The sequence below is a fragment of the Homo sapiens genome, chromosome 21 (genome assembly GCF_000001405.40).
Source record: "Homo sapiens chromosome 21, GRCh38.p14 Primary Assembly".
Lineage (NCBI taxonomy): Eukaryota > Metazoa > Chordata > Mammalia > Primates > Hominidae > Homo > Homo sapiens.
Window position 1 is genome coordinate 10,405,659 of NC_000021.9, and position 115,616 is coordinate 10,521,274.

Consider the following 115,616-nt stretch of genomic DNA (forward strand, 5'->3'; position numbering starts at 1 on the left):
CTGGGCTCGCGGGTTCTCCTGAGCTGGTCCGGGCTGCCCCAGGACCACAGGCGCAGGATCGCAGGCGCGCAGCCTGCCCGGCCTCAGGAGCAGGGCCTGTCTGGCCGTGCAGCCCCACTTAATCTTAATAGCAAATAAAACTCAACAGTATGCTGTGGTATATTCTACAATGATTCTACACAATTGTAGATTGCATTAGGATAATGTTTTTTAAAATTATTTTCTCGGTAACAAATGGACACTCAAAATTTTATTTATTTTAATTTTATTTTTTTTTTAAACAGAGTTTCACTCTTGTTGCCCAGGCTGGAGTGCAATGGCGCGATCTCGGCTCACTGCAACCTCCGTCTGCCGGGTACAAGTGATTCTCCTGTCTCAGCCTCCTAAGTAGCTCGGATTACAGGCATGCGCCACCACACCCGGCTATTTTGTGTGTGTGTGTGTGTGTGTGTGTGTGTGTGTGTGTGTATATATATTTAGTAGAGACAGGGTTTCATCATGTTAGGCTGGTCGCAAACTCCTGACCTCAGGTGATCCACCTGCCTTGGCCTCCCAAAAGGCTGGGATTACAGGAGTAAGCCACTGCGCCTGGGCAAAATTTTATTTTTTAATAATGCCAAGTGATTTCATTTTAAATTAAACTGCACCATAAATTGGATTATTTTCCTGCATGAGTACCTTGCTCTTCAAACAAAAACATTTTTTGAAGACCAAATATATTGCATAGTTTTTTTTAAAAAAGCTCTGCCTGTGTGCATTGGCTTACGCCTGTAATCCCAACACTTTGTGGAGGCTGAGGGAGGAGGACTGTTTGAACCCAGGAGTTTGAGACTGGCCTGGGCAACACAGTGAGACACTGGCTCTACAATAATCTTTCTTTAAAAGTTAGCCAGGTATGGTGGTGCACAGCCATGGTCCCAGACACTTGGGAGGTTGAAGTGGGAGTATAGCTTGATCCTGGGAGGTTGAGGCTGCAGTGAGCTATGATTGCACTCCCGCCTGGGTGACAGAGCAAGAGTCTGTCTCAAAAAAATGTTCTTACTGTATAAGAATTATGAATGACATTTATTTTATGTTAAAACAGTATATTTTATCTACAAAAGGAGTAAAAGACAGTAATAGAAAAATTGGCACATAAACAAAAATGCTAAAAAATTCAAATTTACCAATAATCCTATCACCTAAATTGATAATTTTTAATATAATTAAATGTAGGATTTTAAAATAAATTTCTTTTAATTTATTTATTTAAACATATAGATTATTTTTAGACCCTCTTCAGACATCCCCCATTGAATAAGTTCCATGATTTACAGGCCTACTCTCTCTATGGTTAAATACTGTATTGCTTTCAATGAACAACATTTTTTATAAACATTTTCACAGAAACAAATTTGGGCACATTGAGACATGTTTTCTTTTCAAAAAGTCCTAGCACTTTAATTACTGTGTAAAGAGATATTAGTGTATAATTTTCACACATATTGACTAACATCCCTGCAAAATGTTGAATCAATTTATACTTTCAGCACCAATCGGCAAATTAATGTCCATTATGCTTTCGCTTCACCAAAACTGATACCTATATTTTATTTTGCTAGACAAAAATACATATTATCTTAATTTGTGTAACTGTATTTAATAGAAAGATTAAATTTTTTTCAGATGTATCATAGGGCATCATTTTTTCTTGAGTCTGGTGGGTGCTTAGTTCCTTTAAAGCATTAATCATGTATACATTAATTTTATGTGCAAAACAATCATTAAGTACAATTTGAAATATGGAAAAATAAATAGCTGGATTAAGAAAAAAACAAATAGAGCTTCTGGAATTAAAACATCCACTAATGGAATTTCAAAACACAGTTGGAATCTTTAACAATAAACTAGACTAAGCAGAAGAAATAATTTTAGACTTTGAAAACTGGTCTTGCAAAGTAACCCAGACAAAAATAAAAGAAAAAAGAACTGAAAAACAAAGCCCTTAAGAAATGTGGGATTATGTAAAGTGACCAAACTTATAACTTATTGGCATTCCTACAACAGAAGAATAAAAAGTAACCAACTAGGAAAGTATATTTAGGGGAATAATTTAGGAAAAGTTCTCTAGTCTTGCTAGAAAGGTTGACATTCAGATATAAGAAATTCAGAGAACACCTGTGGGATAGTAAATAAGATGCCCATTCCTAAGGCATCCACAGTCATTAGAATAGCCGTGGTCAATGCACAAGAAAATATATTAAAGGCAGCCCAAACAAAGGGCCAAATTACCTATAAATTAAATTAGATTAACAACAGACTTATCAGCAGAAACACTGCAACCTAGAAAAGATTGGGGTCTAGCGTTAGCCTTCATAAAGAAAAAAAAATGCCATCCAATAATTTCTTTTTTTTGGAGACAGAGGCTCACTTTGCCACCCAGGCTGGAGTGCAGTGGTGTGATCTCAGCTCACTGCAACCTCTGCTTCCTGGGTTCAAGCAATTCTCCTGCCTCAGCCTCCCCAGTAGCTGGGATTACAGGTGCCCGCCACCACACCTGGCAAATTTTGGTATTTTTTAATAGAGATGGAGTTTCTTCATGTTGGCCAGGCTGGTCTTGAACCCCTGACCTCAGGTGATCTGCCTGCCTCAGCCTCCCAAAGTGCTAGGATTACAGGCATGAGCCACTGCACCCAGTCATGCAAGAAGTTCATAACCTGCCAGATTGAGCTTCATAAAGAAAGGAAAATAAGATATTTCCAGACAAGAAAATGCTAAGGGAAGTCATTACCTCCAGACTGACTCTAAAAGAAATGTTTAAAGGAGTTTGACTCGTGAAAATAAAAGAATGATACTTGCTACCATAAAAGCATCCATGAATACAAAATGTACAGAACCTATAAAGCAATTAAACAATTGAGACTACAAGGTAACTAGCTAATGCTATAAAAGGAAGAAAACCTAACACATCAATATTAAGCTTGAATGTAAATGGCTGAAATGCTCCACTTAAAAGACACAGAGTGGCAAACTGGATAAAAAAACAAGACACTTCTGCTGCCTTTGAGAGACCCATCTCATGTGTAATGATACCAACAGGCTCAAAGTAAATGGATGGAAAAAGATTCATCACATAAATGAAAAACAAAAAAGGAGAGGTATTGCTATTCTTGTATCAGATAAAACAGACATTAAACTAACAACAGTAAAAAAAATACAAAGAATGACATTATATAATGATGAAGTGTTCAATTCAACAAGAAGACTTAACTGTCTTAAATATATATGCAGCCAACATTGGAGCACCCAGATTTTTAGAATAAATATTACTAGACCTAAGAAAAGAGATACACAGCTGTACAATAATCGTGGAGGACTTCAACACCCCACCGACAGCAGTAAGGAGATTAGTTAGGCAGATTATTAGGCAGAAAACTAACAATGAAACTGTGGACTCAAATTGGGCTCTTGACCAAACAGACCTAATAGATATCTACAGAATACTCCACCCAGAAACCATAGAACGTACATTTTTCTCATTTGCACATGGAACATTCTCTAAAATTGACCACATGCTCAGTCATAAAATAAGCCTCAATAATTTTTTAAAAATCACAACTATATTAAGTATCTTCTCAGACCACTGTGGAATAAAATTAGAAGTCAATATCGAGAACTCGCAGAACCACAGAGGTACATGGAAACTAAACAATCTGCTCGTGAATGACTTTTGTGTAAATAACAGAACTAAGGCAGAAATTTAAAGAAATTCCTGAAACAAATGAAAATAGAAACATAACATACCAAAACGTCTGTGATACAGAAAAAACAATGTTAAGAGGAGAGTTTATAACACTAAATGCCTACATAAAAAGAGAGAAAGACCTCAAATTAACAAGCTAAAATAGCCAAACACACTAGAAAAGAACAAACCAAACCCAAAGCTAGTAGAAGGAAATAACAAAGGTTAGAGAATAAGGTAATGAAATCAGGACCAAAAAAGCCATACAAGGAATCAGCAAAATTAAAAAGTTGGTTCTTTGCAAGGACACATACAAATGATAGATTGCTAGTTAGATTATGCAAGAAAAAAGAAGATTCAAATAAGCACAATCAAAAATGACAAATGAGACATTGCAAAGGATACCACCGACATAAAAAAAGATCCTCAGAATATCTTTGTGTGCAGAAACTAGAAAACCTAGAGAAAATGGATACATTCCTGCAAACACACCACCTTCCAAGACTGAATCAGAAAGAAACCAAAAGTCCACTAGGGCCAGTGCCAACAGGAAATGTGGGATTGAAGCCTCCAGAGTCCCCACTGGGGCACTACATACTGGAGCTGTGGGAATGGGGCTGCCACCTCGAGATCCCTGAATGGTAGAGCCATGGGAAGCTTTCATCCTGAGCCTAGAAATACCACAGGCACGCAACTCTGATCCAAGACAGCAGCCATGGTGACTGTACACTGCAAAGCCACAGAGGCAGAGCTGCATAAGGTCTTGGGAACCCACCCCTTGCACAAGTGTGCCCTGGATGCGGGACATGAAATCAAGAATTATTTTGGAGCTTGAAGGTTTAATGTCTGCCCTACTGGGTTTCAGATTTGCCTGAGGCCTGTTGCCCCTTTCTTTTGCCCAACTTCTCCATTTGGGAATGGGAATATTTACCCAACACCTGTACTGCATTGAATATTGGAAGCAAATAAGTTGGTTTTGATCTCATAGGCTCATAGATGGAGGAATGTACCTTGAAGCTCAGATGAGATTTTGGACTTTTGAGTTGATGCTGAAACAGCTTGAGATTTTTGGGGACTACTGGGAGAGGATAATTGTATTGTGCAATATGAGAAGGACATGAGATTTGGGAGCCATAGGGATGAAATGACATTGTATTGTGCAATATGAGAAGGACATGAGATTTGGGGGCCATAGGGGTGAAATGACATTGTTTGGATGTGTTTACCCTCCAAATCTCCTGTTGAATGTGATCTTAAATGTTGGTGGTGGGCCTAGTGGAAGGTGTTGAATCATGGGAGTGGACCCTTCATAAATTGCTTAGCTCCATCCCCTTGGCGATCAGCGAGTCCTTGCTCTGTTGTGTCGCACGAGAGCTGGTTGTTTAAAACACCCTGCCATGTTCCCCTTCTTGCTCTTGATTTCTCTCTTGACACGTGATACCCTGGCCCTCCCTTTGCCTTCCTCTGTGATTGGATGCTTTCTGAGGTCTCACCCAAACCTGAGCAGGTGCTGGTCCCATGCTTCTACTGCCTGCACAACTATAAACCAAATAAATATTTTTTCTCTATAAATTTAAAAAAATCTGAACAGACCAGTAGTTAATTATGAAACTGAATTTGTATTAAAAATATTTATCAAGCAGGAGAAGCCCAGGACTAGATGAATTCACAGCTGAATTCTACCAAACATAAAAAAAATAGATGGTATCAATCAAGGAATTCCTCTCTAACTCATTCTACAAAACCAGTATCATCCTGACACTAAAATCTAGCAAGGAAACAACAACAACAAACTACAGGCCAATATCTGATGAACATAGATGCAAATATCCTCAACAAAATGCTAGCAAACCAAATCCATCAGCATATCAAAAATGTAATTCATCATCATTACATAGGTTTTATTCCTGAGATGCAAGGACTATTTAACATATGCAAATCAATAAATGTGATTTACCACATAAACAAAATTTAAAACAAAAATCATATGATTATCTCAATAGATGCAGATAAAAACATTCAATAAAATTCATCATCCTTGCCAGGTGCAGTGGCTCACACCTGTAATCCCAGCACTTTGGAAGGCAGAGGTGGGGCAATCAACAGAGGTCGGGACCAGCCTGACCAACATGGAGAAACCCCATTTAGAACTAAAAATGCAAAATTAGCTGGGCGTCGTGGCGCATGCCTGTAATCCCAACTACTCAGAAGGCTGAGGCAAAAGAATGGCTTGAACCCGGGAGGTGGAGGTGGCAGTGAGCCAAGATCACACCACTGCACTCCAGCCTGGGCAACGGAGCGAGACTCCATCTCAAAAAACCAAACCAAACTAAACCAAAACAAAAAAAACCCTGAAATCATATCAATTATTTTTTCTGACCGGAATGGAAGAGTATTAAAAAATCAGTAACAGGAGGAATTTTTTTCCCGACCGTCTTTGGCTCCCTCTCTCGCCACCCTTTTTCTTCCTCCATCTACCCCAAAACTTTTTCCCCACCATTTTTTCCCCATTGTCTTTTTGCAAAGCCTTCTATACTATACCGCTCACTTCCGTTTTCCCCACCCATCTACCCCAAAACTTGTCCCCACCGTGTTTTCTCCCTCTCTCTGGCCACCCTTTTTTCCGCCTCCCGCTCTCATCATCCTCTTTTGCTCCTTCATCTCCCCAAAAACATTTCCCTCATCTTTTCCCAAAGCCTTCTCCCCACTCCTGCTGCTCGCCACCCTCTCTTTCCCCTTCCGTCTACCCAAAAACTGTTTCCCTATCGTCTTTTTTCCCTTCCTCCTTGCCACCCTTTCCCTTCTCCATCTACCCAAAAACATTTTCCTGCCGTCTTTTTGCAAAGCCTCTTCTCTACTCCTGCTCACCACGCTCTTTTAACCCATCTACCTCCCCAATTTTTCCCTGCCATCTTTTCACAAAGCCTTCCCCTCTTCCCGCTCGCCCTCTTCTTTCCTCTATCCTGCTTGCCACCCTCTTTTTGCCCTCCATCTACCCCAAACTATTTTCCCCATCGCCTTTTTCCCAGTCCTCTTTCCCCACTTCCTCTGGCCACACTTTCTATTCTCCTCCCACTTGCCACCCTCTTTTCCCCCTCCGTCTACCCAAACACTTTTTAGCCACTGTCTTTTCTTTCTACACTTTCTTTTCTGCCTATCGTCTTTTAGCAAAACCTTTTCTCTTTCCGGCTCGCCACTCTCTTTACCCTTCTCCCACTGGCCACCCTCTTTCCCCCCTCCATCTACCCAAAAGCTTCTCTCCTCACTGTCTTTTCACAAAACCTTCTCTCCCTCCTGCTCGCCACTCTCTCTTCCCCCTCCCTCTCTGCACCCTCTTTTCTCCTCCCACTTGTCACCCTTTTCCCCCCTCCATCACTCAAAATCTTTTTACCCACAGTCTTCTTTCCCTTTCTTCTCTCCCCACCATATTTTTGCAAACCTTCTCTCCTTCCTGCTCATCCCCGTTCCCCCCTCACGACCCTCTCTTACCCCCTTCCATCTACCCAAAAACTTTTTCCCCACCATCTTTCTGTGAAACCTTCTCTCCCTCCTGTTTACCACCCTGTTTTTCCCCCTCCATCTACCCCCCAATTTTTTTTCCCAACATCTTTTCCTCACCGTCTTTATGCAATGACTTCTCCGGCTCGCCATCCTTTTTTCCTTTTGGCACTAACCACCCTCTTTACCCTTCCATCTATCCCAAAACTATTTTCCCCTTCCTACCTTTCCAGCCACACTACAGTGTCTGTCGCCACCAACTGCAGGGAGGCCAGCCACGGTGCAGCAGGCTACAGCCTCCAGTCTGTCCTGGTCCTCTAAGCCGGGCTCGGAGCAGCTCGGTGAGCAGACACAGAAGAACCTGGAACAGCCTGACTCTTCTTCAGCCCCATTTATGTACTGAAGTTATGCATATGCGGTTCGTGGACTACACTTTCCAGGATTGGATAAGAGAAAGCCCGGAGGCCTACTCTGATTGGACTTTGTTATCATGTTCTGATTGGATGAAAGTCTTAGGACAACCAATTAGAGTATGAAAATAAAGTCCAATCAGAGAAGGCCTAGAGATTTTCTCTCACCCAATCAGAACATGTAGTCCAGAAACCATGCGCGTAACCCCATGTGCATGCCGAGCAGGCCTCACGCCAGTTTAGGGTCTCTGGTATCTCCCGCTGAGCTGCTCTGTTCCCGGCTTAGAGGACCAGGAGAAGGGGGAGTTGGAGGCTGGAGCCTGTAACACCGTGGCTCGTCTCGCTCTGGATGGTGGTGGCAACAGAGATGGCAGCGCAGCTGGAGTGTTAGGAGGGCGGCCTGAGCGGTAGGAGTGGGGCTGGAGCAGTAAGATGGCGGCCGGAGCAGTAAGATGGCGGCTGGAGTGGTAAGATGGCGGCTGGAGTGGTAGGAGTACAGCCTGAGTGGTAGGAGGGTGGCTGGCAGCTGGAGCTGCTCTTGACCGGCTAGAGATCTAGGAGAAGGTGGGGACTGTGCCCAACGCTGGAGGCTGCAGCCTTGGCCACCGCGGCTCGCCTGGCTACGGTTGGTAGTGGTGACGGAGACTGCATCTCTGTTAGAGTAGTAGAAAGGTGGCAGGGTAGGTGTGCTCTCTGCGGCTGCACTGCCTGCTTGCGGGGTGGTGGGGGAGCGGGTTTGGTGTGCTTTTGGAGCTGCACTCCCTGCCGTGGGGGGCTGGTGGGTGGCACTATCAGGTGTTGAATTGCTGGCAGTGGGGCAGGTTTGCTGCGCTATCAGAGTCTACACTGCCTAAGGTGGTGGGGGGTTGGAGGCAGGTTGTGTGTGCCGTCGTGCACTGCCAGCGGAAGGTGGTGGGGAATTAGGGGCATTATTAGCTGCTACACTGGCCGATGCAGGGGGCGGGTTGGGTGAGCTATCATGAGCTACAATGTCAGCAACAATGCCAACTGGCAGGCAGTCGGGGGTGCTTTAGGGGAGCTGTGAAATGTTGCATTGTCCATGGAGGAAAGGGGAACTTCTGCTCGTGTTGGAACGCGGAGGGTGCACAGAGTTTTTGTGGCAATCCTCTGACCACCGCAGGGCCCTCACACCCACCATGGTTACCCGGCCCTTGCCCTCTTGCTCTGTGTTGTGGGGACCATCTGGGAGCCCCAGGCATGGAGTAGTGGGCACCATGGGGGCTCAGGGTCCTGTGGGTGGAGGAGTCAGGAATGGGAACTGGTACTTGGGTGGGGAGGACTGGCTGGGTCTGAGTTTCTGCTGTTCTTGCTCCCCAACTAGCCTCGGACACTGTGGTGTCTCCAGTCCCCACCCCAGGTCAGGAGGCCAGCTTGGTCTAGGAGGAGAGGCTGGACTTTGGAGGGTGGGTGTGAGTGCCTTCGCTGAAACTGGCCCCAGCCACCCAGTGGGCAGCATGACAGGGTGAGGCTCTAACACTGCCACTTTCTGCATCCTATTGTAGGTTTTTCTGGCATTGTCTGCCCAGCTGCTCCAAGCCAGGCTGATGAAGGAGGAGTCCCCTGTGGTGAGCTGGAGGTTGGAGCCTGAAGATGGCACAGCTCTGTGAGTTTCGTTCTTGTTGCCCAGGCTGGAGTGCAATGGTGCAATCTCTGCTTGCTTGAACCTCTGCCTCCTGGGTTCAAGTGATTCTTCTGTCTCAGCCTCCCGAGTAGCTAGGATTACAGGCAGGCGCCACCATGCCCGGCTAATTTTGTATTTTTAGTAGAGATGAGGTTTTACTGTGTTGGTCAGGCTGGTCTTGAACTCCCAACCTCAGGCGATCCACCTGCCTCAGCCTCCCAGAGTGCTGGGATTATAGGTGTGAGCCACCATGCCCAGCTGCAACTCTTCTTTTTACCTTTCCTTTTCCCTTTATGTGCTTACATCTGTCATTTCTAACATTGACATTGTCAAGGTTGAGAACAGTTATGCACTGTATTGTACTCCTTACTGCTTTGTTTCTTTCTTTATTTATTTTTTTGAGACAGTCTTGCTCTGTTGCCCAGGCTTGAGTGCAGTGGTGCGATCTTGGTTCACTGCAACCTCCGCTTCCTAGGTTCAAGCTATTCTCCTACCTCAGCCTTCCAAGTAGCTGGGACTACACGCGCCTACCACCATGCTTGGCAAATTTTTGTATTTTTAGTAGATATGGGGCTTCTCCATGTTGGCCAGGCTGGTCTTTAACTCCTGACCTCAACTGATCCACTTGCCTTGGCCTCTCAAAGTGCTGGGATTACAGGTGTGAGCCACTGCACCTGGCCTGTATGACTTTATTTTAATACTTGAAAGTTAATGGGCTGGACGTGGTGGCTCACACCTGTAATCCTGGCACTTTGGGAGGCTGAGGCGGGCTGATCACCTGAGGTCGGGAGGCCGAGACCAGTCTGGCCAACATGGTGAAACCCCATCTCTACTAAAAATACAAAAATTCGTGGTGGCGTATGCCTGTTATCCCAGCTACTTGGGAGACTGAGGCAGGGAGAATTGCTTGAACCCGGGAGGTGGAGGTTGCAGTGAGCAGAGATGGTGCCATTGCACTCCAGCCTGGGTGACAGAGGGAGACTCTGTCTCAAAAACAAAACAAAACAAAACAAAACTTAAAAATGGTTAGGCACTGTGGCTCATGCCTGTAATTCCAGTACTTTGGGAGGCCAAGACAGGAGGATCACTTGAGCACAGGAGTTCGAGACTAGTCTGCTGGGCAGCATAGTGAGACACTGTCTCTAACTGGGGGGAGGAAAAAAAAAGCCAGGTGTGCGGCCACGTGCCTATAGTCCCAGCTACTCGGGAGGCAAGATGGGAGGATTACTTGAGCCCAAAAGGTTGAGATTGCAGTGAGCCATGGTTGCGCCACTGCACTCCAGCCAGTGCGACAGAGCAAGACCCTGTCTCAACAAACAAAAACCCTCAAAATTTTTTTAATGCTACTAATGTAGTGAGTCATATTAAGTGGGATTATACATGTACCAAACTTATTTTTTCTTGAGTGACATTATTTCATGGTTATTTTAATTTGCATGCCTTATGATTGAGTTAAATTGATGATATTTGTCACATTTTTTTTTGCAAACTGCCTACCAGTACCCTATTTTGGGTACTTTGCAGCTTCAAATAACAAAAATTTTAATTAAAAATGGCTTAAACTATAAATAAAATTTACCTCACATGACTAGAAGTCCAGGTGTAATTCAATGGCTCAATTAAATTGTCACGGACCTAGATGGTTTTCATTTTCCTGCTGTTTTATACTCAGCTTGTTGTTGATAGTTGCTAAATTAATTCACTTAAATAATCATTTAGCACCTACAATGTATTAGGCAATATTCTATAAGCACAGGAAATACAGCAGTGAGCAAAACAAAGTTCATTGCCTTCCTTCACGGAGCTGATATTTTAGTGGGGATAAGGGAGAAGACAGTCAAACAAATAGGTAGAATTTATAGGTTGTCAGAAGACGTTAAGTTTTATGGAAAAAAATAAAGCCATGGAAGGGACGGGAAGGGCTGGGTTGGATTATTTTAAGTGGGGCCATCAGAGAAGGCCTCAGTGAGCTGATGTTTGAATAGAATCTTAAAGGAAATAAGAATGCAAAGGCAATCATTTGGGGAAAGAGTATTGCTGATGCAGGGAACAGTGAGTGCAAAAGCCCCAAGGCAGGAATGTGCTTAGCATGTTCATAGAACTGAAAGGGCTAATGTGGCAGGAGCTGAGTTATGGAGAAAACATCATAAGAGAAGTAGCATGGGGAGTCAGATTGTGCAGGGCCTTGTAGACCATTGTGAGATCTTTTGACTTTTACTCTGGATTAGATGAGAGTCCTTTGGGGGCTTTTGAGTGGAGGACTGGCTTTATCTGACCAAGACTCTCAAACTCTCATGCTGGCTGCTGTGTTGAGACTAGAATGAAGGAGATCAAGGAAGAAGCAGGCATGTTAGTTAAGATAATATTAGCAGGGTGACAGATGATTTGAAGCATGATAGGCATCAGAGAAATGTTGAAGTAATTCTGCATATGTTGAGGCAGAGCCCAAAAGATTTGTTGAGGGATGTGGCATGTGAGAAAAAGAGGATTCGTAGTTCACACCAGGTTCAATGACCAGTAAAGATGAAGTATATTTGTTCATGCACATCTATTTTATTTGGAATTAAAAACCTTTCCTGGAAGCCCTTAGCAGATTTTTTTTTTCTTTTTTTGAGACGGAGTTTTGCTTCTTGTTGCCCAGGCTGGAGTGCAATGGCACGATCTCGGCTCACTGCACCGCATCCTCTGCCTCCCGGGTTCAAGCGATTCTCCTGCCTCAACCTCCCGAGTAGCTGGGATTACAGTTGTGCACCACCATGCCCGGCTAATTTTGTTTTTTTAGTAGAGACAGGGTTTCTCCGTATTGGAACAGGCAGGTGATCTGCCTGCTTCAGCCTCCGAAAGTGTTGGGATTACAGGCATGAGCCACTGCGCTCGGCCAACAGATTTTTTTCTTAAATCCCATCAACCGTGACTGGTATCCATCCATGTCCTAGGTACAAGTGAGGGTGAGAGAGCAAGGATGTTCCTTTCAGCCATGATAGTGGGAGGTGAACTCTGTAAGGAACAGGTTGTGAGTGGGGAGTGGCTATTGGTTAGGTAACTAATAGTCTATTTGTCATTGCCCATTTTTCTGTTAAGTTGATCATCCTTTTTAAATGATTTGTAAATAATTTTTGCATGCTAAGAAAATAAGTATTTGTTATATAATTCTAGATTCTAAATATTTTGAAGCTGTAAATGAGGTTTTAAACTCTGAGATCAGTTTTCTAATTTTGAAATAAAGTGAATCTCCATTGAAATTTACAAGTAGGGGCTGGTGATTGCAGAGTCCAATGCATAATTTATAGTTTTTCCTATTCTGGGTGCTGTTGCGATTTTAACCTGAATGCCAGGTAGTTATCTTTATAAAACTATCATGTGTGAGTTATAGAGGTAGCATTGGGGTGGTGGAAAAAAACACACTGTGCCTCTATATGTGCAGTTTTGCCAGAGGCAATTTTTATTCTTATATTTATTTATTTATTTATTTATTTATTTATTTATTTATTTATTTATTTTTTGAGGTAGGATCTCACTCTGTCACCCAGGCTGGAGTGCAGTGATGCAATCATGGCTCCTTGCAGCCTCAGCCTCCCTGGCTCAAGTGATCCTCCCTCTACTCAGCCTCCACAGTAGCTGGGACTACAAGTGCATACCACCACACCCGGCTAATGTTTAAATTTCTACTAGAGACAAGATATCACTATGTTGCCCTTTCTTCCTTCGCCAAAGAAAGCTGATAAACTGGCTTATTATATAACAAGGAATTCTCATTTTATTCTATTTATATTGTATTCTTATTCTTTAATTTCAGTGATGCAAAGCAGTGTTTTTTGGAGGTTTTGAGTGTGAGCTTTCTCATCAGACACTGAAGTTTTTGAGCCTTAACTCCATTACTTAATTAGCTGTGTGACCCACACCACTTCATTGTACAGCTCCGTTCTTGTGCTGGGGAGGGCATTCACACAAAATACAATGAAATTGTGCTTTCTGGTGGTTCTGATGTGGCTTTAGGCAAGTTCATTAAACACTGCGCTTTCAATAAGATAATGCATGTGGAATGCTGAGCACAGTGCCTTTAAGACACTTAATGGGATATGAGAACAGTTCCATAGCCCTTCATTTTTAATTTTGATTAAGAGTTGTTTACTAATAACTAACTGGGTGAGTTATAAATGGAGAAGTAGGGTCACTGTGAAGTGGCTATGAAATAGCACAGAGGATATATTTAAAAAGCTGTATTTTTACTACATATTTTCAAACTACATATTTCATTTTAGTTTGGAGAACTTTACTGAAGAATAAAGAAGTAGTAGTATGTGAGTTTGGATCATTTCTATGGTTAGGTGGTGGCTGCACTAAGGCCTTTCCAATGCTTAGTCCTGTGAGAGGTAGATAGCGTTGTGGGGGGTAGGGGAGAACAGATAAATGAGATACATTTATATTTTTTTGCATGGTAACTTATAAGGCATTGCCAAGAGAGGGAATTCATTGGAGGCAAAGAAAAATATAAAACATAGTGTATATAGGGCTTTGTAGCATCCGTGGTTTCAGGCATTTATGGGAGCCAGGCAGGGGTGGGGTATGGGGTTGAAATGTATTTCCTATGGATAAGCACAGGACTACTTTATACCACTTAATCCAAGACCCTTTTGCTGGTGAGGAATCCAGCATTTAAATTTATGTATGTATATGATAAAGCTAGACTTTTTCCAGATCTGAGACTCAAAGCTCTTTGTATTTTCATTTATACTCCAGCTCTTTTGAGGAGCTTTAAAGTCTAGTTACAAAGACAGGAAAAACAAGAACGGACATAGTGGCTCACGCCTGTAATCCCAGCACTTTGGGAGGCTGAGGCCGAGACCAGCTTGGTGAATATAGTGAAACCCCGTTATCAACTAAAAATACAAAAATTAGCCCGGTGTGGTGGTGTGTGCCTGTAATCCCAGCTACTCAGGAGGCTGAGGTAGGAGAATTGCTTGAACCTGGGAGGCAGAGGTTGCAGTGAGCTGTGCCACTGCACTCCAGCCTGTGTGCCAGAGACTCTGTGTCAAAGAAAAAAGGCCGGGCACGCGGTGGCTCATGTCTGTAATCTCATTGCTTTGGGAGGCCGAGGCAGGCAGATTACCTAAGGTCAGGAGTTCGAGACCAGCCTGTTCAACATGGCAAAACCCTGTCTCTACTAAAAATACAAAAATTAGCTAGGCGTGGTGGCAGGCACCATAATCTCAGCTACTCGGGAGGCTGAGGCGGGAGAATGGCTTGCACCCGGAGGCGGAGGTTGCAGTGAGCTGAGATGGCACCAGTCAGTGCACTTCAGCCTGGGTGACAGAGCGAGACTCTGTCTCAAAAACAAAAAGCAAACAAAAAACAAACAACAACAAAAAACCTAGGAAAAACATACATGCAACAGAATGTTAAAGACGAGATTCTAAGGCTTTTTTTTTTTTTTTTTTGGAGACAATCTCACTCTGTCGCCCAGGCTGGAGTGCAGTGGTGCGATCTTGGCTCACTGCAGCCTCCGCCTCCCTGGTTCAAGCAGTTCTCTGCCTCAGCCTCCCAAGTAGCTGGGATTACAGGCGCCTGCCACCACGCCTGGCTAATTTTTGTAGTTTTAGTAGAGATGGGGTTTCACCATCTTAGCCAGGCTGGTCTTGAACTCCTGACCTCGTGATCCATCTGCCTCAGCCTCCCAAAGTGCTGGGATTACAGGCGTGAGCCGCTGCTCCTGGCAGAGATTCTAAGTTTTTTGAGAATAGTGACTGTGTTTCTTGGGTCATGGCTCTATCTTATACATCTGGCACAGTGTGTGTGTGTAGCAGGTGTTTAATATTTGTTAAACACAAGTGGTCCTTAATATCAAACAGCATGGGATTTAAGACATGAACTTAGGTTTGAGTCTCAGCACTTTCACTTCTTAGTTGTATGACCTTGGCCATTTAATCTCTTTGATCTTGAATTTCCTTATCCGAAAAATAGGGGACATACTAATTAACATCTATTGTGATGGGTTGTAATGAGAATTAAATGATAATGTGTACAAAATACCTAACTTGATTGGATTTGTGGTACGCAGTAGCTATAATGACCATTTTAACCCCAATATGAGAAGGATTCACTCATCACACTGTTGTATACTTCGTAGCTATTACTTCTTTAATCCCCAAGGACTTAACAAAGTGTTCTTCAGTTTCTACTTCCCAGTTCCTTTGTGGAACTGGTAAAAATTTAAAATATCTTAACATAATATTTTATTTCAAATGATAAACTGTAAGGTAAAATGCGGTTTTTCTTGGACAACAAATGGTAGAATGATGTCTAGAATATTTAGTTATGTCATTTAATACTTTTTCTCTTTACCATTTTTTTAAAAAATATTTTATTTTAGATTCGGGGGTACACATGCAGGTTCGTTACATGGCTAGATTATGTAATGCCGAGGTTTGGCCTGCTAGCGCAGCCATCATCCAAAGTGATCCTAGTACCCAATAGGTAGTTTTCAACCTGTGTACCTCCTCTTCTACCTTCTCTTTTGGAATCTCTAGTCTATTACTTCCATCTTTATGTTCACATGTACTCATTGTTTAGCTCCCACTTAGAAATGAGACCATGTGGTATTTGATTTTCTGGTTCTGAGTTACTTCTTTTAGGACAAAGGATGAAAAAGAATGTAGCCTCCAGCTCCATCCATGTTGCTGCGAAGGACATGATTCCATTCTTTTTTATGGCTGTATATTTTTACCTTTTTTGTGAGGGGGAGAGGATTTAAATATGGACCAGCATAATGAAGAAAATATCTGTAATCCCACTATTCACATAACCCCTGCTAGTTTAAAAAAAGTTCATGTAGGCTGAGCATGGTGGCTCACACCTGTAATCCCAGCACTTTGGGAGTCCAAGGCTGGAGGATCACTTGAGTTTAAGAGTTTAAGACCAGCTTGAGTAATATAGTGAAACATCATGTCTACAAAAAATAAAAATTAGCCAGGTATGGTGGTGCATGCCTGTAGTCCCAGCTACTTGGGAGGATTGCTTGAGGCCAAGAGTTCGAGGCTGCAGTAAGCTGTGATTGTGCCACTGCACTCCACCAGGCATTTAAAAAAAAAAAGTAAATAATTAGAAAATTTAAATAGTGTAAACCAGAGTCCTCTCCTATTAGTTTGCTAGAGTTACCGTAACAAAATACCACAAACTGAGTGACATAAGTGACACTATTTTTTTTTTTTTTTGAGATGCAGTCTCACTCTGTCACCAGGCTGCACGATCTCGGCTCACTGCAGCCTCGGCCTCCCAGGTTCAAGTGATTCTCCTACCTTGGCCTCCCGAGTAGCTGGGACTTCCAGCCTCCAGAATTGAGAAATTTAATTTCTTTTAATTTTAAAAAATTAAGAGTGACACTTGGCCGGGCGCAGTGGCTCATGCCTATAATCCCAGCACTTTGGGAGGCTGAGGTGGGCAGATCACGAGGCCAGGATATCGAGACTATCCTGGCTAACACAGTGAAACCCCGTCTCTACTAAAAATACAAAAAGTTGTTTGGGCGTGGTGGCTCATGCCTGTAATCCCAGCACTTTGGGAGTCCGAGGTAGGCGGATAACCTGAGGTTGGGAGTTTCAGACCAGTATGACCAACACGGAGAAACCCTGTGTCTACTAAAAATACAAAATTAGCTGTGCATGGTGGTGCATGTCTGCAATCCCAGCTACTTGGGAGGCTGAGGCAGGAGAATCGCTTGAACCCGGGAGGCAGAGATTGCAGTAACCCAGCTCACGCCATCGCATTACAGCCTGAGCAACAGGAGCAAAACTTCATCTCAGGGAAAAAAAAAAAAAGTCTAAGTAGTCCCAAAAACATAAAATTTGAGCCTAAAATAAGAACTGTTTTAAAATTTTAATATATTGTGTTTTTTCGCCATGTAATCCCAGGTATTCTTCAGGTTAGAACTCAGTTTCACAAGAAGGGGTGTGCTTGGAAAACTTACCAAAATCTCCTGATTAGATACTTTTTTCGTTTGTTTCTGTTTTTTTGAGACAGAGTCTCGCTCTGTCGCCCAGGCTGGAGTGCGGTGACACAATCTCGGCTGACTGCAACCTCGGCCTCCCGGGTTCAAGCGATTCTCCTGCCTCAGCCTCCCGAGTAGCTGGGACTACTGGCACACACCACCATGCCCGGCTAATTTTTGTATTTTTAGTAGAGACAGGGTTTCACCATGTCGACCAGGCTGGTCTTGAACTCCTGACCTCAGGTGATCCACCCACCTTGGCCTTCCAAAGTGTTGGGATTACAGGCGTGATCCACAGCGCCTGGCCAGAACATACTTATTTAGCAGGTGTGGATATGTGTATTTAAACAGACTTGTAAATAGATGTATAAATGTATACCCATAATGAAATTGATGAAATTATATATATATTTATATATTCATTATAAGGGGTTACATTTCTTCCCCCAGCCTAGAAAGCTTCACTACATAACATGATTATGTGGGAGTTTGAGAGTTGGATCGCTTTGCATTACTGTAAATGATAGAGCTTTATTTTAAAGTATTTTTTATTCTAAAGGTATATGTGCCTTTCATAAATTCAAATTCTAACAAAAGGTATACATCACAAGTTCAGTTTTACTCCCCAGAGGTTATCACTGGAAACTTTTTTTGTATATTTTTCCAGATGTTTTTGGTTTGTAGATAAGACATGTTTGTACGTAGAAAAAAAATACAGACATAGGCATATATGTTCTTTGAAAACAAATGAAATTAGGCCGGGCATGGTGGCTCACACCTGTAATCCCAGCACTTTGGGAGGCCGAGGCGGGTGGATCGTGAGATCAGGAGATCGAGACCATCCTGGCTAACACGGTGAAACCCCATCTCTACTAAAAAATACAAAAAATTAGCCGGGCATGGTGGTGGGCGCCTGTAGTCCCAGCTACTTGGGAGGCTGAGGCAGGAGAATGGCATGAACCCGGGAGGCAGAGCTTGCAGCGAGCCGAGATGGCACCACTGCACTCCAGCCTGGGCCACAGAACGAGACTCCGTCTCAAAAAAAACAACAACAACAAAAAAACAAATGGAATTATACTATAAATACTGTTTTGTGCCTTACTTTTTTTTGGCATACTAGTATATGTTATACATCTTTTCATAGGTATATCATGATTAATGTAGGTGCAGTTCAGTAATGATTCAAATGAAGTTTTCATTATATTCTATTTTTGAAAAATTACCAATAACTACATATATAACTGAAATCACATTATGTAACTGTCAGTATAAAGGAATGGCTCAGGTAAAACCAAATAGAAGTTGTATATTTAATATTTTAATAATTTTTTTAATTAAAAAGTTAAAACTTGTACTACATGGCTATTTATTAGGGTAAGGAAGTATGATCTCTTTAACGTACATGGTATTTTAAAAATATCTTATTCTGGTGTGTCTTCTTGATTGTAAAACCCCACTTAACATTTTGGGCTTCTATTTATATCTTTTTACTTTAAAGTAACACTATTCTGTGGTTATTCTTGTGGCATATTAAAGTGATATTTTAAGGAATACTTAACCAAATTCTATATAAAATGTATCTACTCTAAGTTAGAAATCTTGGTGCCCTTACTGGTCTTATGATCTTGGAAGTCACTTAAGATCCTGAGCTCTGTGTTAAGCCAGTGCTGGTTCAAGTTCTGGATCTACCATTGAATAATTGACCATGACTTCTTTATACTTCAGTTTCCCCAATTGTTGAATAGGAATAATGATTGTTGTGATGAGTCCATAAAAAATACAGTCTTACTGACTTTATGGTGGCCGAAATTTCAAGAGTAACACAGTAACAGTTAAGTCATACTGGGACTCAGGCTAATCTTTTCTCCGTTGCCCTAGGCATTGATGTCCCCCTGGCAAATGAGGGTGAGAAGCGGTGAGGGATTGCATGGGAGGTTTGGGGACAAGGCCTGAGAGTAGTAAAGAGGCATCTTTCACTTTTGCCCACATTTCATTGTCCAGACCAGTCATGTGAAAGGGAAGCTGGGAAATGTAGTTTAGCCATATGCCAGGAGGAAAAGGAAACGCTTTGGTAAATAGCCAGTTTTTGCCACCAGTGCTAAGCACAGTTCCTGGAAGATGGTTTTCAAGTCATTAAGCAAGTCACTTTTCACCTCTCCAGGTCCGTGTTTCTTTCTGTAAAGTGGGAAGGGGGATGATAATGAAAACTTCTATGAAGCATGTTTTGGGAGAACTATATGTTATAACCATCTTAACTCACTTAATTCTTACAAAAGTCCTCTGAAGTAAAGACTATTATTGTCCTTTTTTTTTTCTTTTTTAACAGCTGAGGAAGCTAAGGCTCAGAGTGAGTCATGGACACAGGATTTGAACCCAGGCAGTCTTTTCTGTAGGGTCTGTGCTTTTATTTATTTTTATTTTTATTAATTTTTTTTTGAGATGGAGTCTCATTCTGTCGCCCGGGCTGGGTGCAGTGGTGTGATCTCAGCTCACTGCAACCTCACCTCTCAGGTTCAAGCACTTCTCCTCCCTCAGCCTCCCAAGTAGCTGGGATTATAGGCGAGTGCTACCACGCCAGGCTAATTTTTGTATTTTTAGTAGAGTCGGGGTTTCACTGTGTTGGCCAGGCTGGTCTTGAACTCCCGACCTCAGGTGGTTCACCCGCCTCAGCCTCCCAAAGTGCTGGGATTACAGGCATGAGCCACTGCACCTGGCCTCAGGCATAATGTGATATCATTTATAAATATTAGAGAATGTAGTTCTAAAAAGTGAAGGCTTAAGAAAAACCTAATACCACCATCATACTCAAAAAAAAATTGACAGTTAAATCCATAATATCATCAAATATTCTATGTTCAGGTAAACATGTCTCAGTTTTTAAAAGTATTTGAATAAGGCTTACATATTGCGATTAAGTCTCTTAATCTGTAGGTTACCACCTTCCTTTTTATTCTCGCAATTTATTTGTTAAAGAAATGGGTTATTTGCCCTGTAGAGTTCCCGTAGTCAGGATTTTGCTGATTCCTGAGATTCAATACCAGGTTTATCCCTGATATTTCTCTATTTTCTGTATTTCCAAATGAGTAGTTGGAACCAGAGGCTTGGTCAGAGTCAGGTTCAGTCTTATTTTACAAGACTGCTTTGTAGTTGTGGTGCATTCTTTCATCAGGAGGCACAAAATGTGATTGTCTCTTTTTGTGACACTAGCAACTGTTGGTGACTAATGCCTAGATCCGTTGATTCATTAAGGGTTGTAAAATGATAATGTTCTAGTTGTGTTACTCCTTCATTTTATTATCTGGAATACTGTTTTATAAAAAGAAAAGTTTCCATCACCTCTTACTTGGTTGCCCAGTGTAACTGTTCATATGAGAAAGGCAGAATAAATGTTTGCTTGTTTACCTTTCTTTACCAGTTTCCAGTATAGTCAGTAGGTTCACTGTACTTTCCAGCTGTGATTAATAAATTTTTAAAATTATTATTTTTAATGTATCTGTTACTGTATAGGACAGTATCTGGAAATACCCAAAGACAAGATCTCTAAAGAAGTCATTGGCTAGTGGTGGATCAGTGCAGTGTGGTGTTGATGGTGGTGGTGGTGGTGATGGTGGTGGTGGTGGTGGTAGTGGTGATGGTGGTGATGGTGGTGGTGGTGGTGGTGGTGGTGATGGTGATGGTGGTGGTGGTGATGGTGGTGGTGGTGGTGATGGTGATGGTGGTGGTGGTGATGGTGGTGGTAGTGGTGGTGGTGGTGATTGTGATGTGGTGGTGATGATGGTGGTGGTGGTGGTGGTGGTGATGGTGGTGGTGGTGGTGGTGGTAGTGGTGGTGGTGGTAGTGGTGGTAGTGGTGGTGGTGGTAGTGGTGATGGTGGTGGTGCTGGTGGTGGTGGTAGTGGTGGTGGTGGTAGTGGTGATGGTGGTGGTGGTGGTGGTAGTGGTGGTGGTGGTAGTGGTGGTGGTGGTGGTGGTGGTGGTGGTGGTAGTGGTGGTGGTGGTGGTGGTCGTGGTTTTAGTGGTGGTGGTGGTGGTGGTGGTGGTCGTGGTTTTAGTGGTGATGGTGGTGGTGGTGGTGGTAGTGGTAGTGGTGATGGTGGTGGTGGTGGTGGTGGTGGTAGTGGTGGTGTTATGCACATGGGGGATAATATAGCAGAGGCATTAAGCTTGAAATCAGGAAAGAGCTCTGGAGTTATCCTTGAGCTGTGTTTTGAAGGTTGAGTAGCAGTTTGCTATTGGAGGAGGTAGAGGTTACTTTTCAGGCAGAGGGAGCAGCATTTGCAAAGGCTCTGAGATGTGAGAGTTTGTTACTGAAGAAATTTGGTAGGGCTGGAAGCTCAGTGAGCTTGGTGCGAGAGAGTCAAGAGATGAGGCTTTAGAGATAGTATGGGTTTTAAGTCATTCCAAGGAATAGTTTTGATTTAACTCTGAAGGCCATGGAGAGACATTGAAAGGTTTTATCCAAGTGAATGATGGAAGGAGCAAACTGTGGAACCCTTGGGGCAGCACTGAGAAGAGCGACTCATGATGCCCCTTTTCTGAACTGCTTATACAGATTTGATTCTCATTCTTGGCATTACTCCTGATTCCTCCTTCGTCTACATGCACACGCACCTACACACACACACAAACACACACAGAGACACACGTCTGCCTCTCGGATCTCCTTCTAGAGTCTTAGTTCTTGTTTTTTTCAGAATTTGGGCAACTAACAAGGCTAGAAAGGAGGCCATCTAAAAAAGCGATTGGTGTTGAAAAGTTGCTGCTCCCGTCCTAGCAGCACAACTCTTCACTTCATAGTAATGGGAGTAATGACGATGATGAGTGTGGACAACTAATGAGCACTTAACTGTAGTACCAGGGACTATTCTCAGAATTCATTAGCGTGACAACCCTCTAAGGTAGGGTCTGTTATCCCCGTTATACAGATGTGGCAGAAACGGCAGGGAGAAGTTAAGTGACTTGCTTAAGGTAATAAATGTAGTAAGAAGCAGAGGTGGGATTGAACCTGAACAGTTTGCATCTAGAGTTCATGCTCATAACATTCTATTTATTGCCTTTCTGGTTTTATGACCCCCTTCTTATCTAAGTGTATGCTCTGTGCCCCGCACATACAAACTAGTTCCCGTAACATGTGTAATATAATCCCTCCTTTCCCAGGGTTTCCCGGCTTCCTATCCTTCCCCTTAGCTTTCTGTCATCAGTTTTTCCTAGGATTTCTGGTTCAGCCTATGTCAAAGTGAGAGTCACCAACATAGGTGATGATAAATACTGTTTGATTACAGGAATGTAGGAAGATGCGCAAGCATTCTACTAAAAATGCTTTTCCCACAGATAGAGTAAACCAAGGTTGCTTAGGTTTTGTAAGACTGCCATTCAACTATAAATAGGCCTTATGTATGTTTACTAAATCAGAAAACATTTAATATAGCTAAATTTTAAATAATCAACAACAGAAAATAAAAATATTTTGCCCCACCGTCTTAAGGTTACAAAGACTTAGAGGTATATTTTATTTACATGCATGCATACACACACACAAACACACAAACACAAATCATATATAGATGTGTAGAAAATATAGAAAAGTAGAAAAATGTATACAAATATGTGAAATACATTATGTGGAATCATGTTTGTATTTTTTTAGCTTAGGAAAGAAAGCCATTAAAAGACTTACATGTCAATAACCATGATACTATAGGATTTTAGTAGTTGCAGAGTATTACATTACTTAAATAAATGATTCATGGAATAGTCTTTTTTTATTGGACAAGGGATTTTCCCCTCCCCCTCAATCTTTTAGAGTTAGAAACAATGCAGAGATGCGTGTCTTTATAGTTAAACCTTTGTACATTTTATAATTTACTTATGATAAATTTTCAAGTTGAATTCCTAGGCCAAAGGGTATACAGATTTTAAGGACTTTCAATGTTGGCAGATATCACTGTAGGATAATTATACCAATTTATACTCTTAACAGTAATATATGAGTGTATATATTTACCTATTCCTTGCCAGTTCTGGAAATTGTGAATTTAACAGAATCTTCCAAAAAGCATTGAAAATTGGCCTAGGAATGTAAATATCCTTTTCTTCCCCATTCAGCTTACTAATGAATCTATCATAATCTCAGCTGTGTGAGTCTAAAAGAGAACCAGTAAAATTGAGATAACAAGTTTATTGCAAAATAAATGACCTGAAAGCCACAGGCATTGGGTGGGGTAGGAGAAGGGCAGGTAGTGGTGACTGAGGTGACTCTGTGTTTGGGTTTTTGAAAAGATTGTAGATTTGAAGGATAATGAGTTCAGAGAAGTAGAAAGGCAAATAGGGGCTGTTATAAATAAGGACAGTGGCATGAGCCAACGGGGTTATCTCTCATATTTAAAGAACATGGCTAGATCTGGTTTCCCTATAAGTTGATTCCTTACTGTTATTCTGAGTTGAATGCATATCTTTTGTCTCAGTGAAGCCTGAATGGCTTTTGATGTCTCTGATCTGGAAAGGTTGTTTGTGTATCTCAGAATAAGTCATTTTGCTAAAAAAGGCTACTCCTGAGGGAGAGCAGTGGAAAAAAGAGTTGGAAAAGTGGATTGTAGCTAGTTGAAAAAAGGATTTGAATGTCAAGCTTTAGGAATTTGGTTCTTATTTGGTATGTTACAGGCAACCATATGGACTTTTGAGCAGGTGAAAAGTACAGTATTAATGGGTAGGGATAGCTTGGGAGGGAAGGAGACATGGACATTGAGCTTCAGAAAAACCAGTTAGTAAAATGTTTCAGATAATACATTGGTAATAGAAAAAGATCCATTGAAATGTGAGGCATTCACATGGAAAGAACTGGCAGAATGTGGTAATTAACAGCTATAAGGACCCCAAAATAAAAGGAGTAATCAAACATCACTCAAAGCTTTTAGCACAGTTTTTGAGAACAGTGTCAGAAGGAGAAGACAACTTTGTTCCTAAAAGTTATATTGTAAAATAAATGTAGCTTATACATTTTTGAAAGTGAAATCTCAGGATTCATGGTATCATTACTTCTACTTGCCAAATTATTAAAATGGTGTTATATTTCTTAAGATATTTTAAAGCCTCTATTGTAGAACAGAAATGGTAGAAAATGGAACTAATGTTTATTAACAGTTACTATGGAAGAGGGAATAGAAATGTGTTGCTCTTGAACAGGTTTATTCAACTTTGGCACTATTGACATCTTGGGCTAGCTAATTCCTTGTCACGGGCAGTATGTCCTGTGTGTAGGATGTTAAGCAGCATTTCTGGCCTCCACCCACTAGATATAGTAGCACACCCATGCCCCTCCCCTCCTCCCTGCCTCTGTGACAACCAAAAATGTCTTTAGACATTGCCAGATGTCCCTTGGGCAGCAAAAATTGCTCCCTCTCCCCAGTTAAGAGCCATTGTTCTAGAGTACAGAATCAGTACCACTAAATAAATGTTATTGGTGTGTTTAGAACAGTGCCTAGCACATAGCTGGTACTCAAATATTTGTTGAATAAATGAGTAGTCAGATTTTCATTGTGAATTAAAAACAGAACAAAACTTGATGTCTGACCTTTCAAGTTGCTTTTACAAAAGAAATGGGATGTCCATTGAACATCTGTTTTAGATCTGATTTCCCAATCTGGATTATTAAAATGAGGAGGCTATTTTTTTCCCAGTATATAAATGATTCTAATACTTTTTGCTGTAAAACTTTTGGAGTCTCTCTGCTAAATTATGTTCCAGTTTCTTAGCTTGGGATTCAAGTCATAAATATACTAGGTCTGTCTTACCTTTCAGTGCTTTTATTTGTTCCCTTTTGAACATGGCTGAATTTTACCTTTCTGTCTCCCTGCCCGCCATTCTTGCTACCCCTCCTTCCTTTTTCCACTCTCATCTTTTTCCCATTTTCCAGTCTGTAAATCCTACCTATCCTTTTATTTTTTAAATTACAATATCTCATTCTGTTACTTAGGCAGGAGTGTGGTGGCACAATCATAGTTGACTGCAGCTTCGAATTTCTGGGCCCAAATGACCCTCCCATCTCAGCCTCCCAAGTAGCTGGGAATACAGGTGCACAATACTGTGCCCGGCTAGTTTTTTTTTTTTTTTTTTTTTTTGAGACAGAGTTTCACTCTTGTTGCCCAGGCTGGAGTGCAATGGTGTGATCTCGGCTCACTGCAACCTCTGCCTCCCGGGTTCAAGTGATTCTCCTGTCTCCGCCTCTCGAGTAGCTGGGTTTATAGTCGTATGCCCCCATGCTCAGCTAATTTTTGTGTTTTTAGTAGAGGTGGGGTTTCATCATAGTGGTCAGGTTGGGCTTGAACTCCTGACCTCAGGTGATCTGCCTGCCTCGGCGTCCCAAAGTGATGGGATTATAGGTGTGAGCCACTGTGCCCAGCTTAGTTTTGTTTTTTTTTTTTGAGATGGAGTCTCGCTGTGTTGCCCAGCCTGGAGGGAAGTGGTGTAGTGGTGTGATCTCAGCTCACTGCAACTTCTGCCTCCTGGGTTCAAGTGATTCTCCTGCCTCAGCCTCCCAAGTAGCTGGGACTACAGGCGCATGCTGCCACCCCTGGCTAAGTTTTTATATTTTAGTAGAGATGGGGTTTCACCTTGTTACCCAGCTGGTCTCAAATTCCTGAGCTCAGGCAATCCGCTTGCCTCGGCCTGCCAAAGTGCTAGGATTACAGGTGTGAGCCACCATGCCCAGCCATTCCCAGCTAGTTTTTGTAGATACTGGGGTCTCGCTGTGTTGCCTAGGCTGGTCTCAAACCCATGGGCTCAAGTGATCCTCCCATTACAGCCTCCCAAAGTGCTGGGATTACAGGCACGGGCCACTGTGCCCTGCCCTGTCTTCCTTTTTGAAGTCTCTCTCTCTGTGTCTTTACTTTTATACTTATTTTTTCTCTCGTCATGTCTTTGCCCCTGTCTTTTTTGGAGTCTTACTCTGTCACACAGGCTGGATTGCAGTGGCACAGTTCTAGCTCACTGCAGCCTTGAACTCCTGGGGTCAAGTGATCCTCTAGCTCAAGTGATCCTCCTACTTCAGCCTCTGAGTAGCTGGGACTCTATGTGTGCACCACCACGCCTGGCTCCTTTGCCCATTTTTGTTTGTTTTTTGGAGACAGAGTCTTACTCTTGTCACCTAGGCTGGAGTGCAGTGGCATGATCTCGGCTCACTGCAACCTCCACTTTCTGGGTTCAGGCGATTGTCCTGCCTCAGCCTCCTGAGTAGCTGAGACTACAGGCGTGCACCACCATGCCTGGATAATTTTTGTGTTCTTAGTAGAGACGGGATTTTGCCATGTTGGCCAGGCTGGTCTTGAACTCCTGACCTCAGGTGATCCACCCGCCTTGGCCTCTGAAAGTGCTGGGATTATAGATAGGAGCCACCATGGCAGGCCTCCTTTGCCCATTTTGAAATTGAGTTGTTTTCTTTTCTTTTTATTAACAGGTCCCCCCCCACCCTCCACACACAGTCTTGCTTGTTGCCCCAGGCTGGAGTGCAGTGGCACAATCTTGGCTCACTGCAACCTCTGCCTCCTGGGTTCAAGTAATTCTTCTGCCTCAGCCTCCTGAGTAGCTGGGATTACAGGTGCCTGCCACCATGCCTGGCTTATTTTTGTATATTTAGTAGAGATGAGGTTTCACCATGTTGACCAGGCTGGTCTTGAACTCCAGACCTGTGATCTTCCTGCCTTGGACTCCCACAGTGCTGGGAATACAGGCATGAGCCACTGGACCCTGGCCTTAACTACATATTTTTTACATCTGCACAGTGTTTTGGAAAAAGTGGTTCAACTGAAAGAATGAAAAGTTGGGGGCAGAATTTGCTTTAAAAAAAAATTAAAAAAAGGGCATTGAAAAAAGTTTCAGTGGTGTTGGGAGGGCCTTGGAACAAGGAGTGAATGGAAGATGAGGGAGTGGAGGGAGGCCATGTATGGACTCTTTCTACAGACCAGGCTGTTGAAGGAGAGAGGGCTAACAGGAAATGTAGTGCAGGGGGAAGTTTTTTGAAGATGGGAGAAAGAAGACAACTTTTATATATTTCATTTCATTTGATTCCTTATAAATTTGTAAGGAAGATAGAGCTTGTATTATGTCAGTGAAGTTGAAAATAGAGCACAGAAAAATTAAGATACAGCACCCCCAAAACTGAGAACTTCTGACATAATACACTGTTGGAAATATTTATTTCAGAGTGAAGAAAATATTGGAAGTTAGGCTTGTTAATTGGTCTGCATGGTTCATAATTACTCTTTCTTATTAACTATTTAAGGAACATGAGACCAGGAAGTTAAATACCCAGGTATATGCAGATGTATATCTAGAATTGGTACCAAAGTAAATACAGGCATACCTTGGAGATACTGTAGGTTCCATTATAGACTACCACAATAAAGTGAATATCACCATAAAGCAAGGCACACAAATATTTTGGTTTACCAGTGTATGTAAATATTATGTTTATATTCTACTGCAGTCTATTAAATGTTCAATAGCGTTATATTTAAAAAACCAATGTGCATACTTTAATTTAAAAATACTTTATTGCTAAAAAATGCTACTGATCATCTGAGCTTTCAGTAAATTGTAAGGTTTTTTGCTGATAGAGGATGTTGGTGGCTGCTGACTGATCCCAGCAGTGATTGCTGATGGTTGGGGTGCCTCTGGCAGTTTCTTACAATAAGACAACAATGAAGTTTGCTACATTGATTGCCTCTTTCTTTCGTGAAAGATTTCTCTGTAGCACTTGATGCTGTTTCATAGCATTTTTTACCCAAAAGTAGAACTTTTTTTCAAAATTGGAGTCAGCTCAAACCCTGCCACTGCTTTAACAACTAAGGTTATATAGTATTCTAAATCCTTTGTTGTCATTCAATAATTTCACAGCCTTTTCACCAGGAGTAGTTTCCATCTTTAAGAAACCACTTTCTTGGGTCATCTGTAAGGAACAACTCCTAATCTGTGCAAGTTTTATCATGAGATTGCAGCAATTCAGTCACATCTTCAGGCTCCACTTCTAATTCTCTTGCTGTTTCCACTACATCTGCAGTAACTTCCTCCACTTGAGTCTTGAACCTCTCAAAGTCATCCATGAGAGTTGGAATCAACTTCTTCCAAACACCTGTTCGTGTTGATATTTTGACTTCCTCTCATGAATTATGAATGTTCTTAATGACATCTACGGTGGTGAAGTCTTTCCAGAAGGTTTTCAGTTTATTTTGCCCAAATCTACTACAGGAATCACTTTTTTTTTTTTTTTTGAGACAGAGTCTCTCTTTGTCGGCCTGGCTGGAGTGCAGTGGTGCGATCTTGGTTTACTGCAACCTCTGCCTCCCGGTTCAAGCGATTCTCCTGACTCAGCCCCCCGAGTATCTGGGACTACAGGTGCGTGCCACCACGCCTGGCTAATTTTTGTATTTTTAGTAGAGATGGGGTTTTGCCATGTTGGCCAGGGTGTTCTCGAACTCCCGGCTTCAAGAGATCCTCCTGCCTTGGCGTCCCAGAGTGCTGGGATTACAGGCATGAGCTGTCGTGCCTGGCTGAAATGTATTTCTTGAACAATAAGACTTAAAAATTGAAATTACTCATTGATGCATGGGCTGCAGGATAGATGTTGTATTGTACTGGCAGGCATGAAAGTAACATTCTTCTTTCTGAACATATCCATCAAAGCCCTCTAATGACCTGGTCCATTGTTAGTGAGTGCTAATATTTTGAAATGAATGTTTTTTCCTTAGCAGTAGGTCTTGACAGTGGACTGAAAATATTCAGTAAGCCAACCTCTAAACAGATGTGCTGTCATCCAGGAGACTGTTGTTCCATATGTAGATAGCAAGCAGATTAGATATAGCATAATTCTTAAGAGCTCTAGGACTTTTTTGAGTGGCAAATGAGCATTAGCTTCAATGTCAAGTTACCAGCTGCATTAGCCCCTAACAAGAGAGTCAGTTTTTATTTATTTATTTATTTATTTATTTATTTATTTTTAAAAGAGACAAGAGTCTCGCCTTGTTGTCCAGGCTGGCCTTGAACTCCTGGGCTCAAGTGATTCTCTTACCTTGGCCTCTCAAAGTGCTGGAATAACAGGTGTGGCCCCAGCCTGACCTTTGAAGCAAGGCATTGATTTTCCCTCTCTAGCTGTGAAAGTCCTAGATGGCATCTTCTTCTAATGGAAGGCTCTTTTGTCTACTTAAAACACCTTGTTTAGTATAGCCACCTCCAGCAATGATCTTAGATATATATTCTGGATAACTTGCTACAGCTTCCATGTCAGCACTTGCTGCTTCACTTTCCACTTTTATGTTATGACAATAGCATTTTTCCTCATGAGCCAACCTCTACTTGCTTCCAGTTTTTCTTCTGCAGTTTTCTCACCTCTCTCAGCCTTCATAGAACTGAAGAAGGTTAGAGCCTTGCTGTGGATTAGGCTTTTTGCTTAAGGGAATGTTGTGGCTGGTTTGATCTTTCATATGGACCACTAAAACTTTCTTCATATTAGCAATAAGATTGTTTCATGTTCACTGACATAGTGCTTTTAATTTTATTCAAGAATTTTTTGTTTACATTCATAATTGGCTGAATGGTACAAGAGGCCTAGCTTTAGGCCTTTCTCACTTTTTGATATTCCTTCCCCACTAAGATTAATCATTTGTAGCTTTTCAGTTAAAATGAGAGGCACGTGACTTTTCCTTTCCCTGAATTGTTTGGGCATTATATATGACTTCCGTTGCACTACAGTGTCAGAGTTGGTTGCTGCAGAGAGCACATATATTTCAAATTGCTGCTCTGCATGCTACGAATCACAATAACATAGTTACTGTTTGTCAGTATGTGTGTGTGTGTGGGCACCACACATATTGCCCTGGCATCTTATTTATTTCTCTCATTACCAGTGCATACTTACCTATCATGTTAAAACAAGAAAAGGAGAAAAGTGGACTTTATATGTAACACTTTAGAGGCATAGTGGAATGTATATTATTATTAACAAATTAGATAGCAAAGCATTATATTTGTTATGCTAGAAGACTATGGCTGTGCTAAAAGAATATAATATATGTCAACATTGCCAGACTGGGCACTTCTCACAATATTCCCAACCAACAGGAATAAAACTAAAGGTCAGAAAAAAAAAATAGTAAATTAAAACAAAATTTTATCACAGCAGAATTTCTTCTCAAAAACAAAAAATGGAAATTAGGCTATAATTAAAGTAAGTTTTTCAATGGCTTGTTAGCCAAGCAAGGAAAACCATTACCAACAGTAGTTAATTAAATTATGTTTTATTATGGTAACCAAAGATGTGTCCGTAGAAAATAAACTTTAAAAAAGACTATTAGCCTTTCAGTGAGAGTAATTGCTCTAAAAGTTAAGGACATTGGGAGTAATATCAAGTCATTTTGGAAAGAAGGGTGAATGATTTTTCATGGTTTTCTTAGGCTTTTGATGGATGAATAGGTGTTACCAGTACTGTTCAGTTGTTACATATTCCAGAAGTCAGTGCTGAGTTTGAAGTGATTGAAGAATTAGTATTTATGCATAGTCTATGTGAAACAAGTACAAGAGAAAATATTTTCAGAAAAGTTGAGCAAACACTAACTTAGTACAACCTGAAGTGGAATCCGCTAAGATGCGTTACAGTTGATAGTGGCAAAAATAACTGTGGAGCAGAAAGACTTGAGTTGGACAAATTTACAAAGCTTGTTAAATGTCAGGTGTTTAAAGCCTGATTATTTATTGTATTATTTATTAGCAGGTACTTTGCAGAAAATATTTAAATCTGTCATGTTTTAGTGAACTATTATATAATAGTGTCAGCAGTGATTTTGACTTGCATTTGTGGACTTTATCATCAAATCCTATGAATTTTTGTTAGATATAGAGGCAGAATATACTGAATTGCCATTATACAGAGCAATTTAATGACTTGGCAGTGGTAAAGTTTTATTTCAGTTTTTTGCGCTGAGGAATGAGATTGAAATTTTTCTGAATAATATTGCCCTCAACTGTTAAGTCAAATGCTTAATAGCTTTGAAAGTTGGCTTTTCCTATAGATTTCATAATATTTTGTAACAAATTCACCTAAAATTACAAGGCAGAACAGTGATTATAAGTGAACCTTATACTGTGGTAAGGTCACTTCTACAAGAATAATGAATCATGAAAATCAAGAGAAAGAACAAATAGTAGGAAAATATCTTCCAATTCCTTTTGGCCCTTCATATTTCCACCTAAACTCATAAGCTTTTAAAAAGATAATTATTTTTATTTATACTTAAAAAGATAATATAGGATAATATTTTTGTAAAAGAGTTCTTGAGATACAGCACTGAATGTAAAGAAAATATTGGAGCATTCAACTACATTTGAGAAATAACTTCTGTTTATTAAAAGATACCGTAAGAATGAAAGCACAAGCCCTAATGAATATTCCTGTTTGATACTAAACCAAAGCTTGAGAAGTGGTAGTTTCTCAAGTTTTTCAAGTGGTTTGGTGCAATCTGAAGACTGCAATCCCATCAATGAACTTTATATCTTTACCCTTTAAAATTATAATTTATGGGCTGGGCGCAGTAGTTCACGCCTGTAATCCCAGCACTTTGGGAGGCTGAAGCGGGTGGATCACGAGGTCAGGAGCTCAAGACCAGCCTGGCCAAGATTGTGAAACCCCGTCTCTACTAAAAATACAAAAATTAGCCAGGCATTATAGCAGTCACCTGCAATCCCACCTACGGGGGAGGCCAAGGCAGAGAATCGCTTGAATCCAGGAGGTGGAGGTTGCAGTGAGCCGAGATTGTGCCACTGCACTCCAGCGTGGGTGACAGAGTGAGACTCCATCTCAGACAAAAAAAAATATATATATATATATATATATATATAAAATTTATTAGACTACCTTGCAATTTCAGGGGATCTTTTACCCATATATGATTTTATTAGATTACTAAGTGGTCTTTGGAAAATATTGATTCACTGAGTGATCCAGATAGTCCAACTATTCATACGGTTGTTTTTGTTTGTTTGTTTTGTTTTGTTTGAGACAGAATCTCACTCTGTTGCCCAGGCTGGAGTGCAGTGGTGCGATCTCAGCTCACTTCCATCTCCTGGGTTCAGGTGATGCTCATGCCTCAGCCTCCTGAGTAGCTGGGACTATAGGCATGCACCGCCAGGCCCAGCTAATTTTCGTATTTTTAGTAGAGATGGGGTTTCACTATGTTGGCTAGGCTGGTCTTGAACTCCTGACCTCCAGTGATCCCAAAGTGCTGGGATTACAAGTGTGAGCCACCTTACCTAGTCCTACATATTTTTAATAAATAACAAAATTCACATTTGTTATAATCGACTGATCTCATCAGAAAAGTCTTTAAGTATTGGAATTAGTTAAGCTTACATTGTTGGTTGTAAGTTTTTCAGATCTTATTGTCCACTCATGTTCTAAGTTGTTTTCCTTGAAGTGACAGGCTCACTTTATTCATTTTTGAAGAAATATGTCAGATAATCAAGTTTTAATAATTGTGGTTTGTTGTTCTTACATGTAAAAACAGTGTTCCATGAAAAAAGCAGTTATTTCAGTTTATAAATCACATGATCACAAATTCTTTCCTCAAGAAAAACTATGGTGTAACAATTATTTTATGCTTTATTTCTCGTTTTGTCACATAGATAATTAAAAGATGTGTATTCATGGATCAAGACTTAAAACATTAAAGATTTTTGCTGCTTCATCAGTGATATTCTCAATGATACTCTACATTATTTTTACTGTAGTTGTAGTGCCAGTTGAGAATGTGACAACTTCTAATACAGCTTGGTGCCAGCTGCCTTCAGTTTTGGAAATGCATCAACAGTATTACCCACCATAGCTTTTGCACCATGTAACAATTTTTGCTTCAATTGTTAAACATTATTTTGGAAACTCAAGGAACAGTAAAGTCTGTTTTATTGCCCATATTTTTACTATTTGTTTGTTCTTTCTTCCTTCAGGATGTTCTGAGAATCCTTCTTTTTATCATTCTCCTTTCTGGTTCAATAACTTTTCTCACTATTCTTTTGCTGTAGTTTTGTCTCATGACTAAGTTTTAGTTCTCATTCATCTCACAATTTCTTGATTTCCCTTTCATTACTAATGGATGTTTTTGCTGGATATAGAATTCTTTGTTGTCGGTTCTTTTAGGACTTGCAAAAATGTTATGCTGCTTTGTTCTGGCCTCCATGGTTTCAGGTGAGAAATCTGCTGTCATTTGAGTTGTTTTTCATCTGTGGATAAGGTGTCATTTCTCTTATTTATCTCAAGGTTTTTAAGTTTAGTCATTAGTTTTCAGAAGTTTATGATATATATTAGCATTGATTTATTTGTGTGTATCCTCTTAGGATTTATTCAATTTCTTGAATCTGTGGGTCTTCGAATAATTGTTCAGCTGCATCATGTTCCTTTTCTGAGATTCCAGTGACAGGAATGTTGCATCATTTATTATATTCCCACAAGTGTCTTTAATGCCTTTTTTTAAAAAAAATATGTATTTATTTGTTTATTTATTGTCAGAGTTTTGCTCTTTTGCCCAGGCTGGAGTGAAGTGGTACGATCTCAGCTCACTGCAGCCTCCACCCCTGGGTCTAAGTGATTCTCCTGCCTCAGCCTCCTGAGTAGCTGGAATTATAGGTGTGTGCCACCATGCCCAGCTAATTTTTGTATTTTTATTAGAGACAGGGTTTTGCCATGTTGGCCAGGCTGGTCTTGAACTCCTCACCTGAGGTGATCCACCCATCTCGGCCTCCCAAAGTGCTAGGATGACAGGCCTGAGTGACCGCACCTGGCCACTGTTTTTTTTTTTTTTTAATCAGTTCATTTACTTCTCTAGGTTGGGTAATCTCTCCCATTTTGTTGTTCAGTTTAGTTTGTATTTTATTATTGCTAGCATATTTTTTAATTTTCAACTTGGTATTTGTTTCTTTCTTGATTTCTTTGTGAAACTTTGTATTGTTTCCTTTGTTTCAAAATTAAGTTTGTAATTGCTTTTTTTTTTTTTTTTGAGGCAGACTCTTGCTCTGTTGCCCAGGCTGGAATGCAGTAGAATGATCTCAGCTCACTGCAACCTCTGCTTCCTGGGTTCAAGTGATTCTCATGCCTCAGCCTCCCAAGTAGCTGGAATCACGGCGTGAACCACCATGCCTGGCTAATTTTTGTATTTTTAGTACAGATGGGGTTTCATGATGTTGGCCAGGCTGGTCTCGAACTCCTGACCTCAAGTGATCCAACCACCTCTGCCTCCCAAAGTGCTGGGATTACAGGCGTGAGCCACTGTGTCCAGCTGTAATTGCTTGTTGACGCAGTTTTATAATATATAGTTTAAAATCTTTGATAGATAATTATGACCTCTATGAATTCTCATTGTTTGCACCTTTTGACTATATTTTCAAATTCCTGTTCAGATTTTCCTGGTTCTTAGTATGGTATGACATGGTATATTTGGTTGAATCCTTTGCATTTTAAGTGTTGTGTTATGAAGCTCTGCATTTTATTTAAATCCCCCCTTTTAGTAGGATTTATCTGAAACTTTGCTTTTGGGGTGGAGGTGGGGCACAGCCTTGTTACTACTCCCAGGTGTATGTGAAGATTCCAGTTTCATAGTAGGCCTTTGTTGACTCACTGATGGAGACGTACACCTAGTAAATGCTGAGTAGGAATGAAAACTCTGGACTTGCATTATACCTTTGTGAATACCACCCTGGCTCAAAAGGTTCCTGCTTTTCACTTGGCCTCCACTGACACTGGGATGGAGGGGTGGTTAAGTTATCACTGAGCAGTGCTTTGAGTTTGGATTCTCCAGTAGGCCTCTGCTGTCATATCTCTGTAGAGGGAGGGATAGGGATATGTCCTTATCATTGGGTGGGTGTTGAACTCAGGCTCCCCACTTTTTTTCCACCCACACTCTAGAGGGAGGAAGCCGCGTTACTGCTCAGTGGGTATGAGTGTCCTGTGTCCCCACTTGGCCTGCTGTGGTATCATGTTGTCTGTGGGTAGGAGTGGGGAATGGCTGACTATGTCCTCCTTTTAAGTCTTTGCAAAAGGTATATGGCTTGGGGTTTTATTTGTACCCTTTGGCTTAAACTGGTTGGTTGTTGTCTGTGAGTTTTTTTTTCTTGGTAGCCTGCCGCTTCCCTGCTTTTTTGACAAGAGACAGCAGAATTTTCTTGGAGTTTTATGTATGTGTGTGCCTGTTGGTGTTTCTGAGTTGTCTGCTTCTCTAGCAACTTTTCTTGTATATATGAGTCAGAAAGGAAACCTAGGGAATTCATCCTCTTGTGTTTCTTGGCACCTGAAGCCCTAATTGGTCTGCCCTCTCTCTACATTTTGTTGTCTTCCTTTGTTTGTCTTATGTATCACGGCCAAGGGTTTTTAAAGCTGTATTTAGTGGAAAGAACAGGGAAAAGTACATTTTCTGCATTTTGCCTGGAAGTGGAAGTCTGCATGCATTTTTGTCTTTTTTTCCCTGAATATAGAGTTCTGGGATGATTATGTTTTTCTTCTTCAAGCATTTAAAAGATGTTGCATTGTTTCCTGTCTTCCATGGTTTCTAATGAGAAGTCAGGTGTGGTGTCAGTATCATTATTCCCATGTATATAGTAATGTTTTGATATTCTCTGGCTGCTTTCAGGATTTTCTCTTTATATTTGGTTTTCAGCAGTCTGACTATGATGTGCCTAGGTGTGGTTTTCTTTGTATTCATCCTGCTTGGGGGTTGCTGAGCTTCTTGAAAGTGTAAGTTGATATTTTTCACCAAATTTGTGAAAAGCTTGACTTTTATTTCTTATTCTTTTTCTGTCTCATTTCTCTCTCCTCTTCCTCTGTAACTCTAATTACATGAATGTTAGTATATTTGATATTTTGTAGGTTACTGAGGGTCTGTTCGTCTTCTTCCCAGTGTTTTTACTTTTAGTTCCTCAGAATAGATACACTATTCATGTATTTTCAAGGAGATGGACCAATTTTCTACCAATCTCTTGTTAAGCCCATCCACTAAAATTTTCATTGAAAGTACTATACTTATTAGTTGTAGAATTTTCTTTTCTTTTCTTTTGAGACAGGGTCTCTGTCGCCCAGGCTGGAGTGCAATGGCGCAATCTTGGCTCACAGCCACCTCCACCTCCCAGGTTCAAGCGATTCTTGTGCCTCAGCCTCTCAAGTAGCCGGGACTATAAGGTGCCCACCACCACACCCAGCTAATTTTTGTATTTTTAGTAGAGGTGGGGTTTCACCATGTTGGCTAGGCTGCTCTCAAAATCCTGGCCTTAGGTGGTCCACCTTCCTCGGCCTTCCAGAGTGCTGGGATTACAGGCAGGAGCCATCGTGCCCAGACTGAAACTCTATTTAAATATAGATTTTAGCCAATGATATTCCGCTTTTTTTCCAAGGGTAAAATGTCCTCCCATTCCAGCCAGTTTTTGGTTATTTACAGGTAACTTCAATTAGTTAGCTTTTACATTTTCTTCAGATTTGAGACATTTTAGGAAAGTTATTCTGATATTAGCCCCTATGCTGTTACCCAATAAATAAATAAATTTATGTGTGAGAGTCATTGTTTTGTTAAGGTATATTTTGCATACACTATAATTCACCCTTTCTAAGGTGTGTATTGAATGTGATTTGGTAAATATGAACAGTCATGTAATTACCATCATAGTCAAGATACAGAATAGACCCTTTACCCATAAATTCGCTCATGACTTTTTGAAGTTACTGCCTACCTCCCACTCCAGCTCCTGGCAATCACCGATCTGTTGCTTTCCTATAGTTTTGCCTTTTCTAGACTAATATATGAATGGAACCATACAGTATAGAATCTTTTCCATCTGCCTTTTTTTTGCTTAGCATAATCGTTTTGAGATTGGTCCATTCACTAGCTTACAGTTAAGTTTCGTTCAATTTTTGGCCAGTATATAAAGCTGCTGTGAGCATTTATGTAACATGCTTCGTTGTAGATGTATCTTTTCATGTTTCTTGGGTAAATACCTAGGACTGGAATTTCTGACTTGTTGGAAATAATATTCTTAACTTTGGAAAACAGTTTCACAGTTTCTTAAAAAGTGTCTGTATACTTTTCCATTTCTAGAGATCTGAGAGTTCCATTTGCTGTACATTGTTGCCAGCACTGGATATTGCCACTGTTTCTAAATTTTAGCCATCTGGTTGGCATTTAGTGACAATTTATTGTGGGTTTGATTTTGCATTCTCTGATGATTAATTAGATTGAGCTTCTTTTTATGTCTTTTTTTTTGCCATTTGTGTATCTTTGGTGACATGTCTGTTAAAGTATTTTGTCTCTACCACCATTTTTTTCCAATTGATTTGCTTGTCATCTTCTTGAGTTCTAAGTTTTTTTTAATATATTATTCACAGAAGTCAGTTATTGGAGATGCATTTTATAAATATTTTTGCCTAATGTGTGACTTGTTTTCATTTATTTAGCAATGTTTATTGAACAGCAGAGGGTTTCATTTTGATGACATTTGTCATTTGTTAATTTTTTGAAGTTGAAAAAATTATGCTCTTTATGCTTTATTAAAAAATCTTTGCTTGCCGCAGTGTTACTTGTAGGTTTAAAAAATCCATTTATGGTTAAATTACACATATGATAAGAGAATACGAGATAAGATTCATGTTTCTTTGTTTTCCATATGAATTATTTGGCAGTTCCAGCATCATTCTAAAAGATTATTTATTGCTCTCTTGAATTACCTTGACCCCTTGCTCAAAAATTAATTGAATATGGGAAAGTTTGCCTATTTCTGTATTTTCTGTTCTTCTGACTTATTTATCTCTCCTTTTACCAAAACCAAACATAAAAAAGATTTTTTTTTCAAAATCATGAGTTGATATTTATGTTTTCAGTTTAATTCAATAGCACAATTACATATCTTTAAAACAATTTTATACCTGTAGCTAAGCTATGGTTGTATATCTTCTTTTAATATCATCTTTCCTGTAACTGAAAAAGTCATTAAAAGAAGAAAAGATTATTGTTTTTGCTTCAATTTCAAAGTAATCAAAACTAAGTGTACTAGTATTAAATAGTTAAAGCTAGTAGATCAATAATGAAATTTAATGTTATTGCTTTTTGCTATATTTTTTGAGTTTACTAGTGATGTAAAAGATTTGAGTTATTTGCTGTGATTATATAAATACTCTTTTGATGCATAAATCAGCTGTTAACATCATGTTAATTTGTGGCATTAATAATTTTACTGATAGCCCTTCTGTGATTCTGATTTTTGGCAGTGGTTTTTACCTGGTAAGTAGCATTTTGTCAGCTGGCAGGTACTGGAAATCTGCTTTATCACTTCTTTTTTTAAGAAAAGTGGAAAACACAAACAGTTTGTTCACCAAAGTTATATTTCAAGGATTCCATTCAACCAGAATCTGGTTCACCTTATTGACTCAACTTGGGGGTATATGTACTAGATTTTTACATACATCTGTTTGGAGAAACTCGTTTTATCTGTGTAATGTTTGTAAGACCAGAAGTTCTTTTACTGTTCTTGAAATAAAACTTTTAAGAAGCTGAGTATTCTTCTGTTAGTTTCAAATTTGGACTAAAATTACACCAAGGTTTTGGACTAAAGAGGAAGCAAATAATCTGTTCTTATGTTCTTAAAAGACATGATTTAAGTGTATCCAACTAGATTCTTAGTGTGTCTGTGTTTACTCCTACTCAAATGAAAGCTTTTAAATTCTTTCCCACTTTTTGAAGTATTTAACTCTTCTGTAATATGCAGTGTTTTCTTATTAACTTTAAAGTTGTGTTAAGCAAACGTGTTTAAATTAATATTTCAATTTCAAAAACCCTAATTTGAAACAATAAATTTTATCATTGTATACATTATGAGCTTTTAAGAATAACCAAAAAAATGAGGGTGGATGTTTTATGTGGAAGTTATGTGTATCCCTTTTCTGCTTTTGGCTAAGGACAGATACCTTAGAATTAGCTTTATGGCGCAGTCATCTATCTGATTATTTCAGTTAATATCATCTTAATATAATACAGGTTACTTGAGAAGAAAAACTCTTAACCCAGTATTGGAGAGATGCCAGGTAGGATACTAACCTTGATAGAGGATTTCATGTGAGAAAGAAAAAGGAAAATATTTTCCATTAAAAGTTGAGTTTTTATCTAAAATTCTCTTGATTTTCTAAAAAAACTTAATTTTTCTAAAAATATGTTGAAGAATTATATATAAAATTCACTTTGCTATATATATAGAGCAAGTGAATAATAGGTACACATTTCTAGGAATACCCCAAATATTAGAACCTATATACTAAAATCACATCAGGAAACAAATAATAGCGCCCCAGACATTCCATTCAAGCCTCCTGTTGGTTACTATTCCTAACTCCCCAGAGACATGCACTATCATCTAGTAACAACATAGGTGAGTCTTGCCTATGTTTGTACTTTGCGTAATTGGCTTTGTACTTCGTATAATTGAGCTACTAAGTCGTTTATTTTTCTCATTGATATATAGTATTCTGTTGTTAAGAGTACTATAATTTATTTATTTTACCGTTGGGCATTTTGAGGACTTTCAATTTGAGGTCATTATGAATTGTGTTCTGTGAACATTGCAGTACATTTCTTTTGGTTGACACTGAGAGTATTATGGATTCTAACCCCAAAGTGGCTACTTTCTTTTCTTACTTTCTTTTTTACTTTTTATTTTTTTGAGACAAAATCCAGCTCTGTCACCCAGGCTGGAGTGCAGTGGTGCAATCTTGGCTCACTGCAACCTCCACCTCCCGGGTTCAAGCGATTCTCCTGCCTCAGCCTCTCAAGTAGCTAGGATTACAGGCGTGCACCACCATGCCTGGCTAATTTTTGTATTTTTTTTGGTAGAAATGGGGTTTTGCCATGTTGGCCAGGTTGGTCTCGAACTCCTGGTCTCAAGTGATCCGCCTGCCTTGGCTTCCCAAAGTGCTGGGATTACATGCACGAGCCACCGTGCCTGGTTATATGTTATTTTCTTACAACCTAAATAAAAACCATTATGTAAACAAGACAAAATACTCAGTACATTTCCATAGTCAATGAATTTGTCTTTATTACTTGTATATAAATAATTATGAACTCCTTGAGTTCAGTTCCTTTTTCATTTCCTGACTCTATGGACTTGAACAAGGAAATTTAACCTCTCTGCTTCATTTGTAAAATGAAAAATAGTGATATCTACCTAAAGTGGTGGTGGTTAGATGGGAATAAAGTAATTTCTTTGTTTTTGTTTTTGTTTTTGTTTTTGTTTTTGAGATGGAGTCTCACTCTGTTGCCCAGGCTGGAGTGCAGTGGCATGATCTCAGCTCACTGCAACCTCTACCTCCTGGGTTCAACTGATTCTCCTGCCTCAGCCTTCCAAGTAGCTGGGATTACAGGCACCTGCCACCAGGCCCAGCTAATTTTTGTATTTTTAATAGAAACGTGGTCTCGCCATGTTGGCCAGGGTGGTCTAAATCTCCTGACCTCAGGTGATCCACCCACCTCTGCCTTCCGAAGTGTTGGCATTACTTGCGTGAGCCACTGTGCCTGGCATAGATGGGAATAAAGTAATTCTTATAAAGTACTTGGCTTAGCTGCTGGCAAATAATAATGCTTACTGATTCTTGCATATTACCCATAGTTTATTGGCTAACTTTATGTCTTCCTTAAATTATGAAATTCTATAAAGTATCCTTGTCTATTTTAAAATTATACTCATTTTTATAACTTACATGCTTTATTTGTATATATCCAGGATACTAGATATTTGTAATCCAAATTGGAGGTTATTTTTTGTCATTTGATTTTTTTTTCTGTAATGTGTGTTCTCACCACATAGAAGTTTTTACATTTTTATGTAGTCAGATTTATTCATGTTTTTATTTATGGTTATGTTAAAGATTATAGCTATTAGGGACCTATTTCTTCAGGGTTTATAATTTATGTATGTTGTTACAAATAGAGAAATTACTTTTTCTTTGACCCAATAGGTAGAGGGCACTTTTGTGGACTCAGAAAGCTTGCCTCTCCTATTTTATTTTAGGAAAATTTCTGAGATTCTGCCTCCTCATTTCCAAGCCAGAGTTTAAAATATTTACATTTTTACTTCATAGTGTTAAGACATTGTGTAATGTAAGTATAATGTGTAAAAAAAAATCTTAAAAATCTAATAGTGATTTGGCAGAGACCAAAGCATGGAGGGCCTTGAAATGCTGCTCTATTTGTTATCTATTATTATAAAGCAACTACCATAAACTTAATATCTTAAAACAGCACCCATTTACTTAGGTCAGAACTCAGGGCAGGCTCAACTGTGCTCTCTGTTTAAGGTCTCACAGGATTCAAATCAAGGTGTTACCTGGGTGGAGGCTCCGGGGGTGAATCCTCTTCTGGGGCATTCAGATGTGGGAGGAATTCAGTTCTATGCAGTTGTAGGGCTGAGCTCGCCATTTTCTTTTTCTTTTTTTTTTTTTTTTTTTTTTTTTTGAGACAGAGTCTTGCTCTGTCGCACAGGCTGGAGTGCGGTGGTGCAGTCTCGGCTCACTGCAACCTCTGCCTCCTGGGTTCAAGTGATTCTCATGCCTCAGCCTCCCAAGTGGCCGGGATTACAGGCGTGCACCACCATGCCGGCTAATTTTTTTTTTTTTTGTATTTTTAGCAGAAACGGGGTTTTACCGTGTTAGCCAGGATGGTCTCGATCTCATGACCTCGTGATCCTCCTGCCTTGGCCTCCCAAAGTGCTGGGATTACAGGCATGAGCCACCACACCCTGCTGAGCTCACCATTTTCTTACTGCCTATTGGCTTGGGTCACTCTCAGTTCCTAGAGGCCACTCTTTGGTTTTTGCTCCTGGCTCTTTTTATCTTCAAAGATAGCAACAGTGTATTGAAATGTTCCCTTGCTATGAATTTCCCTTTTGCTACTAGCTGGAGAAAACTCCAGCTTTCAAAGAGGTTATTTGATTAGATTAGGCAAATCTCCCTTTTGATTAATGCAAAGGCAGTTGATTGGTGGCTTTAATCACATCTGCAGAATTCCTTTGCCATATAATATATTAATGGCATTATCCTTGCCATGATATTTCATCATATTTACAGCCTCTGTATTAGGGTAGGAAATTTGGTGGGGTTGGTGGTATGTGGGCATTTTAGAATACTGCCTACCACACATTCTGTATTGAGGGGTTTGCGTGTGATTCAGAATATATTTGTATTCCTTTAGAAAGATTGCTGTGGAAGCAGGGAGGAGGATGTGGCAGAAAGGAAAGATACTGGCAGGAGAAAAATCCCACTCTTAGCAGTCTCCATTTTGATTTTGTAATGTCGTTTGATGTTATTTAACAGATGTTTCAATCAGAAATGTGTGTTTAATAGTATGCCAACTAGAATGATTAACCTGGACCAGAACAAGAGTCATAAGCCAGTCATTGAACTGTTCATTACTTCAGGTCAATTCATATACAGAATAATTTCATAGATTAGGTTTTATTTCAGTCAGCTTTATTTCACTTTCTAAAGTGAAGAGTTGTTTAAACCTCGGATCTCATTAACAGCATTTTAATAAACACAGTATTAGGGTGGGTTTACTTCCCTAGATGGCGAATCTCATGGATTATATGTTGATTCTTATTGGCTTAATTTTTGAATCGGGCATTATTTATTGTAATTCTTTAGTCTTACAGTTTTGCATGTTTGAAGCTATATTTTTTTCCTCTGAATACCACATTTGCCACATCTCAGAGATATTTTTGATGTTTCTTAATCATTTAAAAATAATACATGATTTTTCTTCTTGATTGAAACTCTGCCGTTATATAGAAAGGACTTTTAAATTTTGCCAGTGGATAGATTTGGGAGTTTATCCTTATATTATGAATTTCTAATTTTTATTGTATTAGGTCTAGGGACGCATCTGCTTTTACTGGATATAACCTAGGAAATACCTGCTTTTTAAAATATGTGGACATTTCTTTATGACCATACATGTGAAGTTTTTTTGAAAATTCTATGTACATTTGAATAGGATGTTTTCTCTATTTTTGGAATTCAGAGATCTGCGTGTATTTTATGTGTCTGTTTGAATCAAAACCGATCATTGTTATTATTTATTTCATATCTACTTAATATCCTCATTTGAGAGCTATGTTAAAGTCTAATCTATGCATGTTATTTCTACTCAGCTTTACTTTCTATATGTGACATATATTTATTAGGTGTATAAACTAATGACTATGGCTTCTTTTGGAATTTACACTGCAACATAAAACTTACGTTATTATAAATTATCTTTGACTTGTTCACTGCTTTTTAGTTTAAATTCTGTTTCTTTGCAATTATTGCTATACCTGCATTTTTTGGATAGCGTTTGTGTTTTTTCCCCTCAAGTCTGTTTTTGAATTGTGTATGTCACTGTGCATTGTGCATATGTATGAATATATATGTATGTATATATATATATATACAGCCGCTCCTGTGTTGCTGTAAAGAAATACCTGTCGCTGGGTAATTGATAACAAAAAGAGGTTTAATTGGCTCACGATTCTGCAGACAGTACAGGAAGTGTGGTGCTGGCATCTGCTTCTGGTGAGGGCTTCAAGAAGTTTGAAATCATTTAGCCGGTTGCGGTGACAGGTGCCTGTAATCCCTGCTACTCAGGAGACTGAGGCAGGAGAATCGCTTGAACCTGGGGGGCGGAGGTTGCAGTGAGCCGAGATCGGGCCATTGCACTCCAGCCTGGGCAACAGAGTGAAACTCTGTCTCAAAAAAAAAAATAGATAATAAATTTAAAAAAAAAGTTTGAAATAACGGTGGAAGGAGAAAGGGGAGCAGGCATCTCACATAGCAAGAACAGGAGCAGAGGAGATGGGTGGAGATGCCATACACTTTTGAACAACCAGATCTTGTGAGAACTCACTCGTTATCGCAAGGACAGCACCAAGCCATGAGGGATTTGCCCCCATGACCCAAACACCTCCCATAAGGCCCCACCTCCAACATCGGGGATTACATTTCAACATAAAATTTTGGCGGGGACAAATATCCAAAGTATTTCATTCATTTTATATTATATATGTGTACACACACACACATACATAAATGAAGTCTGTAGTATAGTTACATGTAAAATATGTGTATGTGTTAAGTAGTATATTTTGCATATTTTGAAAGTTGCTGTCTTTTACTAGAGAATTTAAACTATTTACATTTGTTATCCGTGGACTTGAATGTTAGCTTAACAGACATTAAAATTTTGGTTTTAAATAATTTCTTATAGACCTAGGAAAATAATGATTTTTTGGGGGGTTTCTTTTTAATTCAGTATTGGTAATGAGAACTGATGCCCGATTCTTCTTTTTTTGTAATGATCTGTTTTCTTTTTTATGTGGCTCCAAGAATTTTCCTTTTATCCTTGTTATTTCAAACTTTCTGGGAAGTTTTTACCTGAAGCTGCCATTCAGGGAGTTTAAGGAGGCATTGTTACAGATCAAGAGTGAGTATTTTTGTAGGGATACAGAGATAAGTGGAACAGTGATAATGACTCTTTGGGTTTTAGATTCCTCATCTGTTGAATGAGGATTATGCTTAATTAAATGTTAGCTTTTATTATTAGATATATACATAACTTTTCCTTTAGAATTTTGGTGATTATAATCCCTCCTATTTTCTCCCTTTCTGGTACTCATATAAAACAGACGTTGCACCTTCTGGATCAGATTTTCATGTCATTCTACCTCTTTCTCTTGCTTTCCATCTTTGTTCTTTATTACTGCATCCTGGGAGAATCCTAGTTGCCTAACACTAAAAACAGATTGGTGAAGATTAAAAACAAATTTGGAGCATGGGGAGCCTTACAATACTTATTTATTGGAGCACGTAGCCTAAAACCATTGCTATAGTTGGTACAGAATAAATACTGGATAATTAATTAAATGAACTGTGGAATATTTAACTTCTTGGTATTTTTTTATGATACAACTTTAATCTCAGAAATTTTGTTCATTCTGTTGTGTTTTATAGATACATTTTGACAGATTATTTCAATCTATTAAATAAAAGTTTTGAAAATTCCTCAGACTCATTCTTAAAATTGGTAATATGAGTTCTCACTGAGTTTTTGTTGTTCTTATTGTGTTCTTGGATTAATATGGGAAAATATTTATAACATGTTACTTTTTTTCCTTTTCTTACTCCCTGTCTTTTTAATGACGAATAAAAGTAAAAAGAAAAAATGCTGTCTAGGAATTTTCTTTATTGATTCAAATAAACCATTTAGTTGATAAACCATTTAAGGGCTTTTTTTTTTTTTAATTTTTATAGACAGGTTCTCACTTTTGTTGCCCAGGCTAGAGTGCAGTAGCGTGATCACAGCTCACTGCAGCCTCAACCTCCTGGGCTCAAGCAATTTTCCCACCCCAGGCTCATGAGTAGCTGGGACTATAGGTGCATGCCAGCCACCATGCCTACCTAATTATTGTATTTTTTGTAGAGATGGAGTTTCACCACGTTGCCCAGGCTGGTTTCGAACTCCTGAGCTCAAATGATCCACCTGCCTCAGCCTCCGAAAGTGCTGGAGTTAAAAGCGTGAGCCACCATGCCCGGCCAAGAGCTGTTTACTTTATCCCTCCTTCCCAAATGTTAATTAGCTTTGTAATTGTTACTTATGTATTATATATTACTTATTATATTATTAATATTTTAACTTGCTTGATTTCTTTTATGTGTAGTGTATAAGAGTGTTGACATTTGAGAAGTTCCCTGTAGAAATCTATTCTTTGATATTGTCTATGATTTTACAAGTCCTTTTTATTTGGTTTAGGAAGATACATTCCAGACTGTGTATATATAGTAAACGTTTTCTTTTAATGCCGAGTGCTCTTCATTAGCTATTTAATTGTAACATATGGGTTTGAAGCGTTCCCCTAAATGTAGTGTTTTATTTTCCTTCTTTTATTCACTGATACCTTTATATGATATTGTAAATTAGTATGTTAGATATATTCCAGTACTTTTCGTATTAGTTTAGCTAATATAATATTTTTCATTGCAGATATGATTAAGAGAACATATTGGTGTTTCTAAAATGAGAAAGACATTGAGAAGCTGGTCAATTTAAATTATTTTCTGTTATTATATACTTACCTCTCATTATATTTTATCTGCCAAGATTATTTTTAGTGCAAAAGGCTTCTGCAAAACTTGCCATATGGTATCAAAATAAGCGATTTTAGATTTTAACAATTTAGCAGAAATTAGTTATGCTAATGAGTTGTTATAAATATTTTTCAACAGATTGATTGTACTTTTTCTTTCGACATTTACGTGAACTTTCTGTTTGGACATTTAGACTACCAAGGTGTTGTATTTGCAGTTAATTCTGGGTTCTGTTAATGCACTAAACATATTTAGATACCTTGGGAGTTACAATATAAAAAATTACCTGTTTTGTAAAAGCTGGTTATTACACTTTATCAATGAAGACAAATATTTTTTCTGTGTTTCTAATACATTAATACCCTTGAGTGCCAAAATAGCACTGAAATGTTATTCTGTATACTTATAAATATTATATAAAATTAAAGTGTCACAACAGTAATTAGTGTTTATGAGTTATTTAGAAGCTTCTCCTGCTTCAGCCTCCTAAGTAGCTGGGACTACAGGTGCCTGCCACCACGTCCGGCTAATTTTTTGTATTTTCAGTAGAGATGGAGTTTCACTGTGTCAGCCAGGATGGTCTCGATCTCCTGACCTCGTGATCCGCCCGCCTTGGCCTTCTAAAGTGCCAGGATTACAGGTGTGAGCCACTGGGCTGGCCAAAGTTTTGTATCTCTTTCTTTTCTTCTTTCTGATTCGGCCCTCAGGAGTCATTTAGCTTTGTTATGTTGATTCAATGCAGTAGACTGATGACAGTGAGGAAGAGTTTGATAGTATGTGAAATACAGATTTACACATAAAACATTGAAAACAATTATAATTTTAACTGCTGTAGTCCCTGGTTAATTAGCAGAATATAAAGTCAGTGTAGTAACATGTGAAGATATCCACAGTAATGTTAGCAGGGTCCAACTGTCTCTGCTACGTGAGGCTCCAGTTATCTCAGCTAAGCTGTTTATGAGCCACACTCACAAACAAGATCACCAAAAGTTAAGACTTTTTGGTATATGTATAGGAACACTTATCTATTAGGGCCTGTTTGAAGCAGCATTTTTGGTGCTTTGGATACAAAGATAGTATGGTGCCTCAACTGAAGGATCTTGGATTAGGATGAGAAAAAGATAAACTGATCATGTAATGGCATAAGCAAGTAGGTACTATGTAACGGTGTAAACAAAAATTTATGTTAGATAGTCATTTCCCACAGAGAGATTTCATACTGTACAGTACAGGGCCCATCAGACTCTCTTCAAAGAAAATGATGCTCAAAATGGACTTGGGAGAATGAGGAAGAGTTTGTGAATCATTCTAAGGGAAAACTGAATAAGTAAATGCAACATTTTACATAATTTCTTCTGACTTCTTATGTGTTCACTTGCCCTAGACTGCCCCTCTTGTTTGGGGCTTATTTCTGTGTGTTTTACCACTTGCAAGATAATGGAGGCAGGTTGAAATGGGAAAGATACCAGATGACTAATTTTTTTCCCCCACATTTCCATCTTTTGTTAAGAAATTTGAAGTTGATTGCTACATTGAAGTATGTAGTTTTTTTTTTGTGAGTCTAACTATTTATGTCCCTGTTAACTTATAATTGATGAGTTTATTTTGTATTTATTTTTAGGCAGGGTAAAAAATAGTAATATGTCTCATAAATAATATATGTTCCTATTACTAGTTTTGGTGGGATTTAAAAACTTTATAATAATCCTCAATATAGAAACCTGCCCCTTTAACCATATTACTATTTGCTTTAAAAAAAAATCTTTAGGTTTTGTTTCAAAAATGCTTCACAATTTATTTTTGAAAATATAAGGAATGAAATTCTAACTTTCTAATTTGAATGGAAGGATGAGTTGGTAGCACACGAAGCACTAAATTGAGTAATGTAGATTTTATTATTTCTAACGAATCCTTTGTTTAATATTTTGCAGGTTCCATTTGTTTACTTGTGATGTACAGAGTTTTTTATACCTTCCCAGCTTATATTTGAATATTCCTTTTCAAGGTTTTATAAAGAGATTTCTCTCCTTTACCCCTTTCAGCGATGTGCATTTTGTAAGCACTTTGGAGCCACTATCAAATGCTGTGAAGAGAAATGTACCCAGATGTATCATTATCCTTGTGCTGCAGGAGCCGACACCTTTCAGGATTTCAGTCACATCTTCCTGCTTTGTCCAGAACACATTGACCAAGCTCCTGAAAGATGTAAGTTTACTACGCATAGACTTTTAAACTTCAACCAATGTGTTTACTGAAAATAACAAATGTTGTAAATTCCCTGAGTGTTATTCTACTTGTATTAAAAGGTAATAATACATAATCTTTAAAATCTGAGGGATCATTGCCAGAGATTGTTGCGGAGGGAAATGTTATCAACGGTTTCATTGAAATTAAATCCAAAAAGTTATTTCCTCAGAAAAATCAAATAAAGTTTGCATGTTTTTTATTCTTAAAACATTTTAAAAACCACTGTAGAAAGATGTAAATAGGGACTGTGCAGTATTTCTGACTTATACTATAAAATTATTAAAAAGTCAATCAGTATTCAACATCTTTTACACTAAAAAGCCATCCAGTTGAAGAATTAGAAGACAGTTCACTCAGGTGTTATTTCAGGATTTACGTTAATAGGAACACCAAACACTTCTGAAATTCTTGGAAATTGTGTATCCCTGATAGGTGTGATAGAAATCTCTGCTAGCACCTTTTCATGATTCATCTATCTTAGTCATCTGTAATCTGCAGTTGTGCTGTTTTTCTTTCTTTTCCAAATAGTATTTTATAATTCAATGAAAATGTTTAAATGCTTGAAATTTACATTATACAGGAAATTATAACTCTACTGTTGTATCATTAAATAGAGATCTCTCCTTTTTCTTACTATGTGTTTTCCCAATGAGCATGTATATTTTGGGATATTTTTTCTCCTAGTCTATTGAATTTCCAATCTTATTATGAAACCTCCATGATATTTTATTCAGTCTTTTTTATGTCACCTCTTAGTCACCTAATGTTAGCTTTTACCTGTTCCTTAGCAATGTTGATAAAAGCTTTTTTTCCTATCTTCTCCAGGTCTGTGAAACATAAGTATAGCTACCCCAGGCTTAAACTAATCTCAAATACGGTTAGTTACATGATCATTACCCTTTATCTTTGTTGAGTAACCTAATTTCATTTTCCATTAAAATTATTTTGTGTCCACATATGTAATCATATCACCCTTAGTAACCTAGTGTACAGACAAATTATAGGTAAGGCAAACCAAAATTTTAAATTATATTTAAGCTAATAAGGGATTTAAAGTTTTAAAATGCTTTAGATTGTACACTCTTCAATCTGGAAGAGAAGAACTTTCATGCACAGCAACTGTTGTGGCTACTATTTATGTACTGAGTTACTTCAGCAAGTGCATAAACTGGCAGTTATCAGAGTGGATTATATTCTGGGTGGCCTAATAAATATACTTTGTCATCTCAATAAAACAATTTTATGTGTATGTAAGAATCTGAATTTTATTCAGCCTTTTGTGTAGTCATGCTTTAGACCTCAGTAAACAACATGCAAACTTGTATAAGAATGTTGCTCTAATATTGGAACATTTTATTACTCAATGGCAGTGCTACTTTCTACTGAAAACTGTGTTCTAATAGTGTATACCTTCAGTTACATGTTAGTAATCATAAATCAGTTTGTAAAATAATAAACTAAATACTGAGGTGAGATAATTTGCTGTTGTTGATCATGTATATAATGAAAAGTTTATGGCAACATAAAGCTAAAAGATATACTAAAATTATGAGTACTCTGCCTTTTTCCAAAATAGACTTATGGAGACTCATAAAAATACATAAGCAATAGGATAAAACTAAAAATAAGTAAGGAAATTTGGCAATGGAAAATTTAGATAGGATAAATATGAAGATAATAGAGAGACCCCCCAAAAATATGTAATTCCAGACAAACCACAAATTTGGCCCCATACCTTTTCAACAGTCAATACAAAGAAGGAAATATGAGCCCTTAATCTGATTCTTACTATTTATAACATCACTTGATATAATGATATAATAATAAGACATCCCTTGATAGAATGCAATGAAAAATTGTCTTAAAGTAGCCACCTTGCAGTAGAAAAATACCAGTTTCATAAGGCTGTTTCTTATAGCAGCCTTCAAACTAAGTCAGTGGTATAAAATCAAGGCCTAAATGACTAAATTAGATTTCTTTGGTTTTTTTTTTTTTTTTTTTTTTTTTTTTTGAGATGGAGTCTCGCTCTGTCACCCTGCCTGGAATGCAGTGGCATGGCCTTGGCTCACTGCAAACTCCGCTTTCCGGGTTCAGGTGATTTCTCCTGCCTCAGCCTCCCAAGTAGGTGGGATTACAGGCGCACACCATAACACCCAGCTAATTTTTTGTATTTTTAGTAGAGACGGGGTTTCACTATGTTGGCTAGATTTGTCTCGGACTCCTGACCTCGTGATCTGCCCGTCTCAGCCTCCCAAACTGCTGGGATACAGAGGTGTGAGCCATCGTGCCCGGCCTCCTTGGGGATCTTAAACAGTGCATTCTAACTACACAGCGTTCTGACCCATCTGTTAAGACGATCATAATCTTGGATTAAGTTCCAAGGATATAATTTAAAGAATATTGCAGATAGGATGTTTTGTCACCTTTTTAACATCTTTTATAAATATTTCTTCCTATCCTAATTGTGTGTCATGGCAGAAGTTACTTTTTATGCTTTTAAAATGATACTGTCTTAAATCATAGTGTTATTATGAGGGTTAAATGAAAACAATGAATGGAATTCACATAAGATTGTGCCTTGTATATATTAATTGCTTTAAAAAGCATAGTTATTTTACCTCCTATCTAAAGCTTAAGTTATGAGAATGATAATACATATTGAGTATATGTATTTTCTGTTGCTTCCTAAAGGGCAGAGCAGTAGCTGTGATAGTTGACTGAGTTAGGAGTAAGGTTGACATCTTTTTATAAAAGTTGAGAAATTTAACAAAATCATGCATCTCATTATAAAGAAATCCGCTAAAGAGAGTATCTGTGAAGAAGGCCAAGATTTTCATCAGGAAACACTTTTAGGGTGCTCTGTCATAGGTAAATGGCTGGTCATTGTTGCAACATTGTTTTCATGATGATACAAGGATACGTTAACCTTGTCTGGAAATTTTACACTAAAAATCCATCTAGGAGATACAACGAGATATACTTCCTGAATAGGAAAACTGAATGGTAAGAAGCCAGTCATGCAAGATAAGAGGAAAGAACATTCCAGGGAGAGGGAACAGACCACTACACAGACCTTGAGGAGTGGACTTGGCATGATTCATGAACAGACAGCATGTCATTTTACTTGGAGCATAGTAGCCTACTAGGTGGGGGTAGTAGAGACATCATCAAGGTGAACAAAGGCTAGATCATGTAGGCTTGTAAGCAAGGGAAGGAGTTTGGGTTCTGTTCGGTCTGCAATGAGAAGTTTTTGCAAGGTTTAAACATGGAAATGCTACACATCTTAATTCACCCCCTGTTCCTCAATGTATTTACTCATCATTTAGCTTTAATTCCTTTTACTTCACTTAAGCTTTAACTCCAGCCTCTTTTCTTTGGTTATCTTTGTATTTCTTGACATTAAGTCCTGCTGCTTTTCTTTTACCCTAAATTCTGTCAGTCCTCTGACCTTTCTTATCTACCTGCCAATGATACGGTCTAGCCTCTTTGGATGACATCCGTGATTTATTTTTTCTTTCCAGAGATTCTCTTTTATAGACAAATCACTCAGCCCAGTGTCCTGCCAGTGATGAAAATTGGCAGATGATAGGGTGTGATGGAAATTAGAAAGCAATGCTGATTTGGTCCTTCTTCAATTCACACTGTATGACAGCTATTTTGACTTTTCTTGCTGTTCACCAATGCTTTTATTCTTATGTGTTGTCTGGACTTTCTTAAGCAATAGTTTCATCAAGTTTAAGGATCTGTGATAAGCTCTGTTCTAATTTAAGCTCAATGTTTTTGTCTTTTTTATTTATCTCTTCTCTTTTTACAGCTGTCTCTTAGGAAATGACCTTTTCTAAAGATGATCATTTTGTTTCCTCTCACTTTTCTCCTGCCATAAGAACCTTGCTCCCTTTACTTCATTTAGCTTCATTGTATGCCACTGTTGGCATTTCGTGTCTACTTTTGTGTATACTCAAATACTCATCACTTTCATTGATCACTAGTAAAGTTTGCTGAGGAGTCAATTTGATTAGTAGTCAAGAGCCTGATCTTAGAAGCCAAATAGACCTGGATTTTACTCCTCTCCCCTCTTAAATTATCTTTAGTTATAGCCTGTCTTTTTGCTTTTTCAACTGTTTAAAGAAAAATTTCTTAGTTGATTATTGCTTTAAACTTAATGTCTCTGGCTTACAGACATGTGTGTCTAAATATTCATATTTAATTTCTATGATGACACCAAACCTATCCAGTAGTATTGATAATCTTCTTATACACGACCTCCATAAGGTTGTTTCAGTATTCCCACACATCTTCTCTCTGACTGGGAGGGTTGGAACCAACCTCATTTCTTTGTGTAGTGCTTTTAAAAATAATATTGTTTTTCACATAAGGCATATTAAGTGTTTTTGCACCAGATGTATTACATGGATGTTTTTCTTTGACTAATTTATTACCAATGATCCATAGTAATCAGATAACACAGCAAGGTTGTCAGTAAGGAATTGGTGGAGATCATCATAGTCTAAAATGTGATTTTTGTGACAATGACAGTTGTCTTGTTGCAGAGTGAACTTTGTTGTATATAACAGTGCTGTGCAGTGTAAATATAATGTGAGCAACATAAGTAATTTTTCTAGTGGGTATGTTAAAAATTTGAGGAAAAGGAAACATTTGGGAACAATTGTAGTAAATTTTATTTAATTCAGTAATCCAAAATAGTAATATTTCAAATTTTGAGATACTTTTTCCCCATTAAGATTTTGGAATCCAGTGTGCATTTTATGCTTACTGCATACCTCGATTTGAACTAATTACATTTCACTTGTTCAGAAACCACATGTCGCTAGTAGCTACCATGGCAACTTGAAGTGTCAGGGGAGCAAACTCTAGAAAGTTTCACAGAAGCATTTTAGTGTTCCTAGGAGAGTATAATAGAAAAATGAATTGATTATCTGATAATTAGTTTCCGATAATTAGTTGAGTATTCCCCCAATTTTTAAAAGTTTTACGGTGAGCAAAAAGAGATCAATTTTTCAATGTACATATTTTGAAAGACAAATACTAGTACTCTCTTAATAATGAGAAACATAACATCCCAGTTATGTCCTTTCTATCAAAAATGAACCAATTTATGATGCTTCCATTGTTAGATTAATGATTTATTTTAAATGCCTATCACTTAAAGAGCCATTTAAAAGTGATTTTAGCAGTAAGTCCTTCACTTAAAATATGTTCAATAAGACTTGATTCATGTTAGGCAGTTGGGGATACAAAGTTAAAAAAGTTAAGGCCCCTGTCCTTCAAGGATTCACAGAGTTGTGCTGTAAATAAATGATTATGTAACAGAAGTTTCTTGTAAGCATATGGGTAAAAGTAATATTCAACAACTAAATGGGTATTTGGGTGTGGTAATAGGTATTCAGGAAATAATGTGCAGATTTTTTTTTTTTTGAGACAGGGTCTCACTCTGTCCCCCAGGCTGGAGTGCCGTGGCATAAACTCTAGTCACTGCAGCCTCCACCACCTGGGTTCAAGCGATTCTCCTGCCTCAGCCTCCTGAGTAGCTGGGACTACAGGCATGTGCCACCACACCCTGCTAATTTTGTATTTTTAGTAGAGATGGGGTTTCACCATGTTGGCCCGGCTGGTCTCGAATTCCTGACCTCAGGTGATCCATCCGCTTTGGCCTCCCAGAGTGCTGGGATTACAGGCGTGAGCCTCTGTGCCCAGCCATGAGCAGAGTTTTGAAGGCTGGGAGCACAGCAGAAAAACTAAATTTCAAGCAGAGGGAACAGAATGTGTAAAAGCACACAGACATGAATAGCATGTTATGTGAGGTGCATGGCAGACAACCCACCATGACCACGAAATAGTGAGTGGTTCTGAGATTCAGTTGGAAAGGGAGATAAGGACCTTTTTGCCTCATACTTGAAAATTCTGATTTTCTTTTGGGTGAAAAATGAGGTATTGGTGGAGTTTTAATTTATACAGAGGTTAACAATTAGATTTACATTTTTGAAAGATTGTTCTGGATGTGTAGAAAATGATTTAGAGAGGACGTCAGAACCATAAGTAGAGATGATTTGATGCAGAAGATACTGCAGTTAGCGAGACAGAGTATTAGGTAGGTGCAAAGGTAATTGCAGTCTTTGCCATTAAAAGTAATGTCAAAAACTGCAGTTACTTTTGCACCAACCTAGTATGATAGACTAAACTATAAACATATAAAGAAAGAATGATGTGTAGGAAGTTTAATACATAAGAATTGGGATCTGGCTGGATGTGTTGGGTCAAAGCTGAGTTCAGAGTCAACAATGATACTAAGGTTTCTGCCTTTATCTGTTCTTGAGAAAAATGGATGCTGTTTCGGGTTTTTAAAAAAGTTTCACTTTAGAGCAGTTGAGATTGAGTGTTTAGAACACTTGGCTATTGAGATCCAGTAAGACTTGAAGAATAAAGGTTTGGGGTTTATGAAAGAATTCTAGGGCCAATAATACAGATTTGGGAATCATGGTGGCATTTTATGGCGTGAGAGTTGATGTGATCACAAAGGGAAACTATGGGGGATTAGGAAAGAAGGAAAAGGATGAAATCCTAAGAAACTCCAGCATTTAGAAAGATTGTATAGGTACAAAAGCCAACAAAGGAGGATGAGATGAAAGTGGGGGAAAACTAAGGAGAAATTAGGAGAGAGTTGCCATGATAGAAACAAAGGAAAGGGGCGTTTTAATGTGGGAGTGGCTAGCAATGCAAATGCTACAAAGTGCAAAAAAGCCAAAGACTAAATCGGGTTTCCTATGGGCATTGGCAGCCTCACTAATGTAGCTTCAGATGAGTATTAGGTGTTAAGCCAGCCTTCGTGAAGTATGTCAGAGGTCCAGCCAGCGTCCACATTTTGAAGCCTGTTTTTGTACTGCCCTCAAGCGAGGAATTATTTTTACATTTTTAAAAGAGTGTAAATAAAAACAAAAGGTCTGACTTTTTGTCAGAGACTGCTATGGCTCACAAAGCCTTAAATATTTACTACCTGGCCCTTTTCAGGAAAAGTTTGCAGACTCCGGTACAAATAAAAGAAATATATTTTTACTCTGTTTCAAGATGCTTGACTGGAAAAGAAAGAACGTATGAGTCAGAGAGAAATTGATAGGATTGACCAAACCTTCAAAAAATGGGAAAAAGGCTGAGTGCGGTAGCTCACACCTGTAATCCCAGCACTTTGGGAGGGTGAGGCAGGAGGATTGCTTGAGCTCAGGAGTTTGAGACCAGCCTGGGCTATGTGGTGAAACATCGTCTCTACTAAAAATATAAAAATTAGGTGGGCATGGTGGCACACGCCTGTAATCCCAGCTACTGGGGAGGCTGAGGCGTGAGAATCCCTTGAACCTGGGAGGCGGAGGTTACAGTAAGCCTAGATCGCGCCATTGCTCTCTAGCCTTGGTGACAGAGTGAAACTGTCTAAAAAAAAAAAAGGAAAAATAATGGTTCATATACTTTGTGATACTTGTTAAATACAGGCATATTTATATATATTATCAAAGGTTGGTATGATAAGCTTGACTGGAAAAGAAAGAACATATGAGTCAGAATAGTAGATAGGAATGATCAAACCTTCAAAAAATGAAAAGATTCATATACTTTGTGATACTTGTTATATACAGGCATATTTTTTATACATTATCTAAGATTAGTATGATTTTAGAATACATTATTTTCCTTATTTTGCAATATGCATAAGTTTAACTGTATATTTGTCAGGGCAGTTTATCCTTATATTTTCTGTTTTATATGGTAAAAGAACTGTTAGTACATTTTCTTTTAATCCACATTTAGGGATGGATGATGTCCATAATTATGTGGATTTTAATGCTTTTACAACTAGAAATTAATATAGATGAATATAGAATTAGTATATTAAGTAATGTGTTTGTGTATGAATATGTAGCTTCTGTCTTTAATGTTCTTCCACATAAGACATTTTCCAGTAATCAAAAAAAAGCCCTTATGTGATTTGAATAGTCTGTTTATGCTTAAGAAGCATCTTAGTCTAATTGATATTAACGTTTCTTAATTTTGTCTCTTGTCTGATTTTGTAATTTCAAAATATATTTAGCATTCAAAGAAAATGTTTATGTTACACTGCAAAGCATTTCTTAGTTGGTATTTTCCTTGTTTGGTTCTTTGCAGTGAGCATATATTGAGCATTAATTAGGTATCCAGCATTATCATTGGCATTAGGAATAGAAAATTAAAGAAGACCTGCTTATGGTCTTAAGTAGATATAGCCACAAATAATTGCAAAACTATACGATTAAATTTAATGTGGTTACATTTAGATTAAATACCCTACAGTGTTTTTATTGATACCTCTTTCTGATTAGATGACAATTCAATGTGAATAACTTCAAATGTCTGAAAGGTTCATGATGCAAATCCTTTCAAATGATTTTACTGTGTAGTCAGAAAAAATTTAAATTCTTATACAACAATTTCATTGTTTTACTGTTAATTATAGCGAAGGAAGATGCAAACTGTGCAGTGTGCGACAGCCCGGGAGACCTCTTAGATCAGTTCTTTTGTACTACTTGTGGTCAGCACTATCATGGAATGTGCCTGGATACAGCGGTTACTCCATTAAAACGTGCAGGTTGGCAATGTCCTGAGTGCAAAGTGTGCCAGAACTGCAAGTAAGTTTTCATTTCAATTCAAAGCTGTGTATTGGGTTTAAGAGGGACCCTATTACTAGGCGCTAAAAGTTTGTGTAATATAATAGAGGTTGTTCATATTTTGGCTGTATTCATTCAGAGTGACTTCATCATACTTAAAAAAATTACTGGATATTAACGTTTATATTATTTTGAAAGAAGTCTAAACAAAACTGATTTTAATCATTTAAATTGCTCTGATCTTCTAAAGAGCTAATTTAAATTTACCAACAGTTTAAAAAATAAGCGATATTAACAATTTAAAACAAGCATGAGAAGAATAAAGTAGCTTGTCTTCAGGGGCACCGGGGAGGGGATGTGATAGGATTTAAACCTCTCACTACAGACGTAGAAGAATTAGAGTTGAGTCAAAACGTCAGTCATGTGTTTGAATTTCCATTCCAGGAAGGACACTTTCTACTATTATTTTAATGTACATCTGCATCTCTCTAAAAGCCACCTTGAGTAGATCCTGGTCAGCATAATTCCAAAATGAAATATGTGGCATTTACAAATTTGTAAGGGGGTTATCTTTTCCTATTGTATTTCATCTCTTGGTCATTTCTCCAGTCTTTTCTGTGATTTCCGCTTGCACCCCCATGATTCTAATGAGCATGATAATTTGGGGATGTTACCAGCATCTTCATTTACAGGCTGAGAATTTTTGTTGTAACCAGCAAGAATTATGCCCAACTGCCATGATCAGTCTGTTTTTATTATTTAGTTTTATAAGAAATAAGCGTCAATATCTTAGAGTTACATGACATAAATAGGACTATGTACCTTCATATTTTGGTAAAAATTAGATAAAATATTCAGTAAACATTTATTCGATACCTTGTATCTGCACTCAGTTTCTTGGGAAGGATTAAAAGAGCTTGAAGGAAGAGTACTTGTCCTCCAAGATCTTTGCATGTAGCTGAAGAGATAAAACATGTGACTTTTTATGGAGAGGTTGAACTGAATAATAATTGGAGGCCAACTGACCCATCTTCCTGTTGACTTCTGTTTATCCCCCAGATTTCATTCAGAGATTCCTCTCTCAGCTCTTCTTGCTTTCCCTGTTTTTTTCTCTTCCCCTCCTCTTGAATTTAAAATCATAGTATCTGAAAGTAATTATAGTCAAAAATCTCAACAGAGATAACGCTGTAGGACAGGGGCCCAATCTTTGGGGGCAGAAGAGTGTTTAAAGAAAGGTTTTAGGTTTTCAATTATAATTCTTAATAATTATGACAAGATTCGTCTTTTGAAATAATTATTCAGCATTTAATTGCTTAATAGACATTCTAAGCACTTGAACCTGCATTACATTTAATTCTCACAGTAATGTTTATTATTCCCGTTTTATACCTGAAACTCAGAGAGCTTTAGTCTAAGTTGTTTAGTGACACAGCTAGAAAACAGCAGCCTGAATACAAATAGAGATCTGATGCCAAATTTGATCCTCTTTATGTTATATGACAGTCTTTTCAATTTGCTGTGCCAAGATTTGATCTTTCCACACAGTAGCACATAGCAGTTATAGCGCCTTCCTCTCAAAAATTATATTTTAAAAGTAAAGATCAGAGGCTATTCATCTTGCCTTAACCCTTCCTCCTTTGCAGGAATCCTAAAATGGCTAGAGCAAGTTAACCATAGGTGAGCATTGAGTAAAGATCACCATTTAGGAGGGAATCCTTATGGTAGGGTTACCTCTGTTACTATCTGCAGAGACAAAACAGATACTGAGGTATTTATGAACTGTGCGGTTCCCAGGACTGATGATTTTCATGATTACTTATGTTGCAAAACATAAGTTTAAAGATAAGCCATCATTAATGCTATCTTACTTTTTAGACAATCGGGAGAAGATAGCAAGATGCTAGTGTGTGATACGTGTGACAAAGGGTATCATACTTTTTGTCTTCAACGAATTATGAAATCTGTACCAACCAACGGCTGGAAATGCAAAGTAAGTTGTTTACTTTTTTAAATCCTCTGTATGTTTTATATGGAGAACAGACAAATCGGATATCTATTCAAATCTATACATTACCATCAGCTTTTTAAAAACAGCTTTATTGACATATAACTGACATACAGTAAACTGTACACTCTTCAAGATAATGAACATAGTCATCACCGTCAAAGTTTCCTGGTGCCTCTTGGCTTGCTTTGTGGCTGTTCAAACCCAAACCCTCTGTCTTCCTAGTCTGCTTTTTCACTATAGATTAGTATTCACTTCCTAGAATTTTTAATAAAAGCTTCATATAGTATATACTCGTTTTTGGTCTGGCTTCTTTAACTCAGTGTAATTATTTTGAAATGCATCCCTATTGCTGCACAGATCAGTAGTGATTCTTTTGTATTACTGAGTGCTGGAGATACCACAATTTGTGTATTGAATCACCTGTTGGTGAACATTTGGGTCCTTTAAAATTTTGAGCTATTATAAAAAATGCCGATGAACTCATTAACTAACTTCCTACCTCACTTGGCTTCTGCCCCTTCAGGGGGAGGCGTTCAGAGCCGGGTTGGGGGCAGTGGGGTAGTGGAGATAGCCCTTGGAATCCAAGGTGCGGTTTAGCTTTTAAGCTTAGTCTTCCTGGGCTGCTGGTGTCGCGAGGTTGAGGGATGGAGATGACCCTCAGGTGCTGCATGGGCCTGGAGCGGGTTCTCCCTGGAGCTGGAGAGGGCGTGATGGCCCGTGTGCAGGAGTGGAAGGCACAGCATTGTCATTGCCCTTCTCGGAACTGCTTTTTCTAGGGAGGAGGTGGAGGGCCTGGGAAAGGAGGGTGATGTGGCCAGAACCCCAGGTCCCTGGTGTGGGCAGGAGGTGGGAGCAGATGCAGAGAGATTCTGTACCTGCACCCTGTCCTCGCCAGTGAGGTTTGGCACCTAGAACTGCAAGCAGTATTACCAGGTTCTGTTGTGGTCTTCAGCAAGTTCTACTAGGCATCTGCCTGAGTGGTGGGGGTTGAGGGGAGGGGCTTTCTCTCCTGGGGGGAAAAAGAGCTGCTGGGTAACTGTGCTCAGCTGTGGCTACCTGGGAAGTGGGACCTGAGGGCTGAAGGATTGTGATGAACTCTGGCCTGCTTCCTCAGGTAGTTCAGATTCCTTCTCTTGCTGAATGACATCATTGGAAAGGAAAAACTCTGCTATTTGACTGATTTGTATATTTACACTCTTATCTTCACTCAGTTCCTCTACTTGCCTTTTTACTTTTAATACGAAGTTGAATTTGTAATTCATTGTCTTTCCTAAGGAAAAAGGACATTTAAGACTATAAGTTTACCTTAGGCTATAGCTTTGACTGAAGCCAAGTTTATTGTATTTGTAACTTTATGTATGTATATACCTTAGCGAATAACTTTGTTTTTTTTAAGTTGTGCTGAAGTATGTTAATTTATGCTTACATTTCATTTAATCAGAGAATTTAACTAAGGTAGGTTTCTTAAAATAAATGTTTTGATACTTGAAGTATTGACTTTTTAAAGGTGTAGCATTTGTGTTTATTAATTTCATTTAGTTAGATGAAGTCCTTTTACCTTATTTTTTGACTTGTTGATTCAACAAGTTACAATTGACCACTATTAATTGTTCCTATCAATTTATCATATTTTTAAACAAATAACTTGTGGCTGTTATTTAGCAAGTAGGTCAGGCCAGTGTTAATATATTGTGTTTTTTACCAGTATAAAATTGTTCTTTATTCTATGTAATGTGTTTTTTGTTGAGGGATCAGGAAGGGCAGGTATTTTGCTTTGCCTGACTCTATGGCCACGTAGGGTGTTAGTTTAACGGTTGAATGGTTATCTTTTCACATCTTATTTTGGATTCTTTTGTGTTATAAAAATGTATCTTTTGAAAAGCTTAATAGAGGTAACTGGATTGACGGTTGTAATTGAAATGCTTGGCTGTTTTGAGGCAAAATTTTTCTATTTTTCTCTTCTTTTACTTCCTGCAATGATTTATAATTCAGAATCTCATTTTGTGAATGTAAATGATTATAAATATTAAAGATATAAATTTTCTCCCATTCCCCACTGAAAATAAAGTTTTTATTCCCCTTTTCTCTGTTTGATTCGATTAACCTAGATTGTAAACCCTGTCACAATTTTCTTGCAAAAATATATTTCCTCTGTTAATTCCAACTTTACCCTCAACCTTTCAGAGTCTTGGTTGTGATCCTTTAAAAATAATTATAAAGTTTTTGAAACCCTACATGTTGGAAAGAGACTGTTCCTTTTAGGCTGGCTATAAGAACTTGGCACAGTATAATGTTTCATATTACAAATTTTTCTTTTTTATACTCTGAAAACATTTTCTTCAGTTTTTTCAGTTTATGCTGTCACGAGAAAAATCTTAACTTGAAAAAATTTAATCATAATCCTTTTTTTCTTCCTGAAAGCTTTGGGAGATGTGTGAATCCCCATCCCCGCCTCCACCCCCCGCCCCAGCACCTTTTTAAAAAAATATATTTACTTTAAAAATTACCTTCTTTACACTCTCTAATAATATCTAGTAACTACTGGATAATTTTTGTCTCTTGCTCTTAATCTTCTTTATTATGGTTTTCATTGTCTTGAGAACTGGTAGAGAATTCTGGGTGTCTTTCTCAGCTTGTTCTGTCTCCCCTTTGGTGTGCTTCTTTTCGATTTGCTCTTTGTAATCTGCTATTCTCTTTTGAGAGTGACAGGATTACATAATTTCTGGGAATACTATTGGATACTTAATCTTTTTATTCTGTTCTATGAAGGCACTATAGTGTGGTGGTTAAAAGCTTATGCTGTGGAGTCAAACTGCAGTTTTTTCAGTTACTAAATTGATGATCTTTGGCTACCTGTTTAACTTCCCTAAGTCAGTGTATAGAAGGTTAACGGTACTTACCTCACAGGGATGTTGGATTTAATGAAGTGGTATCTATAAAGTGCCCAGCACAATGCCTAACACAAAGTAAGTACAGAAACAGTTACCATAGAGTTTTTCATGGATTGAAAGGTTTGTCCTTTGAACCATTTGAAGAATGATCATCTTTCTCTGCTGTTGAATTCTTCTGTAGTTCTCTCTGTAGTCTTGAGTCATAATTTGCTCATTTGTTTGCATTTAACATTTGAGTGTTTACTGTGTGCGAACATCACTGTAGTGAAGGCTGGAGATGTTGGGGCAAATCAGTGTGCCCCCGCGGGGCTGTCAGTCTAGTTTGGGGCTGCTCCCTGGTGAGCTGGAGTGGGGTTGATCTTTTCAGGATCTTTATTGTAAACCAGTCATTGTCAGATAGGTTTCTTTTTCCTACTTTTATCTCAAGAATGTCTGTTCTTTGGTATGTTATGCGTTTTTAGAAAGTTTTTACTTGAAAATAAGTTCAAACTCTAAAAGTTGGAAAAAATAAAAATAATACCCATATCCCATTTACTTAGATATATCTGTTGTTAGCATTTCATTATCATTGGGCATGCCCTCTCTCACTTTCTCTGTGTGTGTGTGTGTATGTGTGTGTGTCTGTGTGTGTGTCTCTATTCCCCCAACCCCCTACTATTTGAGGGTTAATTACATACATTGTGCCTTTTTACCACCATTTCAGTATGTATTTCTTAATAGTAGGAATATTCTTAAAAAATCACAATCCTGCTATCAACTTCCTAAACTTACATCAATGCCATATGTTTATCTAATGTACCAGCCATATTACAGTTATGTCATTTGATCTGATGTCCTTCATAACCTACCCCTTCCTCCAAGTAGGTTCTAGGATTTAGTTTTTGTCATTGGTATTTTTGAAGAATAGAGTTCTTCTCGATATACTTGTTTTTTTCTTTTTTCAAACAGAAATTTCCCCATTTTGTTTTTGATAACCCCTTATAATTAGATGAGAGGCATGCATTATTGGCCAGAATACTGCAAAATGCTGATCCATCCTCAGGGTATCACAACTGGAAGCACACATTATTCCACTTTCCCTCATGAGAATCACCTGGTCAGGCTGTTGCCCAATTTCTATTCCCCCCTCCCTTGTATCTAATAAAGCAGTATGTGAGGATACTTTAAGACCATGCAAATATCTTGCTTTTCCTCAGAATTTCCTTCTAGATTTGAAAAACTTACTCCCTAGGCCGGGTGTGGTGGCTCACACCTGTAATCCCAGCACTTTGGGAGGCTGAAGTGGGTGGATCAGTTGAGGTCAGGAGTTCGAGATCAGCCTGGCCAACATGGTGAAACCCTGTCTGTACTAAAAATACAAAAATTAGACAGGCATGGTAGCGGGTGCCATGTAATCCCAGCTACTCAGGATGCTGAGACCGGAGAATCGCTTGAACCCAGGAGGCGAGGTTGCAGTGAGTTGGACTCATGCTACTACACTCCAGCCTGGGTGACAGAGATAGACTCTATCTCAAAAAACAGCAACAACAACAGCAACAACAGCAACAACAACAACAAACTTACTGCCTGATGATGCCATTTTAACATGCTTTCTTTTGGTTGCAAATGATGCATTTCCAGGTCTAGCACTCCCACCACATTTACCAGTTAGCCCTCTGCTTTCTTTTGTAAGCAAGAACACTTCTTTCACATGTTAAGCTTACTTACTATTAATATTGACTCATGAACTCCTATTATCTTCAATCATTTACAACTCATTACCTAATTATTTTTTGGCTCAAATAGTCGCATACTTGCTGTCAGTTGCTCCTTCAAGCTGGCACTGGTGTTCTGCCCTCACCGCTTTTTTGAACATTTCATACTTTTTGGTGTAACAAGATGTTACAAGCTCATCTTATACCTCCCATGCCCGAGTCCTGGAATAAGTCCATTGTTAAATAAGTAACCCAGATTCCTTTAGTGGGGAATGGGTGCTGGGTGTGCTCATTGCTACTGGAGGGTGTTTACTTCTTCACCCTTTCAGCAGGTGGTGTCACGAAATACATGCATGTGTATACACTTACAGAAGTTTGTCCAACCTATGGCCCGCAGGCTACATGTGGTCCAGGATGGCTTTGAATGTGGCCCAACAGAAATTCATAAAATTTCTTAAAACATTATGAGGTGTTTTTTTTTTTTTTGGGGTGTGTGTGTGTGTGTGTGTGTGTGTGTGTGTAGCTCATCAGCTGTCATTAGTGTTAGTGTATCTTGTGTGTGGCCCAAGACGATTCTTCTTTCAATGTGCTCCAGGAAAGCCAAAAGATTGAACACCCCTACACGTTATGTATATACACATAAATATTCATATACATATACATAACTTAGAAATAATGAATTTATACCAGCACCTCCAGTTCTTATCCTTCTCCACTGAGTTCTTTGCCTTTTCATTCTTGCATGTCTGTTCTTCTACAATAAAAATTCTGGGTTGTAGAGCAGCACATTTATTCAGTTGCTCAATCTAAAAAGCAAGTCTGCTTCAGTTTGCTCTCAGTAATAGATTTTATTCCCCTTTTTCTTAGTGATTTAATTTTTTAAATATAGAAGGTATTAGTATACTTTCAAAACTCAAAACTATATGAAATTTTGCTCAGAATTGTCACTGTCTCTTGTTTATTACTTATACCGCATTTCCCCCAGCCTCTTGGAAGTAACTAACTTCATTGTTTTCTGTTTTAAACCTCCTGTTATTTTTCATCTAAGAATAAGAGGATATATTGCTCTTTCAGTGAAGGTAGCATGTTGTATATGTTCTTTTGCATGTTGCTTTTTTCATGTAATAAAATCTGGAAATCACTTCCAGGCAAGTTAGGCAAGTTCAAGAGATCTCATTCTCCTTTTAAACAGCTGCATAGCACTCCATTGTGTATCTGTGCTATCGGTTACTCAACCAGTGGCCTGTGCTTTGGTATTTCAGTAGTTTATGATAATTTGCATTATAAATGATTTTACACTCCCTGGCTTTGTGCATGTGTGTTTTTGAATTCTCAGGGACAAATCTGTAGGGTAAATTCCTAGGATTATTGCCTCAGGAGTGTACACATATGTAGCTTTGTTAGATACTGTGAAATTCCCTTTTTTGGGGCTTATGGTACTTTGCATTGCCACCAGAGATGTGTGAGAGAACTTTTCCTACGTCTTTGCTAACAGGATGACTTGTTTAGCTTTTGAATGTTTGTCTGTCTTCTGGGTGAAAAGTAGTGTATCAATGTAGTTTTAATTTTTGTTTATCCTAAGAGTGAAGTTGATCGTTTTTTCATGTGTTTAAGGGTCAGTTTTTATTTCTTCTCATGAATTGTCTGTTCATGTGTTTTGCCTGTTATTGAAGATTTTGGCATTTTTCCCTAAATTTAAGAGTTCTTTATAAGTTAGGGATGTAAGCCTTTATATGTGTTACATGATGCAGATACTTTCTGCTAGCTTATTTGGTCCTTTTTTTTTTTTTTTTTTTTTTTTTTTTGCTTATTTGTGTGAGACAGTGTCTCACCCTGTCACCCCGGCCATAATACATTGGTATGGTCATAGTTCACTGTAGCCTTGACCTGGGCTCAAGCAATCTTCCTGCCTCAGCCTCCCAAGTTAGCTAGGAGTTATATGTACCACAAAGCCCAGCTAATTTTTTACTTTTGTAGAGACAGGGTCTCACCATGTTATCCAGGCTGTATTATGTGTCTTTTGACTTTGTTTTTATTATTATTTTTTTGCCATGCAAAAGTTTCTTTTTGTGGAGTTAGATTTATTAATCTTCTTTTGCTTCTGGATTTTTGAGTCATATTCAGAAAGCCTTTCCCTACACTGAGGGTATAGAGGACACAGATAGTCTTCTCATTGCTGGTAAGCAGTATGTTCATATTGTCTGATTTGACTGAGTTATAAGATAATGTCTTTATCCCAAAGACATTTTTGCAATTGCTGTATGTATATACATTACAGTAACTAAATCTTTTAGTTAAGAGATTCTGGAAAAGAATTGACAATGGATCTAAAGTAGGTTAGTTTCTCTTGAAAGGCTTTTTTTTTGGAGGGGGGATGTCATGATTAAAAATATTTTGTACTATCAGATCTGTTATTTGGTAGTTTTCTTTTATCCTTACCTGTAGTCTTTCAATAAAGTGGGAAAGAAGATGAGATTTCAGTTTGGTATCAGTTTGGTATCAGAACATGTATAGGCCTGGGCAATATAGTGAGACCCTATCTCTACAAAAACAAAAAAAGTATCTGGGCATGGTGACACATGCCTGCAGTCCCAGCAGCTTGGGAGGCTGAGGTGGGAGGACCACTTGAGCCCAGGAGGTTGAGGCTGCAGTGAGCCATGTTTCTGCTACTGCACTCCAGCTTGGGTCACAGAGTGAGATCCTGTTTCAAAAAAAAAAAAAGAACATAGATAAATAGATAAATTTTAGTCACTGATTGGTAAATGAGGCTAGCAGTGTCTTTTTACTATAACTTAAAAATTACCTTGATGAGATTGAGTTAAAGGTTTAACATACTGGTATCCTGATTTAAAATTTACCGGTGACTATGTTTCTGATATCTAAGTTTATAGATTTCCTGAGATTAGTCTTTTAATTTACAGACAATGATGAAGAACAACGATTATATCCAAAGAATATTTTGGCTAGGTTGGCAGGTATGGTTAAGCAAAATAAATATTGGTGGTTAGCAAATCTTTTCTGTCTGTGCTTTTGAGTCTATAGTAACTTTGTCGCATCTGGGTATCTACTATTAGAAAATGCCTACACATTCTAGATCAGTCTTTACTTTTTAACTTAGGTACCTCACATAACATGATTGATCCTCATTTTCTTAACTAAAAAATGAGTATGAGAACTTTTCCTGTGTAATTTTCAATCCATTTGGAAGTACTTGTGTTGTAAAACATGTTTTCATTAGGTTTTCTGGTGTATGGCTGATTCTAATCCATAAATCCTTGTGTACTTTGGCTTTCATTCACTTAATAATTGTCTGCTTTGATGAATACCTTCTGATTTAAGTTCTAGTGTAGCCAAATGTTTTATATATCTATAGTTAGAAAATTTAAAATTTGTTTGTACATTACCATAACAAATGTTCTGAATTTTGTAATATCATCCCAACATACAGTGAATACCGAATTGGAAAAACAGATTTCTAATGAGGCTGATAGTGAAGAAATGAAAATGTCTTCTGAAGTGAAGCATATTTGTGGCGAAGATCAAATTGAAGATAAAATGGAAGTGACAGAAAACATTGAAGTCGTTACACACCAGATCACTGTGCAGCAAGAGCAACTGCAGTTGTTAGAGGAACCTAAAACAGTGGTATCCAAAGAAGAATCAAGGCCTCCAAAATTTGTCATTGAATCTGTCACTCTTCCACTAGAAACCTTAGTGTCCCCACATGAGGAAAGCACTTCATTATGTCCTGAGGAACAGTTGGTTATAGAAAGGCTACAAGGAGAAAAGGAACAGAAAGAAGATTCTGAACTTTCTACTGGATTGATGGACTCTGAAATGACTCCTACAATTGAGGGTTGTGTGAAAGATGTTTCATACCAAGGAGGCAAATCTATAAAGTTATCATCTGAGACAGAGTCATCATTTTCATTATCAGCAGACATAAGCAAGGCAGATGTGTCTTCCTCCCCAACACCTTCTTCAGACTTGCCTTCGCATGACATGCTGCGTAATTACCCTTCAGCTCTTAGTTCCTCTGCTGGAAACATCATGCCAACAACTTACATCTCAGTCACTCCAAAAAACTGGCATGGGTAAACCAGCTATTACTAAGAGAAAATTTTCTCCTGGTAGACCTCGGTCCAAACAGGTAGGGTGATTTTAATGATATTGACAGAAAAGATATTGGAACAATTCTATAAAATCAGAAGGTATATGTGTAGCTTTGGTGTGGATGGCAACTTTTTCTGTCTTCAGATAGAACTTCAGTGTAATGTTGATTATGTGTTTCAGCCATTATTTTTTAAATGCTGTTAATGAAGAATGCCATTTATTAAATTTGAAGGGATCTTATTTGGAATTTCAACTCAGCTGGGCCATAAAGATGCAAACTATGGATAATAGTTTCTAATAGAAAGAACTTTAAAAATTCTTTTAGTTCTGTGCTGCAGTAAATATAGAGCCTAAAATACAGTATAGTTTTGGGTATACAGTAACTAACATCTATTATTTCCTTCTAATATATTTATTGATATTATTTATTGTATATATTTTTAACTGGATAAACATCAACATTTATGACAGGAATTTTCCATGCTGGGGAATTTCTCATTTTGGTGTTTTTATTAATTGCTAACTCTTGTGGGATTTCTTTTTTCAAGTAGGACTTATTTCAGTAGTTTCATGGAAAAAATCTTAGAATTGTACTATTGATTTTCAGTAAGTAAAGATAAATCTTCCTGTGTCTGCTTTACATCATGTGCATTCTACCCTTTAAGAATGAGTTCCATTTCTAAGTGAGATTTAAGTAAAACTGCATGGCAAAATGAGGATACTATAGGTATGAATTATTTATTGTTTTACAAATTTGCTACTTTCTGAAGTGTTTTTTTTAAAATTGCAAGATAAATAGTGGAGAAGTGTTAATTCACAATAGTAATTTGGAGTTTTAAGTTTCATGATTGAAATTGCTTCAAGTGAAGTTTTAAGTTTCATGATTTAAATGGATTAAAGTTTGGCTTTTTATAGGAATAATATCTTGATTTTAATCGTATAATTTTTAAACTGTAAGGCCAGGCTTTTAAGAAAATCATTTTTAATGTGAAAATTAGTCTCCTCTATATCAAAACCAGATATATTTTATTCTCTAAAGACAAGGTACACGAAAGGGAAAGTAGTTGTCAGATGGGATTTAGCTGTTTCTGCATGGCAAAGACGTGTGCAGTAAAACTAGGCCACTCTTTATATATGCCTTTTTCTAAGTATTTTCCTTGACAGTTATTTCTGCTCTACCATGAAAAGATTTTCTTCTCAAACCAGTTGTTCTTTTTTCCAGTAAGTATTTTTTGTTTTGTTTTGAATAGTTATATAATAATTATGTCATTCTGACTCTGAAAAGACTTTAGCAATGGAAATTTGAATCTCAAGTTTACTTTTGGTTGATATATTTACATTCTTTAAAGATACTGCTTCATATGTATTCCTGTTAAATTTTACGTATCTCTCCTTCCTTGGAGACTTTTGTTTCAGTTGAGAAACCAGGTTCAATACATTAGGACTCTCTTTCTGTAGACTTTATGTTCTGAAATATTGGGGAGGGGGGTGTATTTCCAGGCTTATTCCATCTTATATGAGCCATGTCCTAGTATTTTGCTGAGCTGCCTTTGAATTCCCAAATCCGATGATAATCTTTCTATTTTTCTGCCCCTCTTGTTACTACTTCATCATTTTCTGCTAATCTTGTAAGCATTTTGTAGGCTGTGTTTTCCCTCCCTCCAGCTTTTTAGTTTTCCAATCTTGGTTTTAGTTATCTAGCAAACAGCCTTCACTTGATGATGAACCTGCTAATATAGTGCTGTTATTAGGGAGAGTATGAATTGAATAGTACAAGATAGATCTTCCATTGGTGAGGCACAGGGACCATAACTTGCAGGAAATATTCTACAGTTAGCAGGAATGTGTATATACGTATATTAGAAATACTGAAGTTCAGTATTCTGTTACATGAATTTCTTTGATATTAGGCATTTCTGTATTATACTGCTTTTTTTATTTACTGTTGCTTCTACATATTCTTCACATCGGGGACTGGCGGTAAAATAAGCTGCATTTTCCTAGCTGTGATTGTGATGTAAGCAAGATTCTTTGGTTTCCAGCTATTTTTTTGTTAAAGTCACTGGCATTTTCATATTTTGTTGAACATTACCAATTCTTTGGTCTTTACCAGTACAGTAAATACTAACCAAAGAAATGTAGATTTACTTTAAGTTCTGTTTCATGGTGGGCAAATTATTAAGTTGATTTTAATGATTTTCTATAATAGTATTATATGAGCTTTTCTAGGAATTCACTTCAAATTTAAACGAACATTTTAATAGGAAACATCTGAAAGATCTAGTTTGTGATAGCTAGTGATTGGATTATCAGATGTTATCTGGAGGTACAAGCTAGCCAACCAGTAGAACGGTGAGCCAGTGCTGTCTAATAGAAATATGATGCAGACCATATGTGTAATTTTAAATTTTCTAGTAGTTACACTTAAAAAAAGGTGAAATAAATTTTAATGTATTTTATTTAACCTGGTATATTCAAAACAATATTTCAGCATTTAGTATAAAAATGAACAAGATGCTTTATACTTAAAACATCAGTTCTGGCTAGCTGCATTAGAAGTGCTCGGTGGTCACATATGATGGTGGCTGCCTTATTGCACGATGCAAGACAAAACATTTTGAGAAATACAAAAACAGCAGTTCCAGAATTATTGGTGAAATTAAAATACCAAAAGAATTCAAGATCGACAAACTAAGACTGTGGGTGTGCTTTCACAATTTTTAAGGACTGAAGTAGAAATATTCTTTTTCTGTTGTTCATGGAACACATTTTAATGCAGATAATTGTAAACCATTTGTTGTGGCAACAAATCATTCACATCTTCAAGTATATTCAGTTTTAAATATATAATCCAAATAACCCAATATTGGAGATTTTCTGAAGGTGAGATGTTAGGACACAGAAAATGGAATTTATATCTCAGGTATTGGACATCCATTATGAAATATCAAATCATATAGAATTATGTTCCTTTAAGGAGGTTAGTAATTAAAAGTTTAGTTTTTCGTATTTTTCCTTTCATATGGAATATTTCAGGTGTTATTTAGTTAGAAATATGATGCTTATTTTCTTTATGACATGTTTGAGATATATCTCAAATGTATGATTTAGAACCTGACTACAGGAATAGTAACACATTTTTCTGATGGCTGTGAATAGAATAAGATTCCTTTTGTTTTTTGTTTTTTTTGCCTATTACAATAGATGCAGGATTTCACAAAGATGAGGAAAAATTAGACATGATAAGGTAGAAGTAACAGACAGCAAATTGGATATTGTTTCATACAAATTGTCCTAATGACCTAGTTGTATTTTCTCATCTTTTATTGAAGTTATATATTCATAAATAATTTAGTATTTCATTTTTCAGCATTTAAAAATATTTTTTATTTTTTTATAGAGATGGGGGTCTTGCTGTGTAGACCAGGCTGGTTACAAAGTCCTGGCCTCAGGAGATCCTCCCATCTCGGGTCTCCCAGAGTGCTGGGATTACAGGTGTGAGCCCCACAGCGCCTGGCCCATTTTCAACATTTCTATAGGTATATGTGCTTTGCAACTTGGGTTTAAGAAAGTGGTTATTGACACTGACACATATTGTAATCAACTCAGTAGATTTTAGAACATCAAGCTAATGACCCTACCCTAGACCAATTAAAATGCACTTCTAGGATCATCTTTAACTGTAACCCTGAAAGTGGAGTCCTGAACTAGAGAAATGTGCTACTTGTCTTACTGATTTTTAAAAATGCATTAAAATTAATACTATAAGGAATGCTCTTTAAAAATGGTGGAAAATAAAGTGGAAATTTTAAATTTGTCATATTAAATCATAACATTTGTTTTTATTTCTGTCTTCAGTCCATTTCTCTCATTGCACAATTGTATTCCCATTCTAATTAGGAAATTCTGAGATAATAATCTTAGGTCTTCTTGTATGATTTACCCTGTATGTATCATCACGTCTTATAGAAAGATATTGAATGTAATCACACTACTATGATCTACTTCAGACACCCTCATGTTCTAATTGCTTTCATGGTGGTATTGAAAGTTTTTATTAAGCATTTTATGAAACGTATTATTTGCAGTAGATATTTCTTTATTTTATTTTTATTTATTTCTTTGAGATTGAGTCTTGCTCTGTCACCCAGGCTGGAGTTGTGGCACGACCTCGCTCACTGCAGCCTCTGCCTGCCTGGCTCAAGCAGTTCTCCTGTCTCAGCTTCCTGAGTAGCGGGGACTACAGGCACACGTCAACACACCTGGCTAATTTTTTTTATATTTTTAGTAGAGATGGTGTTTCGCCATATTGGTTAGGCTGGTCTTGAAATCCTGACCTCAGGTGATCCACCCGCCTTGTCCTCCCTAAGTGCTGGGATTACAGGGGTGAGCCACCACGCCCAGCCTGCAGTAAATATTTCAAGAAAATTTCATAAATGGAAACATAGGTACTGTATTTTGATATCTCTTGGACAAATTATTAGAAGTTTACTTTATATTATAAGAAGAGTACTTTCAGTTTTAAAAGTAGCCAGAGAACCATAGTGTTAAACCTAAAAAATACCTACCCCTTTGGAACACCAAGCTAACAACACAGCAGATTAGAAGTACCAGACTTTGCTTTTAGTTCACTTGTGCTTGTTGTGGTATTTTTGGAGACATTACTGTTGCTAGCACTACCTAATTTGTATTGTGAAATTATTGAAGGCTAAAGCTGATAATAACTGTTCCTGTAGTTATCAAAACAGGATTGGGTCTAATTTCTTGTTCTACTTGATATTGAACTCAATTTTATATATGAGACTTCTTTTAATAATTCCCTAAAGAGTGAAGTGTTGGCTGCTGTAACTCCAGTGTATACAAGTGATTGTATTTACCAAAAAGACAAACTGTAAACTCTTTTGTTTCTTTTACCAGTTATCTTCCTTTCTGCCCTCTGTCTTCATTGCTTTCACTTTTCGCAAATTAGACTTACTGTTTATAAGCAACCTTGGTTTTACATAGTATGTTGGAAGAGTGTGGGGCCGGGGTTGATTTAAGATTTGGAGGCGTAAAGTTTGCCTTTGAGACACCAAACCTTCTATGGCTGCTTTTAAAACTGATAGTACTCTTGGGCTGTAAGAATGACTTTGATCGTATTTAACAATCAGCAATAGAATTTGACTTTTAATAGAAAGTTGCTTCTAAATAGCCTATCCTCCACTTGTCATTATTGTTCTCATTTCCCCATCCCACAGTCCTTGTATAATTTACTAGCTTGGACAGTTTACCTGAGAAATTGGCCTCAAAGCAGAAAGAAACTTAATGCTAATATTAAACTATTTTTGGGTTAAATTATTTTTCTTAGGTTCAAATTCAGTCCCTGCCAGGTAGTGTTTTTTTAGTTTCTGTAGTATTTGATAGCAAGTTGATTCTATTTACAACTTAATAATGATTACATTAGGAACTATTTTGCTTTTAATTCAGTTTGTAGATTAAGGAGGCATTATATAGATTTTTTAGTAATTTTTAGTAACTTTTTTTTAAGTGAAGAAATTCAAGATTCTAGGTTATTACTGGTGGAGGCATTAGTGTGTTTCATATCATAGCTCATTGTTTATTGATGAATTCATACACACATGCAAAAAAAGATAATAGATGCTCAGCAGAAAAAAAGTTCAGTAAGTGCTGAACAGGGTGCTTAACGTAGCAGTGGACAGAAAGGGGCATATCTTTAATTACAGTGTAAAAAGTGCTGCAACTGGATTGTAGGAGAAGAGCCCATACATTACAGGGGCAGGTAACCTTTTCTGAATGGTTTGTGTAAATTCTTGATCAAAGCTAAGATCTGAAGGATAATTTAAACTTTGATAATTATAGCTATATTTTAGTTTTAAGGTCTAAGGAATATACTAGATAATTTGTCAGAATATCTAAGTATAATGATAATTTTTCTTCAGAACTATAAAATTACACAAAGTCTGTCTTTTCAAAGTGAGATAAAATTTTGGCATCAAAGCTAACTTTTAAATTATGATGAATAATACATAATTACCAGAAAATTCTTATTTCTGAAATAAAATTATTCAACATTATTTTTATCTTAGAGTATGACTTTCTGTCTCATATTTTTTAGAACTGTCTACTGCCAACATAATATTAAACTATTGACTAAAAAGAATTTAAGATGTATGTTAGCCAAATCTCAGAGAAAAACCAATGGAAATATTGAGAGAAGTAATTTAGGTATCTCTTGCCCCACTGCCTACCACTAAATAAAATTACAAACAATAAAACGTCCTAGGTGGTGATGCAATGAGAGGCACTAATGGTGTGGTAAGAGAGATGATGGTTCACTGGGAGCACTAAGGAAAGGTCTCCTGATGAGAAAATATGTAAGGCCATACCTGAAGGGTTAGAAAACGCCAGACATGGCTGGCCGTGGTGGATCACATCTGTAATCCCAGCACTTTGGGATGCCAAGCCTGGTGGATCACAAGGTCAGGTGTTTGAGACCAGCCTGACCAACATGTTATTGCTCCTAAAATACAAAAATTAGCCGGGCCTGGTGGTGCATGCCTGTAATCCCAGCTACTCAGGAGGCTTGAGGAAGGAGAATTGCTTGAACCTGGGAGGTAGAGGTTGCAGTGAGCCGAGATCACACCACCACACTCTAGCCTGGGTGACAGAGTGAGACTCCATCTCAAAAAATAAAGAAAGAAAGAAAATGCCAGACATTTATTGAAGGGCCAGAATGGTATAGTGAAGTGTTCTGAGTCAGCTGGGCTCTGATTGATACAGAGCTTGGCATGTTTGAAGGACAGCAAGGAAGCCAGAATAGCTGGAGCATAGCAGCAGGGAGACAAGTGCCACAAGATAAGTTGGAGAAAAGCACTGGGAAAGGTTTGTATTTTAAGTGCTCTGAGAAGCAATTGAAGGTTTGAAATAGAATAGTGACTTGCTTGATCACATTTGTACTTTTGAAAAGTTCCTCTGGCTGCTGTGGGGAAAGGTTTGAGTAGATGCAGGGTGGGAGAAGCATAACCAGCAGTAGACTCTTGTAGCAGGTTAGGTGAGAGATGGTGGTGGCCACGAGTGTGCTACTAGTGGTGGAAGTGACAAGAAGTAGAAGGATTGGAGACAAAACTTGAAGATAAAAAGTCTTGAATTTGCTGATGATTTGCATTGATGAAGTGTTGGGGGAGAGGCCTGAAGGAGCAGAGGAGAGTGACAAGGGACTGGATGCCATTTATAAGGATGGGGAAGACTGGGATGAAACCGGTTAAGGGAGAAATTTTAAACATGGCAAACTTAAGAAGGGTTTTGTGTGAGAAAATGGAAATGCTAAGAAGGAAGTTGAAAATCCTGCTAATTTGGAGATCTTTGATTAAAGCCAGAAATAAGAATGTGGGAAGCATCAACTTCCAAGATGCCCTCATTGTAGATAACACCATTTAGGATCTAGGCTCAAGCCCTGGGAAACTCCAGGGCTTTGGAAGCCAAATAGAGGAAGAACACGTACAGGAGATGAAGAAAGATTAGCGAGGAAGGCAGTGAAATATCCACAGGTGGACTGCTGCCAAATCCAGCAGAACCGTATGCCAGATGTCAGGAGCATGAGTAAAATGAGAAAAGAGAAATGGCTTTTGACAACACCTCCCTACTAATAGTAGGGAAGAAGACATAGGTACAGATTCAAGTTGATTGGAAATTATGAAAGTGAGGTAACTGACCTGCAGTGGTTGCTGCTCAGTGAAATCAGCATAGTGATTACCTGAGCTAGGTTAGAGATTTGATGGGTAAGAAAGAACACCTGAGGGTAATCCTGGAAGGGAAAAAATTAAGTGTTTGCTGGAGAGAATGAATTGGATTGCTGGACTTCAATGTGTGTGGGTTGAGTTAGTGACTTAAAAATGAAACCAGGCTATTGCTTGTGTGGCTTTTCTCAAAATACTGTTATTCCATTACCTATCTCTTACCCCAAGAGTAGTCACATTCTTATTTCTGGTTATTTTAATTCCTGGTGGTATTTTTATGTGATTAATGAGATAGTACTTGTTAATTTGATGATATTCTAGAAACCTGGTAAGTACTATGTACCTTAAGTTTTGGTTACTTGATTGGTAAAATTATGCATGCACCATTGAATTACCTAATTCAAAATATATTCTTTTATTGTTTGACATTTGTCTTGTTTTTCTTTAAAATGTTATCTTTGTGGAGTAAACATTTTTCTTTATGCTGTTTAACATCTTCAGATTAGTTCAGGGTATTGCTGAATGTGGTTGTTCAGAAGTAAAATGCTTTAGTTTCAGTTATATAGATTTTAATAAGATACTACTTTCTATATAATTTATCAGGCACTTTAGGCATTTTAATTTGCAAATTTAGGACAATTTGCTTTAACGTTTCTTCACTTTTGTCCATTGGATGTAATTTCCATAGAGTATTCATTTCCCTAAATAAAAACCAAAACCAAACCGACAACTAATGGTCACTGAAGAAAGAGTGATTAAATGCTAAGATTATAATGGTATTTGCATTTTAATGTTACCAGCTCTCTACAGTTTAAAGTTTATGCATTTATCGATTGCTTATGTTTCTCATTGCATTCTTTGGCCTACTGGTTTTGGTTGTTTATAGCTATAGAATATAGAATTCCTTATGGTTATCCATTTCTCCTTTTAAGTAGAGTGATAGTTGTTAGAAGAAAAATAACCCCCCAATACTTTCTTCTAGTGTTAATTCTTAAAGTGTGATTGACTTTTATTTACTTTTTGGTGCAGTAATTGCAGTTCATGAGTCAATGTTGATGTCACATAAACCTTAATTTTTAATGTTTCATTGTAGTGATGTCTCTGTAGCAGCAAACATTTAAGTTATTTGTTATAGTTAAATGTTTAAATCACTGTTAGTGATTAGCTTATTTTGCCTTCCTTGAAGCAATTTGTCCTAAATTTCCATACGTTTGCATTTGTTTTTGCTGTCCTAAAATTCCTTAGTTGCTGGCTTTGACCTTTTATGTTGCTGAGTTTTACACATCTATTTTCTCAACTGCCATATCTTAGGAGGCTTGGAGTACCCATAATACAGTGAGCCCACCCTCGTGGTCCCCAGACATTTCAGGAGGTCGGGAAATTTTTAAACCCAGGCAGCTTCCTGGCAGTGCCATTTGGAGCATCAAAGTGGTACATAAAATTACATTTACATTCATATATCACTTCTGTCTGATTTGTTTTGCCCTACTGGATGTTAAGAATTAAATCTTTCTTTTCTAGATTGAGCTTCCAGAAACACTTTTTAAATCTAAAAATTTTAATGTAAAGAAATAATATGCTTGCATTTAAAAATCAAGTATACATTTTTAATACCTCTTTTTATGGTTAATTCCTTTTGTTGTGATTACTACTGGTTTTATGAGGGAGAAGTCCTTGACATGTAGACCAAAATGTAATTAAGGATCTTTTCATTCATGATACATAAAACTTTGTTGCTTAGAAAAAAGCAAAAGAAAAAACTCCATTAATTTATTATGTTCTCATGGACAAGAAATACCAAAATTGTGGCAGATTTCATTGTCTGTTTAATACCTTAAAATGACAAGGCTTTTTCCCCCATGACATTGGTTGATGGCTCTGCCAGTCCTTGAAGTGAGTTAAGTAGTGTGATGCATTTTGAAGAGAAAAAAAATTACTTTGAAAAAGTATTAACTCAAAAGTTAAAATACTTCATTGACCGGAGATGACAGTTCTTCTTCATATTCTATATTTAATATTCTGGAATATGGCTGTTTAATTTAGACTCATGAACGATTTTAAGGAATTCTAGATTATACTTTATTTTCTTTCATGACTGGAAGAACTATTTTTTTAACCTCCCTACCTCCCCCTGATATCATCCAAGATATTGAAGTATAAATATGCCTCATTTGACAGTTTGATAATATAGACCACCAGTTTTTACTTAATTTTTTTCTGGGTCAGCATTTCATGTTGGAGAAGATAAATTGAGAGACTACTGTAGTCTTGATTTTTAATCACTGACTTAATTTTTCAAAAATCTTTTATACCAATTTAATAACAAAACAAACTCGGCTGGGCGCAGTGGCTCATGCCTGTAATCCCAGCACTTTGAGAGGCTGAGGGGGCAGATCACTTGAGGTCAGGAGTTCGAGGCCAACCTGGCCAACATGGTGAAACCCCGTCTCTACTAAAAATACAAAGAAATTTAGCCACGCGTGGTGTCATGTGCCTGTAATCCCAGCTGCTAGGGAAGCTGAGGCAGGAGAATTGTTTGAACCCAGGAGACGGAGGTTGCAGTGAGCCAAGATCGCACCATCGCACTCCAGCCTGCGCAAAGAAGCGAGACTCTGTCTCAAAAACAAACAAAAAACCCAAAAAACTAACCTGACCCCATCCGTCCGTTGTGCAAAGAACCTGATGCACTTCTCTAAAGGGATCTCAAGGAGAGCAGGGTAAGAGAAGACAGGAGTGGCAGTTTGAAACTGGGAGCTGGCTGTATTTATTACATCCAAAGGGAGAAAAGCCATTCCTCCCATTCCTTTTGTTCATGTGTATCTATTTTATGTTTACAGTATCACCATAAATTTTTGACTTGGAAACCATTCTGCTAAATAGGGAATAAGTTCATTTCAAACTATGATAAGGGACATCAGTTGAAGATATGACATATTATTTAACTTATGGTGAGGGAAACACCTAAGTATTTTCCTGAGCATCTGGATAATTTTAAATATACATAATTCAACTACTTAGGTAGGTGCCAGGTTTTTTCAAGGAGTAATTAATTAGTACAAACAAGGGTGAGGGGGCAGGGAACACCATACTCTGGTACTTAATGTCTGAAATTATCAGGGAATTTAACACATTTTCCCATAGGTTTATTTCTTGTGTAAGAAGTCAGATAAATTATTTCCATTTCAAGTATTTATTATTCAGATTATTTAAAGCAAAGCTTTCACAAAGCCTTTTGTCAGCTTTCCTGTAATCCTCAAATAATTTTTCCTGGCTGGATGCTTTGGCTTACTCCCGTAATCCTGGCACTTTGGGAGGCAGAAGCAGGAGGATCACTTGAGCCCAAGAGTTCTAGGCTGCAGTGAGCTGTGATCACACCACTGCAGTCCAACCTGAGAGACAGATCAAGTTCTTGTCTCAAAAATAAAAGTAATAACAATAATAATAAATTTTCCTCTAAATACAACGGTGAATGAGGTAGAAATGTTGAGTTCATAAGAGAACTGTTGAATAGTGAAGGAAACTGACTTAATTCTAATGACAGGAAGAATACTGTCACACACTAGCAAAAATGAACTTTCATGCTGATGTAGCAGTACAGAATATGCTTCCAACCCAGGGACGCTGGAGCCAGGCTTGCTAGCTAAGTGACCTTGGACAAGTTACTTAACCATTTTATTCCTCAGCACACTCATCTCAAATGAGGATAATAAAACCTACTATATGGGATGGATGAGAGTAAAAAATACTTAGATTAGTACATAGTAAGTACTCAATAGATGTTAGCTATTACTGTAATCACCGTGAGACCAGTTAATGAGAGAGTTTTTCCTTATCCTTACTCTATATTGAATACAATTTGTTGCACTTCGAAATATCTGGATCAGGCTACAGTTGTTGTCGTCACCGAGAATGTAGGAGTGGGAAAGAGAAAAATCATGCAAAGTCTTGCTGATAGCGTTCACAGTGACAGGCCTAAAGTATGATTCTAAGGTTGTAAGCATTTTATATTTAGATTTTTAAGTTGTGGAGTATACTTTTAAAGATAAAAATAATAAGCCAGGTCTTTTAATACTTATCTAAAGAAGTGTTTGTATAACATTTAATAAAATGTTTTATCTCAGTGGCATTTGGATTTAAAAATTATTTTGGGCTGTCACAGAATGTTGACTTTTCCTAATCTGTTACATAGGGCCATGGGTCTGGATTTCCAAGAAAGCGGAGACCTCGAGGTGCAGGACTGTCGGGGCGAGGTGGCCGAGGCAGGTCAAAGCTGAAAAGTGGAATCGGAGCTGTTGTATTGCCTGGGGTGAGGCTTGCTTCATGTATATTTTCTCTAATCTAAATGTCAGTTAATGATGAAAATCTCATAGCAAGTTATTTTGATGAGTCATATAAATAGGTCAAAATGTTTATTTTACTGTCCTACTTTTTTTTGAGCCTCTGGTTACATTTTCTTGTATATTTACTTTCTCATCCTTTCTCTTTTCTTACCTTCCTCTTTGACTCCTTATCTTTCTATGCCAACCCTCTCTAAAAAGTCATTATGTAATATAGTTGCTCTTTTATTTAAAAAATTTTAAGATTGATAGATATTTGCTATCATGTTATGAAGCTTTATTTGTATGTGTATTACAAATACATTTGCTAACTACTAGCAAATATTTTATGTAATAACTTTGCTATTTTATTAAAATCCTGTTTTTAAAATTCTGAAATGTCATTTTAAGTATAGGAGACAGTGAAATTGTTCAAGTTTACCACTAAACCAGGAATAAGGAAACTTAGATTCTCGTCCTTTTTTCAAAAAGAAAAATTTTAAAACCAGGCTTATTGAGGTATAGTTGATATAAGCTATATTTGACTTGACATGTACAATTCCATCAGCTTTGATATATATATATATATATATATATACACCCTTGAAAATGATACCACAATCATGACAGTGAATATATTCATCTCCCAACGTTTCTTCATGTCCCTCTGTAATTTTCTGCATTCCCCCTGCCATCCGTCCTTGTCCCCAAGATTAGTTTGCATTTTCTAGAGTTGTATATAAGTGGAATCATACAGAACTGTATGCTTTTTGGACTGATTTATTTCAGCACAATTATTTGGAGATTCATCTATGCTGTTGTATTTGTTAACCGTGTACTCCCTTTTCTTGCTGTGTATTAATAAAACTGTGGATGCACCACGGCTGTAGACCTGTGCACTTTTTTTTCTTCTTTTTTTTTTTTTCTGAGACAGGTTCTCGTTCTAATTCGTGGCTGGAGTGCAGTGGTGCGATCATAGCTAACTCCAGCTTTGACCTCCCACCTCCGTCTCCCGAGTAGCTGGGACCATAAGTGTGTGCCACCACACCCAACTACTTTTTTAAAATTTTTAATAGAGACAGCATCTCACTATGTTGTCCAGGCTGGTCTCGAACTTCTGAGCTCAAGCAATTTTCCCACCTTGGCTTCCCAAAATGCTGGGATTACAGGCATCAGTCACCATGCCCCAGCCTGTAGTCTTACATTCTTGTAATGTCTTCGTCTGGTTTTGGTATCAGCATAACTCCAGCTTCATAGAATGAATCAGAAAGTATATTCTCCTCTTCAGTTTTCTGGAAAAGTTGTGTAGTAGTGGAAATGTATCTTCTTATATTATACATGAATTTATTAGTGAAACCATCTTGGCCTGAAATTTTCTTTGTGGGGGGTTTTTGTTGTGTTTTCTTTTTTTTTTCTTTCTTTCTTTTGAGATGGAGTTTCGCTCTTGTTGCCTAGGCTGGAGTGCAATGGCACAATCTCAGCTCATGCAACCACTGCCTCCCAGGCTCAAGTGATTCCCCTGCCTCAGCCCCCTGGGTAGCTGGGATTACAGGTTCCTGCCACCATGCCTAGATAATTTCTTTTTTTGTATTTTTAGTAGAGACAGTTTTTCACCATGTTGGCCAGGCTGGTCTCGAACTCCTGACCTCAGGTGATCCACCTGCCTTGGCCTCCTAAAGTGTTGGGATTACAGGCATGAGCCACCATGCCCAGGCTGGAGTGCAGTGGCGTGATCTCTGCTCACTACAGCCTCCACCTCCCAGGTTCAAGCAATTCTCCTGCCTCAGCCTTCTGAGTAGCTGGGATTACTGGCATGCACCAACATGCCTCGCTAATTTTTGTGTTTTGGGTAGAGATGGGGTTTTGCCATGTTGGCCAGGCTGGTCTTGAACTCCTGACTTCAGGTGATCCGTCTCCCAAAGTGCTGGGATTACTGGATGAGCCACCAGTGCCCAGCCTGTGGGACAGTTTTTAACAACAAATTTTATTTCTTTAATAGGTACCTATTTAGGTTATCTGTCTCTCCTTGCATAAATTTGCATCTTTCAAGAAATTTGTTCATTTTGTCTATCTTGACAAATTAAAGGAATGGAGTTGATCATAATGTTTCTTATTATTTTAATACCTGTAGAATCTGTAGTGATTTCACCTTCCTCATTCTTGATACTAATAATTTGTATCTTGTCTTATATTTTTCCTGATCAGTCTGGCTAGAGATTTATCAATCTTATTGATCTTCTTGAGTCAGCCTTTGTTTTCATGGACTTTTCTCTATTTTCTTTCCCCTTTCTGTTTTATTGATTTATATTCTCATCTTTATTTTTTCCTATCTTCTCACTTTGAGTTTAATTTGATCTTCTTTTTTTGTTTACTCTTACGTGTCCCTGCTTGGAAGGGACACTTGTGAAGTTTAGGTCAGAGCTTTCTGTTCTCCTTGGCTTATATCTGTGGTCTAGGAAAATGATATTTCTATCACCTTCTGGATAAATCACACTATTATCTATGCAGGCAACAATAGCACATATTTTCTCTACCTTTGCCCTCAAGTTAGGTTTTATTTTTCTAGCAGTCTAAAGGTCATGAAATAAATTATAAAATAAAAACAGTGGGTCTTCAAGCTAGATGATACTGTTTTCTTTCTTGCATGGACAATTATTTTAAAATATTTTGGTTTTTCTGCACTTATTATTTAAATATGACTCCCCACCCCCACTTGAATCTAGGGACATTGTAGTTTTCTACTGCAGACTTTATTTCTGGTTTATACTGGGAATATATTTTTTATCGTTTTCAGTGAAAGCATTCACTGGTTAAATTTCCTTTTAAAAATAATAATGGATCTTTACAATTTCTTTGAGCTGCTCAGTGTGTATAATGTGTTGAATTTTCTGTAAGTGGTTGGGAGGTAGAAATAGATACTTTATCTCTATTTTAGCCATTTCCATAATTATATATCTCAATAGTCTTGTCAATGCATCATTAGTCCTATGACTGAATTAATGATTACTTTTAGTAGTCACTTAATTTCTTACTGATGATGATGATTCTACTTCTGTGAATCATCTTGGATGATTCTCTAAAATCTTAGAAAGCTAATTTTGTTAATGCTATGCATATAACACATCAATACATTTTCTCTATTAAAAGAATTAAAGCGTTATAGGTAGATCAGAATTTACCATTACTAACTCCTCAGTCCTCCTTATTTCCCTGTTACCAGTTTGGTATATTTATATATTAGGTTGATCCATATGAAATTGCCAATATTATTTCTGAACTGATGAAAAGCAGCAATTTCTTATGAGTCAACCTATTATATGTGCCCATAGACTACATATAATGACGTTGCATGTTTTTATATTATAGTGCTATACCTCAAATACTGTTCTGCAATTTATTTTTTCACTCAACAGTGTCTTTTTGATAATTTCTTTCATGGCAGTCTATACAAGTTTCTACCTCCCTACTTTTAAAATGTTTCGTACTTTCCTAGTGTTTGGATTTGTCATTGCTTTACTTACTCCCTAATGATTAATATTGGCATTATTAACACTTGTAGTCATTAGGGTTCATATGACTATAAATTGCTCTTATAAAGCATTAGTACTATCCATTAAAACTGCTTTTAGGCTGGGCACGGTGGCTCATGCCTGTAATCCCAGCCCTTTGGGAGGCCGAGGTGGGCGGATCATGAGGTCAGGAGATCGAGACCATCCTGGCATCCTGGCCAACATGGTGAAACCCCATCTCTACTAAAAATACAAAAAATTAGCCGGGCATGGTGGCAGGCGCCTGTAGTCCCAGCTACTCGGGAGGCTGAGGCAGGAGAATGCCGTGAACCTGGGAGACAGAGCTTGCAGTGAGCCAAGATTGCACCATTGCACTCCAGCCTGGGTGACATAGGGAGAGACTGTCTCAAAAACAAACAAAAAAAAACCAAAAAAACTGCTTTTAAATGTATTTGTATTGAAAAATACCGAGATGTAGTCCTTCTATTTAGTTAACCAACCAAACTTCCTTCCTTTTTTTTTTTTTTTTTTTTGGGAGACAGGGTCTCGCTCTGTCACCCAGCCTGTAGTGGAGTGGCATAATCTTGGCTCACTGTAACCTCTGCCTCCTGGGTTCAAGTGATTCTCCTGCCTCAGCCTCCTGAGTAGCTGAGACTACAGGCGTGTGCCACCATGCTCGGCTGTTTTTTGTATTTTTGGTAGAGACAGGATTTCACCATGTTGCCCAGGCTGGTCTCGAACTCCTGAGCTCAAGCAATCCACCCACTTTAGCCTCCCAAAGTGCTAAGATTATAGGCATGAGCCACCACACCCAGCTGGTTAATCTTCTTTCAGTTGTTCCTCAAGAAAAGTAATTCAGTTGTGTTATGTTTTGACCTTGAACATAACCTGTTGTGTTTCAACTGTCTTTCCAGGCTTCGATTGTAAGCTTTTTAAAGAAAGAGGATTGTATTTTATGATTTTGGCAGTGCCCTCCTTGTCTTCTTCTACAACTTCTAGTTCAGAGCTTTATTTTGTTTCATAATCACTCTAGAAATTATTAACAAACCAGAGGGTACTTAGTTGATTTAATCAAATAGAACTAAGTCCAGACTGAACAATATTGGTTGATAATCATTTGGCTAATACTGAAATTTGGATGTTATTCAAAATAATATTCCAAAGCAGTGCTAATAGAAATATAATGAGAACCACATATGCAACTTAAAACTTCCTAGTAGCCACATTAATAAGTTACAATGAGCTGGGTGCAGTGGATCATTTGAGGTCAGGAGTTAAGAGACCAGCCTGACCAATATGGTGAAACCCCATCTCTACTAAAAATACAGAAATTAGCTGGGCATGGTGGTGGACAACTGTAATCCCAGCTACTTGGGAGGCTGAGGCAGGGAGAACAGCTTGAACCAGGAGGCAGAGGTTGCAATGAGCTGAGATCACGCTATTACACTCCAGCCTGGGCAACAAGAGTGAAACTCCTCTCGAAACAAAGGTTATAGTGAACAGGCAAAATTAATTTTAATGCCTTCCATTTTGACCGATATATCTAAAATATTACCATTTCAACATGTAATATGTAATTATGTGCTGTATTTTATGTTTGCAGGACATCTCAGTTCAGACTAACTACATTGCAGATCCCAAGTGTGTGTCATTAAAATAGTGATAGATTTGTGTGTGTACATACATATAATATTATCATTTATAGTTTCTTGATTAGAATTCTGCATAATCAAGTCTTACTAAGACAGGTTTATTATATTTTCTCATTACTTATTGGTCTATAGGAATTCTACCTCTAAAGAGAGAATTAGGTGAATAATAAAATGTCATGACTCCATTTTATAGTACTATCTTAGCATTAATATTTGGAATTGTTATTCTAGACCTTAGCAAAAATATATGTTTTGATTATGAATTTTCTGAAGCTTTCCAGTTAAGTGTAAAACAAGTGAAAAATATAACTTCGTATTTTGTGTATTTTGCTTTTTATAGGTGTCTACTGCAGATATTTCATCAAATAAGGATGATGAAGAAAACTCTATGCACACTACGGTTGTGTTGTTTTCTAGCAGTGACAAGTTCACTTTGAATCAGGTTTGAACTTGACAATTTACTGTCTTCCTCATTGAATTCCTCCTTGCACATTTCTGCTTTATCTCATCTACACAGAAGTGATCCAATATTTAGCTATAGAGCTATATTAGTTAAGAAGGTATTTTTAAAGTAAAATTTGTAGGTTTTTAGCTTAGTCTCCATTTAAAATATGTTCTGTTTTCTTAACTTCAGGATATGTGTGTAGTTTGTGGCAGTTTTGGCCAAGGAGCAGAAGGAAGACTACTTGCCTGTTCTCAGTGTGGTCAGTGTTACCATCCATACTGTGTCAGTATTAAGGTAAACATCCTTAAATTGAGTTAACAAATATGTACTGAATTTTTATTTGGTTTTAGTAGTAACATGAGCTCCCAGTTCTCACAATTAAGTATTATGATTATTAAACGTATGTGACAGTATTTAAGCACTTTAAATACTGCTTTTAAGGGTTTCCTATCTCAAGAAATTTGCTCCTCTATAAATCTTATATTGTACTAATATCCTGCTTTTGTCTTGAAAAAGTAAAACATAAAAATATATGCATTTAATTTAAAAGACAATTTATACTATTCACAAAGATTTTAGGTTTAGCTGATTCATTTTGTCTGTTGATTTAAAAAGCTGAGAACTGGAGTATTTAGTAAAAAATTATTAGCCTATTCTGTTCTTTACCGCATTCTCTCTCCTCTGTGCTCACTCATATACAAAATGACATTTTCTCCTTATAGCCAAAAGAAACAAAACAAGTGTCATATTTAATGCAATTGGTAATAATCGAGAGTCAGCACTGCTCACTTTCAAGCATTTCAGGATAGAGGCTTTCTGGGGAACCTTTTAAGTGGTATCGTGTGCTTGGTTTTAAATATGGACAGGTCTCAATACTTCACTAGTTGTATCTAAGGTTCTTGGTTTTTTCTTTTTAAGAACTCAGTCTTAATAAAACTTACATATTTGAATAAAGTGTCATGGCCACTGGAAGCAAGCATGGAGGTATAGCTGTACAGCAGAGGTCTTAAACTGTATACTCCACAAGGAAATCTTTTCTAGTATTGCCATACCATGTAATATAAATACTAACCTCAGTTTCAATAATAGGTTGTGAACCATGAGTGATTTTTATACCATTCTCCCCTGCCCTTCAGACATCACTGTGTTATATCATTGTCAGTAAAATGTCAGTATAGTAAGCAAATCAACATTATCTCCTTCAGACTTCTTTGTTGATAACTACACTAGTATTTATTTTATAGGGTAATACAGGTTTTTGTGAATTTAGGAATCAAAATGAAAGATTGTAATTAATACTATCCAAAATAGAAGACTAGTACGGTTAATTTATGTAGTTTTTTAAAATTAGTTGCTCATGGTATGTGACTGAAAAACACAGAGTATATAAAGCCAATTAAAAATGGAGTTATATATGCATAAAACATGTTTCTTTTCTTCTTTGTACTTTATATTCTGTATAAAAGTAGCTGCTATCATTAGATTTTGTTTTTTAGAATACTTAATGTTTTGGACCTAACGAAATTGAATAAGATCCCTTTCAAGGTAGTAATGTATTTCTTTTAACCCATCCAACAATTACCGAATTCCCATTTTACAGATGAGTACGACTTACATAAGTTAAGATTGGACAATTAGTGCACTATCAGACACCTAGTTATTCCTGTTTTTAAAAATTATGTGTGGTTCCTTTTACACGACACTGTTTTGGACAGTATAGAATACTGCAGTCTCATTGAGAAATACAGCAATATCTAGAAATATACTAGGGATATGTGAATTGGCTCAGCTTGCATTTTTATTGCAGGAGGCAATTGTTTGTGGATAAGTTTGATACCTTTGAAGCTTCTTTTTAAGCTTGCTGGGGCAAGTCTAGAAAGCCTTCACTCTAAGGTGGATATTTTCAAACTTTATGGTTTTAGAACCTTAACACTCTTTAAAATTACTGGGGACGCCATAGTTTTTGTTCATGAGGATTTTAACTATGGACTATTCAGCATTTTAGAAATTAAAACTAGGAACATTTTGTAACACAAGACTACAGAAGCACAACCTGTACAATGTCAATGTAATATTATGATACAACATGTAGCTTCTATAAACACCACTGTATCATTGTGAATAAATTAAAGTGAAAAAAGGCAAATTAAATCTTAGTATTATTTAAATTTGTTTTAACTTTACAGACCCACTGGGGTTCCCTAGTCCACATTTTGGTAGCTGCAGTCCTAGCATTAGTTTAACCCTATACTTAAGACTTGGCCTTTCTGGGATCACTACTGAATTCTACCCCCTGTTCACCAGTGTCTTTGTACTCTGACTGGTTGTGCTTCACTTGTCTTTGAGCCTTTTGCAAGCTCTGGTAATTGTGCAGCTTACAAATTCCCAGTAGATGTACTTTCCCCTGGTTGTGGGTCTTTGGGCTTCTAGAAGTACGGCTTGGTGTTCCACCAAAGACTTCAGGGGATCCTTTGTAGGTTTCTGGAGCTCTTAGTCCTTATTGCTTCTTCATTTTGAGTACTGTGTCCTGCAAATTCCACTGCCTCGCCTTCCCTAACCTCAGCGAGGCCATTGATTTTACTCTGCTGAGGTTCTCCCTCCCTGGGCAGCGTTCTGGAAAATGTTTCTAGGCAGAATATCATAGGACTCCCTGAGTGTTTCCTTCCTCTCAGAGACCACTGTCTCCTTTACTATGTGTTGTCCAATATCTGAAAACAGTTGTTTCATACACTTTGTCCAATTTTCTACTATCTTATGGGAGAACAGGCTGGTCCCATCTACTCCATTATCATTGAAGCATGTATCAGTATTAGATTATAAAACATATCTGTAACAACTTTGGACATGGTACCATGGATGGAATCCTGGATGACATCTTATTTGAAAAAACTTTTAAAACTAAGGCTAAACTGGTTCAATGGAAGAAAAAAATGATAGTACAACCCCAGTACCTAAGTTAAAAGGAAATTTCAAAGAGGGAGAAATTGTTGAAGCGTTGAAGTACCAGAAGTCAAGAAACACTAACACTAATGTTTCCATTAGATTTGAGAATAAGAAGGTCTTGACAAGCCTGGCTTAAGCAGTTATGAGTGGATGTGGGTGTAGAGACCAGACTGTAGTGTTTTGAAGAGTGAATATAAGTGGAGAAACTTGAGAGTTTGGTTGTAAAAGGGACCACAGGTATCTGTGAAGAAAACTTAGTAGGAATGAAGATAAATATTTTAAAAATTCTACCACTAAACACCTCAGATCTGTCTGCCACTTTGTCTTCAGGTCATTGTTTAAGCCAGGGTCAGGCAGACTGGCCCATAGACTAAATCTGGCCCATTTCCTGTGTTTGCAAATAAACTTTTATTGAAATATGGCCATGTTCTTTGTTTACATATATTTGTAGCGCTTTTTGCAATACACTGGCAGAGTTTTTATAAAGTTGCAACAGATCATATGGCCCTCAAAACTTTCTGTTTACTCTCTGGTCCTTTATTGAAAATATTTGCTGGCTACTGCTCTAAGCCACCCTGATCTTACCCCAGGCCATTTCCTTCATTTGGGCAAATAATATACTAACTTGGTAATCTAAGACAAATTCTTAAAAATCAATAAGCTAATCAAAATAATGAATATACATGTTTAAAAATCAAATGACATTAAAAGCCTTGTAATGGGCCGGGTGTGGTGCCTCACACCTGTCATCCCAGCACTTTGGGAGGCCGAGGCGGGTGGATCACTTGAGGGCAGGAGTTCAAGCCAGCCTGGCCAACACAGTAAAACCCCATCTCTACTAAAAATACAAAAATTAGCCGAGTGTGGTGGCTCATTCCTCTAGTCCTAGCTACTCAGGAGGCTGAGCCAGGAGAATTATTTGAACATGGGAGCCGGAGGTTGCAGTGAGCTGAGATCACACCACTGCACTCCAGCCCAGGCAACAGAGCAAGATTCCATCTCAAAAAAAAAAAAAAAAAGGCCTTGTAATGAACAACCAACTCTTGTCTTACTCTACCTCCACATCTGAGGCAATCACTTTTAATCTTTTCAGGTCTTTTTTCTTGTGGTTAATGCTATAGCTCTAAATAATCAACTGGTTTACTGCTTTATCAATGCTAGATTTTGTTGACTTTCTGCTATGAATAAATAAATTCTGATTTAGGTCTTAAAATACACCTCCTTCCTTCTCCCAATATAGTTGTATTACTATGTTTAGTTCAATTAATAAGGTGTTGGTTATGACTCAGTAAATGTTCACTGCAGATCTAAACAGTATACTATGAGTTTCTTTTGTCTTTCATGGAGTTTTTAATAACAAGAAAGTAATAGTGACTCTCCATTCGTTCTTTGTGTTTGCCTACTATAGAACTATCATATAAGATTATTTTTTAAAGTACTGTTTTTTTCTGGGAGAAGTCCTACCCTCCTTCTAGACATTCCCTTCTCCTGCTCTGATATGTGCCAGTGGCTTCTGGGTGTGTTGTTCTCATCCTTAAACTTCCCTGGCCTGATGTCCTTTGTTGGATCTGTTGATTTATAGATCCCAAGTCTTCCTTTTCTTTGTAATACATCTTCATTCTGTTCCGCATATCTCTAAGTAACTTTATTAGAAGGAGAATGAAGGAGCTGAATTTTGAATCTTCCTGTGTCTACAACGTATTCTGTCTTCACACATAGTTGCTTGTGTAGCTAGGTTGAGAATTGTACTTTGAAAAGTATTTTCCTGTAGAATTGGAAACTTATACTCTTCTAGCATCTGGAGTTGGGAAGTTTTGTGCCATTCTGATGGGTGTTCCTTTGAATTTAACTCTTTTATTTTCTTCTCTGGTAGCTTTTAGGCTTTCATGTACCTCATGATCTGAATTTTTATTCTGTACCCTCATTACTTGCTGTTTCATTATAATGTGGGCACTTGATTGGTTCTGTCTGAGGATCCTAGTCTTTTGAGATCTTTAAGAAGTTCCGCAATCTTAATATTACATGGTGTGGCTTCCTTCAGTTGTTTGTTAGGGATTTGGAGATTCCCAAATATTCTGCTAACTTATACCCTTGAGAGAGGGGAGAATAAACAGAGGGGTGAATGTGAACTTCAGAATTCCTAGCTTCATAGTCTAAATAGAAATCCTCTAAGATCATAAAATGTCCCTAAGAACTCATGCTTTACATTAATTTTTTTGGTATTTTTTCTATTGATTCTAAGCATGGAAATGTAGATGGAGATTTTGTTGATGTATTTTCAATTATGTATCAATAATAGTGAAGCTTACTTGATTTCTTTAAAATCTGGTCACTATATCTATAAATATAGTGGACATTAAATGTACAGCATAAGGTAATTATGTGGACTTTAAAAAGGCATTAAAATATGTGCCATTGTCTATTACTCTGCTCAGTAGGCTCCTAAAAGCGTGTATGAACATGCCCAACCCAGTATTGGGCCTCCGTAGGTGCTCAATAAATGTTAGTTGATTGCCCCTTTCTGCTTCTAGGTACATAAGCACCATATTAATTTATATAGTATATTTGATTATGTTAGGTTAATGCATAAATCACATGGATTGGTTGTTTCTTTTACAGATCACTAAAGTGGTTCTTAGCAAAGGTTGGAGGTGTCTTGAGTGCACTGTTTGTGAGGCCTGTGGGAAGGCAACTGACCCAGGAAGACTCCTGCTGTGTGATGATTGTGACATAAGTTATCACACCTACTGCCTAGACCCTCCATTGCAGACAGTTCCCAAAGGAGGCTGGAAGTGAAGTGCAAATGGTTCTCTAGGGTTTGTTTGCCTTGTTAGTCTTTCAAGTTCAGAGCTTTCTCATACCACTTTAGTTTTTAAAAATTAGCCATACCTATTTAATTGAATAATACACATATTCTATGATACATACCACTAAGCAGAAAAATTTTCACATACACATTAAATCATTTGCCCCATTATGTTCGTATGTAGCTTCCTGAATTACAGTTACTGAATAACTAAGAAAATAAAATGGAGACTTTTCGGGGGGATTTGGATTTCAGGTGTGTTTGGTGCAGACACTGTGGAGCAACATCTGCAGGTCTAAGATGTGAATGGCAGAACAATTACACACAGTGCGCTCCTTGTGCAAGCTTATCTTCCTGTCCAGTCTGCTATTGAAACTATAGAGAAGAAGATCTTATTCTGCAATGTAGACAATGTGATAGGTATTGTGCTGTTTTTTCATCTTTTTAAAGCTTTTCTCTTTGAAATGTAGCAAAAAAAAAAAAAAAAAGGAAAATAGCTTTTCCTTAATCACAAGTTTTAGGTACAGAACTTTTTGCCTTGTAGATTTTTAGTCACCTAGAATCTTACAGAATTGATTTCCTGTTTTGAATTCTCAACTCCAGACTAAAGTTTTGTTTTGTTTTGTTTTGTTTTGTTTTTAAATTTAGAGACAGAGTCTTGTTCTGTCGCCAGGCTGGAGTGCAGCAGCGCTATCTTGGCTCACTGCAAACTCCACCTCCACCTCCTGGGTTCAAGCGATTCTCCTGCCTCAGCCTCCGGAGTAGCTGGGACTACAGGTGCATGCCACCATGCCCAGCTAATTTTTGTATTTTTAGTAGAGACAGGGTTTCACCATGGTGGCCAGGATGGTCTCCATCTTTTGACCTTGTGATCTGCCCGCCTCAGCCTCCCAAAGTTTTATGATTATAGGCGTGAGCCACTGTGTCCACCCAAGACTAAAGATTTTTAATTTAGGCCTTTTTGAGGGTTTAGGAATCCCTTGAAATTAGATGGAGAATTATTGCCTTCATCTATGCCGTTTCTTATGAAGGGTTTCTGAATCTTTTAATTGATTATAAAAATATCTAACACTTTCTGTTCTCCTTAAACCACTTTCTCTTAAAGCTCTAGATACTAGATATCTAGGTATTAGATAGCACCTTCTGCCCTCCCTACGTAATTATGTGGAATTTCAAAATCAAGAATGTTTCCTTGCTTTCATTGGTATATTGTTGTACTCTTTAGAAGTTAAGCAGTGAACATATATTGATAGTATTATTTTATCAGTAGTACAGTATTCTTGGGACTCTGGCTACTAATTATCTGTTCCATTGCAAGACAACTTTTTACTTTATTTCCCAATTACCATTCAACATCGCTTTCCATGAGATATGTCTACTTCAAGTGAGATGCATTGCCTGGAGCCCATATATGCTAGCACTGCCATTTGCAGTTTTCTGAATACCTTTGTGTTTGCCCTAACTAGCTTCCTTGCTGTCTTTGAAATATTTAATATATGATGATAAAATAATTAGCTTCCTTATGTAATGTGCTTTGCTTCCTCTCTAATAGTTGTTCTCATTCCTTTTTATTTCCTCCTTAGCTCTATGAAAGTTTTTCTGTTACTAGGGATAGTTAGGAGAAAAGGGCAAGGTAGGAGGAGCATGTGAGGCTTAGGGCTTTTAAGTTTGAAGACTCAGTGTTACAGGTTTTAAAAGGTAGCAGTTCTCAGTATATTCCATTTTTAAAAAAAAATGTACAAATATGGTCTTTTTAGATGGATGCATGCAGTTCGTCAGAACTTAAATACTGAGGAAGAAGTGGAAAATGTAGCAGACATTGGTTTTGATTGTAACATGTGCAGACCCTATATGCCTGCATCTAATGGTAACAGAATAATTTAAACTGTGAGTCTGCACTCTTGTACCACTCTCTTGCACCTTACTGTCCATAACCAATGAATTAGCTTAGCTCTACTCTATTTTGTCTTTGTGAAACTTACTTTGACAAGTATTTTATGAAAAATATTATTGTTGGTTATACATGACTTATCACAACTTGTTATAAAACAATTTACATGAAACAATAAAAAGCATATACTTTAGATGTAAACTATAATTTTGCTTCCAAGGAACATGATCTTGTAGTTATTGACAATATGTCAAAATCCAATGTGTTGATTCTTTCTTAGCCAGGTTTTCCTCCATGACTTGAGTATTTCCTTCATCACTTCTTGTTTTGTTGTTGCTTTAAAAAGTGCTTTTAACTTTAGTGTTCAAACATTTATTTTAATAAAATGACTATAGAAACAGAAATTTTAATCATATATAAGTATGTAAATACACTTTACCTTTTCTGAAAAGAATTACCTGGATTTTTTTTTTTTTCATTTCAGTGCCTTCCTCAGACTGCTGTGGATCTTCACTTGTAGCACAAATTGTCACAAAAGTAAAAAAGCTAGGTAAAATTTGAAATGCTTTACTTAATTTAATTAATTTACTTTGCTTAATTTTTACATAATTGGCTTACCACTTCTAAAATCTGCTTCAATCATATGGGTGTTCTATCCAAATTCCATAATGTTGGTAATCATTTCCACAATGATATATAAAATGTCATCCAGCTTTACTGGGGCAGTATTCCTATAAATTTCAGCAAGTTGGCAATAAAAATAACAGCTCTTAGAATAACCATTAATGCCATACTTGCTTTGGTTTCATTGATATATTACTGTGCTTAATTATCAGTTAGCAGAAAATACGGCCTAGTTAGCAAGCAGATTTCTTTTAGAATTAATTCAATCTCTTAATTTTTTAAAATAATTAATAAGCCTAGTATGGTGATTAATATGATATTCTTATTAAACAGTCATTCTTTTGAATACTTGTATTTAATAGCACCTGATACAAAAACATTTGGATAGTACAGGAATTGTTCTAAGGAACAACAGTTTTGTATGTTTAAAATTAAATCTGCAGGATTTGTACTTATTTATTACTTCTCCCTGTTAGTAATTATGTTGATACTCTGATTTTTCCAGATGAGCTTCTGGAGTATTCTCTCTCCTCTTGTGTAAATAGATCCCTGCCTTTTGATCTTTTCCAGGAAAAAGCTCATAGTGGATTAGCTGAGCATTGCATTTATTTGCAGTGCTTCTAACTCTTTTTATTGGGACATGAAAAAAGAAATGCCAGGAAGACTTTTTTGAGACGGAGTCTCGCCCTGTCGCCCAGGCTGGAGTGCAGTGGCACGATCTTGGCTCACTGCAACCTCCGCCTCCCGGGTTCAAGCAATTCTCCTGCCTCAGCCTCCCGCATAGCTGGGATTACAGGTGCCCGCCACCACGCCCGGCTAATTTTTTGTATTTTTAGAAGAGACAGAGTTTCACTGTGTTAGCCAGGATGGTCTCGATCTCCTGACCTCGTGATCTGCCTGCCACCTCGGCCTCCCAGAGTGCTGGGATTACAGGCATGAGCCCCCGCACCCAGCCCAGGAAGACCATTTTTTAAAAACATGTAACATTTCTGCCTATAATCCAAGGAAGTTTGACCTATTGTTCCTAGTTTTTATTGGGTATCATGAAGTTAATTATTCATGCATTTCATAGATACATAATTGTTTTCTAGAACTACAGTCACATTCCCTTGATATGGGTATTTTGGAACAGTAATCAGTCAAATTTAAAATGAAAGTTTAAATTTGTATTCTTGGGATTTTGTAATTTTAGACCCACCCAAGACTTATACCCAGGATGATGTGTGTTTGATTGAATCAGGGATGACTCAGTTACAGAGCCTCACAGTTACAGTTCCAAGAAGAAAACTGTCAAAACCAAAACTGAAATTGAAGATTATAAATCAGAATAGCGTGGCCGTCCTTCAGACCCCTCCAGACATCCAATCAGAACATTCAAGGGATGGTGATATGGATGATAGTCGAGGTAATACTAATTTATTTTCCATGAAATTAGTGCAAGAATTACAGCATATAAAGTAACTTTTGAAATATGTGTATGATTTACCAAAGGGTAAATCACACTGACTTAGATAACCCCGATGTGACCCTTGCCATCTCCAAATGAGTGATCTTCTTAGACCTTGCCTTTTCGGGTTCTCTTCCTTTCACACATTTTAGAACAGACCTACCTTACAGAAATCTCAAGGAGCACCATATCTTTGAAGATCACAGGTGGGGAACTACAGAGGGCTTGACTTTAGTTTGCTAGATAATGACACAAACCTTCTCAGATACTGTGAGCTTGGATAATACCATGTTTAAGTTAAGGTAGTTGATGCATACATTCTAGAAATGGAAAAGCTGTCATTTAATATTACTTCAGGTATAACTTCATATTCACCAGTGTGCATCATAAAGTATTGGTTTAAAAACATTTTCTTAATCAAAGTAAATATAAGGTTTTTCCAGCTGAATTCTTTTTTTTTTTTTTTGGTTGGGAGACAGGGTCTTGCTCTGTTGCCCAGGTTAGAGTGCAGTGGCATGATCTTGGCTTACTACAACCTCTGCCTACTGGGTTCATGCGACCCTCCTACCTCAGCCTCCTGAGTAGCTGGGACCATGGATGCGGGCCACCACGCCTGGCTAATTTTTGTATTTTTTTGTAGAGATGGGGTTTTGCCATTTTGCCAAGACTGGTCTTGAACTCCTGGGCTCAAGCCATCTGCTCTGCTCAGCCTGCTGAATTCTTGAGATAGCAAAATATTTTAATAGTAACCTAAAATCCAATATGAGTTAAAGAGGATTACTGTAGGTTTGCTCATTTTTGGGGCGGTTATTTATTTTCAACTGATTCAGAAATGAAGCGATAATTATTTCTGTTCCATTACATTTTATTTCATAGTTTTTTTTTTTTTTAAGGGGCAGTGTCTTGTTACATTGCCCAGGCTGGTTTCCAACTCCTGGGCTCAAGTGATCCTCCTGCCTCAGCCTCTCAAGTAGCAGGTACTATAGGCATGCGCCACTGCAGCCGGCTTTGAGACAATAGAATTAATTGAATACCTACTGTATGTCAGATGTTGGAAATCATATCAGTGTACAAAGCAGGTAGAATTCTCTGCATAGAGTTTATATTTTAATGTTAGGTAACCCAACTCTTAAAAAAAATCAGTTAATTATAATGTGTTTGGCAAGGCCCATGGTAAATATAAAGTTTGATAAAGAGGAATTGCCTGGCCAGGCACAGTGGCTCATGCCTGTAATCTCAGCACTTTGGGAGGCCAAGGTAGGTAGATCACTTGAGGTCAGGAGTTCGAGACCAGACTGGCCAACATGGTGAAACCCGTTCTCTGCTAAAAATACAAAAATTAGCTGGGCTCAGTGGCATGCACCTGTAATCCCAGCTACTTGGGAGGCCAAGGCAGGAGAATTGCTTGAACCTGGGAGGTGGAGGTTAGAGTGAGCCGAGATTGCACCACTGCACTCCAGCGTGGGTGACAGAGAAAGACTCTGTCTCCAAAAAAAAAAGGAATTGGAAGTACAGATGGGTGTTTAGGGTCCATATGCACAGATTTTAAAGAGGTGAGTGAGTGAGCCACTTGATTACCTGAGAGAAGAGCATCCCAGACAGTGAGGAAGCCAGTGTAAAGGCTCTGGGTGAGAGTGTGCTGAGCATGTTTGAAGAGTGTTGTGGAGACCAACAGAGTGAGCAGAGGGGACAGTCAGAAGGTGAGAAGATTAGAGATGTGAGGACAAGAAGGACGGCTCAGTATATCTCACACAACCATAAGGTGGTGTGTCAGTAGTTTGTGCTTAATAGCAATGGAATGAGAGGCCATTGAATGTTCCTGAAAAGAAGAACACCATGATCTTATTTATATTTTAAGAGGAACACTCTCCTATGATATAAGTAGATGATTAGGTGCAAGAGTTATGACAGGTAGATCAGTGAGAAATAATGGTCCAGGTGAGAGGTAATAGTGGCTTTGAAAAGGTATGTCTTTTGTGGCCGGGCTTGGTGGCTCATGCCTGTAATCCCAGCACTTTGGGAGGCCAAGGTGGGTGGATCACCTGAGGTCAGGAGATGAAGACCATCCTGGCCAACATGGTGAAACCTCGTCTTTACTAAAAATACAAAAATTAGCTGGGCGTGGTGGCAGGCACCTGTAATCCCAGCTATTTGGGAGGCAGAGGCAGAGGATTGCTTGAACCCAGGAGGCAGAGGTTGCAGTGAGCCAAGATCGAGCCACTGCACTCCAGCCTGGTGACAGAGTGAGACTCCATCTCAAAAAATAAATAAATACATGAAAAAATATGTCTTTTGTATGTTCTTGATAATTTTTGTTTTGTAGTGTGTTTTGGGTCTATGTTGCTGGGAGAAACACTTTCTGATGCTTTTATGTAACTGATTTTCAGATACAGTTGAACAGGTAATTTGATTTGGGGGCTTGGAGTTTGCAAAGAAGTAGTCCATATACTTGGAGGAATTGATCAGATCAGCATTAACAAGAATTTCCACTTCTGAGGATGTTAAAAAATGTCTGAAAAAGGTTTCCATAGTCTCTTAAATTTGGGAAGTGCTTCATTTCACAAAATATGAAAGGTTTCTTGATAATAGTACACATTGTTTCCCAAATTATGTGATTATAATACCTTTTAAAAACAACACAGAAGACCTTGGAAGGTTTTCCTTGTGACTTACCACTTGTAAACACTGAGAAATGGTGATATGTTTCAATTTCATATTTTCTCATTGACTCGTATCAGGGTAAAAGAAAATCAGTTGAAAAATTACCCTTGCTTTTTTAAAATTTACGTGATAAAATAGCCCATCTGAATTTACTGAATTTGTCCTTATTTTTATTGAATATGAAAAAAGATTGTTTAGTGTGTTGGATGTTAAATGCTAAGACAATTTTAGAATTTAAGGAATTGAATATACTGTATCCTCATGTTCATTTGCATGCCAGGATCTCACATCCTTTGCAGAAGGAAAGGTACATTCCTAGGGATAAAATAAATGCATGTTTCTTGGACAACATTTTTGCTTTCTGTTTGCTAAATAAAAATCCTTTTTAAAAATTTAGTATTGCCACACTTTGCCATATTAAAAATGTTTTAGATTACTATATTATCCTGAAACTACATGGACACACACACCCCTAAAATAAGTTTTATGGTTTTTCATATGCCTGTACGGGAGAAAAAATAGGAAAAGAATACAATCATCATAAGTTCTTATTATTACATTATGCTGAGATTTCTAATAATGCTGCCATTTTCTGGGTATTTTGTATTAAACCTAAAATTTGTGATGTTTTAGACTGTTTCACTAACATGTTTTGATAACGTCTCAGTACCCTTGGGAAAGCATTATAAAGTAGTGGGCAACGATGAAACCTACTCTGGATGTTTTTAGGCAAATTTTTTAACTTCTCTGATGTTAGTGTTCTCATTTATAAAATAGGTGAACCAGGATGAGCCCATAGGATAGTTGTGCTGATGAGGTGCAAGGATGCATGCCAGGCACCCAGCACTGGCTCTTCCCAGACATGGAGTGCTCAGTAACCGTGAGCTATTAGAATACAAGTGCCCAACCAGTGCTTGAGCAATTGTGTTCTGTGTCCAACAGAACTCAACAAAATCCCACGTTTGTCTTTATATGTGAATTCAGTTCCTTTTGAGACAGTAAGAAATTATGCCTGTGTTGGGGTAACTGAACTTTCAGGAGGAGGGAATTGTCTGCCACAATTATTCTCTGAACTTAATGTTTCCATGTCTTTTTCTTCATTTTGGAAGTTGTGGAAAAATTATAATGAAAGAGTATATAAACGTTTTCCTCTGTATTATAGCATCTCTGACAGTTTCCTTTATTAAAAAGTATGTTACATTAGGGAGAGACTTGATGAATTTAAAATTAAAGTTTGAAAAGTGTTATTGACTATAAGTGATCTTCAGCTGTGCAGTTTTCAACTTGAGGTTGTCAGAATGTAATATTACACATTATATTACACACATCTATAGAATCCAAATTGTGATGTTCCTGGAGTATTGGAACAAAACCTATGACTTTTTGTTTCTATTGATTTTTAACTCTTCTAATAACCACTTCTTTAAGAAAAGTCATACATTATCACTTTGGTGTATCAGAAACAAATTCCTTACGCAATAAAAGCATACTTCTTTCTCATTCACCTACTGGGATCTAGAAACCCTGTTAATGCAAGAAAAAAATCCCAAACCTCAATAAAATAACACTCTGTTTGTCTGAAGTGTGGAAACACAACACATTTCCTCTCAACTGGTGGTCCCAGATCGACCATCACAGTGTATGGATGTGTTTGGAGGTGTAGGAATAGGACTGCACTGAGGCTCTAGAAGGCCAGCAGGTGGGGCAGACTGAATGGAGGGAGGGGACTGGCATTCAGTAACTACTGGAGCGTGGGAAGAGTGAGGTAGACTGTCCATCTGGTGAAGGTGGCTGCTTCCTTGAGGTTTGTTACTTTCTGTAATGTTAATTCCCTCAACTTTTAAAATTTGATTTTTAGACAAGTTATACATTCAAATGATTTAAAATTGGAAAATAATAAAAAGGTAAACAGTGAAGTCTCTCCCTTTCCCCTGCCTTCATGCCCCCAGTTTACATCTCCAGAAACCTCAGAGGTTTCTCGTGTAACCTTCCAGATGTATTTTATGCATGTACAAGGAAATGTGTGTGTATATATATATATATTTTGTGTGTGTGTGTGTATATATATTTTGTTCCTTTTGTCTTACTACTTTTTACTGTCCTTCATTTTTTTATGGCTGCAAATATTCCTTTGTATGGAAATATAAGCAATTTAATTTACCTGTTCTTTCCCCTGTTGATAGACCTTTGGGTTTCTTTAAATTTTTTTTTTTTTTTTTTTTTTTTTTTTTTTTTTTTGAGACAGAGTCTCGCTCTGTCGCCCAGTCTGGAGTGCAGTGGCACGATCTTCGCTCACTGCAAGCTCCGCCTCCCGGGTTCACGCCATTCTCCTGCCTCAGCCTCCCGAGTAGCTGGGACTACAGGCGCCCGCCACCACGCCCGGCTAATTTTTTTGTATTTTTAGTGAGACGGGGTTTCACCATGTTAGTCAGGATGGTCTCTATCTCCTGACCTCGTGATCTGCCCGCCTCGGCCTCCCAAAGTGCTGGGATTACAGGCGTGAGCCACCGCGCCCGACTTTCTTTCAATCTTTTACTGTGAATAGTACAATGAATCACCTGGTATATTTATAATGTTGTATGTAAGTGGGCCTGCAAAGGTGAATTCCTTGCTAAATCCAAAGACATAATGCATTTGAAACTGTTTTTGGCAGGTAGGATACAGTTTTTTTTTTTTTCATTTATTTTTATTATACATATCTGAGGTATACAACATGCTTTGTATACATAGTGAAATGATTACTATGGTCAAACAAATGTCTGTATCCTTCACCTTCCATAGTTACTCTCTGTGTGTGTACACCTAAAATCTCTTTCAGCAAATTTTCAGTACACAATATTATTAACTATGGTTCTCATGCTGTGTATTAATTTGATCTCTAGAATTATTCATCTTACCTAACTGCAGATTTGTACCCTCTGACCCACTTCTGCCCATCCTACCCATCCCCTACCTCCAGACCCTTGATAACCACCATTCTACTCTCTATACATTCAGTTTCTCACTCCCCTGCTTCCCATTCTGCTTCTTAAGTGAGATCATACAGTATTTTTCTGTGTCTGGCTTACTTTATTTAGCATACTTTCCTCCCAGTTCATCCATGTTGTCACAAATGGCAGTATCTCCTTTCTTAAAGCTAACTATTCCATTGTATAAAGTCCTCATTGTCATCAGTAAGTTCTTAGAAACTGTGGTTAAGAGGGGAAAAAAAAGTATGAAAAACTGATTTTTTTTTCATTTTGCATTATGCCAAAATTAGATTGAAGGAAACAGTGTTACTTGAGGACCTGCTGTATGTTCATTTAGCTTAACGTCTCAGTTCCCAAGAACCTATTGATGACATTAAGGGAGGACTTAATATATGTATATACAAACGTCACAATTTCTTTATCCATTCATCTGTCCTTGAATGGGTAAGTAAATTGTCCATTAGGACACTTAGTTTGTTTCCATATCTTGGCTATTGGGAGTAATGCCGCCATGAACGTGGGAGTGCAGATGTCTCTCTCAGATGCTGATTTTATTACCTTTGAATATATGCCCAACAGAGGCATTGTTGGATCTTATGGTAGTTGTATTTTTTTTAAGGAAACTCTATACTGTTTTCAATAATGGCTATACTAATTTACATTCCTATCAACCATGTACAAAGGTTTCATTTTCTACACATCCTCACCAACACTTATGTCTTTGCCTTTTTGTTAATAGTCATTCTAAGAGACACGAGATGATATCTATTGTGGTTTTAATTTTCATTTTCCTCATGATTATGATGTTGAGCATCTTTTCATATACCATTTGACCATTTGTGTGACTTTGGAAAAATGGCTATTCAGGTCCTTGCCTATTTTAAAATCCAGTTATTTGGGGTTTTTTTTTTTGCTACTGAGTTGTGTGAGTTCCTTATATGTTTTGGATTTTAATGCCTTATCAGATGTGTGGTTTGCCAATATTTTCCCCTAATCCCTGTGCTACCTTTTTACCCCGTTTGGTTTTTTTTTATTGCTATGCAGAAGCTTATTTGCTTGATGTAGTCCCACTTGCTTAATTTTGCTTTTGCTACCTGAGCTTTTGGTGTGATATCCAAAAAATCATTGTCAAGGAGGATATTAAGGAGTTTTTCTCCTATATTTCCTTCTAGGAGTTTTATGGTTTCAGGTGTTAGGTATTTAATCTATTTTGAGTTGCTTTTTATGTATGATGTGTAAGACAGGCATCAGGTCCAGTTTCATTCTTTTGCATATAGATATCTAGTTTTCTTACCACTACTTATTGAAGACACCATCTTTTCCCTATTGTATCTTATTGGACTTGTCAAAAATTAGCTCATAATATATGTTTGGGTTTGATAGTTTGATAACTATCACTTTGTAATATAAGTTGAAATCAGGTAGTGTGATACCTTCTACTTTGTTTTTCTTTCTCAAGATTCTTTTGGCTATTCAGGGTCTTTTATGATTTAATACAAATTTTAGAATTGTGTTTTCTATTTTTGTGAAAAATGCCTTTGGAAATTTGATAGGGATTGCATTGAATCTGTAGATCACTTTGGATAGTATGGACATTTTAACAATATTCTTCCAATCCACAAACTTGGGGATATCGTTATATTTATTTGTGTCTTTAGTTTTTTTCTGTTTTTTTGAGACAGAGTCACGCTGTGTTGCCCAGGCAGAAGTGCAGTGGTGTGATCTCAGCTCACTGCAACCTCCGCCGCCTCCTGGGTTCAAGCAATTCTGCTGCCTCAGCCCCCCAAGTAGCTGGGATTACAGGTGCCTGCCATCATGCCCGCCTGGCCAATTTTTGTATTTTTAGTAGAGACAGGGTTTCGCCATGTTGGCCAGGCTGGTCTTGAACTCCTGACTTCAGGTGATCTACCCGCCTTGGCCTCCCAAAATGCTGGGATTACAGGTGTGAGCCACCATGCCCGGCTGTGTGTCTTCAGTTTACTTTGTCAGTATTTTATAGTGTTTAGTATATAAAGTTTTCACTTCCTTCATTAAATTTGTTCCTCAGTGTTTTATTCTTTTTGATGTTATTTTAAGTGGAAATGTTTTCTTGATTTTTTTTCAGATCATTATTTGTATAAAGAAATGCATCTGATTTTTGTATATTGATTTTGTATCCTGCTACTTGACTGAATTCATTTATTCTAGTAACTGTGGAATTTTTAGGGGTTTCTACATACAGGATCATGTCATCTGCACACAGGGATAATTTTACCCCATTTTTTCTGCTGATGCCTTTTATTTCCTTTTCTTATGTGATTGCTCTGGCTAGGACTATGGTGAATATAAGTGTTAAGAGTAGGCATCCTTGCCTTGTAGCAGATATTGAAGAAAAGCTTTCAGTCTTTCCCTGTTGTAGGTTTGTTTTTGAATAGGCAATACCTGTGCATGATACAAGAAATACAAAGGTCTTAAAAAGAGTGAACAATGTTAAGTTAGCCTACCTTTTGGCCATCCCTTCCTTGGAAAGAACCAGTGTTTTCTTATAACTTTCCAGAGATTAGTCATCTAGATACAAGTATGTATATATGGGAGAATTTCTCATATTTGGGTGATAACGGTCTTTTTCTCTTTTTCTTTTCTTTTCTTTTCTTTCTGTCTTTCTTTCTGTCCTCGTCTCGTCTCTTCTCTTCTCTTTTCTTCGTTTCTTTTGATGGAGTCTTGCTTTGTCGCCCAGGCTGGAGTGTAGTGGCGCAATCTCGGCTCACTGCAAGCTCTGCCTCCCAAGTTCACGCCATTCTCTTGCCTCAGCCTCTGGAGTAGCTGGGACTACAGGCACCCGCCACCACGCCCGGCTAATTTTTTGTATTTTTAGTAGAGACAGGTTTTCACCGTGTTAGCCAGGATGGTCTCTATCTCCTGACCTCGTGATCCACCCGCCTCAGCCTCCCAAAGTGCTGGAGAGGCATGAGCCACCGTGCCTGGCCGATAACAGTCTTTTTCTTTATTTCAGCCTGTGGGAATCAGAAGGCCCTTGTGAAGATGTTGGTTAGAAGAGACTTTAGCCTACAGTGATACCACTTGTGTTAGGGCACTGTATGTGCTACTTTATGCCATTTGTCTCAACATGTATGCTTACTGGTGTCACTGTGAACCTCATCAATAAAAGTGCTCTCTTGGTTTTTACTGTCCTTGTGGTGCATTGTTTCAGGTGAAAGGTGGCCTTTGTGCTAGATCCAGTGCTATCCTTGGCCACAAACCATTACATATGATTAACTTGGGGATTTCCTCTTCATCATCCTGGAGATCATCTTCTGTTCTCTCCTGTGTTACATGTGTTTTCTGCAATTTCATGAATTTCTCTTTATTTCTTCCCTCAATTTGGGTGGAACGTATCTTCCATAGCTCCCTGACAGAGAATGTGTGGAAGGTAAGTTTTGAGCATTATATACTTCTGAAAATGTCTTTATTTTACCTTCCTACCTGACTCATCTTTTCCAGGTTGGAAACACATTTTCATTTATCATTTTTAGTCAATTGATCCACTGTCTTTTAGTTTCTAGTATATGAAGAACTCGGTTTTTTCTATGTGACCTGTGTTTTCTTGGAAGCTCTTAAGATTTTAGGAAATTCTTTGTCCTCAGTGTTCTAAAATTTCATGAGGATAACGTCTGTTTTTGTCTATTTTTGATATTTAAAATCTGTTTCGTTAGGCACTGAGTGGTCTCTTTCAGTCTGCTGTCTTATATCCTTCAGTGGTAGGAAATGTTCTTGAACTATATTATTGATAACAATTCCCTCTCTTTTTCCAGAATTCTGCTTTTCAGATGTGAAACATACTCAGTTTTTCTCTGCTTCTTTTCAATTCATGTCCTTATTTTATCTCCCGCTACTGAGTTTTGTTTTTATTTCAGTTATTTCAAGAGCTTTCTTTCCTCCCTTTGAATGTTTCTTTTGTAGCATCCTATTCTTGCCTCAAGGGTATCTTATATTATCCCTCAGAGGATTTTAATCCTTTTGAAGATTTTTTTTTCTTCCTACTTAGTCTGTTAATTCCAAATTGTCTTTTATGTTCTCAGGTCTCTGTCTTTTATGTTACAGATCAAGGGTGTTGCAGATCTTCTGGCTTCCATGGCCCACATTGGAAGAAGCATTGTCTTGGGCCACACGTAAAATACACGAATGATAGCTGGTGAGCTTTTTTTTAAAAAAAAAAAACCTCATAAAAAGTCTCATAATGTTTTATGAAAGTTTATGAATTTGTGTTGGGCTGCATTTAAAGCATCTTGGCTGCAGGTTGGACAAGCTTGTTATAGACCATTGTCAGATAATCTTTATGGTACATGCATGATTAAAAGTGAAGAACTAAAGATGGAGACTGGATAGATAGTATTTTTATTTTTAAAAAAGGAATTAAGTAGTTGATTAGAAAGCTTTGAGTATGTGGCGGTGCTTGTCGATTTGTAAGTTTAGTGGGGTGATTTGTGCTGACCATTTGGTGAACCCTCTGGTTTCAGTATCTTTAGATGTTCTTCTTGAACTGATCAGGTTCCCCACAACAGTCTTTTCAAACCTCATACTTGGAGGCTAGAGATCTGGCTGCTAGCTTTCTGAGAATTCAGTGGGGAAATGTGGGGTCCGGCAGCGGGAGCAGAATGGGGTTGTCCACAATTAGTATGCCCGTATTTTCTTGGTCCTATTTTCGATCTTCATCCCATTGTTCCATTTAAGGTCACCCAGGAATCCTCATCCCACAAATGAGAGTAGCAGCTTCTCAGTGTGTAAACCTAGGAAGCAGGTGTAGGAAGTATAACTTCTGCAGATAATTAAATCTCTTGTTGCTTCAGTTTTCTCCCACTTATTTCCAAAGGTGGCCAGTTTTCCTAGTTTCTCAGCCTTCTGAGGATTGTTATAAACTGGATTCTTTTTTTCAGTTCTTTCTGCTCTCAACTGAGAATTTGCCTTCGTTAACTTGTTTTTCTCCTTTCCTATTGTCTTTTTTTTTTTTTTTTTTTTTTTTTTTTTTTTTTTTTTTAAGGAGATTGGGTCTTTCTCTGTTGTCCAGGCTGGAATGCAGTAGTGTGATCATAACTCACTGTAGCCTCAACCTTCTGGGCTCAAGCAATTCTCTTCTCCCACCTCAGCCTCCCAACTAGCTGGGATTACAGGCATGCCACCATGCCACAGCTTGATTTTATCTTTTAAAAATAGATTATTTCAGTGTGTTTTTAGTAGGGTTTCAGGAGAATGTAATTTTAATGTATGAATTTAGTCTGCCACCTTAACCCAAAATTCCCTGTCATTAACTTTTAGGTGGGTTTATTTGAAGGTAAACAATTGGTATTGTCATCTTTGGTGCTTGTTTTTTTCAGTAATTTTCTTTTTTCTTTTCTTTTCTTTCTTTCTTTTTTTTTTTTTTTGAGACGGAGTCTCGCTGTCGCCCAGGCTGGAGTGCAATGGTGCCAACTTGGCTCACTGCAAGCTCTGCCTCCCGGGTTCACGCCATGCTCCTGCCTCAGCCTCCCACGTGGCTGGGACTACAGGCACCAGCCACCTCACCTGGCTAATTTTTTGTATTTTTAGTAGAGACAGGGTTTCACCGTGTTAGCCAGGATGGTCTCGATCTCCTGACCTCGTGATCCACCCACCTTGGCCTCCCAAAGTGCTAGGATTACAGGCATGAGCCACCGCGCCCGGCCTTTTTTTTTTTTTTTTTTTGAGAGATGGAATTTCACTCTTGTTGCTCAGGCTGGAGTGCAATGGCACGATCTCGGCTCACTGAAACCTCCGCCTCCCAGGTTCAAGCAGTTCTCCTGCCTCAGCCTCCTGAATAGCTGGGATTTTAGGCATGTACCACCACGCCCAGATAATTTTGTATTTTTAGTAGAGACTCACCATGTTGGTCAAGCTGGTACGGAACTTCTGACCTCAAGTGATCCACCTGCTTTGACCTCCCAAAGTGCTGGGATTATGGGCATGAGCCACCGTGCCTGGTCTATAAACTTTTCTTTTCATGGTTTAGTCATAAGTCCATAGCCATTATCAGATTGTTATGGAATTGGCCTTAAATATAGACCAAATATAATAAAAAAGAAAAGACAAATACCCTGTTCATGTCATTACAGAAATACGTTATCTCTAATACTGAGAATATTGAAGGAGTTAACAACTTGATTTTAAAATGTATTTGATAAACATATCTTTTTCCTGTAATACAATGTAAAGCATATATAACTTGGAAAAGTTTGATTACCATAGTGTTAAAATAGCATTCTCTAAAATAGCATTCTCTAAGCATTCCATTTACCTCATTCAGTGAAGTATTTATTGAACATGTATTAGGTATCCTACTAACAATACACCTGTTACTAAGAAAATCTGTGTACCTGTTCTCATGGAGAATATAGTCTAGCAGGGACACAGATTTTAAAGAACCAATAAAAATGAAGCATGACGTTCATACATACGAGCATACAACTGTTTGACATAATCTTATCTAAATATCAGGAATTCTTTAATACAGTGAAGTTTAGAATAAATCCTGAAAGATAAGTTAGGTAGAAGGCAGAAATTGGGGAAGATAGTGGAAGAAAGAGCTTGATACATTCAAAGAACTGAGCATAGTTCCCTGGTGGGAGTGAGATGAAGCTGGAAAGTTTACAAGAGACTGTTGTAATGGGCCTTGTAATTTGAAGTTTATTTTGAGGGCATTGGGAAGACATGAAAGGATTTTAAGCAGAAAATTGATACATATTTATAGAAAGATCATTTATGCAGTAATTTAAAGAATTGATTGGAGAGAGGTAAGCTTTGAGGTGGGCAACTAGATAGGAGCATATTGTATTAATAGTGAGTCATCTGAGGTTGGACTAAGATGGTAGTAGAGAGTGATAAAATGCATTTCAGAGGTATTGAGGAGTCTTGGTTGTAGGAGGAAAGAGATTAGGAATGATTAAGGTGGTCTTCCAGGCCTCTGTCTTCTCCAGGTTACATTTCCATGCCTTTTAATGATGATAGGTAACATGGGAAAAAGGAGAAAGTTTATTTTAAATTAGTAGTTCATTTTGGATACACAGTTTTCAGTAACTAGGTAATATTCAATTATAGCTGTGGTTGAAGCTCAGAAGAGAGTTCTAGTCTAGAGACCTGGACCTGAAGACATAATTAAAAGCAAGTGAATTTGTTAAGTGCAAATGGGTTGCACTTAACAGAACTCTGAGTTCTGTGTTCCCCTTCTCTGATTATGTTTTATTTCATGGGAACACTGCACTAAGCAGCACAATTTCTAGAACCATTTGGGGCTGCTTCTATCTCCTTTCATACTTTCCCTACCAACAGGGATGTACAATTAAAATGGCTCAGCAACAACCCTACTTTTTATTCCCCATGATGTAGGGATTATATATTTGATAGGTTTTTCCAGTTTTGTGTATACATTTACTTTTTTCCAGAAGGAGAACTTATGGATTGTGATGGAAAATCAGAATCTAGTCCTGAGCGGGAAGCTGTGAATGATGAAACTAAGGGAGTGGAAGGAACAGATGGTGTCAAAAAGAGAAAAAGGAAACCATACAGACCAGGTATAGTGCCTGAGGTAGACATTTCAATATCATCAACACTTGGTTAATTAAAGAAAAATACAATACTGAAGACTTCAATTAAAATTAAATATTCAGGATTAAGAACTGTCTAAACAAAAAAATGTGCACATAAATTAAAGAACTAAACTATTTGAATACGACTTTTTAGCTCTAGAGTTCTTTATTTTGAATATGTGAATACTTCACAATGAATCATTATTGAATGCCTTATCCCAAATGTTAACCATTTTATTAAATGCTTTACTAGATTGGCTTTTGTTCATACTTGGACTTTGAAGGCCATTTATATAGTTCCTCTGGATGTGTACTTCTGTAACGCTTTTAATTTTCAGTATTCACTTTCTAATATCTTTTTTTGAAAAAACTTATTTCAGTGTTTATGCAGGAGTGCCAGTAAGTATACAGTGTGAAGGGGAACAAGACAGAGTTATTATGGCTCCTAGAATTTATAGTCCAGTTAAAAACCATGATTGATTAAACACTCATTTCTTATCTGCCTCAGGAGTGGAGAGAAAAGCGGTCTTGCCTGTCAGTTTTATTTGCCTTATTGGAAAAAATTATTAAAATTGTCACAATACAGAAGTTGTAGGCTTTTATGTATTTATTTAAAATTTTTTTTCCCGCTTTTCACACGTGTTGAGTAGGCTTTCCTTAGCCAGTTTATTAATGTCTGTTTACCAATGAGGTTTTAAATTGGATTCGTACAATCTTTATGCTTCTTATTGCTTATATTTTATTGGTAAGAGTGATCTAAATCCCTTTTGATATGTAAGGAAGAACTTTCTTACTTCATTCGTATTCCATGAGACCTTAAAAGATAACCTGTCTTTTAAATAGGTCATATCTATAATAAGGACCTACGGTGAGTTGCTTCTAAATCATTTTATGAAAATGATTTCATTTCTTCCTAATCATGAGGCTTATAAGTGTACTTTTTTAGACATTGCAGATTTCTTCCAGGAACTTGTATTTACTGTTTTCTTTTCCTCTGCCTCACATGGAAGTCAACCCTCTAATTGAGGGACCCATTAGGTCACAGAGTATATTGCTAGACAGCGATATCATTTCACAAAAGCTTATAGTGTTGACTGTGTACCAGACCTCTATTCTAAGCACTTCACTTATGTTATTTGTCCTTTTAACATATGTATGAGAAGCTGCTTTGCCTTACCCCCATATTTAACCAGTGAAAGAATTGAGGCATTGAGAAGTATTTAGTGAGTAAGCAGAATTACATAGTCTGACTCCAGATTCCACGCTCTTAACCACAGGGCTCTATGTGTCCCATGTATAAATGCCCTCATACGTTGGAGTACCAGACACTGTCCCCCTGAAATCATATCAGTCAAAGAATATTTGTGTCATCTAGGTAGTTTGTGTCTTCTGTCCTCCAGCTAATGTACCAGTTAGCCGGTTAATATACAGACACAGTCATCCATCACTTAAGTTCAGAGAAATACATCATTAGGCATTTTCATCCTTGTGTGAACATCATAGAGTGCACTTCCACAAACCTAGATGGTATAGCTTACTACACACTTAGGCTGTATGGTACGCTAAATTCATTTAAAAAAATAAAGTAATTGTGCTACGGTGTTATAACTACGGTGATGTCTGTATGTGGTGGGAATTTTTCAGCTCCATCATAATCTTATGGGACCACTGCCTTGACATGCAGCCCTTTGTTGACCAACATCATTATGCAGTGCATGACTGTTATGTGATGTATGAGGCACTAATATTTGTCAAATAGATAAGCCAGCGTAATTTAGTGTTTGATATTTACACTGATACTGTTGAGAAGAGGAAGTGCACACAGGTCTTTTTGTATTCTGTTTGATAAGTGGTAACAGTGGCTTTGCCTTTTTTTTTTTTTGGTTGTTTTTAACTTCTATTTTACCTAAAACTCAGGTTATTTATTTAGACTAGCACAGACTTAATTTTGGAAAATGACTTACTATTCAAGATAAAGCATTTTTATCCTGTGTACTGTGGAAACGTAGGGAGAAATTATTTATCAGTTTACCCAATTTCTTTTTTGGATAGGTATTGGTGGATTTATGGTGCGGCAAAGAAGTCGAACTGGGCAAGGGAAAACCAAAAGATCTGTGATCAGAAAAGATTCCTCAGGCTCTGTTTCTGAGCAGTTACCTTGCAGAGGTGATGGTATAGTACTGACTTAAAATTTTTTTTTTTTTATGTAACCCCTTGGTCTTGATATTTCTATTGGAAAGAACTATCCTAAATAATGTTACAGTCAATAAGAGCCTTATTGCCTCTTATTGTTACTCAATAAGAGTCTTATTGCCTTTTATTGATGAAAGGATTTGAGTGCATATAGAGTTCATATCTGTAATACAGCAATCAGGTTTTATAAGGAAATGGTTTAAATCCAATAGACTTTATTCTTTTGAGATTTTTTGACAAGCTCTTTTTTCCTGTATCAAATTATTAAATATATTTTCTATATTTAAATATAAATGGTTTAGGGACTGAATAACTTAGTTACATAAAGTACTTTATGGTCATCTCCAAAGCCTTTCTTTGACTGCCTTAGCTACTTATCATATAATTTGAAATTCTCAAGTGACAGTGCACCTCAATTTTTATGTATGTATGTATGTATGTATGTATGTATGTATGTATGTATGTATCTATCTGTCTATCTGTCTATCTATCTATCTATCTGCCTATCTTAGGGTCTCACTATGTCATCCAGGTTGGCGTGCAGTGGCACAATCATGGGTCACTGCAGCCTTGCACTCCTGAGCTCAGGCAATTCTCCTGTCCTCAGCCTCTGATGTAGCTGGAGACCACAGGCACACAACCACCATGCCTAGCTAATTTTTTGGCTTTTTGCAAAGACAGGGTCTCACTTTGTTGCCCAGGCTGGCCTAGAACTCCTGTGCTCAAGCGATCCTCCTGCCTCAGCCTCCCAAAGTGCTGGGATTACAAGCATGAGCCAGCCACTGCGCTCAGCCCTCTTCTTACTATTATTATTATTATTGTTATGGTTGTAGAAGTAACCTGAAATAGAGATACATTTAAATATCTGAGTGAGTGATTTCAGCAAAGGAGAGAGACCCTGTGTTACTATTTTAGGAGTGCTCTTGATTGTGTGAACCCGTTGAATACACCACTTACTAACCGAGCCCGGCCATTTTGCTCAGATTATTCAGAGCTCTCAGGCCCATTCAGAATGAAATTCAAAATCTTTACCATGGCCAGAAAGATCCGTGCAATCAAGATGCACCATCCCCATCCTAATTTCCGGGCTTGTCGCCACGCCAGCCACAATGCCATGCTGGCCTCCTTGCTGTTCTTTGAGACACTGGGTGCACTTTGCTTCAAGGACTTCGCTTGCCTGTCCCTGAACCTGGAATGCTCTTCCCCTAGAACTCCTTGTGGCTGCCACTGTCACCCCCTTCAGATCTTTATTTAGATGTGTCTATGATGAAGCCTTTCAGGGCCGATCTATTTAACATTTCCCTCACCACCCCTCCACTCTGTAGCCCCTTTGCCCCTTGTATTTTTCTCCATAGTACTTATTATAATATCTAACACACTATAATATCAAATGTTAACTCCATGAGGATAGGCATTTTGATCTATTTGGTTCCCTGCGGCATCTCCAGCACCTAGAACAATGCCTGGTGTACATAGTGGGTGCTTATTAGGTACATGTCACATGAAAGAGGAAAAAAACGAGTGTATTAAAGAATCCAGGAGCCGGGCGAGGTGTGTCATGCCAGTAATCCTAGCACTTTGGGAGGCTGAGGTGGGTGCATCGCCTGAGTTCGAGCCCAGCCTGGCCAACATAGTGAAACCCCGTCTCTACTAAAAATACAAAAATTCAGCTGGGTGTGGTGGCAGGTGCCTGTAATCCTAGCTACTAGGGAGGCTGAGGCAGGAGAATCGCTTGAACTGGGGAGGCAGACGTCGCAGTGAGCCAAGATTGCGCCATTGCACTCCAGCCTGGGCAACAAGAGTGAAACACTGTCTCAAAAAAAAAAAAAAAAAAAAAAGAATCCAGGGAGGCCAGGAGCAGTGGCTCACACCTGTAATCAATCTCAGCACTTTGGGAGGCGGGCAGATCACTTGAGGTCAGGAGTTGGAGACCAAAATGGTGAAACCCTGTCTCTACTAAAAATTCAAAAATCAGCCAGGTGTGGTGGTGCACGCCTGTAATCCCAGCTACTCAGGAGGCTCAGGCAGGAGAATCACTTGAACCCCAGAGGTTGCAGTGAGCTGAGATCACGCCACTGCACTCCAGCCTGGGCGACAGAGTGAGACATTGTCTCAAACAAACAAACAAACAAACAAACAAAAACCCAAGGAGCACAGAACAGCTACATATTGGAACAGCTAAATATTGGAGTACCTACTGTGTGTTGACCATTCCACAGCATGGAGGAAACTGGTCTTCCCTTGGAAGAGCCTCCCCACTATTCAGGTGGTAAGAGAAATAACATACCCAGGGCTAGGCATAATGCAGACAGTGTTATAAAGGAGGCATTGAACAAAGGAGAGAGTAACTGAAGGAGGTGGCATTTTGAGTGACCTTGGGGCCGATTAGGGTGGTTACAGGTTGATGTTTATATATATGGCATATATGTTGGGGGATTGGGTGGCGGGGAGGGGTGCAGGCAGTCAGAATAGAGCAAAGAGAGGAGTAAGTATAGAATGGTGTATCAAATGTTTATCCAAAAGCAGGATATGGAACTAGTAAACATTTTATTCACAGTGTGTATTTTTTTTGAGAGGGAGTCTCGCTCTGTTGCCCAGTGGCATGATCTCGGCTCACTGCAACCTCTGCCTGCTGGGTTCAAGTGATTCTCCTGCCTCAGCCTCCCAAGTAGCTGGGATTACAGGCGCACGCCACTACGCCTGGCTAATTTTTGTATTTTTAGTAGAGACGGGGTTTTGCCATGTTGGCCAGGCTGGTCTCGAACGCCTGACCTCAGGTGATCAGCCCACCTCTGCCTCCCAAAGTGCTGGGATTACAGGCATGAGCCACTGCACCCGGCCTGTTGTCTATATTCTATTTTTTTTTTTTCTGAGATGGAGTCTTGCTCTGTCACCCAGGCTAGAGTGCAGTGGCGCGATCTTGGCTCACTGCAACCTCTGCCTCCAGGGTTCAAGCGATTCTCCTGCCTCAGTCTCCTCAGTAGCTGGGATTACAGGCTCCTGCCACAGTGCCCAGCTGATTTTTTTGTTTTTTTAGAGGAGACGGGGTTTCACCATGTTGGCCAGGCTGGTCTTGAACTCCTGACCTTGTGATCCACCCGCCTCGGCTTCCCAAAGTGCTGGGATTACAGGTGTGAGCCACCGCGCCCAACCTGTTGTCTATATTCTAAAATTTGGATAATTTGGATATGGTATAGTTTATGTGGCCATTTTCTTTTGGTGAACATGTAGGTTGTTTCTAGCTTTTCGCTATTGGAAACAGTGCTGCATCCTTGTGTATGCTTTCTGCATGAGTGATATTTCTCTAGGATACATACTGTAATTATATGCTTGTCTATTTTTTTGTGTTTTAATTTATTTAATGTCTGTGCTTCCTGTGAAAATACAAGCTCCATGAGGGGAGGAATCCAATTTGTTTTGTGCCGCACTCTTTAATTATTATCTAGCCAAGTGCTTGGGAGAAAGGAGAGGTCAATAAATATATACTGAGTGAATCAGGCTGAAAGATTGGCTGGGACCATGGTGTGGTTTTGTATCCTAAGAGAGGGAGCCTGACTTATTTTGGAAAAGTAAAATTTTTTTTGGAGAATTTCACACAAAGCAGTAGCAGGATGGTTATTGGTGGAATTTAGGAAAACGTATTCTGGACTAGAAAGAAGGCAGGTACAGGAGGTGCGATTATGAGATTATTACACAGGCTAGAAGGAAACAAAGAAACATGGGTGGTGAGAATAGAAGGGAAAGGGTACATACATTTCAGAGAGATCAGAAGGATAGGATTTGTGAGATTTACTAAGTAGCTATAAGGGGTGAAGTAAAGAAAGCATAGAAGGAAAGTTGATTTCTAGCGTAGAACATTTTAATTTTACAAACATTTATTCCCTCTCCCAGCTCCATGGAAAAAGTACTCACTAATTGCTGTTGGTATATTAATTTGTATTACATTTTCTTCCCCACTTTCTCTTTTTTTTTTGAGACAGGGTCTGTGGCCCAGGCTGGAGTGCGGTGATGCCATCTTGGCTCACTGCAGCCTTGACCTCCCCGGGATCAAGAGATCCTTCCACCTCAGCCTCCTGAGTAGCTGGGACCATGTGTGCCAGCCACCATGCCCAGCTAATTATTATTTTTTTTTTTGAGACGGAGTCTCACTCTGTCCCCCAGGCTGGAGTGCAGTGGCGCAATCTCAGCTCACTGCAGCCTCCGCTCCCTGATTCATGCCATTCTCCTGCCTCAACCTCCCAAGTAGCTAGGACTACAGGCACCTGCCACCACGCCCGGCTAATTTTTTTTGTATTTTTAGTAGAGAGAAGGTTTCACTGTGTTAGCCAGGATGGTCTGGAACTCCTGACCTCGTGATCCGCCCGCCTCGGCCTCCAAAATGCTGGGATTACAGGCGTGAGCCACCGTGCCCAGCCCTATGCCCAGCTAATTTTTATATTTTTCGTAGAGACAGGGTTTCGCTGTATTGCCCAGGCTGGTCTTGAACTCTCGGGTTTAGGTGAGCGCCTTGGCCCCCGAAAGTGCTGGGATTATAGGCATGAGCCACTGTGCCTGGTTTCCCTTTCAAAAGAGATTTTGGGTGTTTCGTGTCACTGTATCCACGCCGCGTGCGGTCTCTTGTGCGTGGCTTCTTTTCCTGAGCACGCACAGCTGCCTTCTAACCCGCGAGCAATGGCGTTAAGGTTTTTGTTTGTAATTCGGGGGTGACCCAGGGGTTCGGGCCGCGGGCCCCTCCCCTCGCCCAGGCACACCTTGCAGAGGAGGGGGCGGCGGGGACAGGACCCGGGTCTGTGCCTGCGCACACCCTCGCGGGCCA

The 115,616-nt window shown here is 38.2% G+C and overlaps 1 pseudogene across 2 annotated transcripts, besides 6 other annotated features; it reads left to right on the forward strand.

The window, feature by feature from the left end:
- Window positions 1-7,838: 7,838 nt before the first annotated feature.
- BAGE2 (BAGE family member 2 (pseudogene)) lies at window positions 7,839-112,616 on the forward strand (annotated as a pseudogene). Of its 2 annotated transcripts, NR_169269.1 has the most exons (13): window positions 7,839-8,096; window positions 9,153-9,253; window positions 48,476-48,638; window positions 57,178-57,349; window positions 59,204-59,318; window positions 67,370-68,071; window positions 79,960-80,076; window positions 85,588-85,689; window positions 85,882-85,986; window positions 93,817-93,882; window positions 95,149-95,361; window positions 108,464-108,592; window positions 110,660-112,616. The product of NR_169269.1 is annotated as a BAGE family member 2 (pseudogene), transcript variant 1 (transcript). The 2 variants fall into 2 exon arrangements; NR_169270.1 differs by lacking the exons at window positions 93,817-93,882; window positions 95,149-95,361.
- Window positions 11,246-11,347: a silencer, noted in NCBI's record as "fragment chr21:11095452-11095553 (GRCh37/hg19 assembly coordinates)". NCBI's record gives its function as "represses an EF-1alpha promoter that drives an FKBP-Casp9 reporter gene in an ReSE screen in phorbol 12-myristate 13-acetate-treated (for megakaryocytic differentiation) K562 erythroleukemia cells {active_cell/tissue: K562(+PMA)}" and the evidence as "EXISTENCE:reporter gene assay evidence [ECO:0000049][PMID:32094911]".
- Window positions 41,476-41,770: a silencer, noted in NCBI's record as "tiled region #1956; K562 Repressive non-DNase unmatched - State 25:Art". NCBI's record gives its function as "represses a minimal TATA promoter and a strong SV40 promoter by Sharpr-MPRA in K562 cells {active_cell/tissue: K562}" and the evidence as "EXISTENCE:reporter gene assay evidence [ECO:0000049][PMID:27701403]".
- Window positions 47,151-47,934: an enhancer, noted in NCBI's record as "OCT4-NANOG hESC enhancer chr21:11058865-11059648 (GRCh37/hg19 assembly coordinates)". NCBI's record gives its function as "activates a minimal SCP1, AML or CMV promoter by ChIP-STARR-seq in primed H9 embryonic stem cells {active_cell/tissue: H9 hESC(primed)}" and the evidence as "EXISTENCE:reporter gene assay evidence [ECO:0000049][PMID:30033119]".
- Window positions 64,932-65,925: an enhancer, noted in NCBI's record as "NANOG hESC enhancer chr21:11040874-11041867 (GRCh37/hg19 assembly coordinates)". NCBI's record gives its function as "activates a minimal SCP1, AML or CMV promoter by ChIP-STARR-seq in naive H9 embryonic stem cells {active_cell/tissue: H9 hESC(naive)}" and the evidence as "EXISTENCE:reporter gene assay evidence [ECO:0000049][PMID:30033119]".
- Window positions 67,303-67,804: an enhancer, noted in NCBI's record as "NANOG hESC enhancer chr21:11038995-11039496 (GRCh37/hg19 assembly coordinates)". NCBI's record gives its function as "activates a minimal SCP1, AML or CMV promoter by ChIP-STARR-seq in primed H9 embryonic stem cells {active_cell/tissue: H9 hESC(primed)}" and the evidence as "EXISTENCE:reporter gene assay evidence [ECO:0000049][PMID:30033119]".
- Window positions 95,784-95,930: a silencer, noted in NCBI's record as "fragment chr21:11010869-11011015 (GRCh37/hg19 assembly coordinates)". NCBI's record gives its function as "represses an EF-1alpha promoter that drives an FKBP-Casp9 reporter gene in an ReSE screen in K562 erythroleukemia cells {active_cell/tissue: K562}" and the evidence as "EXISTENCE:reporter gene assay evidence [ECO:0000049][PMID:32094911]".